Source organism: Cherax quadricarinatus, chromosome 56 (genome assembly GCF_038502225.1).
Source record: "Cherax quadricarinatus isolate ZL_2023a chromosome 56, ASM3850222v1, whole genome shotgun sequence".
NCBI classification, from domain to species: domain Eukaryota; kingdom Metazoa; phylum Arthropoda; class Malacostraca; order Decapoda; family Parastacidae; genus Cherax; species Cherax quadricarinatus.
The window spans coordinates 2,049,608-2,151,534 of NC_091347.1; the positions used below are offsets into that span (position 1 = coordinate 2,049,608).

Consider the following 101,927-nt stretch of genomic DNA (forward strand, 5'->3'; position numbering starts at 1 on the left):
GGGGTCCTCACTGTGACTCCCGCGGCATTCAGTTGGAGGCTTTTCTCGCTTCTCTCCCAGTCCATGTTTTAAATACAGGTACTCCCACCCATTTTGATCCTCGTACTCATTCTCTTGCATCGATCTCTTAGGCTGCTCTTCACCTGTACTAGATTTACCTGGTCTGTCCTCCCAGACTTGCATGACAGCGATGATTTTCCAATCATCCTTACTTCTTTGTATTCACCACCTCCTCGTAGCCCACAGTGGAAATTTGAGTGAGCAAATTGGGACCTTTACTCGCATCTAACTGCTTTTGTTGAAGTTTCTTCACCCTCCATTGATGAGCTTTCACACCTCTTCTCAACCTCTTGTTTTAACTGCAGCTTCACATTATATACTCCAAACCTCGGGCAGGCATTCTCAGAAGTGCGTGCCTTTGTGGTCTCCTGCTTGTTCTTGGGCAGTATGTCTGAAACGTACTGTGTGGGGCAGGTACCAGTACAACAGGACCACAAAGAGACTCCTTGATTTTAAGCAGAAGAGAGCAGTCGCTTGCCATGTCATTCATGATGCTAAACACACTTGCTGGCAAAATTGTTTGTACCATTACTTCTGCTTCCTCTCTGAAGACAACTTGTCATAGCCGGCTGAACCTCCTTAAAACACTTGCTAATCTTTCATGGAGGGCTGATCATAGGACTCTCCTTCGACTACATTCAGCCCTAATTTTATCGAAACTCAATTATGGTGACCAGATATATTCAGCGGCCTCTCCTGCAACTCTCTCTAGCCTTAATCCCATCCATCACCAGGGATTGTTTATACCTCGGTGCTTTTTGCTCTTCACCGGTTGAGAGCCTTCTCTGCAGAGGCATACCTGGAGGAGTTTACCTGGAGAGAGTTCCGGGGGTCAACGCCCCCGCGGCCCGGTCTGTGACCAGGCCTCCTGGTGGATCAGAGCCTGATCAACCAGGTTGTTGCTGCTGGCTGCACGCAAACCAACGTACGAGCCACAGCCCGGCTGATCCGGAACTGACTTTAGGTGCTTGTCCAGTGCCAGCTTGAAGACTGCCAGGGGTCTGTTGGTAATCCCCCTTATGTGTGCTGGGAGGCAGTTGAACAGTCTCGGGCCCCTGACACTTATTGTATGGTCTCTTAACATGCTAGTGACACCCCTGCTTTTCATTGGGGGGATGGTGCATCGTCTGCCAAGTCTTTTGCTTTCGTAGTGAGTGATTTTCGTGTGCAAGTTCGGTACTAGTCCCTCTAGGATTTTCCAGGTGTATATAATCATGTATCTCTCCCTCCTGCGTTCCAGGGAATACAGGTTTAGGAACCTCAAGCGCTCCCAATATTCCATTCTTGTCCAATCAATGTGATGCTCATTACCTTTGCTATTATGTTTGCTCTAATGATCTTCGCACTCCTTCCATATACAGTGGTCCCTCGTTTTTCGTAATTAATCCGTTCCTGGAGCCATTACTATAAACAAAATTTACGATTTACGAATCAATTTTCCCCCTAAGAAATAATGTAAATACAATTAATCCGTTCCTGACACCCAGAAGTATTAAAACAAAAAAAATGTTAACATGAAATATACATGTAGTACATAAACAATACAATGGGAAATGATGAATGAAACATTAACAGCATAACACTTACCTTTATTGGAGATTCTTCTTAGTGTATGGGAGACTGGAGGAGGAGAGAGAGTGGATTGCTTATAGTTTGGAAGGGGAATCCCCTTCCATCAACACCTCAGGTACCATTTGCTTTTCTGGGGTTGCTTCTCTTCTCTGTTTCTTAATGCCACTAGGACCACCTTGAGAGTCACTGGAGTCCTGTCTCACAAAATAACTGTGGAGAGAGCTCTGTTTCTGGCGTCTCTTTAACACTTCCCTAAAAATGGCCCAAGACTGTCACTGTACATGTTGCCAACCTGGCTTGCAACAACCTTGTTAGGGTGATGTTTCTCCATAAAGCTTTCCATCTTACCCCACATAGTAAAAATCTCTCTAATTTCTGAAGAAGGCACCTTCTTCCATCTCTCTTCCTCCTCCTCTGCAGCAAGATTCTGAGCTGTGATGTGTTGCTCTTCCTGCTGAAGCTCTTGCAGCTCCTCAGTGGTGAGCTCTTCATTGTGGTCTTCCACCAATTCTTCCACATCCTCCAAACTCGCATCCAACCCCATGGAACTCCCCAGTGCCACAATTGATTTTACAACAGACATAGGCTCATTAGGGTCAGTCCCAAATCCTTCAAAATCCCTCTTGTCGACACAATCTGGCCACAATTTTCTCCAGGCAGAGTTCAAAGTCCTGGTAGTCACTCCCTCCCAAGCCATACCTATAAGGGAGGATGCTGAAGTGTTCTCTCCAAAATTCCCTTAGGGTCAAGTGAGTGTCTGTGGTCACAGTCAAGCACCTGTGAAACATTGCTTTTGTGTAGAGTTTTTTAAAGTTTGCAATAACCTGCTGGTCCATGGGTTGGAGGAGAGGAGTGGTATTCGGGGGCAAGAACTTTACTGTGATGAACCCAAACTCCTCAAAAATTAGGTCATCCAAGTTTGGAGGATGAGCAGGTGCATTGCCCATTACTAGCAGGCACTTGAGATCCAATTTCTTTTCCAGGAGATACTCCTTCACACTAGGGCCAAACACTTCATTGAACCACTCGACGAAAATTTCCCTCGTGACCCATGACTTACTATTAGATTTCCAAAACACACAATTTACTCTTCATAACATTGTTTTTCCTGAAAACACTGGGATTTTCAGAATGGTACACTAGTAATGGCTTCACTTTGAAATCCCCACTAGCATTAGCACAGAACATTAGCGTCAGCCTGTCTTTCATAGGCTTGTGTCCTGGCATTGCCTTTTCCTCTTGTGTAATGAAGGTCCTCTTTGGCATTTTCTTCCAAAAGAGGCCTGTTTCATCACAATTGAACACTTGTTCAGGTTTCAGTCCTTCAGCCTCTATGTACTCCTGGAACTCATGCACATATTTTTCAGCCGCCTTGTGGTCCGAACTGGCAGCCTCACCATGCCTTACCACACTGTGTATGCCAATACGGTTCTTAAATCTCTCAAACCAGCCTTTGCTGGCCTTCAATTCACTCACTTCACCACTATTTGCAGGCAATTTCTTTACCAAATCTTCATGCAACTGCCTAGCCTTTTCACAAATAATCGAAGTCATAAGAGTATCTCCTGCTAATTGTTTCTCATTTATCCACACCAATAATAACTTCTCAACCTCTTCCAGTACTGGTGATCTCATTTTTGTCAGTTACTCCCTTTGCAACAACAGCATCCTTTATTTCCTTTTTCTTGGCCACTATGGAACATAAGGTTGTGTAGTTTCTTATACATCCTGGACAGTTCGGCCACACTTGTACCACTTTCATATTGTTCAATGATGGTTTTCTTAAATTCAATCATATTTCTCACCTTTACCACAGGCTTAGCACTAGGAGCTTTCTTTGGAGCCATGGTAGCTTATTAAGTACTTGCAAGCACTAAAATAAATGGAATATTATGAAATATTTCGCTGGAGCACGTGAGGGGACCTTCGCTCACTGGTAAACAATGCCAGACTGGCTGCCACCCCGGCTCACGCCGTGGGTACGCGTCCCGGACAAACTACGACTCGAGAGTCAACCTATGAAAAGCGAGTCGATGTTTATACGAAAATACCCCTATGATTGGCAAATTTTACGATTGCCGGGAACTACGAAAAGCGGGGGACCACTGTATAGGATAGTCACTGATGTAAGTAGATGTTCTTTATTTGTTCGTTGGCCCTGTTTACTCCGTCCCTTTTTCTCTTCATCTACATTCGCTCTCGTCTTATCTTGTTACCACCTTTCTATGTTGATGTAGCATCTCATTTTTCCCTACCCCCTTGGGAAGTTTCGATGTTTGTATCTGTTCTTTCCCACTGCCATGCACGAAAGGCCAACTTCCTATGGTGGCTGCTCGCTCTTTTTCTTAACCGCTTCCAATCTCATTCTCGTGCTATCTCGGTGTACACAGATGGTTCCAAGTCTTCTGACAGCGTCAGATTTGCAGCAGTGTTTCCAGACGGAGTCGTGCAAGGGCATTTATCTCCGGCTAGCATTTTTACAACTGAATTGTATGCCATTCTCGTAGCACTTATCCATATTGCATCTATACCTGTGTCACCATTTGTGGTTTCAGACTCCCTTAGTGCTTTACAGACTATACGAAGATTTTATACACTTCATCCCCTGGTTATTTGTATCCATCTTTAGTTACTCTGTATCTCTAGCAAACAGATATTTTTCGTTGGGTCCCCCGTCATGTTGACATACAGGGCAATGAACAGGCAGACACTGCCGAGTGGTCAGCAGTAAATGACCTCCCAGTTTCATATAGGTGTTCCATTCACTATTTTGCTGTAATTGCTACCTCCCTTTGCACCCGTTGGCAACAAGGTTGATCTGATCTGCTCCATAATAAGCTACATTCTATTAAACCGAGTATGTTTCTGAACATCTTATCAGTGTCGAGGTTGGGAGACTACTCTCTCCCGCCTTCGCATCCGCCACACTCGTCTTACTGGTATCTCATGGAGAGGTGCCCTGTTCCACTCTGAGAATTTTCAGGTTCCAGTTTCCGTTAGCCACATTCTGTTGAACTGCTCATTCTATCAACAAGCAGGCAGAATTTACCTCCAATGTCGTCGCCGATCTACTTTACCTTCCCTTCTTGCTGATGGACCCTCCTTTAACCCAGACTCTCTCATTGCCTCTGACAACAACTGATTTACTACACAAACTCTGATAATGATGATGCCTCTAGTAGTCCACACAGCCCTTTTTGCCTCAATCTCTTGCTACCCTCTGCCCCTGCACTATCCACTGCCCCACTTCGCTCAATGACCTAATAATCATCCCTCTCCCTCTCCCTCTTGCTGCCCAATACCCCTGCATCCTTCCTTGCCCGGCAGCGCTGTATGACCCTTGTAGGTTTAGTGCTTCTTTCTATTATAAAAGAAATAGCACGCACCAATAACTGGGCCTCTACCCTTCAAACAGAACCGTCTGCCATACTCCTTGCACTCAAATGCATCCATGTATCTTAAGAGTGACTTTAATTGTAATTGATTCTGTATCGTCCATAAATGCTCTCGACTCTATAAACTATGACATGCTTGTGAGAAGCCAGACACAGGTAAGGTAGGATTGTGGACAGTGGAGTCGGAGTACACCTGTGGATTCAATCTCATTCCTTTTCTGATGTATGATAGAACCCCTTTAAAGAGGGAGTAGATTACAATCTTGGGCTGTCAGCAGTTTGAAAACTCGAAAAGATCTTCAAATGAACTTTATTGACTCAAGACTGAGGGAGACTGACACCTGTCAGTCCATCTGTCACCATATTATCGTGCAGGAGCTACATGTCTATGGTGCATACAACAAAATAAGCAGACACTTGGATATCACTACTGCCCGACTCCGGCTTGATTACAAGTATCTTTAGAAGGTTAGATCACCACCACCGGATGCAGACCAAACGAAATGTAAATTTTACCTGATGGACAGTTGTCACATCTTGTGTCATATACTGTAATGCGATAAAATTAATAAATTCAGAGAAAACTCGCTCAGAAATGTCGAAGTATTTTATCCACAGTGGTAAATACCAAACCATTCTGGAAAAATACGCACTGTATGACCCTAGTGGGTTTAGCGCTTCTTTTCCCCTCAAAGGAAGTTCCTTGATGCTGGTGAGGGGCTCTTGATCTAGGGAATTGGATCTTTGCTCTGGTTCCCTGAATTGAGCCTGAATACCTTCTATTCCCCCCCACGTGTGCTGTATAAGCCTACAGGTTTAGTGCGCCCCCATGATTATAACAGCACTTTTTTTTTGGGGAAAAAAATATCCTGACTTTGTTCACTAAATAAAGCATTACGTGTGTCTGTAACAGACAGACGGACCTCTGGCTGTCTTCAAGAAGGCGCTGGACAGGCACTTAGTACCTGACCAACTGGGCTGTGATTCGTTAGTACATTGGGTTGTGTGCGACCAACAGTAACAGCCTGGTTGATCAGGCCCTGATCCACCATAAGACCTGGTCACAGACTGGGCTGCGAGGGTGTTGACCCCCGAAACCCTCCAAGGTATACTCCAGACCAAATTAATGTCTGCATAAATAACTCATTACGACTGTGATCCGATATAAACATGTCAGTAGTTCTCTTATTATCACTAACTTGTTCATCTATCAGAACTTTGCAGTCCAGTCCCTGGACCTATTATGTACTTCTGTACTCCTTTGACTACCGCCCACAGGATATGTATGAAGTGCATAATAAAGATGTTAAACTATGACAATGCCTTAGTCACCGGGCCGGGACACGTCCTGGCGAACTTACCTGTACCTGCCTTAAGTTAGATAAGATTAGTCTGGAAACAGGACAAGTGCTTTTTGATACGGATCTTAGTCATATGATAAACCTGCCACTGGCGTTTTTGGTCATCTGACAGGCCTTCCGCTGGCTTACCAGTCCACCCCTTTAAAAATTATTGTTATGATTATAATCATTTTTGAAATACTTGCTTGTGCCTCACATTCTTTAGAAGACTACAGTGCTCATCACCTACTCCTTAGCTAAGGCCCCTCAAAGGAGGTTCCTTTATGCTGGTGAGGGGCTCTTGATCTAGGGAACTGGATCTGTGTTTGGTTCCCTGAATTGAGCCTGAATACCTTCCATCCCCCTCCCCCAGATGCGCTGTATAATCCTACTGGTTTAGCATTCCCCCATGATTATAATAATACTGTATACATTTCTACAGTAATCGGATTATTTTCATGCATTATATTGAAGCCATTGGATGGCGGAACATCTACAAAGTAAAGATATCCAGATGTTGTACGTGTCTAATTCATCATGGAGCCCTGTTATATGGTACCCTATTGATTGAAGGGGGACATTTTTTGCAACCTAGGTGTCCCAAATTCCTACTTGTCTAACTGATAAATAATAATTATCTTTGTTCATTTACTGTTATGTACATAATGATACATTCAGATAAATGTAATTTTCCACATTTAATTTGCCCATTGATATCCGGTTTGAAGGACCAACGGGCAAATTAAATGTGGAAAATTACATTTATCTGAATGTATCATTATGTACATAACAGTAAATGAACAAAGATAATTATTTTTCAGTTAGACAAGTAGGAATTTGGGACACCTAGATTGCAAAAAATATCCCCCTTCGATACCTACCACTGTCATATCCACAAGTGGCTCTGGACCTATTAAATACAAATGCAACATACATACACCAGGAATGCTGGTAAATATATAAATTTGTGGACTATATTAAATTAAAAAAATATATATAAACACATTTACATAACAGAAGGAGAGCATCTTAAAATCATAACACTCACCAATTTGACTGGAGATTAATGTGCCATGTACAGGACCCCCCCTTTTGCCTACATTTATGAAAAATTTACTGGTCAGAATTTAAACATAAATTAGACAGCTTATCTGAGGTTCCTGGAGTTGTCCTGTCCTGTTGCCTGATACTCAAGTTATGCAGGAATGCACATCCAACAATTTAGGCTCCTATTTGAGAGGTGTCAGCCCAAATTTAACCTCTAGAGCACGAAAAATTCTTCCCATTACTAATGTCTGTTACTAAATTCAAAAACAAAATGGCGACTGTCCTGCGCAGGTGCAGCTTCCCGTTTTCGATAACAAATTTTATTAAATACAGTATGGCCATCTATTTACATATAACTACTGTATTTCTGGAAAATATATAGCTGTATAGTCCTTGTGGCTTAGCGCTTCTTTTTGATTATAATAATAATAATGGAAAATATATACAGTATTTTCCACACCCTTTATGTACATTGCACTTTTGCACAGGGAGAGATGGACATGAGGGATATCGAAGAGTGATTTGTGTCCTGTATTATGGTTGTGTTCTGTTGTATTTAACAAGTAGGAGTTTGAGAGGAAGGCTTATATTTGAGTGTAGTGTTCTGTGCATGTAGTAGGCACAATAGTAAGTGTGGATATTTTGTATAATAAGTAAGTTAAGACTCTTGAAAAACGGAGGAGTATGCTGTCTATTACAGGAGTTTGTTATCAGTCGCACTGCAGTTTTTTGTTGGGTTATTAAAGGTTTAAGGTGATTTGCTGTGGTTAAGCCCCATGCACACATACGTACCATAGGTGAGGTAGGGGTAGATGAGTGAGTGGTATAGCTCAAGAAGACCTGATCTGGGCACATGGTACCCAGGGCCGGATTACCGCATAGGCAAACTAGGCATTTGCCTAGGGCCCCGTGCATTTGGGGGCCCCGTGGTCCAAGGGGTTCAGGAGCTCATCCAAGATTGCGCACATGGTGCAAATGCAAAGGGGTCCCTACCTAAAAAGTTCTAGTGTTTGGACAGTAAATTTGATTTTTAAAAATTAATCAAAACAAAAATAAATAATGAAATAAAATAAAATAAAAATAAATAAACCTAACCATAGATGGCAACACTCCACACGCCTTTGTTTACATCAGAACAGCTGTGTTTTCCCGCTAATGGGTGAGTATGGGAGATTCCTCTCCAATTTTCTGTAGTAATTACACGTTATCTAGACTTGTACTGTGACAAATTAACTGAAGTGTTGTTGATAGACATTGATGTGTATGGACAAATGTTTGTTTTCGCCTCTAAATGTTAAGGGAGGTACCTGATAGGGTTACTTGACCAGTAAAGACGCATGGACCAGTAAAGACGCATTTTGGGTAAAAAATACTATAAAGAAAAACCTAAAAACGCAAACTGACTTCCGTTTGTAGGTTTTAAAAGCACTTTGTCCTGTCTTCAAGTCTTTATCATTTCAATAACAGGTCTCAATTGATTGATGTTCTACATCACATCCGTCGCAAATGCTTAGTTTTCAAGTTGCGACGGAAGTGATGTAGAACATCAATTAATTTACTACATATTTCCCCAGAAACACATAAGCCACATCAGAAAATCGTTGGTTGGGTGAAACTGAAAATTGTCCCTGCATTCCTTAATTCTCATGTCCTTATCTATGGTGGTAGGCCATATATCATGCAAAACATAATGATTAGTTTAGTTATGAAAATGGTAATATAAATATCATTGTGCATTGTTCTTGGACTCGGTATGATTTCTGTTTAAGTAAATTGGAGATCAAGGAGAATGAATTAGTAAAATATTCGTAGCCCAAATCACTAACCTAATCTATGGTAAAAGTTCTGTATATGACTCCTTTCTGGTAACGTTTTGAATTTTTAGATGCGCAGCCAGAGGAAAGGGGGCTACAAGGGCCATATCCCCCCAATTGACAGAAAAAAAATAATAATAATTAAAAAATTAATAATAATTGATAATGAAAAATTTGTATTTGCATGATTACAGACAGTGATACATCCTCATTATGGCATCTCGTGAACGTGATGTTGGACGTTCTTATGCGAGTGGGTCACAGAAAAGAAAGAAGAAAATTCAAGAAGAAGAACAAAAAGAAAGATGTAGGAAGCTGCAGAAATATCAGACATGCTCACGAAAACAGTTTCTGATGTTACCAGTACAGTTGAATCTGCAGATACGTCAGATCATACAGGAAGCCCTCCCTCCATTATTTCTCAGCCAGCATCTACTTCTTTTGTGTCTCCTCTCAATGTCTCAACGGACATTTCATCCACAGGATTTGTCTCAAAAGATTCTGCCTCATGGCCAAATGTAACCCCAGATTCTCTACGTAATGCTTTCATTGCAGAAAACTTCAGTCAAACTCTGAACATTGACTTTAGGAAATCAGCAAGGATTTATGATGATGGAAGTCGTCGTTGTTTAAAGTCATCTATGTTTTATAGGAAGCTTGCAAATTCAGAAACTGTGAAAAGATCATGGATGGTATACTCTGAAAGCTCAGGAAAAGTGTACTGTTCAGCATGCAAGCTATTTTCTACCAAAGAAAATACCTTCACACAGGGATTCAATGACTGGAAAAATTCCAAGCGTTTCGAGGAACATGAAAACAGCACCACTCACAGGAGCTGCATTTTAGCCAGTGCATTTCGTGCACAGAAAAAAGGCTTTTTGGTTTCTCATTTGGAAAATCAAACTGAAAAAGAGCACACTTATTGGAGAAAAGTTCTAGAAAGAGTTGTTGCTGTTGTAAAATTCTTAGCTCTAAGAGGACTTGCTTTCCGTGGAGAAAATGAGGTTTTTGGTTCGGAAAACAATGGCAATTTCCTAGGGATCATAGAACTGTTAGCACAATTCGATCCATTCTTAGCAAATCATGTGTCACGCCTTGAGAATGCAGGAAGAGGCACTGTATCTTACATGTCATCTACTATATGCAATGAATTTATTGAACTGATGACTAAGAAAGTCCTCAATAACATCATAGCAGCTGTGAAAACTGCAAAATACTTTGCAATAAGTGTAGATTCAACACCAGATATTTCACATACAGATCAATTGACATTCATTGTTCGCTTTGTCGACTCCAGTGGTAAGCCTGTAGAGCGCTTTATAAAATTCATTCCTCTTTCAGGCCATGATGGAGAAACAATGATGAATGTAGTACTGGATACTCTGCTTGAACATGATCTCTCTATTATGGATTGCCATGGCCAGAGCTACGACAATGCAAGTAACATGTCGGGTATCAAGCCCGTATCAAGCAAATCAACCCACTTGCTGAATGTGCCCTGCTCAGCACATTCTCTTAATCTTGTTGTGGCATGTGCTGCGGAGTGTTGTGTCGCTGCAGTTTCATTTTTTGGACTTTTACAAGCACTCTTTAATTTTTTCTCTGCTTCAACGCATCGGTGGAGTATACTCAAGTCAACCATTCATGGAGATGTCATCAAATCATTATCAACAACAAGGTGGTCAGCGCAGCATGATGCAACACATGCTTTGAAAGACAGCTTTGCTGAAATACGTTCTGCTTTGATCCAAATAGCAGAGGATGAAGACCAGACAGCAACTACAAGAAGCGAAGCAGCCAGCTTAGCATCAAAATTGGAAGATTTTGAATTGGCCATACTCTGTGTGCTTTGGGACTGTATACTGGAACGGTTAAATACCACGAACAAGACACTTCAGAAAATTGAAATTGAAATGGCTACTTGTGCTAACCTCTATGCAGGCTTAGTGGAATTTGTAAGCTCACTTCGCAATGATGAAGCTTTTGAAATGTTTGAAGAGAAAGCTAAACTGCTGGTGAAAGACTGCAGTTACCCGGCTGATCATCAGCGGTCAAGGAAGAGGAAACTCAATTTTGAAGAGCCAGACAATGAAATTGTGTTGCTACCAAGGCAGAAATGTAAGACAGCTACATACTTCGTCATTCTGGATTCACTGATTTTTTTTTTTTTTTATATTTTATTTAAAAACTTCATGTACAGATATTAATAGGTACATATACAAAAAAATGATCAAGGACAACATCAGTAAATCAATATATAAACACAAAACATCCAGGCAACATCTGCCAGTCTACTATATACAAGTTTTTATAACATATCACAATTTAAGAAGGAATAAAGTTATAATAACAAAGGCCACAAAATGGCTATTAATAAAACTCCTAAAATTACAACCTCAACACAATAATGCTCCAAGCTTAATGACAATCACCCATAATACCACCCTCAACAAATACACCAGACCTACAATATGCCTTATTAAGAAACCTGTGCTGCAACACAGGTGACCCATCATCCCCCCCCCCCACTCACACAAACACATTGAAAACTAACCCTATCACCAACCTGAATAATCATGACATTAATTATCCTCAATTTAGGATTATTATGACACATGTCACTTGAGGAAGCATTATTTACAACCATGAATGGTACAGGACTACCAAAATTACAATACCTTAAATAAGAACAATAATAATAGGTAATTACTACCAAAACTGATGCTGGCCCACGTTACAATAAAACAAAAATAACTCAGTGCTTCAAGGAAATAGTGAAAGGAAAACCCTCTCAAGAAAATTCAAATTCAATTGCAATACCAGTGTAAGTGGAACATAATACGCTACCAAAGAAATATACATGTTATATAATTTATAGGTTATACATTAATACATGTTATATATTTAATCTGCTCCTTACACCTTCCCCATCAAGGGAACTAAGCAAAACTTATCTTGCACAACCTCTCATCTGGTCACACACTAGTACCTCCAATCACACCCAACCACATCACTGCATTCCCAAGGAGGTGAGCCCGTTGAAATCCCCTGAACCCCCCCCCCCCCCCTTTTACCAACCCACTCACCCCGGCAGTTAAAGCCCCTTATAACGCCAATAAAATCCCTATTGTTAGTCCTCTATAACCTTCAGAAAAATACTCTTCCCACCTTTTCCCAAAAATGTCTCTGTTGCGACACAAAGTTCGATAAAACGTCGCCGCCAAAGTCCTTCTCAGCACATCCCCACCCACCTTCCCCCTCATACCCCATAAAACATATATGTAGTCCACGATGACATATGCTAAACCTCTTACCACACTCTCCTCCACACCACTCATATCAAGACTCAACGCTCGCAATACCGCCACACCTTGGCCCCCCACCCTCACCACTACCTTACGCATCCATACCCTGATGCACTCCAAACCTTCACAAAAATAGACGACATGATACGCAGTCTCTTCCCCACTGCATCTGCCACACCCCCCACCCTCAATAACCCTCCTGTCTCGGAGCATCGCTCCCGTTGGCAAAATCCCATGCAGGAAACGGTACATAACCTCACGCGCCCTAGGTCGTATCCTTAATTTACTAAACCTTCGCCATATTAGATCCCATGCATACATGGGGTAGATCCCTTCAACCGGCGCCACTACATGTCTCTCTAACAATTTACACAACGTTCCCACCTTTACTTTTCCTGGTTCCCTGGCTAACATTAAGGCGCGTAACACTGTCTCGCATTCCTTCATTTCCGCCCCTCCATACCATTTCCTCAGGTGAGCATGTACCTTATCTAGCTGACCCTCCCTCCATCCACCTGCACTCATCACTTCCCTCTTAATAAACACACATTTCACGCGCTTTCTCAAGTCCAACAAACCCAACCCTCCCCTACATACCGGCAATGTTACTACCTCCCTTCGCAACCAGTTGCACCCTGAACCCCACAAAAATTTGAACACCATTCTAAGAATACTCGTGATCGCCGTTCCTGTTAACGGCATCACAGCCGAAACAAACCAGACTTTACTATATAGTAATACATTGATGACAATTACACGCTGCCTAAGGGTTAAATGGTGAGGTCGCAGCATTCCCAACCGTCGCTGCACCTGTTCCACCATCCTATTCGAATTGCTAACCCTTGCAGCACTCAGGTCAGCCTCATACATGACACCGCAGATTTTCAGACTCCCGGTCATCCGCTGCACAACATCACATCCCCACTCTAATCTCTCTGTCCACTCTCCCAGCCCCATGATCATTGACTTTTCCAGATTAACCTTCATCCCAGTAGCTCTCCCAAAAGTGTGTACAACTTCCCCCAAAAGTCCTAACCGTGTCTCCTCACTTGCCAAAATAGTGGTATCATCAACATAGCCCACCAAACCAGGCCACGACTTCAGCTCACCATCCCTCCCCCCCGGCCTTAGACGATCCTCCACCATCCTATAAAAGGGATCCTGAACACATGCAAACAATATTTGTGATAAAGGACATCCCTGCCGAAGACCCCGCTCCATGTTGACACCCCCCCCCCACACACCCATTGATTTGCACCCTTACCTTCGCATTTGAGTACAGCGTATCCACCCACCCCACTATTTCTTCGCCAAACCCCTGTCGTAGGAGAATATCCCTCAAAGCCTTTCTTTCCACCCTATCATAAGCCCCTTGCCAATCCAACGCCACCAACGCTCCTCTTTCCCTTTCCATGTCCTCCAGGAACCCCTTGATAATCCCGTGGCCCACGCTCATTGACCTACCAGGTAAACCAAACTGAGACTCAAACACGACCCTCCCCACAACACATTTAAGCCGATTCCCAAGAATTTTCGCAAATAATTTATAATCAGCACAAAGCAATGAAATGGCTCGATAATCCCGAAGGGTACTCTGCTGTTTACCCTTTGGGACCAACACCACCACCGCCGTTGCCTGAGATTCTCCCATCTTACCTCCGTCTTTCATGGCATTCATTAACCTTACTAGGAAACCCCTAAGCAGACCCCAGTGCTGTACATAAAATTCGCTAGGTAAACCATCGATCCCGGGTGCCTTACCCTTCTTCATGTCCATAAGGGCTCTCCATATTTCCCCCTCCTCAATGACCCCACCCAGTGCCTCCCGATCACTCCTCCCCAGTTTGCACGGCACATACTCACATACCTTCCCAAGAACCTCACCATCCACCCCACTACTTTTCCCGTATTCCTCAAACCATCTATCTGCATATGCACTCATCCCCTTGGTGTCCCTTAATACCTGACCCTCTCTAAAACCCCCCACAGAAGATATGACTTGCAAACCTGGTATTGTAGTCGTTCGCTGTCGTACCTTCTGTCCTCGCAGCACACAAGCTGATGGCTTGTCGCCCCAGAGTACTTCGTCTAACCCCGCCTGTACCCGTACAGCTGCAAAACGTTCTTCTTGCAAATCCCGTATTCTGTCCTTCAACATGTGTATATCCTCCACCGGGTACACCCCGGCCACCGCCCCCCCCCCCCTCGTAACAATTCCGTAATCTAGATTCTAAGTAATTCGACAAACCATACCGCAATTGATTAATGCGTTTGCCCTCCCTCACATAAAAATGACGTATTCGTAACTTAGCCACACTATCCCACCATCCTACCACGTCTTCCTCAGTTCTTCTGTCGGCACAGAGCTGTTCCCAAAATATTGCAAACGCTTCCACTCCCTCCCTATCCCCCAAAACCATCGTGTTCAGTTTCCAATAACTTCCCTGCCTACGAGCCAAAGCATCCCATCCCACCTCCACTAATACCGCCCTATGATCGGAAGACACCATCTCTATAGTTTTAAAAGACTCTACCAAAACCCTCCGAGATAAATATAACCTGTCCAAACGAGCCGCATATCCCCTTCTTATAAACGTATGTTCCACCTCCCACAGACCTCCCCCGAAAGCATCACGTAACTGAAGATCTCTAAGCAGGCCCCCCAAGACTGAGGAAAAATATCCCGCTCCTCTGGGTTCCACGTCTGTCTTCTTAATTACACAATTCCAATCCCCCCCCACAATCGCGACAGACGGTAACGTGCGTAGGTAATACACGAGCTCCTCCCGCACAAAATCCATCTTCACTTTCACGTCACTTTCTGCTGGGGCATACACACACACAAACGCCACTCTCTCTCCCATCCACCATCCTTCCACACGTAATACTCTGCCGCCTCCCCCCCCCCCCTCTTTCCTATGCAATACAAACGGGCCCGCCTCCCTGATCAACACACCCACTCCTCCTTTTAAACGCTCAGATGGCAACACATAAGCCTGATACCCAGGGACCACTAATTCACGACCAAGCTTAAAATTGTGCTCCTGCACAAAAGCTACGTCAACCTTATACCTATTCAAAAACATCCTGAAGCACTCCCGTTTAACACCATCACACAGACCATTAATATTTATTGTTACACACCTGAGGCCAGCTTAAGGTTTCCTTCCCCGCCTCATGTCAAGATTCTTCCCTTTCAGACTGTTCCCCTGGACTGTGCCTTTGCCACAGTTTCCCCCCTCCTTCCCAACCATCCCCCCCCCTTCTGTTGTGGCCCTCTCGCAGAGTCACTCTGGGTACCAGAACCCCATGTCTTTTTCCCCGGCCTTTGCGCCGGTGTCAGAACATCGTCCGAATCTGACGCTGCTGCCCTTTTCCTTGTAGCTCCCTCAGTTTCCATATCGGAGTCCTGGGAGCCAGCACAATGGACTTCCACCTCTACCACCCTTAATCCGCCTCCATGCCCCTCCATGGCACTCGCACTGTCCACCACAGGTGCCACCTGATCCTCCCCTTCCCCACACACACCTTCTACCCTGATCCCAGGGTCTTGTTCGCTGTAACTCTCCACCTCCGTAGACTGTAACATAGCCTGTATCACCGTCTCCAACTCCTCCTCAATAGCCTTCACTGCTGCGCCCTCCTGTACCTCCTCACTTGACAACTGTACTGTTGATGGGCCAGGTGATTCATGGATCACCACTTCTTCCGATTCCCCAGGAGGAGCCACCACCACTTCACTCCACATGCGACCACGCCCTCCTCCTTGCACCCGTTCTTCTTTAGGCATTGGGTGCTCATGCGCAGGTGCTCCGCCCCTTGCCGGCCCAGGAGCCACTGTTGATGGGCCAGGTGATTCATGGATCACCACTTCTTCCGTTTCCACTGGAGGAGCCACTACCTCTTCACTCCACATGCGACCACGCCCTCCTCCTTGCCCCCGTTCTTCCTTAGGCATCGGGTGCTCATGCGCAGGGGCTCCGCCCCTTGCCGGCCCAGGAGCCATACTCCGCTTGCCACAGTCTGCCGCCATATGGTCAAATTCGCCACACAGTCGGCACGTACGCCTCTGCCCCGCATACGCTACCATTACCTGGGTTCTAAACTCTTCGAGATATACATACGAGGGTATAGGATGCCTAAGCGTCATCTTGAGATTAAAAGAACCCTCAGGGTATCCTGTGTACGCACCTTTTACCCATTTGCCAGGTTGGGCCAGATGTACAGTTCCATAACGTTCGAAAACATTTCGAATATCTACCTCATCAGCCTCAAAAGGCACGTTGCGGAGCTTAACCCACGAATAATGTCGTGATACATCAATCAACTTGACCCTCACTGCCGGTGTTACAGTAATGCTGACATCTTGGTAACGATCAACCAAAGCCTCATATACTTGAGCAGTTAGCACTTTCACGAAAATTCTATATACACCGTTCAGTGCCACTCCATATAAATCCTCGTCTCTGATGCCATATGTCTCTCGTATAATTTTGGGCAATAACACATCGACTGACGTAGGTGTTAAAGCCCCACTAATAAGTTCAATGCCCACAGTATTCACTCTCCTGCGAACACCTGGCGCCATGTCGTTGACTGATTAGCTCGTCTGGGAAACAGTAGAGGGGTGCAAAGCACGTCCGCACTCTACCTCATCCAGGCAGCGAATGAGCCAGACAATGAAATTGTGTTGCTACCAAGGCAGAAATGTAAGACAGCTACATACTTCGTCATTCTGGATTCACTGATTACAGAATTGGTGAAAAGAAAAGAAATCTACCAGAATCTCAATGACAAGTTTGGATTTCTGTTCAAAATTACTACTATACCAGATGCAGAATTGAGAGAAGCTGCTTTAAAGTTGCAACAACACCTTTCAGCAGATGTTCAGGACACATTTGTTGAAGAAATAGTTCATTTTTCTGGGTATATGAATCAGATTAAAGCTCCACCTGAAAAATGTGCGCCCTCAGCTGCTTTGAAACATTTAAGAAATGCAGGTATCTCAGAAACCTTCCCTAATGTTGACATAGTGTATCGCCTTTACCTAACACTTCCAGCTACTAACTGTGAAGGAGAACGTTCATTTTCTGTTTTGAAAAGAGTGAAAAACCAGCTCCGTTCAACAATGAGCCAAGACAAATTGTTGACCATTGAGTCTGATCTAACAAGAAATATTGATTTTCAGAATATAATTGATGATTTTGCCAATATGAAATCCAGAAAAAAGTTTATTTAAGAAGTGCCTGTGAATATAAACAATTCTTTACTTTCTTGAGTTTATATGATTTGATAGTCTTATGCATGATGCAATGATAACAATAATGGTCAGTGATTTATAAAGGGAATAATAGTGCTGTAGTGGTTATGCTGAATATAATAGGTACATGATGTCACTACTTTAATAGCCTAATCTAGTAATACTATGCTGTCATGAGTTTATTCTCTTTAAATGCATGATTTAACAAGATAGTTATAATGGCTGTTGGTAAATGGTTTTGGTTGTCTTGCTGTACTTTCCCTATTAAATTTAATCTAAATAGCCAGAATGTATTTAATTAGACCTTAAACAGGCTCACACCGACCCCCCCCCCCCACCAAGCTGGAAGGGGTCGCTTCGCTTACCCGTAACTAAAAGGGGCCCCGCCAATCTGAATAGCCTAGGGCCCGGAGACTTCTTAATCCGGCCCTGGAAATAGTGCCTGCACTCTGAAGGAGAGGGTGTTATGTTAGTTTTATAACAGTAGTGTAAGCGCGCCTCTGTCTCCCACCCTGCCTTGGTGGAAGACAGCCGATGTATTAATAAAAAAAATATTTTGATGCATTCCATACTCATCCTGTCATTGACAGGTTTCTTTTGCTGCCGTGACGCTGCATACCCACTTTCGTCCGGGAAAACTGCAATTAGTGGTAATGTAATGACAAGTTAGATGAGGCAGGCAGTAGACCAGTGAGAATTTAATCCAGAGTAAGTTATTATTATATTCAAAAAGAAGCGCTAAACCACAAGGGCTGTACAGCGCTACCCAGAGAGTAAGTAACCCAGGAAAACTATAGTCGGGTTATTATCAGTCTTAATTCTAATGGGGTTTTTAATAGTCTTCCAGAGAGGGGACACAGAAACAAGGGGTCACAACTGGAAGCTGAAGACTCAGACGAGTCACAGGGACGTTAGGAAGTATTTCTTCAGTCATAGAGTCGTCAGGAAGTGGAATAGCCTAGCAAGTGAAGTAGTGGAGGCAGGAACCATACATAGTTTTAAGAAAAGGTATGACAAAGCTCAGGAAGCAGAGAGGGAGAGGACCTAGTAGCGATCAGTGAAGAGGCGGGGCCAGGAGCTGAGTTTCGACCCCCTGCAACCACAATTAGGTGAGTACAGGATAAGACTCCACCAGTCGCTTAACACTGAGGTACTTGCTGCCCCTTGTTCACCTAGCACACCCAGGTACCTCGGTGTGTAACCTGAGGCCATAAACAAGTGGGGTTTTCTAGTGCTGTTTCCAAAGAGGGGTATTTTGATATCGATGAAGAGCTTTTGGTCCAAGGAACTGGAGCAACCCTTCCATTGGATCAAACATTATTATCTTTCATACACCAGACATTGTAAGACTGGCATCTCATGAAAGGTGCGTTGAAATTTGCCTTTTGTCGACGTAACTAATGATCTGATTACAGTTGACTTACTCTCAACAACTGTCACCCATCTTGCTAGATTTAGCATCGTCATCGTCATTCTACAGTATCACTATACCTTTACACAAGTTATCACACTGTATTCGAGACGTCTACCTCAGTCATTTGGACCCAGTTTGTGCTTAAGTGCTTCCATTTAGTCATCTTGTATTTATTTAGCCTTGGCCTACTCCCAGCCCTCATTACATTGAATGGGAGCTGTGAATTGACCCCTGCAACCACATATAGGGGAGTACGAAGCCCGTGGGGGTCATACATTGCTTGAGGGAATAGAGGGCATTCAGGCTTCACTAAAGGAACTGGGGCACAGCTCCATTTCCTGAAATCAAGAGCTACTTTCACCCACACACTATTTTACACATCCCAAGATAAAATAAAATCCTTTACTTTAATCTGACAATGACCCAGTCTACTGAATTGACAAAAACTATTGTCTCGTTTTCAAGGTGCTGGTCAGGCACCTAAAATCAGCACCTGACCAACTAGTCCGTAAGTAAGTTTATTCAGGTATACACAAATACAGTTACATAGAATTATCATACATAGCAGCATATGTGTAGAGAACCTAGGATAACCCAAAAAAGTCAGACAGCCTGGTTGATCAGCCCCTGATCTGGTCGCAGACTGGGCTGTCGATGCATCGACCTCCAAAACTCTCCAGGTAAAGTATTAATCTGTTCATTCAGCCCTATCCCTCTTTTAAATCTGCACTTGTTCAACAACCTTCCCTATCTGCACCGATAGTCACTAGCATATCACTTTTCTTAGAGTTTTGCTTCCTTTCCCCTTTTCTGCTATTGTTTATGACTGAACAGGTCATTGTGACAGCTCAACATCCTTTGATACTGTCCCGTTTACTACGAAGCATTTATTTATATCTATTATAAACGCTGTCATATTTTATATATTATCTTTTCTCTATGAAAGTCCCACCTTTAAGATAAGATTGTGTTCGGATTTTTAACCCCGGAGGGTTTGCACTCAGGCTAACCCAAGAAAGGCAGTGGTCATTGAGGGATTGTCTTATTTCCATTGGGGACCTCAAACTTGTCCCCCAGGATGCAACCCACACAAAAGTGGCAGTAAAGCAATTGCAAAGAATTACAGACCAATAGCACTAACGTTCCACATCATTAAAATCTTTGAAAGGATTCTAAGAAGCAAGATCGCCACCCACTTAGATAACCATCAGTTACACAACCTACAGCAGCACATGTTTTGAGCAGGTCGCCCCTGCCTTTCCCAACTACTGGGCTGTATAGTCCTTGTGGCTTAGTGCTTCTTTTTTGATTATAATAATAATCCCAACTACTGGACCACTATGACATGGTCTTGGATGCTCTGGAGGACAAACAAAATGCAGATGTAGTATTCACAGATTTTGTGAAACTCTTCAACAAGTGCACTCATGGTGTAATAGTACACAAAATGCTTGATAAAGGAATAGTAACAGGAAAAGTGGGTAGACAGATCTATAACTTCCTAACAAATGGAACACAAAGTAAAGTCAGAGGCGGCTACAGCGAAAAGCTGTTTTCCACAAGGTACAGTACTCGCTCCCATCCTTTTCCTCATCCAAATATCTGGTATAGACAGAGATGTAAGCCACAGCACTGTGTCCTTTGCTGATGATACCAGAACTTGCATGACAAGTGTCATCTACTGAGGGCTGCAAATCTCCAAGCGGACTTAACCGGTGGCCTGGTGGCTGAAGCTCCCACTTCACACACGGAGGGCCCGGGTTCGATTCCCGGCGGGTGGAAACATTTCAACACGTTTCCTTACACCTGTTGTCCTGTTCACCTAGCAGCAAATAGATACCTGGGTGTTAGTCGACTGGTGTGGGTCACATCCTGGGGGACAACATTCTGGGGGACAAGATTAAGGACCCCAATGGAAATAAGTTAGACAGTCCTCGATGATGCACTGACTTTCTTGGGTTATCCTGAGTGGCTAACCCTCTGGGGTTAAAAATCCGAACGAAATCTTATCTTAACCAAGTCTTTAAATAGGCTTTAGAAAACAATATGAAGTTCACTGAAGACAAATTTCAATTATGTACTAAGCTATGGAAAACTCAAGGAAATAAAAACTGGATAGGAGTATAAAACAAGTTAAAACCACACAGTTGAGCAAAAAACTAATGTGAAGGACCTGGGAGTGATAATGTCAAAGAATCTCACTTTTAAAGATGACAACAATATTTCTATCACATTTGCTAGGAAATTGATAGGATGGATAATGAGAACCTTCAGAACTAGGGATGCCAAGCCAATGATGATTCTCTTCAAATCACTTGTTCTCTCTAGGTAGGAATATTGCTGTGCACTAAAGGCCCCTTTCAAGGCAGGAGAAATTGCAGACCTGGTGAATATACAGAGAACTTTCACTGCACATATAAGTACAATATAGCACTTAACTGGGGATGGGGTGGTTGCATTAGCCAATTCAATTGAGAGGGTAATTGATGACTTGTCTAGGAATTTAAACTGATAGATTATAGAGGTATGGGTGTTTGTGGGAAACAATCAGGCTGCAGCATTAGGGTTAAAAACAGCAATTATTACTGGGATACCTCAGGGATATGTTTAAAAGACAATATTCAAAATAAAGTTGCTAGTAATGGCAAATCAATTGATCAACAAAGAGAGATAGTAGAGGGCAACGAGTGACTAGCTCCCTTAAGGTTTATTATACGAATAGTAGGAGTCTAAGAAATAAGATAGATGAGCTAAGATTACTTGCAAGTGTAGGTAATATAGATATATTGGTATAACAGAGATCTGGTTCAACCTGAAAGATAGAGAAATGCCTTCTGAATGCAACATACAGGGTTACAAACTATTCCACACTGATAGGGTCAACAGGAAGGGTGGTGGTGTGGCGATGTATGTCAGAGAAAATTTAAATTGTTGTCTTAAGACATGATATAAGATTAGAAACATCGAACACAGAATCTGTTTGGCTACAGTTTCTCGAGGGATGTGACAAATTAATTTTGGGTGTGATTTATAGGCCCCCAAACCTTGATAGGGAGGGCAGTAAGCTGTTATGGGATGAAATTCATAAGGCATCTAGATATGAAAATGTTGTGATAATGGGAGATTTTAACTTTAGACAAATTGCTTGGAACACTATGACAGGAAATCTTGAGTCTAGTGACTTTCTTGATACGGTTCAGGATTGCTTTTTAGAACAGGTTGTGACAGAACCAACTAGAGGAAACAATCTGCTTGACTTGGTTCTTGCCAACAAAGATTCACTAATTAATAATCTTGAGGTTAATGATGAGCTTGGGAAAAGTGATCACAAATCTCTTAGTTTCAATATATCATGGAATTACCCAGATAACTGCAATCAAATCTCTGTCCCAGATTTTCGCTTGGCTGACTTCATGGGACTGAAAAATTACCTGGGTGGGCTAAATTTGGGATGTCCTGACTATGGGTCAGGTAGGTGATCTTGGTTGCCAATATGACGTTATTCAGAGCATAGTTCTAGCTGCCCAGACAACTTTTGTTCCGAGTAGGGAAATTAGATCTAACAAAAATGATAACAAAGGGATGAACAATAGATTAAAACATCTCATTGGTCAAAAGAGAGGCATATATAGGCATATCAAAAGAGGGGATGGGCAGTTAAGAAATCAATATATATGTGCTTGTGTAGTATACTTAGATAAACCCAGAAGAAAAAGAAATAGCAAGATAAGGAATTACTACATTATTTGTAGTAAATTTATAACAGCAAGACATTGGTGAACAGGCAATTAGCAAGAAATGAGTGGAAAAGCAATGTAAGCAGCTTAATTACTAGTATGTATAACATTTTGAAAATAAAATTTAGAATTTTCGCTGTGTAATGTGCAGTTGAAAATTGTAATCCTCGTGTAAATGTAATTCCTACACTTCTGGAAATAAACCTTTGAAGCTGTTATATCTGCTGACCCCACAGTAGAATGCTTGTTGATATCCTCTTTGTTCTAATGAAGTATTCCATATTAGGCTGACAAATTTTATTACCACATATCATGGGGAGAGAGGAAAGGGGTAAGTCATAAGAACCCCAATGGAAATAAGCCACAATGCTTGATTTTCTTGGGGTATCCTTGGTTATTAACACTGTGAAGTTATATTGTAGCTAACAAATTCATGCTCAAAATGACTGAGAAACCTCCATAACCATGATTGTGTGATGTTAAGGAATAAATTAATTTGAAGAAGAAATTGTATTTTAATTCAGGGAGTATAGTAGCTATAGTGTTTTCAACTACATGGAAAATAAAATATATTAAACTTTAATTACTGTAGTTATATTCATAGTTTCCTGTACATTCTTCTTAACCACATTGTTGTCAGAGCACTGACAAAATTTTATATATACATTCTCCTTACCTTTTATAACTTGCCTCTAACAACAGTGCCCCATTCCAGCAGACATTTCCTTGTACATAAAACTTGCAGTTCATTATGTGATGAATGTACAGTACATTCACCTCATAACATACATAAATATGTAACCTGTTCCCTCTGGGCAATGTGTAATCTCTTGTACATTTCAGTTACCTGTAAGTGTTAAACACTTCTGAAGGAACAATTGAAATATTTACTAGAAAATTCCACATGTTGATTTAACTGCCTGATAAGTGAAGTATATCCTGCATAGGAAGCATATAATATAAAAAAAATAATTGAAGCAATGAGGAAAAGATATGCACAAATAGTAGGAAACAAAATATTATATAGATGGTAATCCTAATATTTAAAATTAAGACGTGATATTACAATAATCAAAATATTAGACAGTAAAGAATAAATATTAATGTTCTTCGTACAACAGTGAACTATCTGAGGTTTGTTCACATTGTTTTGAGGAAATAAATTTTGTGAAGAAAATGTTATTTACAAGTTACACTATATATATTGGACTAAAACAACAAAAAAGTTATGTATTTTATTAATTTAATTCTTGCATTCATAATTGACCTCTTCTTCATTCGTTCATTCTCATAAATTAAAATGACAAGAGAACCATTTGCTAAAAAATATTCAATCTATTTTTTTGGTAAAATCTAGTTATAACATGACTTTTATGCAACCAAACATGTTATTAAATTGTCTTTTATAAAAATTGCAATTTTCTGAAAAGCTCTTGTTTCATGAAACAATATGGTACAAAATGGTATTAACTTACATTCAGTAAGTGTGGTTTGACTTAATTTATTTGTTGTATCTCTGGCTATGCAAATGTAGCTTTTTATTTACTTGATTTGAATTCCCTTTAACTAAAGTAATTGTATGTACCCAAAGGTTTTTAGCTTGGTAGATAAGTGCTACCCTTAAAATATAACTGGCTGGTATGAACTTCTGCATCAACATTGGTGTGAGTGGACATTTCTCTCTGCCTTGAGCATCAGTAGCAAATTAGGCCTATTTATTTCATGGAATGCTTGCTCTCCTTATACCTTCCTGGAGTGGTATATTGGTTAGGGTGCCAAACACCCACTTTTTTTCTGTGCTTAGTACACTACTGTACATAATTAGAGAAAATCCAGTTAGAGAGTCAGGTAGGGTATAGGTACCTCACTCTGCCTGGGTACACTTGAACTTCTTTGAAACGATTGCTCCCTTTTCTTTTTCCACTCAGATATTTGTAATATTTCCTTCCCAGATAGATATATGCAATATTTTCTTCAGATACAGTACCAGGGCTTGTAAGTTGTGGTGGCCTTTAATAACCCCCAATGTTAGTCACAATATTTAGTTACAGTCAGCTATTTCAAATGTTTATCTAATTTGAGAAAATATTTGGCTGAGCCTGGCTAAAAATGCAAAGAATCACAGTAAGAAAGTTTTACATTTAATACTGAACTGTATTCAATACTGCTTAGATACTGTTTTGAGACTTAATAATTAGTGGAATATTATATAAAACTTAATCTGTTAACCCTTATTTTAACCAAAAACTACACAATACAATCCTGTTAACTGTCATCCTTGATTACAAATGCTTTAGTTTTCTATTAAATATTACTTAACAGCTGAATATTTTATTAGCAAAGGGTTCACATATAAAAATATGACAATTAACAATATACACATTCCAGACCAATATACAAATGTACACATCACTTGCCGCTTGTGCAGATGCTTGTTCCATAACATGGAGCAACATCTGATGTCTGTCTTTTACCTGCTTCTTCCAACTGCCCTTAGCAATACTGTACTTGTAACACTGCACTATATATGAATACAGTGGACAATGTACAATTAAAATTTTCAGTGCTGTAGTTTTATTGCAAGGGACTATATATAAAAGGCTCAAAGATCAAAGGTAAAAATATAATTAATATATTTATAGAGGTATGTCTCCAGTATGCTGATGGGTTTACTGTACTCTAATATTTTAAGTTATCAGTGAGCCTTTTATTAAATTCACAGAAGCTAATACACATAAGATGCAAACTGGCTCGTAAGTCATCTAAAGTATATATGTATATATATATATATAGCTTAAAAATTACTGTCTACCTTTGTTTCCATTTGCAGGGCTTAAAATTCTAATTTTTTTGGGGTCTTATAACTTATTTATTATCCATTATCTAATGTCACTCATGTTTCATGTAATTTCTTCCTTTGCATTCCATTTTCATTTCATCCTCCTTATAGGTATAGCATTTCTTCCAACTTAAACTTCTAAATGTCACTTAAAAAAATGCATTAAAGAAGCAGCAACCTGATAAGCTTTAATTATTTTTAACATAGGTTACTGTATATTTTACTGCCTCTCCTCACTTACCAACGGAGTTCCATTCCTAAGACCACGTCGGTAAATGAATTCGTCGCTAATCGAGGAATCACCCTTTACTGATACTTCAAAAATGTCAAAACCCAAAATTAAAACATTCAGTTTTATGTTTGTTGTGAAAATCCTTTTAATCCATTCATTATTAACAGTAATACAACATGAAATAGGTCAATAACATACTTCCGAGGTACTATTCTTGGAAATGTTCGCATAGCTGATTACTTGGGGAAAAAAAAAATTTGAGAAAAATCACACTTTTTTCAGTCTTTGCATAGGATGAGTGATCTATAGTTACCCTTCAGTGCATAGCGCATAACATTTTATGTAATGGTCACGGTCACTTGTTTTTGTATCCCTCCCTGCCCATCCTTCAATACCTTTCCATGTTTCTACATTATTTATCATGTTTCTACATTATTTATGTTATACCTAATATTATTCTGGAATAAATATGATTGGTAGACAACCTTTATTGATAGTAATAGTATAATTATACAATATTTTATAGTGCCGAGAGACATACCTCTCTGTGCGTCACACTGATCGCACCTTCTCCCTCTTGTATAGCTCTGCCCACCCCCTAATACGTCTCCATATAATGTCAGTGTTTATTAATTTGTGTTTCTTTATCATGCTTCTGCATTATGTATGCTATACCTAATATTATTCTGGAATAAATATGATAGGTAGATAACCTTTATTAATAGTAATTGTATAATTATACAATGTTTTATAGTGCCGAGAGACACACCCCTCCATGCATCATGGTCAATCATGAGTTACTGAGACACTGCTCGCTTCTCTTTTTCTCTCTCTCTCTGCTATAGCTCCGCCCACTTTGTAATGATGCCAAGTGGTGTATTAAATACGTATATTAGAAAGAAAAAATATATTAAAATGAAACTCCAACTTGATAACTATAATTTGCATAAGCTTACAGAAAAATAGCTTAAGAACCTGGCAACATTTTGGTATAAGTATCATCTTTGTACCATGTTTCTAAAGAATTAGTCATTTTACAAAAATTATTTTTATGACGCGGGGAGTAATATACAGTGGTACCTCGAGTTTCGAACAGCTCCCAGCTCGAACAGTTTTGTAAGTGTATTTTTGGGGGTCTGAAATGGACTAATCTAATTTACATTATTCCTTATGGGAACAAATTCGTTCAGTATCAGCACTCAAACAGCCTTCTGGAACAAATTAAGTTCGTAACTCGAGGTACCACTGTACATCTGAACATGTAGTGAATTTTCAGAATTTTTTCAATTTTTTTAAATTTTTCTAATACATAAAATTCACCATCTAACATCGTTACGAAGTGGGAAGAGCTATAGGAGAAAGGGAGAGTCCAGCAGGAGCATTCAGTATCTGGCGAGTCGTCATGGGTGTTGGATACCAGCCGTGGCAGTAATAAAATGTGTAATTACGCTGATATTAGTAATAAAGGTGATCTGTCACAATTATTCCAAACTGTTATCAGAAACACAAGAAATACCCTAGAACTGTAATAGACATTGAAATGCATAATATATGCCATATTATGTGAATGGGGTAGGCAGCAGAGGTTGCCGCAATGGGATAAGATCATAAGATAGATACGTTTTCTTGTCTGTACCTCTGGTCTATTATTATTATAATCAAAAAGAAGCGCTAAGCCACAAGGGCTATACAGCACCTCTGGTCTATAATGAATGAAAACGTGTTTACATCAGGGCAAACACTCTTAGATCACTCTTATCACAAGAGAAAATGCAAAATAGCAGGATTTTTCCAATTTTTTTTTCTGAGTCATTAAGAAAAGGTTAAACTCAGTGAACAAGGTATGTCGATGGTAATAATAATAATTTACAATAATAATAATAAATAATCGCTCTGGAGCACCTTCAATGTCATACGTATTTCATATACGTTTGGTAGCCAACGTTTACAGCACTCCAGAGCGATTACTATTATTATTAACATTGACATACCTTGTTCACTTAGTTTAATCATTTCTTAAGATGCCACGATACACTGTGAATGTAAACACAGACAAACACCAGCTAACCCCTTTACTGTGAACTTCTTTTGTACTTCTTCCATTTTCCTGTTGTTTTTCCTCTTTCAAGTGCTTCTGCACTTCTATCTTCTACTATGGGGTGCACAATAAAGTACAAACTTGTACAAATATGTAGTCTTGGAGACTGTGAAAGCTAGTGTACCAAGTGGCTGTAGGAAGGAGATTGAGATGCTGTGCTGCCTGTTCATGACCCAAGTTCTCGTACAGTATACAACACAGACTCGTCTGAGAGCCTGTCGTAACTCCAAATTGTCAGTAACCGAGTACGTCGGTAAGTGAGGGGAAACTGTATCTCTTTTACAGGATCAGATAATCTTCAAATTCAGCTACTCTTCCTTGGATTGGTTAACAAATGAAAACAAAGATATTTTTATGTTAGGTCTTGTGAGATTCTGGAATGGAGAAAACTAATATAGTACAGTACTTCAACTTTTCCTCCGTGCTATCCTCCTAAATTTCATTACAGTATAGTGACTGCTTTCTTACTGGAGATGTTAGCAGAAGCAAGTAATTTCAATCCTACTTATAAAATGCATACAGGTATTTCATTCTGACTTGGTATGAATATTTAAACTCAAAGTTTTACAAACAGCATTTAATAGACAGGTACAATAACAGCATCACAATCAAAATTTATGTAAGATTCTGTATTACAGGTGATGCCTCAACATTAATTGTTTGATGGTGAAATTTCTCTCCTTTACAACATTTTGTTATCATGATAAAGCTAATAAATAATTTTACATAACCCAGTAAAATAGATTGAAGCAACAAAACTTTTCATGATTCTTTCGTAGTGACTTAATTAATAGGCATGGTCCTTGATGAAGAGTCCAGTGTCAGCTGCATAGCCCTTGCATGTGCCCCATTGGTAGATACCCTGTGCTGCTTCACTGTTAGCCTGCAATGGAAATGATAATGCTGTACATGGAAAGAATTTTGATCACACATGTTATGCTGTACAATTTCACTTACTCATTCAATCACTGTCTTGCCAGAAATGTATGGACATCACAGCTCAGATGGCACTCGAAACTGCAGCATCCCCACCCTTCCTTGAGAGTGCAGGCACTATATTTCTACTTCCAGGACTCAAGTCTGGTTAACCAGTTTTCCTGAATGCCTTCATATTACCTTGCACACACTCAAACAGCATGGCAGTTCATAAAAACCACTTGCCTCCACTCACTTCTATCTAATGTACTCGTACAAGCTTGCTGAATGTCCAAGCCCCTAGCACTCCAAACCTATACCCTCCCTCTCTCTCTTTTCAACCTTTCATGGGATGATCCATAACCCTCCTAATAATATCCCCCCCCCCACCATCCACAGGATTTATAAACCCTTCTAGTCATCCTCTTTTCCTTCATTTTCTAAATGTCCAAACCACTTCAACAACCCCGAACTCTTGAGTAATATTTATGGTATCCCAACACCACCTACTCTCCTAGCCCTGAATTCTCTGCATGATGTTCATACCACACGTTACCCTCCAACACAACAACTCCATTGCCACCAGCATCGTCCTTGCTGCAATGTTTAAAACCCATGCTTCACACCCATTTCCTCTTCAAGGGGGGCTCCTTGGCGTGGTGAAGAGGCTCTTGGTCTGAGGAATTAGCCCTGTCGGTCTTCTTCCTCAGACCGAACCTAATTACCCCCCATTCTCCCCTCCCCTATCCCATCCTCCCCATCCTCCCCTTTTTCCATTCCTCCTCCTCCTCCTCACCCCTCCCTTTTGCCCTTCCTCTTTTTAGCCTTCGTGATTTCTCCCACAGGCGCGCTAGTTCCTAGGTAGGGGAAAGGACACCGGGGTCGATCCCATTCCGTTGAGGTTTCTTGGCGGTGGCGTAGTTTGCCGTGGAATCTGGATTGCCTAGGGATGTCCCGATCCCTCTCCGGTATCCCGGAGTAGCTTTGGGTGTCTTTTGGGCGACGGGTGTATCTCTGGAAGCCACCTTTCGGATTCCGGGGGTGGTGGCTGAAGGAGGTATGCTTTGTGGCGGATATCCGGCCGCCCTCTCTTTTGTCCACCGAGGTAGCTCGGCAGATGTGAGGTTGCTATCCCGGATTGCTGGTTTACTGGCATGAAGGGTAGGGTATGGCACGGGTTCCATGCTGCATCTGCACTACTAGCGGTGTCGAGTCCTCTTGGGCGCGGAGGGAGATTTCCGGCCCTTTCATTCCTCCTGGGAACTATTCCTCCCCGCTCCCCCCTTTTTTTATTCTTTTTTTTGTTTTTATTTTCTTTTCTTCTTTCTTTTTTTTTCTTAAAAACAAAAAGCAAAGGAGTAACCTAACCATGGCAGCCCTAGTCCATGAAACCACTACCCCCGGGCCCCTTCTTGATACCGCACCCCATTCTGACCCTGCCTTGTGTTTAGACCACTCTTCGGACACTCCTGATGCCCCTGTACCTCTTGCTGGTGCTGTTTCCTCACCCGCTTCAGGTACCGGGGCTTCGACTGACTCCTTCGATTTGTCTGAACTCCGCTCTCCTTTGACTATGCTTCCGGCTTCTCCCTCTACGGTACGGCAATTTTCGAATCGCCCACCCATTTCATGCCGGACCAACTCCGGTCCTACTCCTAAACGCCAACGTCAATCTCCTGATGATGCTCCGTCGTTACCTTCCCATTCTACTCGGAAACGACCGACACGTCAAGCACTCCCTCTCCACGCTCAGTTTCGGACCACACAATGGACTAAATTCTTTACTTTAAGACCAACTTCTTCTTCTGCCTACCTTTCTGACCATAGTATTGCCAAAGCGCTCCTGCGTCATGTTGGCAGAGATATTTCATTTCACGCTCTCAGGAGCGGTACGCGCATCGTCACTGTCCAGAATGCTACCCAAGCTCATGATCTTTCTCTCCTTTCGAATATCGATACTACTCCTATCACTATTGAAAAACATCTTTCTCTCAATTCTTGTAGTGGTACTGTCATTCTGCCCCATACCATAGTCCAACAGAATTTCCAGTCATGTGGCAATGACATTTTTGAACAGCTGGAACTCCAGGATCTCCCAATCCTCAAAGTAGACACTTATGTCCTTCCTGCCCGGGGGCGGAGACGTTACCCTTGCAATGTGGCTCGTTTAACTTTTGACAGCCGAGAACTCCCGTCCTCTGTATATGTCGCGGGACATCGGTTACAAGTTCGAAAGGTGATACCTACACCGCAACAATGTAGAAATTGCTGGCGTTTTGGTCACCCAGCGAAATATTGCAGATCTATGGCCGAATGCCCAGTCTGTGGTGCCGACAACCATTCTAATACATCTTGCAGTCAACCTCCATCTTGCCTTAATTGTAATGAAGCTCACCCTTCGTACTCCCGCCGTTGCCAGGTCTACTTAAATGAACGTGAAATCCGTTGCCTCAAAGAGGCAGAAGGTCTCCCTTATGCTATGGCAGTTACTCATCTCCGCCTCCAAGGGAGACTACCCCGTGTTTCTTATTCTCGTGTTTCCAAACATCCCCCCACTTCTGGGGTCCCATCTTCTGCAGCCTCCTCTGTTGTTACCCCTCCCATAGCCATTACGGCATCTAATCCTTTTGCTGTCCTTGGCTCTGACGTCCCGACTACAACTCAGTCTGTTCTCACATCTTCGCGTCCTTCCTCACAAGCCCCAGTATCGACAAGACCTCGTACGACACCTAATACCAATCGCCCCTCTACTCAGAAGTCCAAAAAATCCACATTGCTCAAATCTTCTTTGCCCCTTCCTTCCCTTCTTCCACCTCCACACGTTACCTTTCCAGTCTCTGTACCTAGTTCTTCCCCTCTCTCTGGCTCTATTACAAGTGTGGAGATTCACCCTCCTCCTCGTACTATGCCTTCCACCCCCGTCCCCTCCCAAGTTTCTCCCTCTTCTGTCACCTCCCAGGTTTCTACCTCTTCTGTCCCCCCCCACACTTCATCTCCAGTCCCTTACACTTTTCCCTCCCCCTCTACTTTGGTACAGTCCATTACTGTCCCAATCTTTACTCACCCTCCTCCTCCTATCTCCAATATGGTTTCCCATACATCTTTGAATTCAGAAACACTTGAAGCCATTTCAGAATATATTGCAGAGACTAAACCTTCAATGGACACTGATTCACTTCCTGTTCCTTCTCTTCCCTCTCCTCCATCTTCACAACCCCATTCTTCGCAACGCTCCGTTCCTTCGCTACTTGAACATCTTCCAATGCCACCACACGTTGACTTTTCTAACCCCTCTAGTCCGTAGGTGCCTTTACCTACAGATTCCTGATATTTTCTTCATCGCCAATCATGGCCTATTTACAGTGGAATATCCGCGGCCTCAGGGGTAATCGGGGTGAGCTTCAGATGTTGCTTTCCAGGTTTTCCCCTGTTGGTGCTTGCTTACAAGAACCAAAATTACACTCGGCTGTTTTCCAACCTATCTCAGGCTATAATTTATTGTATTCTTCGGATCCTTTCTCAGATGGGACCTTTAATGAAAGTGCCCTTCTTCTACGCAATGATATTCCGTACTGTCAACTATTTGTCCATACCTCGCTGCATTACACTGCAGCCCGTATCCACTTGAATAAGTGGTTTACAATATGTTCTTTATATCTCTCTCCTTCTCGAGCATTTTCTATCCCAGACTTTGCCTTTCTTGTTTCATCCTTACCACCACCACTTCTGTTACTTGGTGATTTTAATGCCCACCATTTCCTCTGGGGGGGGTCTCATTGTGACTCACGTGGCATTCAGTTGGAGGCTTTTCTTGCCTCTCACCCCCTCCATGTTTTAAATACGGGTACTCCCACCCATTTTGATCCTCGTACTCATACTCTCTCTTGCATCGATCTATCAGTCTGCTCTTCCTCCACAGCACTAGACTTCACCTGGTCTGTTCTACCAGACTTACATGACAGCGATCATTTTCCGATCATTCTTACTTCTCCTTCCTATTCACCACCTTCCCGTAGCCCTCGCTGGCAATTTGATCGGGCAAATTGGGATCTTTACTCACACCTCACTGCTTTTAGTGAGGTTCCTTCTTCATCCTCCATTGATGAGCTCCTACACATCTTCTCGACATCAGTTTATACCGCGGCTTCTCATTCTATACCCCAAACCTCAGGCAGGCATTCTCAGAAGTGCGTGCCTTGGTGGTCTCCTGCTTGTGCTCGTGCAGTACGTTTGAAACGTGCTGCATGGGGCAGGTACCGGTACAATAGAACCGCTGAGAGACTTGTTGATTTTAAGCAGAAGCGTGCGATCGCTCGCCGTGTCATCCGTGAAGCTAAACGCACTTGTTGGCGAGACTATGTTTCCACCATCACCTCTGCTTCTTCTATGAGTGCAGTCTGGAAAAAAGTGAGGAAATTGAGTGGTAAATACTCTCCTGACCCGGCTCCTGTTCTACGGGTCACTGGTGTTGATATAGCAAACCCTCTCGACGTTGCCATTGAACTTGGCACACATCTGGTCCGTATTTCCCGAGGGCTCCATCTATGCCCCTCGTTTCTTTCCTCAAAGTCTTCCAGAGAGTTAGTACCCTTGGACTTTTCTTCTCTCGGAGAAGAACAGTATAATGTGCCTTTTACACTTCAAGAACTGGAGGCAACGCTCTCAGCTTGCCGATCATCGGTAGCTGGGCCTGATGACATTCATATTCGTATGTTACAACATTTACATCGGTCAGCCCTTGTAGTCCTCTTACACCTCTTCAATCTTATTTGGGCACAAGGAGTTCTTCCCCAGCTGTGGAAATCTGCCATTGTTCTCCCTTTCCGCAAACCGGGTACTACAGGACATGATGCCTCCCACTATCGCCCCATCGCTCTTACAAGTGCAGTTTGCAAAGTGATGGAACGCCTCGTAAATCGACGTTTAATGTGGTATTTAGAGACTCACAACAGTCTCTCCGCTAGTCAATATGGCTTTCGTAAGGGTCGTTCTACCATAGACCCCTTACTACGCTTGGATACGTATGTTCGTAATGCCTTTGCGAATAATCACTCAGTTATTGCCATATTTTTTGACCTTGATAAGGCATATGACACAACTTGGAGGTATAATATTTTGGCCCAGGCCCATTCCTTAGGCCTCCGAGGCAATCTACCATCCTTCCTTAAGAACTTTTTAACTGACAGACATTTCCGTGTTCGAGTCAATAATGTTCTTTCCCCGGACTTCGTCCAAGCTGAAGGTGTCCCTCAGGGATGTGTTCTAAGCACAACACTTTTTCTCCTTGCTATGAATGATTTGGCCTCTGTTCTTCCACCCAATATTTGGTCATCACTCTATGTTGATGACTTCGCTATTGCTTGTGCAGGCGCTGACTGTCACCTTATTGCAGTTTCTCTCCAGCATGCGGTCGACCGTGTTTCCACTTGGGCCACCACACATGGGTTTAAATTTTCAAGTACCAAAACTCACCAAATTACTTTCACTAGACGCTCTGTTATCTCCGATCATCCTTTGTATCTCTATGGCTCCCGTATCCCCGAACGTGATACAGTCAGGTTTCTAGGCCTTCTCTTTGACCGTCGGTTAACCTGGAAACCTCACATTACCTCTCTGAAGGCAACTTGTCACAGCCGGCTAAACCTTCTTAAAACCCTTGCTCATCTTTCCTGGGGAGCTGATCGTCGAACTCTGCTTCGCCTACATTCAGCCCTCGTTTTATCGAAACTCGATTATGGTGACCAGATTTATTCCGCGGCCTCTCCTGCTACTCTCTCTAGCCTTAACTCTATCCATCACCAAGGCTTACGTTTGTGCCTTGGTGCTTTTCGCTCTTCCCCTGTTGAGAGCCTCTATACAGAAGCAAATGTTCCATCCTTGTCTGATCGCCGTGATGCCCATTGCCTTCGTTACTATGTACGCTCTCACGATCTACACAATCCTTCCATTTATAGAATGGTCACCGATATTAGTAGACATTCTTTATTCGTTCGCCGCCCCTGTTTGCTCCGTCCCTTTTCTCTTCGCCTACTTTCACTCTTGTCTTCCCTTCAGTTACCACCTTTATATGTTCATGTAGCATCTCACTTTTCCCTACCCCCCTGGGAAGTTCCAGCTGTTCGGGTCTGTTCTTTCTCACTCCCTTGCTCGAAAGCTCAACTGCCTACGGTGGCTTCCCGCTCTCTTTTTCTTGATCACTTCCACTCTCATTCTCATGCCACCGCTGTGTACACAGATGGCTCTAAGTCTTCAGACGGCGTCGGATTCGCAGCAGTGTTTCCGGACAGCGTCGTACGAGGGCATTTACTATCTTCAGCTAGCATTTTTACTGCTGAACTGTATGCCATTCTTGCAGCACTTATTCGTATCGCATCTATGCCTGTGTCATCATTTGTAGTAGTCTCAGACTCCCTTAGTGCTCTACAGGCTATACGAAAATTTGATACATCTCATCCCCTAGTTCTCCGTATCCAACTTTGGCTACGCCGTATCTCTACCAAACATAAAGATATTGTTTTTTGTTGGGTCCCTGGTCATGTCGACGTACAGGGCAATGAACAGGCAGACACTGCTGCGCGGTCAGCAGTATATGACCTACCAATTTCCTATCGAGGTGTTCCATTTCTGGACTATTTTGCTGCAATAGCTATCCACCTTCGCACCCGTTGGCAACAACGTTGGTCAACTCTGCTCGGTAACAAACTTCATTCTATTAAACCGAGCATAGGTTACTGGCCGTCTTCTTGTCATCAGTGCCGAGGTTGGGAGACCACTCTCTCCCGCCTTCGCATTGGCCACACTCGTCTTACTCATGGGTATCTCATGGAGAGGCACCCTGTTCCTCTCTGTGAGCAGTGTCAAGTTCCAGTATCGATTAGCCACATTCTGTTAGACTGCCCTCTCTATCAACGAGCACGCAGAATTTACCTCCAACGTCGTCTTCGTTCTCCTACTCTCTCTTTACCTTCCCTTCTTGCTGATGGACCCTCCTTTAATCCTGACTCTCTCATTGACTTCTTGACAACGACTGATTTACTCCACAAACTCTGATGATACTTTTCGCACTCCCCTCAGCCCTTTCTGGTTCAGTCTCTTGCTGCCCTTTACCCTTTCACCATCCACTGCCCCGCTGTTATCCGTAACCTGTTGCTCATCCATCTCCCTTTTGCCACCTGATGCCCTCGCTTCCTTCCTGCCCTGCAGCGCTGTATAGTCCTTGTGGCTTAGCGCTTCTTTTTGATTATAATAATAAATTCACACCCATTTAACAGTGTTGGTACCACTATACTCTGGCATAATTTTTTTTTTTTTTTGCCTTCACTGATAAAGTTCTCCAAAGATGCCTCAATGCAACACCCACCTTTTTCCTCTTCGTCAATTCTATGGTTCACTTCATCTTTCATAGACCCATCCATCGACAAGTCTACTTTCAAATATCTGAACTTATTTATTTCCTCCATATTTTCCCTAATGCAATATTTAATTTTTCTTGCCTAGCTTTTTTGTTACTTTTATCAGCCTGCTCTTTCCTCTGTTCACTTTCAGTGTCCTCTTACATACCATCCCAAATTCCTCTTCCAACCTTTGCAACTTCTCTTCAGAATCTCCCAAAGAATCATGTCATTCACAAAAAAAAGTAACTGTAACAACTCCCATTTTGTGTTAAATTAATTATCTTTTAATCCCACAGCTCTCCTCAACACACTAGCATTCACTTCTTCTATAGCCCCATCTATAAATATGTTAAACAATCATATTGTAACATCATACATCCCTGTCTATAGCCTAATATTACTGGAAAATAAAACCTCTATTTCTCCTACATCTGTCACACTGCTACCCTCGCCACCTTATCATAATCCTTTTCAAACTCCATAAATCCCAAGTACTTCATGACAGTTAACAGAAAGTTATAGTATAACAAAAAGCATTGAAACAAATTTGACAGATAACCCAAAATATCAAAGAATGTTAGTTAAAGTATCGAGTGGTTGAGGGACAATATTTGAAAGGAATTGATCAAAAGTTCCTTTCAAAGGGGGAGGTGTAACGAATGTGAAGAGTTTTTGATCTAAAGGGTTGGAGCTACCTTCTCTTTCCTTGGATCAATTGTAATGTATTCCAGAATTTAAAAATAATCCCTATAGGTCAACATATTTTTTTAATTTATTAAACTAATTAAAAGTAATCCCAGCACATTTACTTTTAAATGCATTATATATACTGCTTAAAAAGAAATCCCTAACCATTCACTTTTGAGTGCATTATTATTCATTAGTAACACAATAAATGTTCATAGATGTACCTTGGCACGCTTCAGCAACTCGTCCTGTCCACCCTTAACACTCTCATCCTTGCCACCCCATGCTCTAAGTACAGATGCCTGGAGAGCACGGCCATAACTGAAGGTAAGGGCCCAAGGTTTCTTTGCTTCCACACACTTATTGATAGCATCAAGATGAACTGAGGCCTCTTCTTCTGACTGGCCGCCAGAAAGGAATGTTACTCCAGGAACAGCAGCAGGCATGGTTCGTGAAAGGGTAACCACTGTTGCCTGTAGTAAAGCTTGTAATTAATATAAATAATTTTATTATAACTTATGATTTCTAGCTGATTTTAAAACCTCAAAATTAAGATTATTCTGATTTATTCTTATTGCAAAACATTTACCATTACACTTACATTATGAGTTTTCTGCCCTCTATAGGTAATTTTCCTCATTTCTATTGGTAATTCCAAATGTACTATATACATTCATCTTAGGTTATCAATGTGGTTCTTAAGAAAAAATGGTTATAAATATGACTATAATTTTTAAAGGGGTGGACTGGTAAGCCAGCGGAAGGACTAGGTCAGATGACCAAAAGCTCCAATGATGGATCATCTGACGACCTGAGTCAGGCAACACTTGTCCTGTTTCCTGACGAACTTTACCTAACCTAACCTGTGGTTCTTAAAGTGCATAGATGATTCTTATTATGTGGAATTAAGTAATGATGGCCTCACAAAGCTTAGTACAACTGTTATGAACCTGGAATGGGTCTACTGCATAAAGCAAGGACATCTGTATACTGATTACAAATAAGAATAAATTATTACCTTGGCAACCTCTTCTGGGGTGTACTTTTTAGGGCAGGACTGTCCAGCAGTGACCATGTTGGGCTTCAGCAAGGTACCCTCAAGGAAAACATGGTGGTCATTAAGTGCCTTGTAGACGAAGGCAAGGACAGTCTCTGTCACCTTCTGTGCACGGTCTAAGTCATGCTCACCATCAGGGAGAACCTGTTGGGAGCATTAATTAGTAGTTACTGGTAAATTACTATCAAAGTGTAACCCAGGCTAGTTTAGAGCTTTTTCCTTAGAATTTAATTTTAATAATGCAGTATTAATTTAAAAAATATATATAAAGTTAATTGAAAAGTTTTTGTAAAAGGTACGTATATCCAGTACAATACATTTACATTATCTCACCTCAGGTTCAACAATAGGAACGAGGCCATTCATCTGGCAAATGGATGCATAGCGAGCTAGAACATTAGCATTTTCAAGCATGCCCTGGTAGCTGGGGGTGTTCTTGCCAATCTTAAGAACACAACGCCACTTGGCAAAATCACAACCATCTTTCTTGTACTGAGCACAGCGCTGAGAGAGATCATCCAGGCCCTGAGTGGTGCTTTCTCCCTCAGACCCCATCAGTGGCACCACACCTTTGTCCACCTGTATACAGAAAGGCAACAAAAATTACATATATGTATACTATACTGTACTAATAAATAAATAATATTGAACAAAATAAGTGATCTGATTGGTCTGAGTCACTAGCATTATGACAGCCAAAAAATTAATACAGTAATAGTATAAAATCTTAGGTAATCAGTGATAAGCGCTAAAGGAACACTTAATCTTTTTGATAAAAGAGAGCAGCTATAATTATTTTTAATGCAGTGGGCATATCTTGCTCTCTTTCTAAAGTGTACAAACATGATCCAATAATGACCAAATGAACTGCAACATCATTATAGCTTTCACCTCAGAATTTCAAGTCAGGCTAACCAGTTTCCATGAATCTTATCAAAAATATTACCATGCTAATGCATGAACAAAAAAATATTGTATTCCCCTCAACTTCAATTTAACTCACATATGCTTACTAAATGCTTAACCTTACCCTTTAATCCATTACACTTTTTCTCCATTCCAAATTTATATATCCTTTTAATGAATCTATTTTTGATGATTAATTTATATATCCTTTAATGAATCTATTCTTCATGATCAATCATCTCAACAACACCTGTTCTCTAAACTCCCTTGTGGTTTAGCGCTTCTTTTTGATTATAATAATAATGTTCTCTAAATTACTGTATATTTTTCAAATCGCCACACTCTTCCTATTTCTTAATTCCATGTTCACATTACACTGATCTCCAATGCAAAATTTGGCTGCCCTTAACTCCTTCCTGCAGTATTTAAAAACCATGATTCACACCCATACAAAAGTATTGGCACATTTCTACACATTTCTGATACAGAATACATTTTCATAAATTTTTGATTGGTTAAAAGGTAGTATATTATTTAGTACTGTTGGGTTATATTTACCTTAATGCCAGCAATGATACCCCTCTCCTTGATGAGATTGATGAAGGGGGTTCCATCATCAGCTTTCTGGTACAAGGTCTCATGGAAAAGGATCACACCAGAAATATATTCGGAAATGGACTGGAAAAAAAAAAAGGGCAATGTTCAATGGATGAGTTACAAAGCAGTTGAAATAAGCAAGTAAATTTGCAATTACAGCCTTTAAGTAAAAAATACAGCTATAGTATTGTATTCAACATATGGTAAGTTTAAATAGCTGAAGGAAAGCATTGTATGAGAAAGTTAGACTATTAAGTTCACATGAAATAACTTGCCAATTAAATTTCAGTAATTAAGATGCCACATCAATATCATCAGATCAGTATCAACAGTAAATTATGATAAATACTGTAGATAAAAATATATGCCTGTACAGTATTACAGCATAAATTAGCTGAGTCAGAGCTTTGAATCTATATACGTATTGCAAAAATTTGCAAATGTAACTTATATGTTTTTGCACTAAATACAGTGGACCCCCGCATATACGAATACCAATATGTAAGTGTATTTATGTAAGTGCTTTGTACGTGTATGTTTGGGGGTCTGAAATGGACAGGGAACAAATGTCAGTACTGGCACCTGAACCTTCTACGTTAACTCCACTGTATTATACGTACTAAGAATTACTGCATGGTTTCAGTGTTGAGCCCTACCTTGTCAGTAGTAAAGAGAAGCTGACGATACTTGCGACGATTCTCATCAGTATTCTCTACTCCAATGTCAGCCAAGCGTTTGCCCATGGTGGAAACAGATTCATCAGCTGCAAGAATGCCTTTGCCCTTAGCAGTGATGGCATTGGCTATCCTGCGCAGCTCATCCTGGAGTGCTTGATCGGGGTAGCTGAAGTAGGTAGTCATGGTGGACCTATAGATGATAAAAGAACTTGTGTAATAAATTTGGTAATGTAGTCCTGTATTATCAGTTAAACTGATGTAAGATAATGCCATATGCATTTCTGAAGTCAACAGATGAAGACAGCTTTTAATTTGAATTTGAGGAAAAACACAAAATCAGCTGAGTGACATTCAACCCCATTTTACCTTGACTTCTGAACCAGCTCTCAGAGTAATATAAAATCTTGATCAAGAGAATGACTGATATTTTACTTATCTCTATCCAGATTCACAAGTTTCTTAATTAAGATGACCGACATGGAGTCTTAATTTTGAAGATTAAGGTAATAACTTAATATGTTTGGAATTCAAGAAACACGTCATTTGTTTGAGTATAAAAAAAAGGCAAACTTAATGACAAGAGAAAGAAGAAAAAACAAGGAAGGTACTGTATAAGACACAAAGCAATTATGAAACAGAGTAAAATGTTATTAGATCATCGAAATTAAAGAATGTAACAGATTTTTCTCAGAAAAAAAACAAAAAACAAAAAACAAAACGGTAAATAGCATCCCTGTTGAAGATGCTACTTTCAGAGAGGATGCCTATTACAAGCACAGGTACAATAGAACCATGGTACCTGGCTTTAAAATAGATTAACAGGTAAAGGAGATATCAAGAAGCATTAAATGCAAAGGCAAACACCAGAGGAAGCCTTTTGCAGTACTTATATATTGCCATTATCACTATGAATATTTACAGTTTGTATAATAGAGCTGTACAAAAGACAGACACCATACTGGTAACATAATGATACAGCAAAACTGAATACACTCACTTTTATGAGTATACGAGCCATTTGCTCATATACTCATTAAAAGAGAACCCAGTATGTGCAATCAGCAAGAGTTAGAAACTGCCATCCAGACCCTGGTGTACGAATAGTCAACTCTTCTGTGCTTCAACCCCTCACCCTGACTGGTAGACATTTATAACTGGAAGTTATTCACAGTATAGACATGGTCCATCAACAAATATATAGCAGTAATAAACTATTGTCTTTGGCTGATTGTAGAGGGAGTGCAAAAGGTGTTGTAATCCATGTTGAATAAAGGTGATGCACTCAGTGCATGCCCTTGTCTTGGACAAGGGATGAGGGTCTCTTGTTGTGGCAAAAAGGCTCACAATTCAAGGAATTGGACTTTTTCTCCTTATCCTTAGACTGAATATAAATATTCGTCCCCTTCTCTTTTTGGCCTCAATTGTGGGGATATTTTCCCTTTTGTGAAATTCAGCTGCTAGACAAAAAGGATAGCTATCAGCACTGTTCTAACAGAGCTTCTGTTGGTTGTGGTGAAGTGGTTAGGGCATTCCACCCAATGAAAACATCTTAGGGCATGCCAGGTGACCCTCCTTTCTGATAATGAATGTACTATTGGAGGTTTCCTGAGGATCTGGGAGTGGCAACGGCAGTGCACGAATCTGACATTCTTGGTGGTTTACCTACCACCATTTGTGAATAATAATCATGGGGGAGCACTAAACCCATAGGATTATACAACACGTGGGGGGGATGGAAGGTATTAAGAACATAAGAATGGAGGAACACTGCAGAAGGCCTACTGGCCCATACAAGGCAGGTCCTTATCAAAATCACCACTACCCAAGAATTTACTCCCTTACCCACAACACCAATCAAACCCAGCCCCTCCCACTCATATTTGTCCAATCTCTTTTTAAATCCACCCAAGGTCCCAGCTTCTATCACCCTACTCGGAAGATTGTTCCACGCATCCACAACTGTTCGAAAACCAGTACTTACCTATGGCCTTTCTAAATCTAAATTTAACTTAAATCCATTATTTCTGGTTCTTACCTGGTTCGATATCCTCAGTATTTTATTAATATCTCATTTGTTTATGCCCATCATCCACTTGTACACTTTGATTATATCTCCCCTCATTCTATGTCTCTCCAAAGAGTGAAGACTCAAGGCTCTATGTATCTTCATATGGGATATTCCTTATAGAGTAAATAATTTTAGTCATTCTTCTCTGTATGCTCTCCAACGAATCTATATCCATCCTGTAGTAAGGAGACCAAAACTGAGCGGCATAATCCAAATGAGGCCTCACTAGTGGTGTTTCGAGCTGTAAAATAACTTTTGGACTTCTGTTGCTCATACTTCTTGAAATAAATCCTAGTAATGTTAGCCTTATTGCACACGCTTTGGCACTGTTGTCTCGGGTTTAGATTTCTGCATACTATGAATCCCAAGTCCTTTTCACATTCTGTATGATAAAGCTCTACTTCAAATAGTTTATAACTTTGAGGGTTATTTTCATTCCCAAGGACTAGGACTTGACACTTGTCCACATTGAACTTCATCTGTCACTTATCAAACCAAGACATAAATTTGTCCAAATCCTCCTGGAGTTCGCTGGTATCCTCCTCAGCAAATTTGCTCATGTCACCAGGGCTGGATTACCGCATAGGCAACTAGGCATTTGCCTACTCTAGGGCCCCGTGGTCCAAGGGGTTCAGGGGCTCATCCAAGACTGCGCACATGGTGCAAGTGCAAAGGGATCCCTACCTAAAAAGTTAGTGTTTGGAGAGTAAAATTGATTTTTAAAAATTAATCAAAACAAAAATAAATAATGAAATAAAATAAAATAAAAATAAATAAACCTAACCATAGATGGCAACACTCAACACGCCTTTGTTTACATCAGGACAGCTGTGTTTTCCCGCTAATGGGTGAGTATGGGAGATTCCTCCAATTTTCTGTAGTTTATAGGGTTTAATAGTCTCATGCATGATGCAATGATAACAATAATGGTCAGTGATTTATAAAGGGAATAATAGTGCTGTAGTGGTTATGCTGAATATAATAGGTACATGATGTCACTAATAGCCTAATCTAGTAATACTATGCTGTCTTGAGTTTATTCTCTTTAAAATGCATGATTTAACAAGATAGTTATAATGGCTGTTGGCAAATGGTTTTGGTTGTCTTGATGTACTTTCCCTATTAAATTTAATCTAAATAGCCAGAATGTATTTAATTAGACCTGAAACAGGCTCACACCGACCCCCCATCCCCAGGCTGGAAGGGGTCGCTTCGCTTACCGGTAACTCAAAGGGGCCCCGCCAATCTGAATAGCCTAGGGCCCGTAGACTTCTTAATCCGGCCCTGCATGTCACTTGTAATTCCTTCATCAAGGTCATTAATGTAAATTATGAGCAGCAATGGACCTAATGCTGATCCTTGTGGAATGCCACTAGTGACCAGTCCCCATTCAATTTTGACCCCATTAATGGAAATTCTCTGCTTTCTATTGGTAAGCCATTCCTTTATCCATGCTAGAACTTTTCCTCCTATACCAAGAGACGCCACTTTTCTTAAGTCTCTTGTGAGGTACTCTATCAAAGGCTTTACTGAAATCCAAATAAACAATATCATATTCTTTATCATTGTCTACTGCTTCAAATGTTTTATTGAAGAACTTCAGTAAATTTGTCAGGCAGGAACGATCAATCGTGAAGCCATGCTGAGATTCATTAATCAAAATATGCTCCTCAAGATGATTTTTAACAATATCGGCTATAACTGATTCTAATAATTTGCCTACTATAGACTTCAGGCTTATTAGACGGCAATTTGATGGAATAGACTTATCCCCTGATTTGAATATAGGAACTATATTAGCTATCTTCCACATCTCTGGCACAACACCAGTTAGGATGGACGCATTTAACACGCTCGTTAATGACTTAGTTCCAGTACCCTGGAAAATAACTCGTCGGGTCCCGGGGACTTATTTTGTTTCAGTTTATCTGTTTGATATCCATGTCCCTCGTGACAGTAATATTAGTTGATTTGAATTCTTCAAGAACTGAATAATTGTTAATTTCTGGAATCTTATTCACTGCTTGTGTAAAGACTGACAAAAATAATCACTGAATAGAGAACACATTTCCAGTTCGTTATCCGTCAGCTGTCCATTGCCAATTTTCAGAGGTCCTACTTTTTCCCTCACCTTCGTCTTACACACTTGAAACAACCCGTTTGAATTAGTCTGATTCATTAGCAACTCTAATTTCATAGTCACGTTTAGCTTTCTAATCCCCTTTTTTTAGTTCTCTTTTAAACCAAACATTGGTCAATAAGGTTAATCTCTCCTCTTTTGATGCGCCTATAAATTCCTCTTTTCTTTCCTAAACGATGATTTAGCCTCCTGTTAATCCAATTAGGATCGTTATTATTTGACCTAATTTCTCTTTGGGGAATATATATATTCTGAGCACGTTGTACATTATTAAGAAAAAATTATAAATGCAGATCCCTTCGTAATCGTATGATCATCGTCAATGAAATTAATAGCTATATTACCCCACTCGAGATTAGACAGATGTTCCTTAAGTCCATTAAAATGGGCAGAATGAAAATCAGGGACTTTTACCGTATTATCATTGTTCTCGTATTCCCAGGTAATGCTAAAAGTAATGGATTTGTGATCACTTGCGCCAAGTTCTTCAGGGATCTGCAGATCGCTGACGAGAACTGGAGTACAGATCCAATTCCCTAGACCAAGAGCCCCTCACCAACGTCAAGGAACCCCCCCTTGAGTGGATTATTTGCGAAATGCCATTTGCATAATGATGTTGTCTATAAATATAACAATATGCAGGTTATGGAATTTTATTTATAAATTATTACATTCATGGGGGTGCGCCAAATCCAAGGGAGGTCACACTACCAGGGGAAATGGGAGCCATTCAGTTCTATCAAAGTACAATAGTATTAAAGCTATTATAGGACTCAATCCTTCAAGAGTTCCTTGATTCTTGTAAAGGGCTCCTGATGTACGGAATTAAGAGCGACATTGGATAAAACCTGATTACTTCCCAGTTCCCTGGTGCTGTATGACTTAGATGGGTTTAGCATGTCCCTGTGAATAAAATAACTAGGACTGAATAGTATACGAGTTGAAGTCCAGTGTGTCCCATTACATTTACTTAAAACTTGCTGTCTTAATCGCTGAGTGTGGGTGATCTGCAGTTTCATGGCTCAGTCGAGACTTGGATTAATACAATGACAATTACATTAGCGGTCTCGAGCTTTGGTCGTTCCCTAGTTCAGCACATCAGTTAACATGTAAAACGTCCAGTAGTCAAAAAATTGCAGGTGCGTATAATAGGGTAGTAGTCAAAAGATTGCAGGTCCGTATAATAGGTCCAGAGAGTGGGTGTAGATGACAAACTTGGGATTTTTTTTTACTACCCGTCGCTTAAGCGTTAAACAACGGATGTGACATGTTACACTGACTCCTCTTCAGTGTTTCCCAGGGAACCAGTGGAACGTTGCATGGCCATACACAAGTCGCTTGGGGTAACCTTGTCTCGTATATCATCGATTCAGTTTCTTTACCAAAAATGAGATTTATTTCAGCGTTTGTAGTGACCAAAGCTGTTAGTACCAATAATGTGACAAATATTCAGAGATGCAGGTAAATATAAAGGAGTACAATGCTTTAATTGATTACATGTCTACATTTATTCTCGATTTTGTTGGCCAGGCTTTGGAGATTCTCAGAGTGACTGTCCAATCACTCTTGGGGATGTAGTTCGAAGATTAAAGCTGTGTAAATATAATTATATTTTACCCCAACATCTTCGAAACCCTTGAGGATCAAGAATGGTTGTTTAAATTCAGAGTAATGTGCACTACTTTATGTCAGCAGTACACAGACACACTCATTGAGGAATTATACTAACGATTATTTTTATTAGTTTAATTCGAATCACTCAAAAAAGTGACAAAAACAAATATATCTGAATATACTGAATACTGAATTATATCGGTTAATGTGATTATTGCTTATATTTTGGAGCAAAATTTTCAAGGAGTGTCCCCTCAAGGATGGTTTCTTGTTACTGATGAGGGGCTCTTGATCCAAAGAACTGGAGCTACTCTCCTTATCCTTGGACCGAATTGATTGCCCTCTTTTCCCGTGGCCCGGTGGCCTGGTGGCTAAAGCTCCCGCTTCACACACGGAGGGTCCGGGTTCGATTCCCGGCGGGTGGAAACATTCGACACGGTTGTCCTGTTCACCTAGCAGCAAATAGGTACCTGGGTTTAGTCGACCGCATCCTGGGGGATTAAGGACCCCAATGGAAATAAGTTAGTCCTCGATGACGCACTGACTTTCTTGGGTTATCCTGGGTGGCTAACCCTCCGGGGTTAAAAATCCGAACGAAATCTTATCTTATCTTACTAAGGGTTTAGGCCTTTCCCCTATGTATGTAAAATGGGAGTCAAATGTTTGGCAGTGTGTCTGGATTGTTTGAGTTTCTGCCTCATAAATATGAAAGATATCTGATAATCTTAAACTTCTATCAACATTTGATACATACTTTGGTTTGCCTTTGTTTCTTAACAGTTCTGATTCCTGTAATATTTACTGTTCAATTTAGTTGGAGTGGTCTGAGTGACTGCAGGAGCGATGATTGCGGAACCAACAAGATATAACACATCTCACTTTATTTCCATTTAATGTGGTCAATCTGAAGGAGCCAGCATCCCTTTCCTCAGCTCTGCATCACTACACACGTACTAGTTTCTTATAAGTGTAAACAATTTCCTGCAGTTAGCTCAAAGCGCCTTATTTTCCCACATTATGACACTTGTGTTACACCATCTCCGGTGTAACACAGATTCCTTCAAGGGGTGCCTTGATGCTAGTGACGATCTCTTGATTCAAGGAACTTGAGGTGCCCTCCTCCCAAGTCTTGATAGTGACCACGATAAATTTCTTTGGGAGATTCTAACTTTAGCCAAATCAATCTGACAGGTAATCTAATCTTGCGACTTTCTTGAAATGGTTCAGGATTGCTTTTAAAAAAAGTTTGTGCCAGAACAAAATAAAGGAAATAACGATAAAAAAAAGTTAAGGTCCCTAATTTTCGTGCTGCAGATTATATATTGCTAAGGGATTACTTAAGAAGAGAAGACTGGGATAACCTAACTAGGGACTATCATGACAGAAACATGATACGTTGTGGTGATGGTAACCAATACATTTTTCAAAGCATTGTACAAGCTGGCCAAGTTGCATATATTCCTAATAGAGAATGTAGATCAAACATGAATGACCCTGAATGGATAAACAATAGACTAAAACATCTCATAGGTGAAAAAGCCACCTGCAAGCCAATCAAGAGAAATGCTCTAGTCACCTTACTGAGCAATTAAATTTAAGAGAGAAGTAAAAAAAAAAGGAAAACCAAGAGAATGTGAAATTAAGGTATAATTATGAAAACGGTATACGATACTGATTTGTTTGTGACTTGATCAAGTCCTGTGTGTGGGTGAAACTTCAAAAAAGGGTCGCATTACCGCATTTGTCTCTCCATCGTATCGGTATTTTATATTGGCTCCACTACTGACAAATTGATGATTAAGACATGAGCAACTGTCTTAATCGACATGAAGTGAAGGTTGCAAGGGAATCTAAGACCAATCCTAAGAGTTTCAGTTATATGGGAATAAAATTTGGGACAAGACCACTTAAATGTAACTCAGGTCAGCTTACTGTAACAAATGCGTAGGATCTTCAATACTTATTTCCTGTTTTTTTTTTTATTCAAGAGGATACAAGTGAGATCCCAGGGCGAAAATAAATTATTCAGTATCAAAATTGTTAGTGATTTAGTTCTCAAACAACTAGACATTAAAGCCAAACAAGTTCACTGGACCTTCATGAGCTATTATCAAGGGTTCTAATGGACCCCTCAGCTGGTCTCTCCAACATATCACTACAAACAAGTATTGTACCGGATAAGTGGAAAATATGAAAATTGATGGAATCAATAATTGCTGATGCACTTCAAAGGCATCTAGAAAGATATAATTTGATTAGCGAAGCTCAGCATGATTTTACAACGGGGCGTTTTTGCCTTAATAATTTACTGGCCTATTTCACCAAAGCATTCGAGGCAGTAGACAGATAAAGAACACGTTGATAAAGTTCCACACAGGAGACTGATTAAGAAAATAAGGCACATGGAAAAGCAGAAATTATCTCCTGGATCGAAGCAGGGCTGGCTGATAATGACAATGTTTGCATTAATGGGGAGAAATCGGAATGGGGTCCCGTCACGAGCGGTGTGCCGTAAGGGTCAGTGTTGGGACCCTTGTCCATAATCTAAATAAACGACGTTGATAGGAGAATAAATAGTGACATAAGTACGTTTGCCGATGATACTAAAATGGGCCGTCAAATAATTTCCGATGTGGAAGCTTTGAAGGCTACGAGATGACCTGGATAGGTTGATGCTGTGGTCGAAGAAGTGGCAGATGCAGTTCAAGCGTAATGCTCTAATCCTCGGAACCCCTCAAGGAAGGTTCCTTGATGTTGGTGAGGGGCTCTTGATTTAGGGAATTGGATCTGTGCTCCAGTTCCCCGAATTAAGCCTGAATGCCTTCCACATCCCCCCCCCCAGGCACTGTATAATCCTCCGGGTTTAGCGCTTCCCCCTTGATTATAATAATAATAATCCTCGGAAAAAGGAAATTCAAATAACTATGGCACTTATGAGCTAAGCAATGTAGATCTTAATGAATGAAAAAAAAAAAAAAGCTAGGAGTTGTGGTTAGCAGAATTTTAAAGCCACGACGACAATGCATGAGTGTTCGCTATAAAGCTAATAAAAATCTTTGCTTCGTATCAAGAAGTATAAATAATAGAAGTTATAAGGATATATTTCAACTTCATATGCCTTTGGTTGGGCCTCATTTAGATTACGCTGTTCAGCTTTGGTCTCTATATTACAGAGCGAACATAAATGCGCCGGAAAATATAGAGAGAAGGATGACGAAGTTAATTCCATATATTACAAATCTTTCATACAAAAATATGGTTAAGGCACTGAACTTGTACTCTTTGGAAAGGAGTAGAATTAGGGAAGATATGAAAACAGGAATAAATAAAGGGGAAATAAATAACGTGTTAAAAATATTTAACCAAGACAGGACTCGCAGCAATGGATTCAAGGTGAAATTTAGATTTAGAAAGGATATTGGGAAGTACTGGTTTGGCAATAGAGTCGTATTCATATAAATATTGGTAAACCAGTAGCTTCAATCTACGCCTTCAGGTCTTGTAGACTGTATTCACAAAAAAATATACCTGTGGTTCACCGAGTCCTAGACCTTCGTTGAGTCCCACCATGGGAAATCCCTATACTTTAATCGCAGTTCACCCTTCCGTCCTTCCTTTCTCAGAAGGTAGCTACTCTGTTTTCGACTCGCAGTGATTACTTCTGGTTAATATCCAATAACACTGATGTTAATGCAGTATACACTAATAATTTTAATTTCTATACTGAAGGTATGCAGCTGTCTTTACTGGCTATATTTTTCCAACAGCAATTGCCGGTTTATTCAGTATTTTCAGCAGCTCTGGATCGTATAGCCTGATGTGGTACAGTTAGTTTCCCTTTTAAGACTATTTCTCACTCCTGACCCATCACTTACAAGATGGTTGTCTGTGGTAGTGACCAATAAGCTGTTTAAAGTCAAAGTACACTGGCCTTATTTCAAAGTTCTCTATGACTTTTTATCTGTGGTTAATCTGTTCCACTCATTCTGAATAAAACTCATAAAAACATAAGAAGGAAGGAACACTGCAGCAGGCCTGCTGGCCCATGCTTTCTTAAATTTTAGACATACGTATATAAGCTAGTTTAATATTTTTTTTAAATTTCATGTTAAGATAATTTATACAAACTTCCGTAGTTAGTAAAAGTTTTATACATATATAACTAAGCCTCACACTATCACATCTAAAAATAATGATTGTAAATTCTAGGCTTTAATAAAAACATACATTAAGCCAACGTACAATATCACTAGGTTCAATATTTGTAAGCTGAATAACAAACATGCAATTACTGTAGAAGCAGTTTTAACCAACTGATGTTAAATTTATAAATATATACTAATTTTAAGCTTCAGTACAATGTATACTACAATGTAATTGCTCTACCAGAAAACCCTGAAGTTCTGAAATAAATATATAATTTTATGTAATACAGTATTACAGTCTGCTTCATAAATTGTAGTAATGGGTCATCTTATGATTAAAACACGTGTCAGAAAACACTCGTCCTGTTTCCTGATGAATAAAACATCTATTAACACAAGAGATATATAAACCGAGGGATGTATATCTCTCAGCGTATATATGCCGAGTTAATTTTAATTAATATTTTTGGGATTAAAGTATTCTCTTGTCTAGTGGTGAAAAAGTTACGCGTACTTTAGTAACCCTAGTATAGTCGATAGGCTTAAATTAAACCCCAACCAGTCAATCATCTATTAGAAGGAGGGCTCTCAGGTATTTATTTAGCTTAATGCAAAAGGCTAAAGCGGTAGCGCCTTCGGCTCGCATCTGAAGGACCCGGGTTCGATCCCTCGAGGGTGGAAACGTTGGGCACATTTCGGTACACCTGTTGCCCTAGTTCACCTGGCAAATAAGTAGGTACTAGTGTGATAGCCGACTGTCGTGGGTCGCATTCTAGGGAGGAAGATCAAAGGACTCCCTTGAAAATAAGCCATACTGACTGACTTTCTTGGGTTATTCTGGGTTACTAACCCTCCGAGTTAATAATCTGAATAAAATAGTATTCTATCCTGGATTAAGTTATACAATTATAAGTATTTTACATTTAGTGTATTCTTCATAATGAATGAAACTACTGATCACAGTGAACATATAGATTCACAATTCGAGAAAGAAAGAATGCAAATTACGTTTCTAAATAACTACGGTATCATCACGAACACTTTATGATGTAATATGACATGTAACCTTCACAGGCCGGGTTCACCTTGAGAGTTCTTGGTTCTTCTATGAAGCTTGGCAGCGCGCCATGTCTCCCTAGAGAACGTAATTTATACTTCCACCATTGCTACTTGCACTTTCTCAGTCAACGCACGGCACATGTTAAATGATATTTACCCGGTTTCATCGGGCGAGATGATTTCTCCCCCGTTAACACAATTACCCATGTAAACACTCAGTGAGACCGGCTCTGAGTCTGCCCTCACTGGAATGTTCAGTCTCTCACTGTGTTGGATTACATTCCAAACACATGGCACATTAGTCAGTGTATTGACAAACTTTGCTCAGGCGCGGTATATGTTCTCATGCATTCCAACTCAAGTAAATACCACCGTTCGACGTGCTGTATCCTGCTATTATATACATCTGACGATTTAGGTAGACACCTAAAAAATCTAAGCATTTAAGCTTCTCTAGTTTTTGTTGGATATGTCTATCGGCTGTACGAAGTCATAAAGGCTGCATTTCACCTGTACAGTACCAAACAATAATACGGTACTTTAATACCTAAAATAAGGATTAAAGTAAACTCAGTGTACTGTATTTGCACTGATATACACCTATAAGGTGTATATGATCTTAATCGCTGTATTATTTTATTCGTCAGGAATCAGGACAGGTGCCTCTTGACAGAGTCTTAATCATTTAGATGACCCATTAGTAATTGTAGTTTATTAGGCTTAAGCCTGCAGACTACACACACACACACACACACACACACACACACACACACACACACACACACACACACACACACACACACACACACACACACACACACACATACAATTAGTAGCGACCAACGAAGAGGTGGGGCCAGGAGCTGTGAATCGACCCATGCAACCACAAATAGGTCAGTACACACACAGTAGCAACCAATGAAGCGGGGGGACCAGGAGCTATGAATCGACCTTTACAACCACAATTAGGTGAGCGCACGCGCGCACGCACGCACGCACGCACACACACACACACACACACACACACACACACACACACACACACACACACACACACACACACACACACACACACACACACACACACACACACAGGTCTAAGGTGTTCTGCTGATCAAGCAATAATAGCGGTTATTGTTATTTACAGTAGGCAAAGTTAGGGTGTATTCTTAAATATTTTTAATGCATCACTGTGAATGAAGCAGACATTTCTTGAACATTTGTAAGTTGTCCCTAAATTCCTGTAATTTTTATATCGATTACACGTGGGTCATAAAAGGATGCAATTCGCCAATACATTACCAATCAAGACTAGTCCCCCAAAAGGCATTAAAGTAGATTTTTCCATGTATGGATATTGAGACATAACCACTCGGTGTATATTCACGTGATCTCTGCATGTTTATGACAACACACCGCCATACTTATATTGATTACAATAACTATAGCTTTCGCGAAAAATAAATAATGTTTGATTGTGTTGTGCTTAGCTTGACCGTTTACTTTAATGGTTTTCATGCACGTATTTTCTTTGTTAAAATATATATACCGTATTATCTACTGTCATGATCTATATGCTATTTAACAAGGTTGGAGCAAGAACTCTTTGTATAGTTAATATAACCATCACACTTATTATTATTATTATTATTATTATATTATGCATCCCATATTCCATACGTCACTTTGACTTTTTGGTTATTCTAGGAAATTTACACATGTTACTATGTAAGGTAATTGTAATCACCTAACTTTGTATAACTGTATTTGTGTACCTGTAGCTAAACAAACCTACTTATCCATCCCATAGGCGGTAGTAAAACAACAACTGAGTTTCACAGGGTAAACTATAGTGAACGTGACAGAAGACATCGGTCATTTTTCTCAGGTCAAGGCATCTAATAAAAAACCAACCAAATCGCGCCTTCTAATAAAAATAAATTAATTAGTAAACCATCGATACTGCATTGATACGTATAAGGTCAACAGTTATTCACGCTAAAAATAGTATATTATATACAATGTTTAAGAAATAGCTTTACATCTTTGCGAAATACACCAATAAAAAACGGAGACTACGTATAAGTAATAATAGTATTTAGCTAATAATACATGGTGCACTATTAAGTACAAGGTGATACGGGTCGAGCTTACAGCGAGGTAACCGGCTAGAAGACCGACAGGACTAATTTTCTGTATCCTGTTTTCGTTCACTTGTTTTTTTCAACACTTGAGGACTGTATAATCAGCACTGTAAAGTCTAGCAAGTAATACCATGGCTAGAAGGGAACTAAGATGTTGTACAATGATAGGGAGACGAGTACCTGGTGTGGTGGTTGTGGGGTCTGGCGACGCTGTGAGATAGACAAGCCTCGACTGCTGCTATATTGAAGACTCTCTCCTTCAAATGCCCTTCCGTCCCCTCACCCTCACTCCAGCGCAAGCGCTCTACACCACACTACACCCGCGCTCTTCAAACTAACTCAACCTGTACCTCAAAACACTGACACTTACCTATAATATAGCCCGTGAATACATTTCCCTCTCGTGGTATAATATATTAGTGTTTTCGTCAATACGTAACAATAAAGGAAAGCGAATCCTTAAAATGACCTTGTGCTTGACTGAGGGCCGGCTCACCTCCCAGTATTGATCAGTCACTTTCCCCTCGACGCCACAACCTGCCTGACGCCTACGTATTTAGGTTTCAGTGACTACAAACAAGGTTTCGAATAACAATAATGGCGGGAATATATTAAATACACATTACTGTATGCACCATAAAAGGAAAAATGGTGTAGCTTTCTCAAAAAATGGGGGATAATGCCAAACGTATGTCCTGCTCAGGTTCACAGCTTTCTATCTATTATAATTATTATTATTATATTATTATTATTATTGTTGTTGTTGTTACTGTTATTCCATTACTTAAAATTATCTTGTAAATACAAAAATTACTAATTATGCCAGCATTACAAGCAACATGGATTTCTTTTTCAGAAATTACAGGTTATAGGGCCACAACTGCAACGTGCTATATAAATAGTGTGATCCATTCAAGATAGGTCCATATAAATCCTACAGAAAAATGGCATATCCCTTTATTGTTAAATATGAGATACCTGAAATTGTATCTACCTATTATATTAACTAAGCAAATTAACCATTACATGAAGTGACTGCAATTTACAAAATGATCAAATAACTAAGGTGTCTGCAATCATACGTTTACATTCAAATATTTGCATCAGATAAATTTACCACTATGTGAAGATATTGTAACCTGTACAATTGCCCAATGACTTCATTGTTAATGACAAAGTACGAAAAAAGTTGAGATTGTAAAGATATTATCCGGAGAGAGTTAGCTTCTCTGGTCATGGTGTCCTTCACTCCCTGTAGGTTACAAGGTTAAAGCTAGCTTGCCACGCCTTCAGTAAACCCGGTGCTCCCACTCACGTCCCTTGAAATACTGTTCTTACAAAAATTGAGGGATCGACGCTCTTAGAACCTTGTTCATTATAACTATGATCCACTAACAATATGAAGGAACACTTCAACATTTACATTAAAGCTGTAGGAGCCGGCCCTTACTTTCAATATTTCCCGTCGACGAGTCAACAGCAATCAAATAATGTAATCCTGTATTATCAGGATGTGTCTGCCCTATTATTAATAAAAAAATATATAATCTATATTGTGACATTCATGGGGAAGCGCTAAGCCCATAAGAGCCATACACCGCCTGGGAAAAGAGGCTAATCAGGTTTGATCTGAGAAAGAGGGTACTGTGATTTCTTAAAACAAGAGTCCTTTACCAGCATCAGGATAGCCATCTTGACAGGGAACATTGTGTGGTACGGTAACCACAGTCCCTCAAATAACCACGGTGAGGGATAAAGGGCATATTTTATTTTGGCACAAGTCACGTGACCACTAGCATACTGAACAGACTCCCCCATTCATTCTCTGTAAATTACTACAGCAAAATGGTAGCTTCTTACAAAATGTGACATCTATTAACACAGATATCTCCAGAGAATACTAGAAGGTCAACTTATTGATCCCCCTCTAACATGTATATGACAAATCTCACATGCCCTCATCCTACAATCAAGCAAGACTGGTGTACGTGCGGAAAAAAAAGCAATCTGAATATTACTTCTCGGCGCAGTCATGAAATAAATAAGATTTTTTATTCAAGTTACTATTTGCAATGAGAAACTGTTTACAAGGACACTACGTACATTATAACGTTTTATAACTAAAATATAGGTTAATGAAGCTTTTACACTGTGCAGATTATGTTCTACCTGGAGTATACCTGGAGAGGGTTTCGGGGGTCAACGTCCTCACGGCCCGGTCCATGACCACGCCTTGTATGGGTCTGCCCCTGCATAGTGTACTTGGGGAATAATTAAGTTTACAACGTAATCAACTAGCAAAGGGTGTGCCATGTTTGGTAGTAGCTGCAAAAATCGTCACTTAGATATTCAAAATATTTGTTCTAGTTTTAGTAATATGGGAAACTGAAGTCTCAGCCACCTTGATTAAAAAAAAAGGACTATTTGGACTGGTTCATATAAACAGCAGTGAAAAAAAAAACTTTTCTACGGCTAGAACAAAAGCCACAAAACCCTTAAACGCCATCCCATTGTACCCTTCCACCAAGGAGTAGACCAAAAAGCTAAGTAAAATCAATGAAACAGCATTCTCATACCCCCAACAAATTAAGATTTTTTTTATCACAAGAATTCAGTACCCTTGGAAACATCAGGAGTCTACAGCATCCCCTGCAACAACTGTTGAAGAATGAGACACTTGTGCAACATTTGGGAATCTTTATTGTGGTAATGTTTCGTCAGCCAGTGGCTTCAGTCCAATACAGAGAAGAATGGTGGAAGATGAGTTTGAGGTAACCAGTCCCTCAGTCTTAAGAAACGTACAGCATATGCACGTAGAAGTGGCTTACATACTGCAGTCAGGAGAGTTGTAGCAGGAGGAGGCAGAGTCACTAGTGGAAAAATCCACTAGTGACTCTGGGGTTATAAAAGAAGTGAGCGCTAGGGTGTCGAGGACAAATGTGGGGTTCAAAGATAGTGAATCTAGGATGGAGGAGGAGTTGTCACAGTTACTTTTTTGCCGATGACATGGTTCTTTTGGGAGTGTCTGAAGAGGAGTTGTAAAGGTTGGCCAATGAATTTGGGAGGGTATGTAAAAGAAGGAAATAAAGACAGCATGAGAAAGAGCAAAATGAGGAGAGTATAAAAAATATAGGCAATGGGAGATTGGAGGGGAGGGAAGGAGGATGGAGAGTGTTAAGATGTTTTGATGATTTGGAGTGAACTTGTCTGTGGATGGTTCTACTGAGAAATAAGATGAACCATAGAAGTGACGAACGGGTAAAAAGGTGGGCGGTGCATTGAGGCGTCCTTGGAGACAAAGAACTTTATCAATAGAGCCAAAAGGGGAATGCACTGGAGTAAAATGGCACCGACACTGTTGTATGGGTGTGAAGCAAGGGTTTTGAATTTTGCAGCGAGGAGGCTGGAGGCAGTGGTGATGCCGTTTTTGCGGGCAGTATGTGGTGTGAATATTCAGAGAGTTTGGAGTTTAGGAGAAAACAATTTCACTGTCACTTAATCCGTCTTGCGGAAGAGCCCCAACATGACAGTTAACATGACCCTCCAAACCACAACATTTCCATCCCTCCTTTAGAGTGCAGACACTGTACTTTCCACCACCAGGACCCAAGTGTGGCTAACCGGTTTCCCTGAATTCCTTCATAAATGTTATCCTGGTCACACTCCAACAGCGTGTTAAATCAAGAAAGTCACTTGCCTCCACTCACTTCTAACATGTTCACACAAGCCTGCTGCATGTTTGAGCCCCTTATCACTCAAAAACCTTTACCTCCTCCCTCAACCTTTACTAGGACGATCCCTAACCCTCCTTCCCTCCACCCTAGATTTATATGCCCTCCTGTTTTTCTCTATCCTCTCTAAATGACCGAACCACCTCAATAACACATCCTCAGCTCTCTGAAAAATACTTAGGTTGACTTTACACTACCACAGTCTCCAAACTCTGAATTCTCTCCATAATATTCACACCAGACATAGCTCTCAAATACATCTTAATGCCTTCAACCTCCTCCTCCCTGCAACAGCGAGAATTTTAGTATCTTGGCAAATTTGCACCTACACAGCCTAAACATATAAGGTTCAATCCTTCTCAAAATATGCATCAGCCATTAAGGATTGAAGCTGTTCAGCCATGCCTTTTCAAGGAATTTCATAAAACACTGCACCACGCTATTTTAAGAATAACTGACAAATTGGAACCTACACACACCACCAACAATCCCAACCCTCTTCTAAATAGGACAGACCAACACTAAAAGCTTGAAGTCGATTAGAAGAGGCTTTCTCGAGTTATTGCACGGCATCCCAAACCGGGAATGGTCTCCACAACAGTGATCAGATGACACCTTGACATGTCAGTAGTTATAAGAAACTTTTCCTGGTTACAGTACATCATGAGCGTTGAAAATCTGAAACCTGTTAGATGAGACGTTCAGTGTTATTAATGAAAACCCGGCAAGAAAAATCAAGCAACCACTATAAGGTATTACCCTTCTGAGTTGCCTAATTACGTACCCTTTCGGAGATATCTAATAATAATAATTATAATAAGACAAGCACAATATGTCGCCCTGTGAAAATTATGACTCCTAAACTAGTACCCAGGAGCACCATGAACTAGTACCCAGGAGCACCATGAACTAGTACCCAGGAGCACCATGAACTAAACTAGTACCCAGGAGCACCATGAACTAGTACCCAGGAGCACCATGAACTAAACTAGTACCCAGGAGCACCATGAACTAAACTAGTACCCAGGAGCACCATGAACTAAACTAGTACCCAGGAGCACCATGAACTAAACTAGTACCCAGGAGCACCATGAACTAAACTAGTACCCAGGAGCACCATGAACTAAACTAGTACCCAGGAGCACCATGAACTAAACTAGTACCCAGGAGCACCATGAACTAAACTAGTACCCAGGAGCACCATGAACTAAACTAGTACCCAGGAGCACCATGAACTAAACTAGTACCCAGGAGCACCATGAACTAAACTAGTACCCAGGAGCACCATGAACTAAACTAGTACCCAGGAGCACCATGAACTAAACTAGTACCCAGGAGCACCATGAACTAAACTAGTACCCAGGAGCACCATGAACTAAACTAGTACCCAGGAGCACCATGAACTAAACTAGTACCCAGGAGCACCATGAACTAAACTAGTACCCAGGAGCACCATGAACTAAACTAGTACCCAGGTGCACCACGGACTGAATGCAACCATAATTTAGTTACGAGCCTATATATATAATACATCCGTATGATGCATCTAATGTGCTATACACTCTACAAGTTTTACAAGAGTTAGCAGTACTGACCTAACACATACGATGATCAACCTGCCATGTGCCATCACGCAGGAGTTTTATAACGTACTTCGTCACAAATGGTTTGTTTCTGTTACATTTTATCCTACAGGATTTTTTCTGTCATGTTCCATCACACAAGATAGTTGTTTCTGAGCTTCACTTCCTGACAGCCCCTCATGGGAGGTTCCTCAACGCTGGTGAGGGACTCTTGATCTAGGGAATTGGATCTGTGTTCCAGTTCCCTGATTTGAGGCTGAATACCTTCCATCTCCCCCTCCCCCTACGGGTGCTGTTTAATCCCTACTGGTTTAGCGCTTTCCCATGATTTAATAACATCTGACAGAACATTTCTTACCAGTTAAACCCCCTTGATTAACATCTGATAAATGATAAACTTTTTTTCTACAAAGTAAAAGTTTCAATTGATTTAGGAATGGTCAACATTATTAACATAATTAATAGAAAGCCTCTGAGTATGCAAAGCATTTCGGACAGCCTTAAAATAAACTTATAAATTACTGGATAAATAATTACTTTGGTGTACAAGAATTCTAAAGTTTGCAATCTTTGACATTAACACTTTTGTCTACGATTATGACATTTTAGGAAATTTTTGCAAAACAATTTATAATAACGTTTGTAGCATAACTGATATTACCAATGTTGGTCAATCACAAAAACAAACACTAATTTATATTTCAGTATTACTGCGCAGAATATTCAATAATCTGAAGGACCCAAGAATGTATAACTTCTCGCGCTAAACTTATACTAAAACTGTATTTAAAATTATTTTAACTTTTTATTTATTTTCCATTTTTATTTTTATTTTAGATACTAGGGAATTATAGAAAACTATATGGGGAATAAAATAATTTATTACAAAACTATGAAAATACTGAGATAGTAGACTCATATGTGGACTTTCACTGTAGATCAGCCACAACTTCCTTAGTCCCAGCATTCAAGATCAGTATCCCAGAACTCCACTGTTTGTCCTCTTACATCCTGGTGCATTCACGGCCAAGGCTCAGCCTCTGGTTTTATCGCCTTAAATTCCAACTTAAGTAGATGGGTAGTTTTGGAACATCAAACTGAGACAAAGCTTGCGGGAACTTATGACAGACAGAAACCTTGCCAGGGAGTATGTACTGAGGAAGAGACAAAGCTTGCCAAAATATAATCATGTGCAGAGAGTTGAGAAGAAATATTATGAGGTGTCATACGCTTGGGTGATCAGGGAAGTGTGGTTATAGCAATGACATTGAGAATGTCATTAGAGAGTCGTATTATAGCAATTATGGTGATAGAGAAATTTATTGGTTAACATGTAGTGGCAATGGATGTTTTAGTTTAACACACATTAGTGCCAGTCTGGTTTAGGCTTAATACATATTGGTAGTTGCAATTTTAAGTTCAACAAGCGTTGGTATTGCTCGTTTTAGCTTAGACCAAGTTGATGCTAGTTGTTTTAACCTAATGTGTTGGCACTGGTTGTTTTAGCTTAATGTGTGCTGACATTAATACGTTTAGATTTTATCTTATCACAGTTTAGTAGGCTAATGAATGACTCATGAAATCGTAATGGCTACTGAATGTTTATCTTTTCACAGTTTAGTGGTCCACTGTAAGATGTATGGTAGTGTACATGGAGAGTAGTGCGTATACACTCAGGAAACATCCTAGTGACCACCACTGTGTGATGCTAGGAAACAATTACAAACGACTAATGCGATGATTCCCTGGGGGGATATGCACACAATTTATTTACCTGTGATCAGTTTGCCTTTCATGATTATTTTAATTACTATACTCTCAAAACCATAATTTCAAAAGATGCCTAGTTGCCTTGTTTTTGTGTGTGATTTGACCTTGGGAGAGGCGTAGCAGAGGTCTAGATGAGGGCTGAGGGCGTGGAGAGGTGTAAGTGGGGGCTGAGGGCGTGGGGGAGAGAGCACCTCACAAAGTCAGCTATTCCTGGCCTGCCAGTTGGCTACTGCTCACCCTAGGAACAGTGCGATGCCCTACAGTGTCTACACTTTTCCTCGGCACAACACGTCATGACGTGGTTCACATGTTTTCTCCCTCACCGCCCTTCCAGGGAAGTCCTTTGATACTGACTGACCCCTGATTCGAGGAACTGGAGTTGCCCTCTCCTTCCTCAGATGAAACCTGGTTGTCTCATATTCCCCAATGGGTTTATGGCTCTTGCCTGAGAATTAAAGTTTCCAGATTACCCAGATGTATTTCCCTTTAACTTTCCAAAACTTTACTGAAACACTGATAATTCTGACCGATTTCATTATCTTCCACTGTCTTCCGTATAAAATCTTTGTATAGACTGAATGAGCCACAGGTTAGCGAAACGTCTTCAAAATAAAGATACGCAGGTGTTGTTAATGTCTCAATCATCAACTTAAAGGTATTTTATACCATTAATTAAATTAACCGAACGTAGCATGAAATAAGGTATTCAAAACGTTGTTAGGTAAAAGGACACAAGTGCAACTAATGTGACATTTTACTGTGGCAACGTTTCGCTCTCCAGGAGCTTTATCAAGCCGTTATGGCTTGATAAAGCTCCTGGAGGGCGAAACGTTACCACAATAAAATGTCACATTAATTGCACTTGTGTCCTTTTACCTAACATTGTCGGTAATTCTACCAACATTAATATATTGTAGGTATGGAGCAATACTCTTCTCCAGTCTGAGGGACTGACCACCTCAAAACTTCAAGGGTGATGGACTGATTACATCGTCTTCACGTCTCTTGTGCTTCTTTCAACTTTTCTGTACTCGACTGAAGAAGCCTACTGTGTAGGCGAAACGCTTCGAAATAAAGATACCTAACTGTTGCATATGTGTCTTGCCTAACAACCTGTCGGTATTTTATACCATTTTAATATTCACTCTGTCAGACACTGCAACACAATGGTATCTTGGTACAGAACGTAAAACAACTTGAACAACTTCTACTAGTGAGAATGGCTGGATTTGAGAGGGACGTGACCTCCCAATGACTACATTCTTACCTCTACTAGTGGCCTACACCTCACCTCCTGGTGGTATATAAGGCTCCATCCTGTCACTTCAGCTCCATATTGTTTCAGACAATGGAATAATACTCTTCTCCAGACTGAGGGACTGACCACCTCAAAACTTCAAGGGTGATGGACTGATTACATTGTCTTCACGTCTCTTCTGCTTCTATCAACTTTTCTATACTCGACTGAAGAAGCTACTGTAGGCGAAACGTTTCGAAATGAAGATACCTAACTGTTGCATGTGTCTTGCCTAACAACCTGTCGGTATTTTATACCATTTTAATATTCAACATTAATATATTCAAAACGTTGCATATACAGTATGTGCATTTACCTAATTGAAGTAAAATATATTTTCATGCCTTTCATACTCTCATTAGAAAACATCAATTGGATTGGTGTGTGTCTTGCTGTGGAAAGCTTCCAAGTTACATCGTTTTTAATGGGCAGCGACGTAGCAACTAACGTTTCTAAAATTCTTGACAGAAAACCTGCTAAAATATCCACCAGCTCCTCAACTACTATTAGAAGCTTAGTGCAAAAACCCAGGGATGACTCTGGCACAGGCGCAATAGACACTATACCATGCTGGGTGTGTGACAAAGTGTATGTGGGGGAAACAGCCAGCTCTCTAAATATATTAGGATCAGGGAACCTAAGAACGCTTACAACTGTAATGACCGTGTTCAACACAGGGACGATGTTTGACACCTCATGAAATTCGGCGAGGTTAGAATAGTCATTAAGGAAGAAAATTTAATACAGTGAAAGTGTATAGATGCTGCTCTAATTGCTTTAAGTAAAACTATCCAGCAAAAGTCCGGAAGTTGCACAATATCCAAATTGCTAATCAACCGTGCATTATCCATTCTGGAGACCACTGTAACATGATGCTGACAGTCCTTTTCAAACCCAACCCTTCTCGCCACAACTGTACTACTAATTATACTACTACTGAAGGACTGAAGAAGCTACTCGTGGCAAAACGTTTCCTTTAATAAATGCCCTGAACTGTACGTAAGTGTCTTTTTCACATATACTACTACTACCTACGCGACCTTCCACCTACTCCTGCCACATCTCTACTGCTCCTGCCTACTTTCTGTACTCGACTGAAGAAGCCTACTGTTGTGTAGGCGAAACGTTTCGGAATAAAGTTGCCTAACTGTTGCCCATGTGTCTTACCTACCAACTTGTCGGTATAGTACACCATTTTGATATTCACTCTGTCAGACACTGCAACACAATGACATCTTGGTACAGAAGAGAAAACACCTTGGACAACTTTTTCAAGTGAGAATTGTTGGATCTGAGAGGGACGTGACCTCTCAGTGACTACATTCTCTTCTACCACTCTGCACCTCTCCTTCCGACAGTATATAAGTCTCCACACTGTCGCATGTTTCAGACTATGGAACAGAACTCTTCTCCAGGCTGAGGGACTGACAACCTCAAATCTACGATCTCGAGGGTGATGAACTGATTACATCGTCTTTACATCTCTATTGCTCCTGCCTACTTTCTGTACTCGACTGAAGAAGTCTACTGTGTAGGCGAAACGTTTCGGAATAAAGTTGCCTAACTGTTGCCCATGTGTCATACCTACCACTATATATACCGTACAAGAATGGTATACAATACCAACATGATGGAAACTGAGACACATATGCAACATCTGGGTATCTTTATTGTAGACGTTTCGCCATCCAGTGGCTTTATCAATACAGATTCTAGGATAATTTGAAGACAGAACTATATACAAAAGATGAGGTAATCAGTCCCTCAGCCTTGGAGTTGGTGTGTAGAGTACAGTAGTCGTGAAGATTCTGGAGCAGAGGTAAGGAGCCTTGCGCTTATATACTAACGTCAGGTGGAAAGAGACGAGTAGCAGACGAGGGCATAGTCATTGGTAGGCGGGATTCCCCAGTGGAAGTAGGTCATACCCAAAGGGATGGGTAAGTTGTAGTAGCCGGGAAGAAGTCCTTTGAACCAAGATTCCATGGTCTCGTCTGTTATCCGTCCCAATCCACCTGGAGTTAGTATATAAGCGCCAGTCTCCTTGCCTCTGCTCTACAAGCGAGCAAACAGCGTATCAAAAACACCAGAGGCACAACTCCCACCAACAAATTCAAACACATCACCCACAACAACACACACATCTCAGACCCGCAGGCTGCTACTAACATCTTCAAACACATCTGGGAGAACATCTTCCACCCTCACCCACCCCACCCTAACGCTATCCAACACTTTCAGAACGTAGAACACTGGAACTCTATACACACACACATACATACACACACACACACACATACATACACACATACATACACACACACACACACACACACACACACACGCATATACAACAGGCCTAGTGTCTAATCGACATGTGCCTAGAACAAAATGGTAACACACACACACACACACACACACACACACACACACACACACACACACACACACACACACAAAAGTCATGAAGATTGGGGAAGGGCAAAGAAGGCCGCAGACGGAGTACAGTCTAGGGGGTCAGAGACTACAAACCTCACTCAAGGAAAAAGATCTTGGGGTGAGTATAACACCAGGCACATCTCCTGAAGCGCACATCAACCAAATAACTGCTGCAGCATATGGGCGTCTAGCAAACCTCAGAACAGCATTCCGACATCTTAATAAGGAATCATTCAGGACCCTGTACACCGTGTATGTTAGGCCCATATTGGAGTATGCGGCACCAGTTTGGAACCCACACCTAGCCAAGCACGTGAAGAAACTAGAGAAAGTGCAAAGGTTTGCAACAAGACTAGTCCCAGAGCTAAGAGGTATGTCCTACGAGGAGAGGTTAAGGGAAATCAACCTGACGACACTGGAGGACAGGAGAGATAGGGGGGACATGATAACGACATACAAAATACTGAGAGGAATTGACAAGGTGGACAAAGACAGGATGTTCCAGAGCTTGGACACAGTAACAAGGGGACACAGTTGGAAGCTGAAGACACAGATGAATCACAGGGATGTTAGGAAGTATTTCTTCAGCCACAGAGTAGTCAGTAAGTGGAATAGTTTGGGAAGCGATGTAGTGGAGGCAGGATCCATACATAGCTTTAAGCAGAGGTATGATAAAGCTCACGGCTCAGGGAGAGTGACCTAGTAGCGATCAGTGAAGAGGCGGGGCCAGGAGCTCGGACTCGACCCCCGCAACCTCAACTAGGTGAGTACAACTAGGTGAGTACACACACACACACACACACACACACACACAGCAACACCAGACAGCCACATCCATCTGTTGTTAGTTAAGACACATGCAACAGTTAGGTATCTTTATTTCGATACCTAACTGGTGCATATGTGTCTTACCTAACAACCTGTCGGTATTTTATACCATTTCGATGTTCACATCCATCTGGATTCTCTTACCTCCTCCCAAGAATTCGACACTCCTTTCACCAACACAGACATTAAAACTCTCCTCAGACACCTTCCTACCAAGGCTCCTGGTGCCTCTGGCCTAAACCATATTATCCTAAAACACCTTCCTGACTATCATTACTGCCTACACAAACCTCCTCAATGCCACCCTTGCCTCTGGACACTTCCCTTCCCTGTTCAAAGCTGCTACTGCTATCCTCCTTCCTAAACCCAATAAAGACCACTCTGACCCTAGAAACTATCGCCCTATCAGCCTCCTCGAAACTTTAGGGAAACTCTTTGAAAAACTCATCAACCATCGCCTTCGCAGATACCTGGAACGCAACTCAACTTTCTGATGGCCAATTTGGCTTCAGAACTCGCAGATCCACACAGGATGCCATTAACATCATTCTCAACTACATCCACATAAACACAAAACAAAGAAACAGGACAGCCCTGGTCGCAAAAGACGTGGAAAAAGCTTTTGACACTGTCTGGTACGAAGGGCTCAAACACAAACTCTGCACTAACTTTAACCTGCCTCTCACTACTCGTAAACTCCTCTGCAACTTCCTAGACGGCCGCACCATGAGAATCAAATTCCAAGGCTGTTACTCAAACTACTTCACACTAAATGCTGGAGTACCCCAGGGATTTGTCCTCTCCCCTACCCTCTACATTTTATACACTAACGACATTCCAACACCTGTATACCACAACTCCATCACTCTAGCCTATACAGACGACATTACACAACTCATCACTCACGCCAATATAGATGCACTCACACACAACACAAAATGAAGTCGACAGGATAGCCTTCTGGGAACAAAAATGGAAGATCAAATCCAATGTAGCTAAATCCAGCATTACATATTTTAACTACAGGAAACGTGATCCTCCATTACCTGTCGAGCTCAGAACTGCTGACACCCGCACTTACATCCACATCACACAATCTGTCACTGTCCTTGGCGTTAATCCTGACTATCTTCTTCGCCTACACGGACACATTCACTCAAAGCATGCAATAGCTAGTAATGCCCTTGTGGGCCTCTACAAACTGCAACATGCCTCCCAACGCACCAAATTACACCTCTACAAATCCCTAATACGTCCTTTGATAACTTACTCTCCTCTAGCTCTCTCTTGCAGCTAAAACAAACTTACTTAAACTGCAGCGTGTCCAGAACAAGGCGCTGCGCTGGGTGCTTGACGTCAGATGGGAGGACTTCGCCACAAGCGAGTATCTCCATGCCCAATTAGACATCCCTGCGCTGAATCTGTACTAGAAGACGCTCAGTAACACAGACAGACAGACAAACTTGAGACACGACATGACTACTGGACCTCTCTCCTTGACGAAGACATTCGCAGACCCACAAACCAACACCTTTTCTACTCCTTGTATGATCCTGCTCCCAACCTTATCTACAAATAACCTTTGGATTCTCTGAAAGGTACCTCTGACCCAAGTTCGCATTAGCTGCTGGGTTAAGCCAAGGCTCAATTTACACTCCTCTCTCGCCCTAATATTCGCCTGTCCCGTCCTCCCCGCTCACCCCACCGGAGTCCTAACAGAAGAGCCTGCCATATCTGTTCTCAATGTCTGTCCCACGATCACCTTAGCTGCTGGGTTAAGCCCTGGCCCTATTTCTACGACTAAGAACACTCCAGCGCTTTTCTTCGTCTGTCCCGTCTTCCCCGCTCATCCCATTGGGATCTTACCTGAGCTTGTTCGTTCGTTCGTTCGCCTCTGCTCCAGAATCTTCACGACTACGGTACTCTACACACCAACTCCAAGGCTGAGGGACTGATTACCTCATCTTTTGTATATAGTTCTACTGTCTTCAAATTATGTCCTAGAATCTGTATTGATAAAGCCACTGGATGGCAAAACGTCTACAATAAAGATACCCAGATGTTGTATATGTGTCTCAGTTTTCATCTTGTCGGTATTGTACACCATTCTTGTACAACTTGTCAGACACTGCAACATCATGGAATCTTGGTTCAGAGGACTTCTTCACGGCTACTACAACTTACCCATCCCTTATATACTGGCGACAGGTGGAAAGAGGACTGGTAGCAGACGAGTACTGCATACCATTCATGAACAACTTGTCAATCACTGCAACATCATGCAATCTTGGTTCAGAGGACGTCTACATAACCTCTTCACGGCTGCTACTACAACTACTATCACTACTAACCCATGCCTCGGGTATGACCTACTTCCACGGCTACTACTACTACCACCACTAACCCGTGCCTCGGGTATGACCTACTTCCACTGGGAAATCCCGCCTACCAGTGACTATGCCCTCGCCTGCTACCCGTCCTCTTTCCACCTGTCGCCAATATATAAGCACCAGCCTTCTTGCTTGTCCTCCAGAATCTTCATGACTAAGGTGCTCTTCACACCAGCTCAAAGGCTGAGGGACTGATTACCTCATCTTTTGTATACAGTTCTTCTGTCTTCGAATTATGTCTTTGAATTTGTATTGATAAAGCCACTGGATGGCGAAACATCTACAATAAAGATACCAAGATGTTGCACGTGTGTCTAATTTTTCATCTTGTCGGTATTGTATACCATTCATGTGCACACGCTCGTTAATGGCTAAGTTCTATCTTGCATTCTTTAAGTACCCTGGAAAACAACTCGTCGGGTCCCGGGGACTTATTTTGTTTCAGTTTATCTATCTGTTTGATAACTGTCCCTCGTGACAGTAATATTAGTCTATTTGAATTGTTCAGGAACTGAATAATTGTTAATTTCTGGAATCTAATTTACGTCTTCTTGTGTAAAGACTGACAAAAAATAATCATTAAATAGAGAACACAGTTCCAGTTCGTTATCCGTCAGCTGTCCATTCCCAGTTTTCAGAGGTCCTACTTTTTCCCTCGCCTTCGTCCTATACACTTGAAAGAACCCTTTTGGATTAGTCTTTGATTCATTATCAACCTTAATTTTATAATCATATTTAGCCTTTATAATCCCTTCTTTTACTTCTCTTTTAAACTGAACATATTAGTGAATAAGGTTAACCTCTCTTTGATGCGCCTATAAATTCCCCTTTTCCCTCCTAATAAATGCTTTAGTCTCTTGTTAACCCATCTGGGATCGTTATTATTTGACCTAATTTCTCTCTGGGGAATATATATACTCTAAGCGCATTGTACATCATTAAGAAAAAATCATAAATGCAGATCCCTTCATAATCGTAAGTATGATCGTCGTCAATAAAATCATAAGCTAGATTACCCCAATCGACATTAGACACGTGTTCCCTAAGTCTATTATAATTGGCAGAACGAAAATTGGGGAGTTTTACCGTATTTCCCTTATTCTCATATTCCTACGTAAAAGTAACGGATTTGTGATCACTTGCGCCAAGCTCTTCAGTGATCCCCAGATTATTTACGAGTGTTTATTTGACAAGACTAGGTCGAGCAAATTACCTCTGGTAGGCTCTGTTACACACTGTTCCATAAAACGGTTCTGAACTACTTCCATAAAGTCAATGGACTCCAGATTACCGGTCAAAGAAGTCCAGTTAATTTGACTCAAGTTAAAATCCCTTATCAATAAGTTATTGTGTCTATAAGTCCTAACAATTTCGTCCCGAAGAAGTCTCCCTTTATCGTGATCCAAGCCTGGAGGTCGGTATAATACACCTAGAATTAGTTTATCTTGACCTTCTAGAAACTCTGCCCAAATATATTCTGTTACTAAGCCATCTATTTTTATACCTGTTTTTACGCAACAATTTATATTTTCTCGTACATATAATGCAACTCCACCCCCTTTCCCGTTATATCTATATGGAACAACTTAAACCCCTGAATAAGGCACTCGGCAATCATATCCCGATTCCTAAATTATACCATGTTTCAGTTATTGCAATGACATCAAAGTTCCCAGCACACGCTACCAAACGTAATTCATCTGTAATAAGGCCATGATCAACAACAGCTACGTGCTGATAATGGGGACAACAACACACGTTGTCCTTCAAGTGTAGCTTGCATGCTAAATAGCAAAGACACGTCCCTGGGTATGTGTTGTCAGGCTACTTCTCAGGGTAGCAGTTCCGAGGCAGGAAGAGGAGGACCAGGATCTGAGGCCCATCATCAAGAACGGGTTATTTGTGAAATTACACAAATAACCCGCACATAGAAGAGAGAAGCTTACGACGACTATTTACTCACCCTAACACAAGAGAGATCATGTTCATGTAGGATTGCCAGGACGGGTCCTGGCCCGGGTCTTCTCCATGTGGTGACCCGGCAGTGGCTCCCGAAGACGTGTCTGACTTTGTACAAATGATGTACCGTTTACAGCCCTATGGTAGTGGCACTGTGAGCATTCATGTCAAGTTGAGTACCGTTTACAGCCCTATGGCGGGGGCAGCCCTATGACAGGTGCGCGGTGAGCCGTCTCCATTTCACATGGAGTACCGTTTACAGCCCAATGACAAGAGCACGGGGAGTCTTTCAACACCATTCAAGTCATTCCTGGCACTCAGGCCACAGCCCGAGTGCCAGAACGAGCTGCGTTGAACACATGACGTCTGACGAACAAAAGAGAGGGAGCCAGTATATATAGGTGAGCTGGTCAGGGACGGGACCAAGAGAGGAAAGAAAAGCAGTAGTGGTAGTAGTAAGGCTGGTGGTGGAAATAGTAGAAAGTAGGGAGAGTAGTTTAAACGGGACAAGAGATAGAAAGGAGAGTGAAGGGAGGCAAAAGCAGTAAGAATGGTAGTAGAAATGGGGTCAAAGGACAAAAAAAATAGGAGCACTGAGGGGAGCTAAGGGCCCACAATGGGTAGGACCAAATACACGGGAGGGGGAATGAAAGACAGAACACCTTTACGCAGAAGAAAGGAAAACAAAGAAAAATTGGAGAGAAGAGGTAGAGAGAAAGGAGGGGAAGAAAGGATCAAGTTAAGTCAACGAGTGTTCTGAAGTTTGCAGCAATTGACAATGAAATGAGAAAGGCATCTACAGTGACCAAGTCAGGACTAAGAGCCATACAAGGAAAGATGTGTATAAGGGATGCTTCAACAAGATGGCGACTCTGAAGGCTAGAAGTAGTGTCAACAGTTTTAGTAGAGGACCGGTCAATAGGCATGACGGATCGGCAAGCCTAACATTTCTGTGCTCCTTGAGTCTGTCAGAAAGAGCGACCAGTTTCTCCAAAGTACTGAAGAGGACAAGAAGAGCATGAAATAAGAGTAGATACCAGGGACATCTACAGCAGGAGAGGTACGAACTAGATTACTGCGAAGGGTGTTAGTTTGGCGAAAAGAAAGTTTGATGTCTAAGGAACGGAGAGAGTTTTTGAGATTAGAAAGACTAGTAATATAGGGAACGTGAAAAACAGAAGATTTCACAGAAGTAGAGAGTTTGGAAGAGAATTAAGTCCGTCTGGCACGTAAGAAGGCAGAGTTTATGGAATCAGAGGGGTAGCCAAGACCAAAGAACAAATTACGAAGAATGGAAATTTCTGATTCAAGGAACTGAGGGTCACAAATGCAGAAGGCACGGAGAAAGAGAGAAATAAGAACACTTTTCTTGACAGAGGGAGCATGAAAAGTATTGAATGTACATGCCATTGTGCATAGGCTTGGGATAATAAACGGAAAAAGAAAAACCTGTGGCTGAGCAGTGGACATGTACATCAAGAAAAGGAAGCAGAGAGTTATATTCCCATTCAGCTTTAAACTTGATGAAAGAAGCAAGATTGTTGAGGGCATCGCCATATAGCTGTAAAAGACTAGAGTCATGGGGCCAAAGATCAAAGAGGTCATTGACATAGCGGAGCCAGAGGGAAGGGCGCACACCAAGAGTAGGAACAAAAACAATTTCAAAGTATTCCATATAAAAATTAGCAAGAACAGGTGATAGAGGAGGGCCCATAGCTGCACCGAATGTTTGAGAATAAAATTTACCTTGAAAGGAAAAGAGAGTCCATACAAAGGCAAATACGATCAAGAAAGACATCAGTAGCTATTGTGTCTTTTGGTTCTTTGAAAGTAGCACCGATCAATAATGTCTCCAGGAACTGCTGAGACCCAAGCATATTCTAAATATGAACGACAATATCTTCAAGTGGCAGTGGGAGACAGCTTGAGGTATTGTGACAGCTGACTGTTGTGCTAAAGAGGGTATGTGCTGATAAGTTGAGGGAAGTGTACCATAACTCCACATGAGTAAAATGCAGAATAATCCCTTCTGAGGGAGGTGTACAACAGCTCATCCATCAGTTATATGGAAGGGAAGATGCTCATTTGATTGTGTCTGCACTTCTACTGGGTTAACGTGCATCACGACGCCATGGAGTGGTGTCATGAAGAGACGTCAACAGAGGAGTCGAGCTACTCGGCAGCTCTTCCGGATCATCCCCTGTAGAATCAAGTTACAAGATGACCAGGACAGAGACCGACCCATCCGAGACAACAAGTAAATCCAATGTCGGTATTTACATCATTGCATGTGGAAAAATGTGAGTATACTATACGTGGGAAAAAAACTAGGAACATCAAACAACGCCATCATTATACACATGTATGCCTGCCAAAGGAATGATTTAAACAATGTCTGCACGAGACTTTGAAAAAGCAATAAATGACATACATGCCCATGCACTCTGCCCCAGGCCCAGACTCGTGGAACTCCGAGTTCATCAAGAACTACAAAAAGCACCTTTTACGTGCCTATTCTATGGACAGAAAGCATGGACACAGGTGTCATTCCAGTCACTAAAACAACACACAGCCCCCACTCCACAAAGGTGGCAGTAAAGCAAAAAATTACAGACCGATAGCACTCATGTCCCACATCATAAAAATCTTTGAAAGGGTTCTAAACAGCAAGATCGCCACCCACTTAGATACCAGGTAAAAGGACACAAGTGCAACTATTGTGACATTTTACTGTTTACCTGGAGTTTACCTGGAGAGAGTTCCGGGGGTCAACGCCCCCGCGGCCCGGTCTGAGACCAGGCCTCCTGGTGGATCAGAGCCTGATCAACCAGGCTGTTGCTGCTGGCTGCACGCAAACCAACATACGAGCCACAGCCCGGCTGATCCGGAACTGACTTTAGGTGCTTGTCCAGTGCCAGCTTGAAGACTGCCAGGGGTCTGTTGGTAATCCCCCTTATGTGTGCTGGGAGGCAGTTGAACAGTCTCGGGCCCCTGACACTTATTGTATGGTCTCTTAACGTGCTAGTGACACCCCTGCTTTTCATTGGGGGGATGGTGCATCGTCTGCCAAGTCTTTTGCTTTCGTAGTGGGTGATTTTCGTGTGCAAGTTCGGTACTAGTCCCTCTAGGATTTTCCAGGTGTATATAATCATGTATCTCTCCCTCCTGCGTTCCAGGGAATACAGGTTTAGGAACCTCAAGCGCTCCCAATAATTGAGGTGTTTTATCTCCGTTATGCGCGCCGTGAAAGTTCTCTGTACATTTTCTAGGTCGGCAATTTCACCTGCCTTGAAAGGTGCTGTTAGTGTGCAGCAATATTCCAGCCTAGATAGAACAAGTGACCTGAAGAGTGTCATCATGGGCTTGGCCTCCCTAGTTTTGAAGGTTCTCATTATCCATCCTGTCATTTTTCTAGCAGATGCGATTGATACAATGTTATGGTCCTTGAAGGTGAGATCCTCCGACATGATCACTCCCAGGTGGCAACGTTTCGCTCTCCAGGAGCTTTATCAAGCAGTTACAAACAATACATGGACACAGAGGGTATATATAGGCTTAGAGTGAGGTGTAATACTAGTAGCAGTAGCAGTAGCAGTAGTAATATTAGTTGTAGTAGTTCAATGCTGTTGCATTGAACGTTTCTAAGGTATTCGCGCACAAACTAACACTACAGTCGCCATCGCATCCAGCACTTCAATAAGGGATCTAACCAGGACAAAATAGAACCACCACGAACCAGTCAATGCAGGGGTTTACACTATGCCTTGTGGAGGCTGCGACAGAATACGTATATGTATGTACACGAGTGGTATACAATACCGACAAGATGAAAAATTAGACACATGTGTAACATCTGGGTATCTTCATTGTGGATGTTTCGCCATCCAGTGGATTTATCAATACAAATTCTACAAATTTGAAGACAGTAGAATTATATACAAAAGATGCGGTAATCAGTCCCTTAGCCTTGGAGGAGTTGGTGTGAAGAGCACCGTAGTGCTCTTCACACCAACTCCAAGGCTGAGGGACTGATTACCTCAATTTTTGTATACAGCTCTGTCTTCAAATTATGTCCTAGAATTTATATTGATAAAGCCACTGGATGGCGAAACATCTACAATAAAGATACCCACATGTTGCGAATATCAAAATGGTACACAATACCGACAAGTTGGTAAGTTATACACACATATACCTGCCATTATGGATGCCAAGCCCATGATCATTCCATTCAAATCGCTTGTTCTATGTAGGTTACCTGGAGGTTACCTGGAGGTTATTCCGGGGATCAACGCCCCCGCGGCCCGGTCCACGACCAGGCCTCCCGATGGATCAGGGCCTGATCAACTAGGCTGTTACTGCTGGCCGCACGCAGTCCGACGTACGAGCCACAGCCCGGCTGATCCGGCACCGACTTTAGGTATCTGTCCAGCTCTCTCTTGAAGGCAGCCAGGGGTTTATTGGCAATTCCCCTAATGCTTGATGGGAGGCTGTTGAACAGTTTTGGGCCCCGGACACTTATGGTGTTTTCTCTTAGTGTACCAATGGCGCCCCTACTTTTTATTGGCGGCATTTTGCATCGCCTGCCCAGTCTTTTACTTTCGTAGGGAGTGATTTCTGTGTGCAGATTTGGGACCATTCCTTCCAAGATTTTCCAAGTGTAGATTATGATATATCTCTCCCTCCTGCGTTCCAACGAGTACAAGTCAAGTGCTTCCAAGCGTTCCCAGTAGTTAAGGTGCTTGACAGAACTAATACGTGCAGTAAAGGATCTCTGTACACTCTCTAGATCTGCGATTTCACCTGCTTTGTATGGAGATGTTAATGTACAGCAGTATTCCAGCCTAGAGAGAACAAGTGATTTGAAAAGGATCATCATGGGCTTGGCATCTCTCGTTTTGAAAGTTCTCATTATCCATCCTATCATTTTCTTTGCACGTGCGATCGTGGCACTGTTGTGATCCTTGAAAGTGAGATCCTCAGACATTACTACTCCCAGGTCCCTTACATTATTTTTCCGCTCTATTGTATGGCCGGAATCAGTAGTATACTCTGTTCTAGTTATTATCTCCTCCAGTTTTCCATAACGGAGTAGTTGGAATTTGTCCTCATTGAACATCATATTGTTTACCGTTGCCCACTGGAAAACTTTGTTTATATCTTCTTGGAGGTTAACCGCGTCCTCAGCAGATGACAGCCTCATGCAGATCCTAGTATCATCCGCAAAGGATGATACGGTGCTGTGGTGTATATCTCTGTTTATGTCTGATATGAGGATAAGGAATAAGATGGGGGCGAGTACTGTGCCTTGTGGAACAGAGCTCTTCACTATGGCAGCCTCCGATTTAACTCTGTTGACCACTACTCTTTGTGTTCGATTTGTTAGGAAGTTGAAGATCCATCTCCCCACTTTCCCAGTTATTCCTTTAGCACGTATTTTATGGGCTATTACGCCATGATCGCATTTGTCAAATGCTTTTGCAAAGTCTGTGTATATTACATCTGCATTCTGATTTTCTTCCAGTGCATCCAAGGCCATGTCATAGTGATCCAGTAGTTGTGAGAGGCAGGAGCGACCTGCCCTGAACCCATGTTGCCCTGGATTGTGCAGATTTTGGGAATCCAGGTGATTTGCAATCCTGCTTCTTAGCACTCTTTCAAAGATTTTTATGATGTGGGATGTCAGAGCTATTGGTCTATAGTTCTTAGCTAATGCTTTGCTGCCACCTTTATGGAGTGGGGCTATATCCGTTGTTTTAAGTGACTGTGGAATTTCACCCATGTCCAAGCTCCTCCTCCATAGTGTACTTAGGGCACGCGAGAGGGGTTTCTTGCAGTTCTTAATGAAAACAGAGTTCCACGAGTCTGGGCCCGGGGCTGAGTGCATAGGCATGTTGTCAATGGCTTTTTCGAAATCTATCGGAGTTAGGGTAATGTCGGAAATCTGGCAGTGAAACTGCAGACCTGGAGAATGTACAGAGAACTTTCACGGCACGAATAAGTACGACAAAGCACCTAAATTACTGGGAACGGTTGAAGTCCCTTGATTTGTATTTCCTGGAACGCAGGCGAAAAAGATACATGATAATATACACTTGGCAAATCCTGCACATGAAAAATCACTCCCTACGAAAGGAAAGGACTTGGCAGGAGATGCAACATCCCTCCAATGAAAAGCAGGGGCTCCACGAGTACGCTAACAGACAACACAGTAAGTGTCAGGAGCCCAAGACTGTTCAACTGCCTCCCAGCATACATAAAGGGGATTACCAATAGACCTCTGGTTATCTTAAGAAGACAATGGACAGACACTTTAAGTCAGTACCTGACCAGCCGGGCTGGGGCTTGTACGTAAGTTTACGTGCGGCCAGCAGTAACAGCCTGGCTGATCAGTCCCTGATCCACCACGAGGCATGGTCACAGACCAGGCCGCGGGGGCATTGACCCCCGAAACCCTCTCCAGGTAAGTACAATGTTCACGCATCTGTTACATAAAGTAGCACACTATAAAACCTATCAAATATGAAATCAAGTTCTTATCAACAGTTAAAATTTCATAAATACAATAATAAAACAGGACACAAAGAGAGGTCGATGTCTACGTCATATCTGAGTATGTTACCGGCTCCTATAAACTGCCACGCACAAAATAGTAATTTAAGATATTTTTAAAATGTGGTAAATTTTTTAATTTTCAATCTTTAAAATACTATAAACGGATTTTTATTCTCATTTTGTTTTTACAATTGTGTTCTACTTGAAATTTCTAGAAATCTATGGAAACAAATGTGTTTTCCGTTAAAAAAAAAATCCATAGGGTCCTGGGACAGGTGACGAAATAACTCAACGAGTTTCGGTGGCTGCGTAACTCGAAGGTATCCTCCGTATTATATTACATTCGAGTCTTTATTCAAGTTATCGCGAGGAAATTGATATCCCAATATCCAATAAAAATGACAAATTTACTTCAACAATCCAATACCTCTCAGTAAGGAAGTTTAAAATCAACCAGAAGAGTCATTACTCTCGAGTAGAGACCAATATTCAATAATTCACCAGCACTAAGTCTGAAGGAAGCCAGAAGCTGCATTCTCAAGTTATCAGCAGTGAAAGATTACAATTATTTGGACAAGACATTCACAAATTATTGCTAGTTAGCTTAATATCTATTATGCATCCCATATCCATCCTGTGGGCGGTAGTCACCACATACCCATCCTGTGGGCGGTAGTCACCACATACCCATCCTGTGGGCGGTAGTCACCACATACCCATCCTGTGGGCGGTAGTCACCACATACCCATCCTGTGGGCGGTAGTCACCACATACCCATCCTGTGGGCGGTAGTCACCACATACCCATCCTGTGGGCGGTAGTCACCACATACCCATCCTGTGGGCGGTAGTCACCACATACCCATCCTGTGGGCGGTAGTCACCACATACCCATCCTGTGGGCGGTAGTCACCACATACCCATCCTGTGGGCGGTAGTCACCACATACCCATCCTGTGGGCGGTAGTTACCACATACCCATCCTGTGGGCGGTAGTCACCACATACCCATCCTGTGGGCGGTAGTCACCACATACCCATCCTGTGGGCGGTAGTCACCACATACCCATCCTGTGGGCGGTAGTCACCACATACCCATCCTGTGGGCGGTAGTCACCACATACCCATCCTGTGGGCGGTAGTCACCACATACCCATCCTGTGGGCGGTAGTCACCACATACCCATCCTGTGGGCGGTAGTCACCACATACCCATCCTGTGGGCGGTAGTTACCACATACCCATCCTGTGGGCGGTAGTCACCACATACCCATCCTGTGGGCGGTAGTCACCACATACCCATCCTGTGGGCGGTAGTCACCACATACCCATCCTGTGGGCGGTAGTTACCACATACCCATCTTGTGGGCGGTAGTCACCACATACCCATCCTGTGGGCGGTAGTCACCACATACCCATCCTGTGGGCGGTAGTCAAAGTATTGCACGAAACTAGTATTTCAATTTTTTAAATTTCAATAAACTTGGCAGCTGAACTGTCGAAGGTAAATACAACCTTTCTTTGTTGAAGATAACTAGCATTCAATTGTTCAAGCAGATTAAAAGAGAAATTCTCCATTTATTGCTTCGTAATCAATATATTCAATAAAACTGGCAAATTCAAACTTACACAACCCAAAATCAATGTTAACCTTCATCTGAGAAAAATATAACACCTCTAAAAGTTTGGAGCCGACCAGAACATCTCCCACTTAGTGCATGGAATTCAATAATTCCAAGTATATCAGATATATTAGTAAATTGGAAAATTTTCATCTACTTATGGGGTATCATCTTATTCGTATGTATCATCTATTTAATATGATGTTCTGAGGAGGCATACCCGAGTTATTTTTATAGAAAAAAAATTGAAAATAAAATGGGCAAACTGTCACCTACACACTCCAGTAATAATCTCTACCTTCTTCAGAGCAGTAATGAAGTTGTAAAGCTTGTCAGAAGTCTTTCTCAAGATAGCACATAGAAACCAAAATCAGGAATGCTGATTTTAGTTTCTATACACTAAGTTAGCAGCCCTCAGCTACAGGTACAACCTATATAAATGAAAATTGCACTCATTGTCGTCTTCCAGAAACGGTATCGCATTTTCTCTTCCATTTTCGACATCACAGTGCAAGGACCATCTTTAAACATGGCCTTCCCATATCGCTTTCACTATTGAAATCATTTAAGGTCAAATCGTGCCATTACACATAAAGCAGACTATAACTAAATCATTAATATAATTCCTCCACACTACCAACAAACTGGGCACTATCTAAATACCATCAATAACACAGCATTTTCACCTGGCAGACAATACATAATAAATAATAATAATAATACCTGGCAGACAGGAGGAGCACTATGGTGGCTTTTACTTCAAGTAATCACAGTGACAAGTCATCCCTGAACCAACACAACTTATTCTTCCACATCACTACTCGTGAGTCATAGGGAGAACTAACCTCTAAGTAAACTGCATGTTTGGCTTCATCTTGATTCCCACAAACAATTGCAGTGGCAACAAACAATACTGAAACAACACACCACAGGACTCCTGGGGAAATAAATCACTTTTGACCTTTTTTCGTGCTATCCTAGGTAATTTACGCTGTACCTGCGCCTAAATAAATTTACTAGTCACTTCACATCCTAACTAAGCAAACTGCACGTATTCTGAAGAAGGATGCACAAACGTTAAAAAACTGGCCTATAACACTGGGAATTTTTGTAATATTAACCCAGAGGGTTGGTAACCCAGGATAAGCCAATAAAACCAAGTCATCATACTGGCTTATTTCCATTGGAGTCCTTAAATTTTCTTCTCCAGGATGCGGCCCACACCAGTCAGCTAACACTCGGAGATATATACATACATTATATATATATATATATATATATATATATATATATATATATATATATATATATATATATATATATATATATATATATATATATATATATATATATATATATATATATATATATATATATATATATATATATATAATAGAGATACTAGGTGAACAGGGGTAGCAGGTGTAAGGAAACATGTCCAACGCTTTCACTCGTCTTGGAATCGAACCTCGGTCCATAAGTGCATGCTAAGACCACTCATACCCTAGCATTGAAAATCTGCAAATGATCAGACGAGGTGCGCTTAATATATTATCGCCAAAAAAAAAATAGAGAAAAGAGCTGTGTTACTTTGTATAATTGTAATCACCTAAATTTGTATAACTGTACTTAATAATAATATCTTTATTTCTATAAGTACATATACAAGATATACAGACCATAGCTGACATCAATGACATACTACTATATAGAAAACCCCTTGTTATGCTTAGCATTTCGGACAAACTAGATCAATTTTGTCCCGGGATGCGACCCACACCAGTCGACTAACACCCAGGTACCCATTTTACTGATGGGTGAACAGAGACAACAGGTGTCTTATGGAAACACGTCCTAATGTTTTTCAGCCGTACTGGGGGATCGATCCCCGGACCTGTGTGGGCCGAGCTACGGGATACCTGTACCTAAATAAACTTACTACTTCGAGGTACCTTTCCCTTCAGAGATACCTAATTATCATGTTTAAGATTAACCTCTTCCTTTCTTGGGCTGCAGAACCCAGTATTTTTCAGAATTAGCTGTGCTAAATAAGGTCTACAAGAAGGAGGACGCAGACGGCAATACGCTGTCGTAGCCCTTAACAAGCAACAACAAACATGATAAATTCATTTTTTTTTTCGAGCAATCAGGATTAGAGTTCTATTACTGAAATAATTTGTGAAAAAGCTATTTATTTCACATTTTTTAAACACAATAGGAAAATAAATTCGTATGAGCCGGGTGAGATGGCTGAAGTAGAAGCCATGACACAATCTAATCACGTGATAACACACGATACTGGGGTCAGCCACTCACCTCTGTTATTCTACTCAGTCTATTTCACCCCATAACTAACATGCTGTTGTATACTTACAGAGTCACAGGAGTTGTTGACTTGTAGGCCTCAGTTAAGAGCTGTGTGGAGTAGCAGCGTTGCGTCAACACTTCACAATACAACGTACACCAGGTAATGCCGCCTGATACTCCTTATTGGCAACTCTATACATTCACTTATCAACGCTACTTTTCTTAATTTATCACAATATCCAGACGTAATAAAACCATAATTGTATTAACAGCAAACCACTAATTATCGTCCTTTATGTTTCATCTCATTATTTTTCGAGAGGTTAAACCCTTAATTTATTGAACAATTTACAAGGTTGAGGCAACTGTATGATTGCGCACAAGTATTGCGTCACCCACAGGATGCTTGCTCAGACCTTCTGAATTTTATTTTCTATATTATTTGATTTTTATTTACCAATAATAGTACCAATGTGATCGCAAAAGTAGTACGGAGAAAACATTTTCCTGACGTGTTGAAACCTAAATAGATTCAAGGGAATATAGTATATACAGTGTGAAAGATAAGATAAGATAAGATAAGATTTCGTTCGGATTTTTAACCCCGGAGGGTTAGCCACCCAGGATAACCCAAGAAAGTCAGTGCGTCATCGAGGACTGTCTAACTTATTTCCATTGGGGTCCTTAATCTTGTCCCCCAGGATGCGACCCACACCACAAATCAGTTTTACAGGCTAAGAGCTGTTATACTTCCTCAACTCATTTCAAAATTCCAGCCCAAGAAACAAACAAACAAATGCAGCCCTATCTAAGTTTCATTGTAAATACACTGAGATTGTTGTACATCAGTATGTGTGTGTATGTCGTGCCGAATAGGTAAAACTTGCGATTTTGGGACAGCAGAGGGCAGCAAGGGACTAGCTCCCTTAAGGTTTACTATATTAATAGCAAGAGTGTAAGAAATAAGATAGATGAACTAAGATTAATTGCAAGTGCAGGAAACATAGATATTATTGCTATAACAGAGACCTGGCTCAATCTGAAAGATAGAGAGATGCCCTCTGAATGTCACATACAAGGCTATAAATTATTCCACACTGACAGGGTCAACAGGAAGGGTGGCGGAGTAGCGATGTAAGTCAGAGACAATTTAAATTGTTGTGTTAGACAAGGTATAAAATTAGAAGCGTCAGCCACTGAATCTGTTTGGTTACAGTTTCTCGAGGGCCGAGAAAAACTAATTTTGGGTGTGATTTACAGGGCCCCCAAATCTTGATAGGGAGTGCAGTAAACTTCTATGGGACGAAATTCGTAAGGCATCTACATACGAAAATGTTGTGCTAATGGGAGATTTCAACTATAGACAGATTGACTGGAGCAATTTGACAGGAAATTTAGAGTCAGGTGACTTTCTTGATACGATCCAGGATTGTTTTTTAAAACAGTTTGTGACAGAGCCAACTAGGGGAAATAACCTCCTTGACTTGGTTCTTGCCAGTAGGGAAACACTAATTAATAATCTTGAGGTTAATGATGAGCTTGGGGAAAGTGATCACAAATCACCCAGTTTTAATATATCATGGAATTCCCCTAATAATGGCAATCAAGTCTCTGTCCCTGACTTTCGCTTGGCTGATTTCATAGGACTGAAAAATTACTTAGGTGGGCTGAACTGGAATGACCTGACTAAGGGTCAGGTAGGTGGCGATGGTTGCCGATATGACGCTTTCCAGGGCATAGTTCTAGCTGCTCAGTCAAATTATGTTCCAAATAGGGAAATCAGATCAAACAAAAATGATCCTAAAAGGATGAACAATAGATTAAAATATCTGATTGATCAAAAGAGAGGCATATATAGGCAAATCAAAAGAGGAGAGGGGCAATTAAGAAATCGATATATTCAGTTAAAGAGAGAAATAAAAAAGGGAATTAGAAAAGCAAAAAGAGATTATGAGGTTAAAGTTGCAAGAGAATCGAAGACTAACCCAAAAGGATTCTTTCAGGTATACAGAAGTAAGATCAGGGACAAGATAGGCCCACTCAAAAGTTCCTCGGGTCAGCTCACTGACAGTGATAAGGAAATGTGTAGAATTTTTAACACATACTTCCTCTCAGTTTTTACACAGGAGGATACCAGCGATATTCCAGAAATGATAAATTATGTAGAATAGGACGATAATAAACTGTGCACGATTAGGGTCACAAGTGACATGGTCCTTAGGCAAATAGATAAATTAAAACCTAACAAATCCCCAGGCCCTGATGAACTGTATGCAAGGGTTCTAAAGGAATGTAAAGAGGAGCTTAGCAAACCTTTAGCTAATCTTTTCAACATATCACTACAAACTGGCATGGTGCCAGATAAGTGGAAAATGGCAAATGTGATACCTATTTTCAAAGCAGGTGACAGGTCCTTAGCTTCGAACTATAGATCAATAAGCCTAACCTCCATAGTGGGAAAATTTATGGAATCAATAATTGCCGAGGCAGTTCGTAGCCACCTTGAAAAGCATAAATTAATCAACGAATCTCAGCATGGTTTTACAAAGGGGCGTTCCTGCCTTACGAATTTATTAACTTTTTTCACTAAGGTATTTGAGGAGGTAGATCATGGTAATGAATATGATATTGTGTATATGGACTTCAGTAAGGCTTTTGACAGGGTCCCACATCAGAGACTATTGAGGAAAATTAAAGCACATGGAATAGGAGGAGAAATTTTTTCCTGGATAGAGGCATGGTTGACAAATAGGCAGCAGAGAGTTTGCATAAATGGGGAGAAATCAGAGTGGGGAAGCGTCACGAGCGGTGTTCCACAGGGGTCAGTGTTGGGCCCCCTGCTGTTCACAATCTACATAAACGACATAGATGAGGGCATAAAGAGCAACATCAGCAAGTTTGCCGATGACACCAAAATAGGCCGTCGAATTCATTCTGACGAGGACATTAGAGCACTCCAGGAAGATTTGAATAGACTGATGCAGTGGTCGGAGAAGTGGCAGATGCAGTTTAATATAGACAAATGCAAAGTTCTAAATGTTGGACAGGACAATAACCATGCCACATATAAACTAAATAATGTAGATCTTAATATTACGGATTGCGAAAAAGATTTAGGAGTTCTGGTTAGCAGTAATCTGAAACCAAGACAACAGTGCATAAGTGTTCGCAATAAAGCTAATAGAATCCTTGGCTTCATATCAAGAAGCATAAATAATAGGAGTCCTCAGGTTGTTCTTCAACTCTATACATCCTTGGTTAGGCCTCATTTAGATTATGCTGCACAGTTTTGGTCACCGTATTACAGAATGGATATAAATGCTCTGGAAAATGTACAAAGGAGGATGACAAAGTTGATCCCATGTATCAGAAACCTTCCCTATGAGGATAGACTAAGGGCCCTGAATCTGCACTCTCTAGAAAGACGTAGAATTAGGGGGGATATGATTGAGGTGTATAAATGGAAGACAGGAATAAATCAAGGGGATGTAAATAGTGTGCTGAAAATATCTAGCCTAGACAGGACTCGCAGCAATGGTTTTAAGTTGGAAAAAATCAGATTCAGGAAGGATATAGGAAAGTACTGGTTTGGTAATAGAGTTGTGGATGAGTGGAACAAACTCCCACGTACAGTTATAGAGGCCAGAACGTTGTGTAGCTTTAAAAATAGGTTGGATAAATACATGAGTGGATGTGGGTGGGTGTGAGTTGGACCTGATAGCTCTGGAAAATGTACAAAGGAGGATGACAAAGTTGATCCCATGTATCAGAAACCTTCCCTATGAGGATAGACTAAGGGCCCTGAATCTGCACTCTCTAGAAAGACGTAGAATTAGGGGGGATATGATTGAGGTGTATAAATGGAAGACAGGAATAAATCAAGGGGATGTAAATAGTGTGCTGAAAATATCTAGCCTAGACAGGACTCGCAGCAATGGTTTTAAGTTGGAAAAATTCAGATTCAGGAAGGATTCAGTCGTCAGTGGTCAGTCGTTCAGTCGTCAGTGGTCAGTCGTCACGTGAGGTCACAGACCCTGAGCTGCTTTGGGGATTAGTGTGGACGGTTACAAAGCATGGCTTGCTTCTGCAGTGTTTTAAAAATTGAGGTTGGAGAGTTGAAGGAGGAGGTCTTGCTTCTCCAGGAGGAGATTAGGAGGCTGAAGGACCACTTCAATGGGTCTGGGAGAGAGTGTGAGGTGGCTGGAGTTGTGGGGAATGAGGCTTCAAGTGAGGTGCAGTCTGTCTCTCGCTGTGAGGAGGCTGTAGTTGGGGAGGTAGCAACGGCTACCAGCAGTGAGGTGCAGTCCAGCACCTGCTACAAGTGGCGAGTGGTTCACAGTAATGGAAGGCGCATCAGAGTAAGGAAAGTTAAGAGTGAAGATCTGAAGGTAGGAAATCGCTTCTCTGTTCTTCAGGATGAATGTACTTCAGTGGCCAGTGAAGGTAAAGGTACTACTGCCCCTGCTAATGGAGGTAAGCGCATTCTTGTGGTTGGTGACTCTCAGGTAAGATATATTGACCGTGCTTTTTGTAATAGGAATAAGAAGATGAGAGATAATGTGTGCTTCCCTGGAGCTGGTGTTGGGGACATTGTCAACAGGCTGGATAATATCATGTCAGGAAATGGGAACAAGCCCATTATCTGTCTCAGTGCTGGTGGAAATGATATTGGGAAGGGTAGGAGAGAAGAGCTGCTAGATAAGTACAGGTCAGCTATAGATTTCATTAAGTCTAAGGGAGGGATCCCAATCATATGTAGCATCTTGCCTAGAAGGGGAGTAGGAAATGAATGGTTGTCTAGGGCAATTGGTGTAAATTGCTGGCTAGACAGATACTGCAAGGAACTTGCAATCCCATTCATTGACAACTGGAACAACTTTTATGGCAAACATGATATGTATGCAAGGGATGGGGTACATCTCTCTGGGGCTGGGGTGGTAGCACTTGCAGACTCGATTGAGAAGGCCATTGGTGAAATGCCTATGATTTTAAACTGATGGAAGATAGAGGTATGGGTGTGTGTGGGAAACAAGCAGGTTGCAACACTTGGGTTGGAAACAGTAAATGTATAAAAGGCATTCAGCATGAAGTTATAAATAAAGACAATAGATCAGGTCAGCAAACAAAGGGGGACAGCAGAGGGCAGCAAGGGACTAGCTCCCTTAAGGTTTACTATACTAATAGCAGGAGTGTAAGAAATAAGATAGATGAGCTAAGATTAATTGCAAGTGCAGGAAACATAGATATTATTGCTATAACAGAGACCTGGCTCAATCTGAAAGATAGAGAGATGCCCTCTGAATGTCACATACAAGGCTATAAATTATTCCACACTGACAGGGTCAACAGGAAAGGTGGTGGAGTAGCGATGTATGTCAGAGACAATTTAAATTGTTGTGTTAGACAAGATATTAAATTAGAAGCGTCAGCCACTGAATCTGTTTGGTTACAGCTTCTCGAGGGCCGAGAAAAACTAATTTTGGGTGTGATTTACAGGGCCCCAAATCTTGATAGGGAGTGCAGTAAACTTCTATGGGACGAAATTCGTAAGGCATCTACATACGAAAATGTTGTGCTAATGGGAGATTTCAACTATAGACAGATTGACTGGAGCAATTTGACAGGAAATTTAGAGTCAGGTGACTTTCTTGATACGATCCAGGATTGTTTTTTAAAACAGTTTGTGACAGAGCCAACTAGGGGAAATAACCTCCTTGACTTGGTTCTTGCCAGTAGGGAAACACTAATTAATAATCTTGAGGTTAATGATGAGCTTGGGGAAAGTGATCACAAATCACTCAGTTTTAATATATCATGGAATTCCCCTAATAATGGCAATCAAGTCTCCGTCCCTGACTTTCGCTTGGCTGATTTCATAGGACTGAAAAATTACTTAGGTGGGCTGAACTGGAATGACCTGACTAAGGGTCAGGTAGGTGGTGATGGTTGCCGATATGATGCTTTCCAGGGCATAGTTCTAGCTGCTCAGTCAAATTATGTTCCAAATAGGGAAATCAGATCAAACAAAAATGATCCTAAATGGATGAACAATAGATTAAAATATCTGATTGGTCAAAAGAGAGGCATATATAGGCAAATCAAAAGAGGAGAGGGGCAATTGAGAAATCGATATATTCAGTTAAAGAGAGAAATAAAAAAGGGAATTAGAAAAGCAAAAAGAGATTATGAGGTTAAAGTTGCAAGAGAATCGAAGACTAACCCAAAAGGATTCTTTCAGGTATACAGAAGTAAGATCAGGGACAAGATAGGCCCACTCAAAAGTTCCTCGGGTCAGCTCACTGACAGTGATAAGGAAATGTGTAGAATTTTTAACACATACTTCCTCTCAGTTTTTACACAGGAGGATACCAGCGATATTCCAGTAATGATAAATTATGTAGAACAGGACGATAATAAACTGTGCACTATTAGGGTCACAAGTGACATGGTCCTTAGGCAAATAGATAAATTAAAACCTAACAAATCCCCAGGCCCTGATGAACTGTATGCAAGGGTTCTAAAGGAATGTAAAGAGGAGCTTAGCACACCTTTGGCTAATCTTTTCAACATATCACTACAAACTGGCATGGTGCCAGATAAGTGGAAAATGGCAAATGTGATACCTATTTTCAAAACAGGTGACAGGTCCTTAGCTTCGAACTATAGACCAATAAGCCTGACCTCCATAGTGGGAAAATTTATGGAATCAATAATTGCCGAGGCAGTTCGTAGCCACCTTGAAAAGCATAAATTAATCAACGAATCTCAGCGTGGTTTTACAAAGGGGCGTTCCTGCCTTACGAATTTATTAACTTTTTTCACTAAGGTATTTGAGGAGGTAGATCATGGTAATGAATATGATATTGTGTATATGGACTTCAGTAAGGCTTTTGACAGGGTCCCACATCAGAGACTGTTGAGGAAAATTAAAGCACATGGAATAGGAGGAGAAATTTTTTCCTGGATAGAGGCATGGTTGACAAATAGGCAGCAGAGAGTTTGCATAAATGGGGAGAAATCAGAGTGGGGAAGTGTCACGAGCGGTGTTCCACAGGGGTCAGTGTTGGGCCCCCTGCTGTTCACAATCTACATAAACGACATAGATGAGGGCATAAAGAGCGACATCGGCAAGTTTGCCGATGACACTAAAATAGGCCGTCGAATTCATTCTGACGAGGACATTCGAGCACTCCAGGAAGATTTGAATAGACTGATGCAGTGGTCGGAGAAGTGGCAGATGCAGTTTAATATAGACAAATGCAAAGTTCTAAATGTTGGACAGGACAATAACCACGCCACATATAAACTAAATAATGTAGATCTTAATATTACGGATTGCGAAAAAGATTTAGGAGTTCTGGTTAGCAGTAATCTGAAACCAAGACAACAGTGCATAAGTGTTCGCAATAAAGCTAATAGAATCCTTGGCTTCATATCAAGAAGCATAAATAATAGGAGTCCTCAGGTTGTTCTTCAACTCTATACATCCTTGGTTAGGCCTCATATAGATTATGCTGCACAGTTTTGGTCACCGTATTACAGAATGGATATAAATTCTCTGGAAAATGTACAAAGGAGGATGACAAAGTTGATCCCATGTATCAGAAACCTTCCCTATGAGGATAGACTAAGGGCCCTGAAACTGCACTCTCTAGAAAGACGTAGAATTAGGGGGGATATGATTGAGGTGTATAAATGGAAGACAGGAATAAATAAAGGGGATGTAAATAGTGTGCTGAAAATATCTAGCCTAGACAGGACTCGCAGCAATGGTTTTAAGTTGGAAAAATTCAAATTCAGGAAGGATATAGGAAAGTACTGGTTTGGTAATAGAGTTGTGGATGAGTGGAACAAACTCCCAAGTACCGTTATAGAGGCTAGAACGTTGTGTAGCTTTAAAAATAGGTTGGATAAATACATGAGTAGATGTGGGTGGGTGTGAGTTAGACCTGATAGCTTGTGCTACCAGGTCGGTTGCCGTGTTCCTCCCTTAAGTCAATGTGACCTGACCTGACTAGGTTGGGTGCATTGGCTTAAGCCGGTAGGAGACTTGGACCTGCCTCGCATGGGCCAGTAGGCCTACTGCAGTGTTCCTTCGTTCTTATGTTCTTATATAGGAAAGTACTGGTTTGGTAATAGAGCTGTGGATGAGTGGAACAAACTCCCACGTACAGTTATAGAGGCCAGAACGTTGTGTAGCTTTAAAAATAGGTTGGATAAATACATGAGTGGATGTGGGTGGGTGTGAGTTGGACCTGATAGCTTGTGCTATGAGGTCGGTTGCCGTGTCAATGTGACCTGACCTGACTAGATGAGAGTAAGACACATGTGCAACATCTGGGTATCTTTATTGTAGACGTTTCGCCATCCAGTGGCTTTATCAATACAAATTCTAGGACATAACTTGAAGACAGTAGAACTATGTACAGAAGATGAGGTAATCAGTCCCTCAACCTAGGAGTAGGTGCGAACAGCACCATAGTCGTGGACCTGACTAGGTTCGGTGCATTGGCTTAAGCCGGTAGGAGACTTGGACCTGCCTCGCATGGGCCAGTAGGCCTGTTGCAGTGTTCCTTCGTTCTTATGTTCTTATATCTATTCCAGTAACAGCCTGGTTAAATCAGGCCCTGATCCGCCATGAGACCTGGTCATAAACCGGGCCGCGAGGGTGTTGACCCCTGAAACCCTCTCCAGGTATATATCAAAACAACCACAGGGAGTAGGTAAGACACACAACAGTCTGGCAACTTTATTCCGAAACGTTTCGCCTACACAGTAGGCTTCTTCAGTCGAATACAGAAAGTAGGCAGGAACAGTAGAGATGTGAAGACGATGTAATCAGTCCATCACCCTTGAAGTCGTAGAATTTGAGGTTGTCAGTCCCTCAGCCTGGAGAAGTTCAGTTCCATCGTCTTCACATCTCTACTGTTCCTGCCTACTTTCTGTATTCGACTGAAGAAGCCTACTGTGTAGGCGAAACGTTTCGGAATAAAGTTGCCAAACTGTTGCGTATGTGTCTTACCTACCAACCTGTCGGTATTTATTTATTTATTTATTTATTTACAATTTGAGCATACATATAGAGGTACAAAAAAAATACAGATAAGAGCAGCATGCCAAAGCCACTTATACTATGCATAGCATTTCGGGCTGGCTTAAAATTAACTTGTATACAATTTTAATGTTCAACCACAGGGGAGTTGAATAATAACTCTAGGCCTTTCGTGTAGCGATCAACACATCATCAGGAGCTTGTAAAGTTGCAGAACTGAGTAAGAAATCTCAGCAGACTCGTCCCAAGGGACATTTGCTAAGACTGAGGGTAGGAGAAAGGCAGGAAATATACAGTGCCCAGGCACGAGTGCCTAGTGCCAGACAGATTGAGTATTTTAAGAACAGAGGATAGTCAACCCACAAGCAAAGGCATTCCAGTGCTTAACTAGCAAAATTAGCATTGGTAACATAACGATTATCAAAATTATCAATCGGACTTCAGGGCAACATAAAGGACTTAACATTCTGAATATGGATGTGTCTGGCAATTATTTTAGGGACATTCCACACACATAAGGAAAACGAAAAATCGGGCAAGCTCACCTAAAGTGCAGACCAACGGTCGAGCCTCGAAGAGGGATACAAACCCCAAGCCCTAATTCCTTGAAGTGGAACCCTGGCAACTAAGACAATCCGGAGCATTCATATACGAATCTGGTTTTAGACTGAGCACAATAGCCTCAAATAAAGATGGTCATTAAGGATGCATATATCCTCTGCACCACCTGTTAAGGATACTTCAACCCTTAAAATAGAGATTAAAGTAAGCTGTGTATGCACACTGAAAAAAAAACTCTCGGCATATATACTCATTGGAGTGTATTATGAAGTAAACATTATTCTGTACAGTGATATATAGCATCTCTGCTGGCTATTTCCTCCCTGAGGTTTATCACATGAACGTATCTATATGCTTGTGTACACAGATTCTGGTGTACACATGTGCGCATATTCAATCAAATATGACATTATCTTGGTTTCCCTCCGGTAGGACTTGTCATCATCTTTGAGTATTCTTACACATAGACAATTACAAATATTTAGGTTTGGGATATTCTACGGCTTTCAGAGAGTTCTGATGGAATGAAGATATATTTTTTTTGACGTTGGCGTCTCACTATTCAGATTTTGGATGGTTTACTTAGTTTAATAACTATATTATGCACCCTATACTTATCCTGTAGATGGTATTCAAGATAAAAAAATCTTTAAACGGACCTCAGAAAACAATATCAAGTTCAATGAGGACAAATTTCAATTATTCACTTATGGAAAACTCGAGGAAATAAAACTGCATCGGAGTACAAAACGAATTCCAACCACGCAACAGAGCGAAAAACTAATGTGAAGGACCTGGGAGTGATAATGTCAGAGGATCTCACTTTCAAAGATCACAACAGTGTCTCTACCACAGTTGCTAGGAAAATAATAGGATTTATAACGAGAACCTTCAAGACTAGGGATTACTCCTGTGCACTAACAGCCCCTTCCAAGGAAGTGAAATTACAGGCCTGGAGAATATAAGAACTTTCACTGCACGTGTAAGTACAATAAAGCACCTAAATTACTAGGAACAGTTGAAGTCCCTTGATTTGTATTCCTTGGAATGCACACGAGAAAGTTACATGATAATATACACTGGAAAATCCTATAGGGACTAGTCCCAAATCTTCACATGAAAATCACTCCCTTCGGAACCAAAAGAGTTGGCAGGGGATGCAACATCCCTCCAATGAAAAGCAGGGTCACCACGAGTACACTAACACACAACGAGTAAGTGCCAGGGGCTCAAGACTGTTCAGCTGCCTCCCAGCATACATATGGGGGATTACCAATAGACTTCTGGCTGTCTTCAAGAAGTCGCTGGACAGGCACCTAAAGTCAGTACCTGATCAGCCGGGCTGTGGTTCGTACGTCGGTTTACATGCGGCCAGAAGTAACAGCCAGGTTGATCAAGCCCTGATCCACCACGAGATCTGGTCACAGACCGGGCCGCGGGGGCGTTGATCCCGAAATCTTCTCCAGGTATACTCCAGGTGTTTCCTTACACCTGCTGTCCCTGTTCACCTAGCAAGCAAGTAGGTACCTGGGTGTTAGGCGGTTGGTGTAGGTCACATCCTGGGGGACAAGATCTAAGGACCCCAGTGGAAATAAGACAGTCGTGGATGACGCACTGACTTTCTTGGGTCATCCTGGGTGGCTAACCCTCCGGGGTTAAAAATCCAAACAAAATCTTATTTGATCTTATCTCTTATCTTACTGCAGGCCCACTGGTCCATACTAGGCAAGTCTAACTCACACCCTCCAACACCTAGCCCTGTACCCGTCCAATGGACTCCCAATGAAAATAAATCACTTCATCCGACTTTTATGGGTTATCCTAGGTAATTTACACATGTTGCTATGTATGATAATTGTAGTCACCTAAATCTGTGTAACTGTATTTATGTATACCTGTACCTAAGTAAACTTATTAGCCTATATTTATAGACACCCAAAATTCCTGCCTCAGTAACGCTACCTGGAACTTTGTTTCACTCTACAACGTGAGTGGGTGTGAGTTAATCTGGCCCTTGACCATGTGAGAAAAGCTCTCGCTTCACACTGTGAGGGCCTGGGTTCGATTCCTGGCGAAGGTTGAAACATTGGGCGTGTTTCTTTACACTAAATAACAAAAAGGCACACTACCGTGACTGGAACAATACTCAAATAACCCGCACATAGGAGAGAGGAGCTTACGACGACGTTTCAGTCCAAGTCAGACCGAAACGTCGTCGTAAGCTCCTCTCTCCTATGTGTGGTTTATTTGTGTATTTTTCCTTACACTGGTTGTCCATGTTCACCCATCAGTATAAAATGGGTACCTGAGTGTTAATCAACTGGTGTGGGTCGCATCCCGGGACAAAATTGACCTAATTTGCCCGATATGCTCTGCATAACAAGCGGCTTTCTATATAGTAGTATGTTGATAAATTAGACACATGTGCAACACTTGAGTATCTTTAATGAGGAAACGTTTCGCCACACAGTGGCTTGATAAGTCCATACAAAGGAGAATGGTGAAGAACAGGAGTTTGGAGGTAATCAGTCCCTCAGCCTTTAGTCGATGTAGTCAGTCCATTAATCTTGAAAAGGTCCTAGATGCACTAGAAGACAAAAAGAATGCAGATGTAATATGTGAAAATTTGTGTGGACTGCCTCCAAGTGAGTCGCCTACCCTGGCAAACTCTGTTGACACCGAGCTCTGAGGTGGGTACCTCAGCCTTACAAGTGGCTTATAGGACAGATTTTCACAAATGATTGGTATTGCAAGAAACCTCGCCTGCTTGCACGTATAAAAGACTAACTTACTTGGTGTTGCAGTATATCCTGATCTTCACTTCCCTAAGCTAGCCTTAGCCCCTTTGGACTCCCCCTCAGAAACCAAGTGCAACAGGGAGCATTAATTCCTGCAATATTCAATCGTAATTAGTGTCCTGCCTGCACCTCAGAAATTCCTATATCCAAGAGGGTATGTATCCCCTAGTATAACTATGCAGACTCAGACCCTAGCTTCAGACGGCTCTGAGACACTGGTACTTACTGGGCATGCTCTCTCTGTTGCACACCGGGCCCACAGTTAAAACCCACCCACGATCTCCCAAGACACTGGCCAGAATCTACGAGAAAAAAGGTGGAGGTTTTATCTTACTGTATGGGCCTGCCGGAGGAGGTCATCTACGGTACATCGAGGTGCCTCTACCCGATTTCCCCGGGTCTCAGATGTGAAGACACGTGGGGCGCCATCTATTGTTCATGGCACGTCTTGTCTTGATGGTGTCTGTTGTAAGAAGAACGCTATTGTGTTCTTGAGACCCGCGCCTCATCATTCAAGCTAGGGCTGCCAGTTCTCCCTAGCTAACTTATCCTAGTGTTTGCCTACCTTAACGGCCTATTACTACCTATGTTAAGGTCTTAGGTCTACATTATCATTATCTACAGATGCCTTAGTAAACCTAATATTAGTGTACTACCAGTAAAACTACCTACTCCTTCCCTGAAGAGTAAATCTATAAATTAAATACATGCCTACCAAGAATCGCCTACCAGTTAGTTTAATATGTTTATTATGCACCCCATACCCATCCTGTGGGCGGTAGTCAAAAGATTACAGAGGTACATAATTGGTCCAGGGACTGGACTCCAAAGTTTTGATAGCTGAGCAAGTTACAAAGGTAATGAACTAGATCTGGTCATAATCATGACCAAGTTACAAAGGTAATGAGCTCCAGGTAGAGCTGGTCACACTCATGAATAATTGCAAAGGTAATGAATCATAAACACATTAATCATGAGAATTTACAAAGGTAATGAGCTCCAGGTAGAGCTGGTCACAATCATGACAAGTTTCAAAGGTAATGAATGATAAACACGTTATCACATGATTACAATCATAGACAAATTACAGAGTAATGAGCAGTAAACAAACATAGCAGGGAATTCATCCATTGCCCTAACAACAGATGTTGCTAGGTGCCTGTCTCTCCTCGGTAGACAGCCATTGCAAACAGCAGCAAGTTGCCCTGGGATCTGCTGCTTGCACGAGCACCATCGACCCTCCCCAAGAGGTCCAAGAAGCCAGTGACTCCGTTAGCAGCCCGATGAAGAGCTCCCCTAGGGACATGTCAGAGAATGCTTTGTTTGTATTGGAGGGTTTAAGGGCTGCCCGGCTCAGCCGTCCCATACGGCCATGCTGGATCTGCTGTGGAACTTTAGGGACCAAATAAATTTCCACATAATATATACAGACTTTGCAAAAGCCTTCGACAAGTGTGACCATGGCGTAATAGTGCACAAAATGCGTGCTAAAGGAATAACAGGAAAAGTTGGTAGATGGATCTATAATTTCCTCACAAACAGAACACAAAGAGTAGTACTCAACAGAGTAAAGTCCGAGGCAGCTACGGTGAAAAGCTCTGTTCCACAAGGCACAGTACTAGCTCCCATCTTGTTCCTCATCCTCATATCCGACATAGACAAGGATGTCAGCCACAGCACCGTGTCTTCCTTTGCAGATGACACCCGAATCTGCATGACAGTGTCTTCCATTGCAGACACTGCAAGGCTCCAGGCGGACATCAACCAAATCTTTCAGTGGGCTGCGGAAAACAATATGAAGTTCAACGATGAGAAATTTCAATTACTCAGATATGGTAAACATGAGGAAATTAAATCTTCATCAGAGTACAAAACAAATTCTGGCCACAAAATAGAGCGAAACACCAACGTCAAAGACCTGGGAGTGATTATGTCGGAGGATCTCACCTTCAAGGACCATAACATTGTATCAATCGCATCTGCTAGAAAAATGACATAAGAACATAAGAACATAAGAACGAAGGAACACTGCAGAAGGCCTACTGGCCCATGCGAGGCAGGTCCAAGTCTCCTACCGGCTTAAGCCAATGCACCCAACCTAGTCAGGTCAGGTCACATTGACTTAAGGGAGGAACACGGCAACCGACCTGTTAGCACAAGCTATCAGGTCTAACTCACACCCACCCACATCTACTCATGTATTTATCCAACCTATTTTTAAAGCTACACAACGTTCTGGCCTCTATAACGGTACTTGGGAGTTTGTTCCACTCATCCACAACTCTATTACCAAACCAGTACTTTCCTATATCCTTCCTGAATCTGAATTTTTCCAACTTAAAACCATTGCTGCGAGTCCTGTCTAGGCTAGATATTTTCAGCACACTATTTACATCCCCTTTATTTATTCCTGTCTTCCATTTATACACCTCAATCATATCCCCCCTAATTCTACGTCTTTCTAGAGAGTGCAGTTTCAGGGCCCTTAGTCTATCCTCATAGGGAAGGTTTCTGATACATGGGATCATCTTTGTCATCCTCCTTTGTACATTTTCCAGAGAATTTATATCCATTCTGTAATACGGTGACCAAAACTGTGCAGCATAATCTAAATGAGGCCTAACCAAGGATGTATAGAGTTGAAGAACAACCTGAGGACTCCTATTATTTATGCTTCTTGATATGAAGCCAAGGATTCTATTAGCTTTATTGCAAACACTTATGCACTGTTGTCTTGGTTTCAGATTACTGCTAACCAGAACTCCTAAATCTTTTTCGCAATCCGTAATATTAAGATCTACATTATTTAGTTTATATGTGGCATGGTTATTGTCCTGTCCAACATTTAGAACTTTGCATTTGTCTATATTAAACTGCATCTGCCACTTCTCCGACCACTGCATCAGTCTATTCAAATCTTCCTGGAGTGCTCGAATGTCCTCGTCAGAATGAATTCGACGGCCTATTTTGGTGTCATCGGCAAACTTGCCGATGTCGCTCTTTATGCCCTCATCTATGTCGTTTATGTAGATTGTGAACAGCAGGGGGCCCAACACTGACCCCTGTGGAACACCGCTCGTGACGCTTCCCCACTCTGATTTCTCCCCATTTATGCAAACTCTCTGCTGCCTATTTGTCAACCATGCCTCTATCCAGGAAAAAATTTCTCCTCCTATTCCATGTGCTTTAATTTTCCTCAATAGTCTCTGATGTGGGACCCTGAAGTCCATATACACAATATCATATTCATTACCATGATCTACCTCCTCAAATACCTTAGTGAAAAAAGTTAATAAATTCGTAAGGCAGGAACGCCCCTTTGTAAAACCATGCTGAGATTCGTTGATTAATTTATGCTTTTCAAGGTGGCTACGAACTGCCTCGGCAATTATTGATTCCATAAATTTTCCCACTATGGAGGTTAGGCTTATTGGTCTATAGTTCGAAGCTAAGGACCTGTCACCTGTTTTGAAAATAGGTATCACATTTGCCATTTTCCACTTATCTGGCACCATGCCAGTTTGTAGTGATATGTTGAAAAGATTAGCCAAAGGTGTGCTAAGCTCCTCTTTACATTCCTTTAGAACCCTTGCATACAGTTCATCAGGGCCTGGGGATTTGTTAGGTTTCAATTTATCTATTTGCCTAAGGACCATGTCACTTGTGACCCTAATAGTGCACAGTTTATTATCGTCCTGTTCTACATAATTTATCATTACTGGTATATCGCTGGTATCCTCCTGTGTAAAAACTGAGAGGAAGTATGTGTTAAAAATTCTACACATTTCCTTATCACTGTCAGTGAGCTGACCCGAGGAACTTTTGAGTGGGCCTATCTTGTCCCTGATCTTACTTCTGTATACCTGAAAGAATCCTTTTGGGTTAGTCTTCGATTCTCTTGCAACTTTAACCTCATAATCTCTTTTTGCTTTTCTAATTCCCTTTTTTATTTCTCTCTTTAACTGAATATATCGATTTCTTAATTGCCCCTCTCCTCTTTTGATTTGCCTATATATGCCTCTCTTTTGACCAATCAGATATTTTAATCTATTGTTCATCCATTTAGGATCATTTTTGTTTGATCTGATTTCCCTATTTGGAACATAATTTGACTGAGCAGCTAGAACTATGCCCTGGAAAGCATCATATCGGCAACCATCACCACCTACCTGACCCTTAGTCAGGTCATTCCAGTTCAGCCCACCTAAGTAATTTTTCAGTCCTATGAAATCAGCCAAGCGAAAGTCAGGGACGGAGACTTGATTGCCATTATTAGGGGAATTCCATGATATATTAAAACTGAGTGATTTGTGATCACTCTCCCCAAGCTCATCATTAACCTCAAGATTATTAATTAGTGTTTCCCTACTGGCAAGAACCAAGTCAAGGAGGTTATTTCCCCTAGTTGGCTCTGTCACAAACTGTTTTAAAAAACAATCCTGGATCGTATCAAGAAAGTCACCCGACTCTAAATTTCCTGTCAAATTGCTCCAGTCAATCTGTCTATAGTTGAAATCTCCCATTAGCACAACATTTTCGTATGTAGATGCCTTACGAATTTCGTCCCATAGAAGTTTACTGCACTCCCTATCAAGATTTGAGGCCCTGTAAATCACACCCAAAATTAGTTTTTCTCGGCCCTCGAGAAGCTGTAACCAAACAGATTCAGTGGCTGACGCTTCTAATTTAATATCTTGTCTTACACAACAATTTAAATTGTCTCTGACATACATCGCTACTCCACCACCTTTCCTGTTGACCCTGTCAGTGTGGAATAATTTATAGCCTTGTATGTGACATTCAGAGGGCATCTCTCTATCTTTCAGATTGAGCCAGGTCTCTGTTATAGCAATAATATCTATGTTTCCTGCACTTGCAATTAATCTTAGCTCATCTATCTTATTTCTAACACTCCTGCTATTAGTATAGTAAACCTTAAGGGAGCTAGTCCCTTGCTGCCCTCTGCTGCCCCCCTTTGTTAGCTGACCTGTTCTATTGTCTTTATTTATAACTTCATGCTGAATGCCTTTTATACATTTACTGTTTCCAACCCAAGTGTTGCAACCTGCTTGTTTCCCACACACACCCATACCTCTATCTTCCATCAGTTTAAAATCATAGGCATTTCACCAATGGCCTTCTCAATCGAGTCTGCAAGTGCTACCACCCCTGCCCCAGAGAGATGTACCCCATCCCTTGCATACATATCATGTTTGCCATAAAAGTTGTTCCAGTTGTCAATGAATGGGATTGCAAGTTCCTTGCAGTATCTGTCTAGCCAGCAATTTACACCAATTGCCCTAGACAACCATTCATTTCCTACTCCCCTTCTAGGCAAGATGCTACATATGATTGGGATCCCTCCCTTAGACTTAATGAAATCTATAGCTGACCTGTACTTATCTAGCAGCTCTTCTCTCCTACCCTTCCCAATATCATTTCCACCAGCACTGAGACAGATAATGGGCTTGTTCCCATTACCTGACATGATATTATCCAGCCTGTTGACAATGTCCCCAACACCAGCTCCAGGGAAGCACACTCTATCTCTCATCTTCTTATTCCTATTACAAAAAGCACGGTCAATATATCTTACCTGAGAGTCACCAACCACAAGAATGCGCTTACCTTCATTAGCAGGGGCAGTAGTACCCTTACCTTCACTGGCCACTGAAGTACATTCATCCTGGAGAACAGAGAAGCGATTTCCTACCTTCAGATCTTCACTCTTAACTTTCCTTACTCTGATGCGCCTCCCATTACTGTGAACAACTCGCCACTTGCAGCAGGTGCTGGGCTGCACCTCACTGCTGGTAGCTGTTGCTACCTCCCCAACTACAGCCTCCTCACAGCGAGAGACAGACTGCACCTCACTGCTAGAAGTCTCATTCCCCACAACTCCAGCCACCTCACACTCTCTCCCAGACCCATTGAGGTGGACCTTCAGCCTCCTAATCTCCTCCTGGAGAAGCAAGACCTCCTCCTTCAACTCTCCAACCTCAGTTTTTAAAACACTGCAGAAGCAAGCCATGCTTTGTAACCGTCCACGCTAATCCCCAAAGCAGCTCAGGGTCTGTGACCTCACGTGACGACTGACCACTGACGACAGGATGGATAATGAGAACCTTTAAAACTAGGGAGGCCAAGCCCATGATGACACTCTTCAGGTCACTTGTTCTATCTAGGCTGGAATATTGCTGCACTCTAACAGCACCTTTCAAGGCAGGTGAAATTGCCGACCTAGAAAATGTACAGAGAACTTTCACGGCGCGCATAACGGAGATAAAACACCTCAATTACTGGGAGCGCTTGAGGTTTCTAAACCTGTATTCCCTGGAATGCAGGAGGGAGAGATACATGATTATATACACCTGAAAAATCCTAGAGGGACTAGTACCGAATTTGCACACGAAAATCACTCACTACGAAAGCAAAAGACTTGGCAGACGATGCACCATCCCCCCAATGAAAAGCAGGGGTGTCACTAGCACGTTAAGAGACCATACAATAAGTGTCAGGGGCCCGAGACTGTTCAACTGCCTCCCAGCACACACATAAGGGGGATTACCAACAGACCCCTGGCAGTCTTCAAGCTGGCACTGGACAAGCACCTAAAGTCAGTTCCTGATCAGCCGGGCTGTGGCTCGTACGTTGGTTTGCGTGCAGCCAGCAGCAACAGCCTGGTTGATCAGGGGCTGATCCACCAGGAGGCCTGGTCACAGGCCGGGCCGCGGGGGCGTTGACCCCCGAAACTCTCTCCAGGTAAACTCCAGTAAAGTCTGAGGCGGCTACGGTGAAAAACTCTGTTCCACAAGGCACAGTACTCGCTCCCATCTTGTTTCTCATCCTCATATCAGACCTAGACAGGGATATAAGCCACAGTGCCGTGTCTTCCTTTGCAGATGACACCCGAATCTTCATGACAGCGTCTTCCATTGCAGACACTGCAAGGCTCCAGGCGGACATCAGCCAAATCTTTCACTGGGCTGCAGAAAACAATATGAAGTTCAGCGATGAGAAATTTCAATTACTCCGATATGGTAAACATGAGGAAATTGAAACTTCATCATAGTATAAAGCAAATTCCAGCCACACAATAGAGCAAAAAACTAACGTCAAAGACCTGGGAGTGGTCATGTCGGAGGATCTCACCTTCAAGGACCATAACATTGTATCAATCGCATCTGCTAGAAAAATGACAGGATGGATAATGAGAACCTTCAAAACTAGGGATGCGAAGCCCATGATGACACTCTTCAGGCTGTTTGTTCTATTTAGGCTGGAATATTGCTGCACACTAACAGCACCTTTCAAGGCAGGTGAAATTACTGACCTAGAAAATGTACAGAGAACCTTCACGGCACATATAACTACGATAAAACACCTCAATTACTGGGAGCGCTTGAAGTTCCTGAACCTGTACTCCCTGGAACACAGGCGGGAGAGAAACATGATTATATACACCTGGAAAATCCTAGAGGGACTAGTGGCCTGGTGGCTAAAGCTCACGCTTCACACACGGAGGGCCCGGGTTCGATTCCCGGCGGGTGGAAAAATTTCGACACGTTTCCTTACATCTGTTGTCCTGTTCACCTAGCAGCAAATAGGTACCTGGGTGTTAGTCGACTGGTGTGGGTCGCATCCTGGGAGACAAGATTAAGGACCCCAATGGAAATAAGCTGGACAGTCCTCGATGACGCACTGACTTTCTTGGGTTATCCTGGGTGGCTAACCCTCCGGGGTTAAAAATCCGAACGAAATCTTATCTTGCCAAACTTGCACACGAAAATCACTCTCTACGAAAGCAAAAGACTCGACAGACGATGTAACATCCCCCAATGAAAAGCAGGGGTGTCACTAGCATGTTAAGAGACAACACAATAAATGTCAGGGGCCCAAGACTGTTCAACTGTCTCCTAGCATACATAAGGGGGATTACCAATAGACCCCTGGCTGTCTTCAAGCAAACACTGGACAAGCACCTAAAGTCGGTACCTGACCAGCCGGGCTGTGGCTCGTACGTTGGATTGCGTGCAGCCAGCAGTAACAGCCTGGTTGACCAGACCCTGAGCCACCATGAGGCCTGGTCACAGACTGGGCCGCGGGGGCGTTGACCCCCGGAACTCTCTGCAGGTAAACTCCAGATAATTGAAGATACCCAAGTGTTGCACATGTGTCTAATTTATCAACTTGTCGGTTCTCTGAACCATTTATCTACATAGTAGTATGTCATTGATGTCAGCTAGGTCTGCATACCTTGTACATGTACTTGTAGAAATAAAGAAATTATTAACATGGATTAGTAGACGGGCATTGCTGTACCATTGTATTACATTCTTAATACAGCTCATGGAGTAGTGGCCCCTAACGACTAACATTAACAACGTTTCATCTGGAACTTCAGCAACAGTGTTAGTGAAGTGTCTTTGTGCTTACTTAGGCAGTAAGATGCTGGTGTTTAGACAGAGGCAACCGTTTTCTCTTTCCTGAGGAAATTGTATTTCCTTTGTAATTTCCGCTCTTGTTGGAGTAACGTTTTTTTCCCTAGGGCTCCTGAGAGGCAGGGCTCAATACGAAGTACGCTTTGGTGGCCCTTAACCATAACAACAACAATAATAACTAGTCATTTGATAAGCTGGGGTTTACCCCTCACCTTATCTGTGTCAGGTGTTTTTGTACGTTTCCATCCTGCTTTAATATCCTGCGCAGGCAAGCTTTTCCTGACATTAGGTTCGTAGATTGTAATATTTTAATGATAAACATGTTACATGCTGAAGCTGCGATTATGATATAATGTCCAAATAAAATTACTATATACAATCCTTAAGATTAATTCGGATTTTTAACCCAGAGGGCTAGCCTCTCAGGTATCCCAGGAACGTCAGTGCGCCATCGAGGATTGTCTGTCTTATTTCCTGTAGCTCAATTGCTAGCACACTCAGCTCACACTGAGGTCTTGTGGTCGATGTCCAGTACGGCTGGAAAACATTAGGACGTGTTTCCATAAGACACTTGTTGTCCATGTTCACCCGTCAATAAAAATGGGTACCTGGGTGTTAGTCAACTGTGGGTCGCATCCTGGGACAAAATTGACCTAATTTGCCCGGAATGCTCTGCATAACAAACGGCTTTCTGTATAGTAGTATGTCATTGATGTCAGCTAGGCCTGTATACCTTGTACATGTACTTGTAGAAATAAAGATATTATTATTATTATTATTATTATTATTATTATTATTATTATTATTATTATTATTATTATTATTATGTAGTGGTTCTTCAATCTTGTCCCCCAGAATGTGACCCACACCAGTCGACCTACTTACTGATAAGTGACCAGAGACAGCAGGTGTAAGGAAATGCGCCTAACATTTCCACCATGCTGGAGATTGAACCATAGACACTCAGTGTCTATATAATAATTCTGGCCACATAATCTGGGTACTACAAAATTGTGTTCACTTCCCCTAGTTCCATACTGGCTTGGGTTCCTAACCTTGATAAAATTTTCAGCAAGATATTCTA

At 41.6% G+C, this 101,927-nt stretch overlaps 1 protein-coding gene across 2 annotated transcripts; it reads right to left on the minus strand.

Moving 5' to 3' along the window:
• Positions 1 to 23,522: 23,522 nt before the first annotated feature.
• On the minus strand, positions 23,523 to 80,189 carry LOC128700644 (fructose-bisphosphate aldolase). Of its 2 annotated transcripts, none has more exons than XM_053793914.2 (7): positions 80,059 to 80,189; positions 40,326 to 40,536; positions 39,631 to 39,750; positions 38,500 to 38,745; positions 38,128 to 38,310; positions 37,334 to 37,582; positions 23,523 to 28,996 (listed from the first exon to the last, which is right to left on the minus strand). In XM_053793914.2, the coding sequence occupies exons 2-7, from the start codon at positions 40,527 to 40,529 to the stop codon at positions 28,901 to 28,903; spliced, it is 1,098 nt and encodes a 365-aa protein (XP_053649889.1). In that variant the 5' UTR covers positions 40,530 to 40,536; positions 80,059 to 80,189; the 3' UTR covers positions 23,523 to 28,900. The 2 variants fall into 2 exon arrangements, with proteins under 2 accessions (XP_053649889.1, XP_053649888.1); XM_053793913.2 differs by lacking the exon at positions 80,059 to 80,189 and adding an exon at positions 53,697 to 53,849.
• Between the last annotated feature and the right edge of the window lie 21,738 nt (positions 80,190 to 101,927).

Excerpts from the sequence above, each read along its gene's own strand:
- LOC128700644 (XM_053793914.2), bottom strand. The coding sequence starts at position 40,529 with ATGACTACCTACTTCAGCTACCCCGATCAAGCACTCCAGGATGAGCTG. Across the intron at positions 39,751-40,325 it reads TTCTCTTTACTACTGACAAG|TCCATTTCCGAATATATTTC; the intron begins GTAGGGCTCAAC and ends TTTTTTTTCCAG. Across the intron at positions 37,583-38,127 it reads CCCCAGAAGAGGTTGCCAAG|GCAACAGTGGTTACCCTTTC; the intron begins GTAATAATTTAT and ends GCTTTACTACAG.